Consider the following 144,179-nt stretch of genomic DNA (forward strand, 5'->3'; position numbering starts at 1 on the left):
CCTGATCTTTCATGGTGTCGCCTTGAGCGTTTACTAAAGGAAGCGGTTGTGTTTCCCTGCCCTTTAATCTGTTTACCCTGTTCCATACCTTACCCTCATCCTTGTACGAATTGATACTACATATGTACCTTTCCCAACTTTCGCGCTTAGCAATACGACGTGTTCTCCTGCCCTGTGATTTTGCCTTCTTGAAATTAATGAGGTTCTCCGCAGTTGGAGAGTCACGAAGCAGGCTCCAAGCTTTATTTTGTTTTTTCCGCGCCTCTTTGCACTCGTCATTCCACCAAGGCAAACGACGCTTATTAGCAAGTCCGTTAGTTTGTTTTATGCATTCTTCAGCGGCGTCAACAATAAAAACTGTTAAATATGACACAGCATCATCTATGTTTAGAGAGCTCAGATCATCGTACTGTAGATATGTAGTCTCCTGAAACAGTTTCCAATCCGACGAGTCGATTTTCCATCGGGGAATCTGTGGAGGGCATTCAGCGCGTTTTGTTTAATTTAAGAGAATAGGAAAGTGGTCACTTCCGTAAGGGTTTTTCAGGACCTTCCAATCAAGGTACGGCATTAGAGATGGAGAGGCTATGGTTAGGTCTATTGAAGAATATGATTTGTGTGTAGTACTATAAAAGGTGGGTTCTTTTTTATTCAGAAGAACTGCACCGGTACATAAAAGAAAGTCTTCTATAGTACGCCCTCTTGCATCACAGCGCCAGTCGCCCCATAGCGTATTATGGGCGTTCATATCACCTGTTAAAATGAATGGTTCCGGAAGCTGATTGGCTAGATTTTCAAGGTCCCTTCGTTGCAAGCGATATTCGGGTGGTATGTAGAGGGAACAGACCGTAACCAACCTGTCGAATAGAATCGCCCTAACCGCTACTGCCTCAAGATTAGTTTGAAGGTGGAGGTGTTGGCAAGCAACTGACCTCTGAGCTATAATAGCCACGCTACCAGACGCGGAATGGCCATCGTCGCGATCTTTGCGGAATAATGTGTATTGTGTTAAGAAGTTTGTATTTGATGTTTTCAAGTGTGTTTCCTGAACGCAGAACAGCCTAGGATTAAACTCTTGTATTATTTCTTTTATGTCATCTAAGTTGTTTAGAATGCCACGGGCATTCCAGTCAATAATTTGTACAGCCATTTTATTAGGATGAGGAATGTTCTGTGTTCAGGTGTGTTGTGGTGTACTTTAGGTAACAGGACCGTCGTCTGGCCCTGTTATGGGTTTTTTGTTTGTTTTGGCGAGCTCGAGAGAGCCACGCCGGTTTTTTGGCACCAAACATGCCGGTGTTGTGTCCATTGCCTCCTGGGAAGCACTGGACGCCCGAACGTGCAGGCTCCTAGTTTGTTTGTCAGACCTCGCCTGGCGAGGCGTGGTCTTGAGGCCCGACGTACCTGGGGTAACCGGCCTCTGTGTCTTGGTGGGTGGCGCAGGTTTAACTGCTTCCACCTCGGGGGCGGGGGATGCCACAGCCAACGACTCGCCGTGCGCGGGCCGGGCAGGTGGCGCAGGCCGATGCGGCGCTGCCCCCTGACGCGTCGCATCGGCGTACGTTGTTGTGTGGAATGGGGAGCACCTTTTTCGTGCTTCCTTGAAAGAGATGTTTTCGTTTACTTTTAGGGTGATTATTTCTTTTTCTTTTTTCCAGTTGGGACATGATCGGGAGTATGCTGGATGTTCACCATCACAGTTTACACAGTGAGGTGTCGCTTCACATTTATCTGAGGCATGACCTTGAACTCCACATTTCGCACATGTGAGTTTACCACGGCAGCTCTGCGACCCGTGGCCAAATCTTTGACATTGGAAGCATCTTCTTGGATTAGGGATGTATGGTCTGACAGCTATCTTTGTGTATCCGGTTTCTATTGTTTGTGGCAGATCGCAAGTGGCAAAGGTGAGGATCAGGTGCTTTGTTTGAATTTCTTTATTTTCTCTTCGGATAATGATTCGTTTTACGTCAGTTACATTTTGCTCTTTCCAGCCCTCTAACAGCTCTGTTTCAGACAAGTCGATGAGATCTGCATCAGATACTACACCTCGTGCTGTGTTCATAGAGCGATGAGGGGAAACGGTTACAGGAATATCTCCAAATGCCACAAGTTTGTTCAGTTTGCTGTGCTGTTCTTTATCATGGATTTCAAGGAGGAGATCCCCGCTCGACATTTTGGTGACCTTATAGCCTGGGCCAAGTGCATCAGTCAAGCCTTTCGCAACAAGGAAAGGAGATACGGTTCTAGCTGGTTTTTCTGTTTTTTCGCTGTGAACGACTTGGAATCGGGGGAAAATTTCTTTTGGTTTGAATAGGCTTAGAATTTCATCGGTGCGTCCCCTCTTTTGAGGGTGACGATCAAGTAGACGTGGAAAAGCAGGTGTTCCCATAATATTTCGGTCATTTTCGGCGGCAATGGCGGCCACCCACCACGGAGCCCAACAGGGGGACGCTGTAGCACTTAATGTGTAAGGCTGCAGACGCCAGCCGTGCATTGCTGCTATAACCTAATATAACATACCCAAGGGAGGACACATACACAAGGTTAACCCTAGCCGCCTAGAAAAATTAGGAAGTGACGGAAGAGAAGAGATGATAGGACAGTAAAAGAAAGAAGATAGGAAAGAAAAAGGTTGAAGAGGTGGATAGGAAAAGGCGACTGCCGATTTCCCCCGGGTGGGTCAGTCCGGGGGTGCCGTCTACGTGAAGCAGAGGCCAAAGAGGTGTGTTGCCTCCGCCGGGGGGCCTTAAAGGTCCGAACACCCGGCATCGCCTCAACCTCCAGGATCCCCCTTTCCCCGGACACGGCTAAGCCGCGCACGGCTACACGCGGGAGGGTCTAACCCTCGTGTGCTCGGGTCCGTGGTGTCGCAACACACCAAACGCCTTCTGACGCAGACGCCCCTGCGGGGTCGTAGAGATTCCTGCTGGTTGCCAGTGCAAGTCCCCAAGTTGGTTATTCTAGTGTACTGGTGTACTGCAATCGGCCACAGGACCAGCGTTGGACCAGTCTACTGCGCATAAGCAGTTTGATGCTGAAATTTGATATAATTTCTTAGAACCGTTGCAGCTTGTGGTTTTGTAAGCACGGAAGCTTCTGGCATGCTTCGGAAAATGTTAGGGGACAGTTGTGTTGATAGGGAATCTGAAACCCCTTGTAGCGTAATCGGCGCCTATACATGCGACCCCAATCGAGCGCGCGGAAAACGATTCTTCATAGATTTCCTACGCACGTACGTTTTGAAGCGGGCACGTCTGCCGGTTTACATCTGGCGCCACATTGGTGGTATTATAGTGAACTGTAGAGTTAGGATGCAACTTAAAGAAACAGCACTTGGCAAGAAAAGCACACGGACCACGAGGGGTTGTGTTTCTCCGCCAGCCAATCACAGAAGCAAACAAAATCGTCGGCAAGCGACCTTTTCAAAATGGCGTCGTACTTGATACCTCCGGGGCATCTGCTGTTCTCGAAGTCTTTTCATCGGCGGAAACGGCGAGGTGTGCAACAGACATGGACAAAGTGTATGGAGTCTGAGCGTTTCGCTCTTCAAAAGCCCGCGATGCAGTTAATTTCGCTGCTGAGTCCGTTTTACTCGTGAAACTTCACTGCCAACTCAAATGAAACTTGACAGTAAGTAGTTGCAGCGAAGGAAGAGAGTTTTTTGCGACGTCTTTGCAGTTCCTTACTCCGCACCCTAAAGCCAGGTCTCTTCGTATTGATTGCGCGTGTTGTGTCAGTCATTCGGAAATACTTGTCTTTTTTTGTGAGAAGTGCTATTGACCGAGGACCTAAATGCAGCTGTATCCATGCGTTCATCACATCATAAAATCCATACCGTTAAGGTCAGTCTATCTAGGTTTCATCGTAATTTTTCGTGGTTAGATGGTTGGATAGTGCCACTGAAGAACCATTGTCGGCTTGCTGACGTGCTTTCCGAACTGGCCGCTGGCGTTGCGGGCGTCCTTTAGTGACATGCTGCGTGTAGGCTGCAGCCACGACCTACTGTATAAAGGTAAATGGTAAATGTAAAAGGTAACACCAACAGATCACCAAGCACTCGGCTAATCGATTGTTTCGCGCGCGTGCGTTTGCGTCCTTCTGTGCTTTGCTGCCCGTACGTGCGGCCGGCCAAGCGGTAGGTGGGGTTAGAGTTACTGTATGGTGGTAGGAAAACAAAGAACTAGACAGCGAAATTATGGAATCTGAAGTACGTGCTGTCCTAAACAACATCAAAACAACAGCGGCGGCTGGCGAGGACCGCATCACCAATAAAATGCTACGGAACCTAGACGATCAGTCGGTTACTGAAATCACCAATCTTTTCAACATCCACTGGAAATAGGGAACTATACCCACCAGCTGGAAACATGCAAACGTAATTTTCATACCCAAACCAGGCAAGAAGCTGGAGCTAGAGAATCTCCGCCCTATCTCCTTAACCTCTTGCCTGGGGAAGGTTATGGAACACGCCATTCTTAAAAGGCTAAACGAGTACACTGAAAGCAATGGGCTGCTGCCCCATACGTTGATAGGCTTCAGATCAAATCTGTCCACTCAAGACATTATGTGGCAAATACAGCAAGATATCCTACATCCGGGCCCTATAAGAGCCACCCGTACAATTCTAGGGCTGGACGTGAGTTAAGCGTTCGACAATGTGTCACATGCTTCAATACTCACAAATCTAGCCCAAATGAATGTCGGGAAGCGCACTTATAGCTATATTACAAGCTTTCTCAAGGATCGCACTGCAGAAATACATTTTGGGGACATTAAAAGCGGACAATTTCAATTAGGTACAAGGGGCACCCCTCAGGGTGCGGTCCTCTCCCCCTCCCTTTTCAATGTGACCATGCGAAACCTGCCTCCATTACTGGAAAGGATCCCGCATATCAAACACTCCATCTATACCGATGATATCACCATCTGGACAAATAGCGGTTCCGATGGAGAAATCACGGAAGCATTACAAGCGGCCGCGGATACTGTACACAATTTTGTACGACAGAATGGTCTAGCGTGCTCGCCGACAAAATCGGAGCTTCTCGTCATCCGTGATAAATCGACCAAACACGCCACCGAAAGGGACGCCACCTCCCCTATACGAGTCAGTATGGAAGACGGCCCAGTTCCGCCCGTACTGACTATAAGAGTCCTGGGCATGTTAATTCAACATAACACCCATAATTCTGAGGCGATTGTCCGATTACGGACGATAGCCCGCCAAATATGTGGCCTAATCAGACGAGTAGCCACACGACACCGCGGTATGAAGGAGGCTGATATCTGTCATTTGACGCAGGCTTTCCTGATCAGTCGCGTCGTGTATTCCTTCCCCTACTACCACCTACGCCTTTCTGACAAGGAAAAGGTTAACAGCGTCATTCGTACAGCTCATAAAGCTGCCGTTGGTCTCCCGAGGTATGTGAACACTGAACGATTACTTGAGCTAGGTATATACAATACCCTAGACGAACTCGTGGAGGCCCATAAAACAGCCCAACGTGAAAGACTCTCCCGCACCGCAACTGGCAGGGCTATTCTAAGTAAACTCGGCCTGAATCCCGTTATGAATTCAGCAGGAAGAACAACATTACTCGGTGCGGTCAAAAGCCGTTTGGTTATAAAACCGTTACCCAAGAACATGCTCTCTGGGAGACACGACAAGAGGCGGTCTGCCAGAGCCAAGGCCCTTCAAGAAAGGTACCAAAGCAACCAGCACACCGCTTATGTCGATGCAGCAAAGCAAATTCACCAAACTCACGTAGTGAGCGTCGTGACCGGAGAGGGAAGTATCCTCAACGCCGCTACCATAAAAACAGCGTCCACCATGGAAGCGGAAGAGACTGCCATTGCTTTGGCCATCATGAGTCCCTTCGTGCAAACTATCATAAGCGACTCCAAAAGGGCAATAGTCAGCTTTTCGAGAGGCAGCACAGGCATCTGTGCAGCGCGAGTCCTACGGGACTTTAATAATGAAAACACTGTTGAACTCGTATGGGTCCCTGCCCATTCGGAGAATAAAGGGAATGAGGAGGCGCACTGGGTAGCCCGAGGTCTAATCAACCGGGAGATGTGCCCCTCAGACTCGGATCCCATGGATGAGGCACCGACAACATACCACGAAATAACAAACTATTACAAGCAAAAAAGGCGAATCTACCCGCCTCCAAACGCAAGCCTCACGCGAGCGCAAGCCTCGATCCTGCGTCGAATCCAAACTAAATCGTTCCCCAGCCCACATTGGCTAGCCATAATTACCAACGGGCAATGGAACCCAATATGTCAAAATTGCACAAATCAAACGTTGGCTACCCAAAATCACATTCTTTGGGGGTGCGAGGGCTTACCCCCTCCCAGGTCGCTCCTGCCAGCTACCTCACAACAGACGTGGGAAGAGCTGCTCAGAACGCCGGATGAAAAAGTACAAAAAGCCCTCGTTGCCTGGGCCGAAAGGGTCGCTCCTCGTGAGGGGCCATTCTAGGACTCGGGCCTGCCAGATCATAACTGAGCAGAGCCTCAATAAAGTTGTTACCACCACCAGGCGTCATAGCCAATGTGCTATTATTTTGATATTATAATTTAAGTAACAGTTTGCGCTACCTGCATCAGCTGATCAATGTTTGAATTTCAGAGGCTGCTAGGAACGACTCAGCGTGAGCTAATATGCTATCACACTCTATCCAAACAGTGGCAGACTGGCTGACAAAAATGCTGCTTGGGCGTCATCTGCGACTCGAAACTAAATGTGATGCATTTCATAACTTTAATCACATAGAATTCTTACTGTTTTTTGTGACATAGATGAAACTCAGCTATACTTGCATTTATTGGTGGAGAACCTTTAGGTTTTTAACTTTTAATTTAGTTATATATATGTCTGAACTCTAGTTTGCTAAACTGCGATGTTTAAATGCTGTCAGCTTCATGAAAATGAGTTTTGTCCTGTGCTCTTTGTCAGTAAGGAAAATGGCCTTTCCGTTTTGAAATCTACCATATTCAATATGAATGTGATATCAAAACAATAATGATGAGGGTGTTTGGCATCTTTTGTACTGACGAGAGGGTACTAGGCTTTTATGTACGAGTGCACAACATATTTTTGATCTTGTTCTTATGCCAATAATATACTGCTGTCAACTCTGTATTATGCTACGTAGCCTCAATTCCTTGCTTAATAATCCAGAAATATAATTAATACGTTACCTTGCATTGCGACAGCTCAAAACTAACGCCAAGTGTAGTGTAGCTTCAGACGTGAAACAGAAGTCTATTCATGTCACTAAAATTCGTATATGGCGGTCTCTTGGTACCAATACAACTGATACATACACACATAAACTATGGCCATGCTGTGAAAACAGAGATCATTCAGCGCTTTGCAGGATAACAGGGGTCCTCCTGCATTTAAACAGACGTACGCAATTGGAAAGGTCAGCTTGATGGCTTTTAGTAACACGGTCATTATGTCACCGTCAAATACTGCATTTAGCCAACTGGCTCGTGATTGAGTTCTTTGTGACACCACATGAGTGCAAACTATGGTTTTAGTGACGTGAAAAGCCTCATGCTTCACGCCTAAAATAGTGCTGCACTTGGAGTACATTCTAAAGTTACCACATAAAATTTCATGTAATAATTATTAGCGGTGCTCAGCGAATTGAAGTTCGATGTCATAATTGTGGGGTCGGCAACTACAACAAGCACAAAAGTGGGATACAAAAATTTTGAGTCAATACTCCCTTAATGAATTTCTGCCAGCTGCACTGATTGATTTTAACAGATTAATAATTTTGATGCGCCATTTGTTTTACACTGCTGTGTGTCTTGCTTAATTCGTGTCGAGTACTAGAAACCATTGATCCCACCAATTCCTGTGTAAGCAGATGCATCTTTCCCTGAAGTGATACAAAGAAGGAAGTTCCGTATCCGTGATCTCATCGATGAACTTTCTGCATGGGAGTCACAATTGTCAGTAAAAGATTGCAACAAACTATTCCAGGGTGAAAATCAAGCCTTTCCAATTAGCAGAAAGGGGTGGGCCTCCTAATCAAAAACCGAACCGAACCCACAATCTTCGCATGCGAAGGTTGTGGGTTTGGTTCCCACCTGCGGCAAGTTGTTTTTTCATCCACTTTAATTTCCATTAATCTGTCGTTTCTTTATTTCATTTATTAAGCACAAGTAATTTCCCCTATGTTGTCCTTGGTGTCAGTGTTTGTTGGCTTCTTATGATATGACTAATACAGATCGGGCCCCTCGGTTAACCCCCTTTCTTCTCGTGGACAAAGGGGTTACACATAACGCTAAGGGGTTAAATGGAACCACATTTCGGCGACAAAGGCCAAAACCACGGCTTGCTCTACCGCGCCGGCGTTGTGCGCTGCCGTTGTAAACAGAGGCAGTGGAAGCCGGCTGAGGCAAGCATTGGTGAGCCTCATCATGTGACCAAAATGAAGAAGCGTCGAAAAAGGGGACGGCACTCGGTTATGACATTCTGCTAACTGTGATTTATAAACTGTAGCTATACTCTCTTCCGACGTTTTGGTCGTTCTTATTTTTCCTGCGCCACAACCTCGGAATAAATTGTCGAACTGCCATCGCATAACTGGATCGCAGTCAAATCAAGGTATTGCCGTAGCTGCAAAAAAATAAAAAAAATGAACTGCGATTATTTTCGATAAAAGGCAGCGTTCCCGGAAATTGTTATGGCCAGACAGCACCGCAAGTTTGGAAGACCCGATCGCTCGCGCTTGTAAATGTTACGTTTGTGGTCTCCAGTAACGACAAGCTCCATTTACTGAAACTGAGACAGACACAGCCACATATGGGTCAGTGAACTTGTTGGAGAACATGTTGATTAGTGACAACGAGTGATTTATATATGTTATATAAGAACGTTCAAAGCTAGATGTTTCGCCACTAACCTCAGCGTAAACGAGTGACGAACGGTATTATGACTTTTCCGCAAGCCACAACACCTCAAAAAATGGATGTTTTAAGCTCGAAGCGCGGCATAAACAAATCTTGCACGACTCACACGATCACGAGTGATTATGTAATGTAATTAATGACGTCGCACAATAAAACGTTAATGACCCAAAAACATGACAGCCTGTGGTTTCCAAGCCATTGACAAGAAAAGAAAATATAATGAGGCGTGAATGACATTAATCCTGATTTGATTCAACGGCTGAAAGCTTAGGTATCAGTTTGCCTTGGTAAATGATTTCTAGCCCTGCCTTCTAGCATACACGCACCGCACAACAGTGTTCACAGAATTAAAAAAAAACGCGTAATGAGCTCGGTCGGATGGGTATACGACATCTGCATGCTGAGCCATGCCTCTCGGGGCCACAGTTTGAAAAAAAAAATAAATATAGACGAGCCGAAAGTAGTCTTTTTTCCATTTGTGGAGCTAAAAAAAGCCATGCCTCAAAATCGAAACTAACCAGCCTAACAAGAAGCTCTCCTACGGCATTTGCATGTCTTCTGAAGTTTTCGCTAAAGTTTCGTGCTGTTGACACATCAATTTTATGAAGCGGCTCGCTATGCGGCACCAGCGCCGTGCGCCGCCGTTGTAAAGGAAGGCAGCGGAGGCCGGCTGGGGCAAGCAGCGGACGAGTCACCACGTGATCAAATATGGCGGCGGCCACGGGATATCGCGATGTGAAAGGTCCATGTAGAAATGGGGCCCACCGGGGCCGGGAGTCAAAACCGCGACTTCGTGCTCGGCGGCACAGAACCTGCTGATCCGCCGCAGCGCATTCTTCCTTCCGATTACGCGGGATGATTTAACGGCGAGCTCGCGTCTCCCTGCCTAGAAGCCCATCGTGGAGTCAGCCACGGCCGTAAATAATACAGGAACACAGCTGTGGCCGAAACAATAACGCGCTGTTCTTCGATGAGGGCCCTAGTCGAGCGGATAGACATCGCGAAATCGTACCAAACCCCCCCAAAAAATGTCGCTTCTATAAGCATTCTCTAAGGGACAGGGAAAGCTGTGCTAAAATATTTCCAGGAATCTTGAAGACCTAGCAGGAGTCGCTACTTCGAGTTCCAGAATCACGACGCATTTCGTCAGAAACATCGCAAAAGGTCTCCGACCCACCGGGAAACGTGTTGCGGCCGGCCTGTCTGAGGTGCACGGCCGGGTGGCCGAGGTCTCTTCGAAACTTACCTGTTGCTGGGACCGCCGACGATCCTGAAGGTTGGCTCCCCGGACAGAGGCCTCACAGCACCACAGAGGCTGACGTCCGCCTCTTTCCCCAAAACCGGGATTGATGGAGCATCGAATTTTTGGTAGTGGGGAGGCTGGGCGTGCGCGCCCCTCCCTTCCTCATTTAATGAATCGAAAGAAAGTCGCAAGGGTGCTACGAATAGCTGGCCGGGAGACCTTTTGAGCCTGAGGTCAAAGTTGGCCGCAGTAACTGCGCGCTGCGGAGGTAACTATTGTGTAGGTCTTGCTGTAAAGCGTATATGTCTTTGGCGCCTTCGGCGGTTTTGTAGTCGCAGGCCGGACTTGCTCTGTTTGAGGGCGTGGGTGCACTCGCGCAACGTAGTTAACGAGTCTCAGAACAGCTGTACAGCCATGACACTTAGAAAGACGATGGTCATGGCTTCACTGTGCATGCTTCTGTCTGTCTTCTGATGAGTTGGACGCGAACGTCTTGGCTCCCCCTTGCGTCAGTTTCAATTTATTATCAGTTCAACAAACAAAGATTAGCTACGGACGTCTCCCTGCTTGCGACGAGGTTTGTTAATACGCGCCAACCAACCCGTCATTGCATTCTGCTGAAAGCTGTTCTCGCTATAGTGGACCATAATTGTCAAGTTGAAATGCAGTCGTACTGAGTCCTCAAATAAATAAATAGATATAAAATAATATTTAGGTTATCTTCATCCACTGAAATCAACACTTTCAAGGGACACGAAGGAAAGTTAAACAAAGAAATAAAGTTTCTTTCACGAAAGGAATAGTTAAGGAGAAAATTTCCTCAGTGCGAACTGAAAATTAGTAGCAATTCTTTCATTCTCTCCATCGCCAATTGCGCCGTGTATACGTTTACGGAAGCGCACTGACCGCTTGCGTTCTCTCTTCGAGATCATCAGCATTTGCTAATGGTCGGTCGCCAGGCCGGTGTGCAAACTCGGCTGCCGTTCACTGCTGACGGTTATAAATAGACTTCGCGCCTACGGCGGTAAATTTAGGCGCAACGAGACCGCTTCCGCGTGGACAGCTGCCTTCGCTTATGGGCTCGCGGTCATTCCATTCTTCTAGATCGTTATTTTGTGAAGCGAATGCCCGACCATGGCAATAGAAGCGGCTGTCAAAGCAAGAAAAAAGAAAGGAGATATAATTGAAAAATAAGAAACACAAAACGTAAATTTGGTTGCGAGAACATTTGGGGGAATAAAATCGTTACGCGAGAATTCAAGCACGCTTCCCCCCTTTTTTTTTCTTTTTTTTTTAATTTCTATATTATGGCGACTGGGGTGCTTGAACGTTTCATTTAGCTTGCGTTAACGTCTTCACCAACGAACCGCGGTAACTCAATGTCCAACTCAGTGGCTATGGCATAGCCCTGCCGAGCTCGAGGGTTCGATCCTGTCCACGGTGGCCGCAGTCCGGTAGAATTTGACTACGAAAACGTTTAAGTCCGTACCGTATGGAATGCACGTTCAGGAACCCCCGGGTGGTTCAAATCGTTCCTGAGTCCCCCATGGCGGCGTGCCTCATAATAAGATTGTGCTTCTGGTAAGTAAAATGTAAACATTTTAATTAATTACGATTCCGCTTAAGTGGCTATTACGTTTTTACCGCTAGGTTCGATTACCGGCGGCTGCAGCTGCCGCATTCCGGTGGAGGCAAAAAATGCAAAAAAGTCCTTGAGCTGCGGTTTTATGGCAACCACACGTGGCAAATATTATTATCATGGCCATCACTGCAGCGATTCGCAATCAATCAATCAATCAATCAATCAATCAATCAATCAATCAATCAATCAATCAATCAATCAATCAATCAATCAATCAATCAATCAATCAATCAATCAATCAAGCAATCAATCAATCAATCAATCAATCAATCACGGTTGTTACATCCTGGATATTGTGGAATTCCCTCATACTGTTGAATCCGCCATCTGATCAGCTCTGATTGGCGCAGATGGCTGCTACGGCCTTTCTGATTGGCTCCCAATGCCACCAATCCAAAACTGGACGCCATGGCAGAATTTTAATGACGTACACCCTAACATAATCTCGATCCCATCACTGCAGGGCCTCTCACAGGCGTCCGACTAAATGACCTACCGACCGTCGATAAATAAATAAATAAATAAATCCACAATGCCAATGCCACAAGGAAGCCTGTGTCGCAGTTACTGAAACATGTTTGGCTTTCGTCGCTTATCGGTTCCCACTGCGACAAGCAGTCGCGCGCACAGGCCAGACGGAAAGCTTGCCGTACCGAGAGCGACATTTTGTCAACAGGATAGATTGTTCGATTGTTTCATGTTGGTGAAATAGGCCTCCATCAATTCCCGTGACAAGGAATGTTAGCTTTTATAAAAAATGCGGATATGGAATATATACGACTCACACGTGCAGGAATCGCAGTGCAGAGGTATATGCGCATTAATCTTATTTTTCGCAGACCGCATACTCGTTGAAAGCAAACATTCTTGGCACGGGAATTTAATGGAGGCCTATTTCACCCTCACGAAACGTCATGTCTGTATGATTGGATGACAATGCAAACTTTGAGCGTCGTGCGCAAACGCACTTGCGCACATGGCCACCTTTCCCTATAAATGCGACTCCGTCTGTTTCCAATAAACTAGCTGCAAGTGACGCTCCTTCGTGTCCTAACGCTTTTCTCCGCCCTTGGTTGCGTCTTTGCGGAATATTACTAAGTAAAACCGGCACGCGGGATATGGTCACGTGAGCGCGTTGCGCTGTGCGACGAATTCGTTGGCACGTAAAGAGCACGAGCTCATTTTGCGGTCGAGACACGTTCGCGTCAAGAAGCAGACCTCGCAACCGAATATTTTTCTGTCCGCGAGCTTCCGTGTCTGGCGCACAGATGGGAATACGATTGAGCCGCTTCAATGTCGAAGCGGTTGGTGCTTTCGGTGAAGCCAAGCGCATTTCATAGATGCTGGAATGTGATTCGAACGAATACGTTTGTGCTCTAGTCCCTTCCTTCTCCTTTTAATTACGGGCCTGCAGTTAGGGAACAAGACACGACGGGTACTCGTTATAGCGAAATCGGCTGTTTTGACGCATTCGTTAACTCGAACATTTCCAGCGCGTTTCGTCGGAACCACGCGGCTTTTGGAACAGCGAGGGTGACGCCGTTGTTCGAGAATTCAGAGCCCACAGAAACGGACGCCAGAAAAGTAAGAAAGAACGTGCGCGGTCTAAACTACATTAAACAAGTGAAGGCGTTAGATCAACTCGAGTTTATATAGGCACTGTCATTGCTGTGAATGTAACTACAAAAAAAAAAAAACACTACAGCAACAAAAAAAACCAACAAAGAAATACATAAGTACTGCCACTTCCATATCCAATAACCCCACATTACATACTAGAGAATATGCTGGTTTTTATATGGGATCCCGTATGTTTGATAGGTGATTGTTAGATATGGGAGTTATGAAGTATACGGGATTTTTCGACAAGGAAATATTGCGCTAGCTCGCAAACTGGCACCGTGATTAAGTACGTGGAACGTTAATTGTCCAACATAATCATGGTTTCAGTTACAAGTGTGCGGAATAATGTTATAGATACTAAGTATATGTGCACGTTAAATAATTATTGGTAACAGTGATATATATATATATATATATATATATATATATATATATATATATATATATATATATATATATATATATATATATGTTGTATATATATATATATATATATATATATATATATACAGTTCCACATAATTATTGTCAAGCGAAATCAAAAACTAAGAAGCTCAATCCATACATACTTTTACGTGGAACACTGATACATTACATTTGCAAAAGTTTTCAGCATGCGGCTTGGCACCAAAGTGGAATGAAGTTAAAATTGTACCGAAAGCAGCTGTACAACTCCGACCCACCAAAGTATATTAAGTCTCTTTTATTTTTGAGGCTGTGTTTCAAGCAGCGTGATTCAGAGCAGTGTTATACGCCCGCCTCTAGCCTCAAATAGCAAGCGAAGCTGTGTAATTAGGAAGGCTAATCTGTACTTAAAGCGAAGTACGCTCGGCGGCGCTTAGCGACGTCGATTCGTGTACAGTAGAAATAGATACTGGTGACATCGAGTGAACATTAGTGCGATGTCGTATTTGTAGGTGTTTTCCTTGTGAAAGCCAAAGGAAAGCGTCTGAGTCAGTGGAAAGGTCAACTTTAGCCGCTGAAAAAATGGTGCACAGGACTGCAATGTATATTATATATATATATGAGTTTGGTAGTTGGAAATTACCTATTTCTTCGCAGAATCTTCAGATTGCATACTTTTTTCCGTACCTAATCTGCCACCGGCAGGAAAACAAATATACACACATTTCCTAATTAACTAAATCGCCCATTAACTTCCGTGAGCGTGAAAAGCCGACTGTGTGTAGCCGACTGAGATATTGGCTGGGAGCGTGCGACCCGTCATGACTGTACCCGTTCTCTGTTTTGTTTTGAATTCAGACCCTTATGATTCCGCTGAGGTCGTCCACTCAGACAAAAGCGGCTGACTAGCAGACCGACCGAATGACTGAATGGCTTGCTGGCTGGTTGCATGTAGATGGATGACTTATGACTGACCAGCGGCGGCTGACAGGCTGATTGATTGATTAATTTATTGTGCAAAGGAAAGGCTGGCGACAAGCACATTACGTCACGGGCTCTCCCTCAACGTTAAATCCTTAAATGACTGAAGGATATGTGGGGTAAAACGACTCAGCATGTAGCAGTTCGCGGGCGAACACGGGGTAGTCAGTGGCAATTAAAAGTACATTGAGGCCAACAAGAATGTATATTACATTCCTCACAGTTTGGCTGGTAGACTGACTGGCCAGGGCACACTGGCTGTGACTAGACCCTGAGGTTAACTTTCACTTTCCTACATTTCACCCCAAACGTACGTTTTTCCAAATGTACACCGGACACCTCATACGCCATCCGTATCATCTGCAGTAGCGTGCTAGGCATGTGAGTGGTGAAGGAAACCTGCTCGATCAATGTCAGACAATATGTCGCTCTTTGTACCATAGCCCTACAAAAGCAAAGGCGACTTGCACCGTCTGTACTATTCCCGCGCCACGTCGGCGAATGAGAAGCCAACGAAGAGACATCAGAGATGTCAGACGCCCGCACCACCAGTGCGTTATACGAACATTTCCGCGGAGCCAACTGCGGAAGCTATTCGGAACGAAACCGATGTCAACATTACTATGGCAAACCCGACTCGCGCAGACATCGACTGTCCGCGAACGGCGGATAACAGAGAGGAAAGCGAGACGAAAAAAAAAAGAAAGTGAGAGAGGATAACAGCGAAAACACGAGGTGACCTCGGCCTATAGTGGCCGTGGGTCTGCTTCGCGCGTGCGCCTGTGTAGCGCGCAAGGTCGCCGGCGTGTGGTCTGGATAATGAACGAAAAGAAGGAAGTTCTGTCGTGCAATCAGCTGGCTGAGACGTTGACCGTAACGTAATGCAAGCGGGGCAACGTGTTGCGGAGCAGAAACTGAGGAAATTAGCATGCATATCGCTCAGTATACGCCGATCTTGCCAGGCAATTGAATATATTCAATAATGTTTTTAATGTGTTGCCGCTTTATTACGCAAAGAAAAGGGCTTCTAGAAACGCCACTTCGTGAACATGTGTTGAATTCAAGCGCTGTAGTATTACTGCCTTTGAGGGCCTCGGTATTACATGTAAGCAATAGTGATGTGTTTCACGGTGTGTACGTCTTCGTTCACGAAACAAGCGTACACCACGCTAATTACTACTTTCCTGACTACTTTATACTCTCTTATTCGCTAGTTTAGCTCTTCAAGATTATATTATTGCAGTCATTGCGCGTATAAACCACCTGACTTCTGGACCTCCGGCGTACGAAAGAACGCAAGTCAGGCGTGGAGCTTTGGGTACCCTCGGGTGCGCTATTTTGATGCTAAAGCAGCAGATGGCCCATTGAGCGAAACAGCCGCCGACGTCTGTAACAGCGAAACGGTACCTAAATTCCTATTGTCTGCGACGCCACATTACGAGCGCGCCTCGACGGAGCAGAGTGGGTGAAAGAGAACACCTGCTGCACCGTTAGCGCGTCAGGTGTTGCGTGAGGAGAGAGAGCGTCGCTGCGATGCCACATCCCTCTCGCTCTCGGAAGTCGGCGCACGGTCTGTCTCTCTACTCTCTCTCTCTCTCTCTCACCCCCACAGGGTTGAGCTGCTGTGCGCGCCTGCAGGCCTTTGTGGCCGCTGCTGCTTCCTCGGTCTCTCATCGCGTAGGACGTCGCTCCGGCAGCACGTACCGCTATGGCACACTACTGGCGGTCCAAAACTCGAAAGGCCGTTCAGTGGAGTTCAAGTGGAAGTTTGTGATTTCGCATTCACAACCCTTAAGAAGTGCTTAGTGTCCTCAGATTATTTTTAAAGCTCGCAAGAAAAACGAAAGCGTATCTTGACATGAGGTAGGATACTCTAGCCGAGTATTCTGTGCTGAGGGCAGGGAATGAAAAATAAAAAAAAACAGGCGTGACATGTAACGATGATGAAAAAAAAACATGAGCGACAGTATAAACACCTAAATAAAATAACTTGCTCGTATGCTTCATATTATGTGATTGCTGAAAGTGCACTAGCTCTACTCAGGTATAATATGTTCGTACTTTACTGCAACTACAATTTTCGTTTTCATTTACATGATATCAATCACAAGATTTTGTGTTTTATTGGGAGGTTGGTTGGCTGTCACGGAAACGCCAGCGCAAAACCTTGCCAAACATTAGAGTACATAGAGAATGTATAAATAAAATTATACAATAAATGAATAAATCTATCGTATGCTCAATGGACTCAAGGCTAGAATAGCGCAAAAAAACCACCATGAATGAAGGGAGTGTCGGAGGAATCCTGGCAACTTCTTTTTTAAGGAGAGGGAGTAATTAGCACTTATATCTAACTCCACTATGGAGAGCTATCGTAAACCAGAAACAGAGCAATAACTCTATTTGGAAGAGTGAGCCTATACTCACATGGGGAGTATTTGAGAACGCTCGAAAAGGGAGTTTAAACATGGGAAAATAAATTACTCCGTCAAAAAGGAGTTGCTAGAAATGTCGTCTTTCTGTTACTGGGAAGCGCATTTCCTTCTTTCTTTACGTTATGTTTCAAGGCGGCATTCATTAATCTTCGTTCATTTCTTTTGTTTTCGTCGTTAGCGAAAAAAAAATGGTTGAGAAACAGAAGATCAAACAATTACGAAGGCAGCAAAACAACGACTCCTTTTTGTGTTAATATATACTCTCCAAGTCCCTTTTTTTATATAGCGTACCTATTCTCCACTAGCTGTGGATTTGTTTCGCGCTTCATACATTGCGTTTCATTATTTTGAGCCATCCGATTCTTCGACAATCCCGAATAGACCCAATCCAGGTTTCATTTAAAGACAGCAACTGTTATCAAAGAGTCAGCACCATTAAATCAGCCCTACACCTTCTGTGTCTCACTCGCCCTCGAAGAATCAGTCGAGTATGCCCGTTTCGTAACATTACAATACAATTTTCCTGACTTGCGCAACTGCACTTTTCTTCATTCAGCATACGCTTTCGGTATTAGGCTTCGTAACCTTTTCTTTTTATATTTTCACCTGTATCGTTTTCACACTTCTCATTTTATGACGAGTTTTCCATTATATGCGCCCCCCTTATGTAATCTACGTCGCACTGTGGCATTGAAGGGTATAATAAACGAAAAACAAAAAGAGTTTGCATATGCCATTGACGCTCAAGGCCACATCCACATCCTTTTTGCAACGGCGGATTTAGCGTGTGTTCGCAGCCGCAGCTGGACCACGCCTTGCTTTTGTAACGAACCGCAAGCGAACGTGCCTTGTTGTTAAGCTGAACCCACAGAGAGAAAGAGAGAGAAAGAAAGAAAGGGTCACACGCGGTGGTGCGTGGAGGTCTGCCGAAGTCACCGTGGCTTGTTTGCCCGAACGCACTTGTCGTGACTTTCGAATATATGCCGACGGTTCCGCCTGGTCACCGCATGGCGAGACCGCGTGGTTTACCGTCATTCGCGGTCGGATTCGCTGATCTGCTTCAACTGCCTGACTGACGGAAAGGGAGAGAGAGAAAGAGATTGTTTGACAGAGAAGATGCCTGCTGAATGCACCGTAACTTTCGAACGCGCGGCTGACACCTGAACATCGGTCAGCAGTTTGGGGAAGGAGTAGGAGGGACGGAAAGACGACAGAGATACGACAAACGGCAGACTGCCACCGAAACTTCCTGACTGTCGGTAGATCCACGTGTGTTTGTGCGTGTGAGTGTTAGGGCGACGGCCGTTGTGGTAGATGCGTAGAAGACTTCATCGGAGAGAGACCGACGCGGCGCGCCTCCAATTAGGTAAAGAAGAACTGTCGATACGTGTGGTTTGACTCGAGGAAGGGGGGGGGGAGTGGAGTCAAATCTACCTCACGAACACTTTTCACAAACAGATTTGGCCTCCGATTCGGGCTTTTCACAAATAGATTATTGTTTTCTCACTGAGGACATTCTCGCGACATCAGTGTGTCGTGCTCGAAAGCAGATTACGTTTTACCAATTCTTGCATATCGCCGTCGCATCACCAGCCTACCAATATTCAACACTTATATTACACTGCATCTAGGCTACGCATCTTACATTTCATCACTGGTGCACATATCACTTAGCGCAGATCATTAAGTGTCGCTCGCCTCAGCTGTGTGCACTGTAATATATTTTTTTCCCTTGCATAGTTGTACAGACCGGAACGACCTTCCCTAAGATGCTGCTACTATCAGCCGTTCATCTGCATTCACGGGATAACTACCCGCGCTTTTTGTACCGTAATTAATATTCATACCTTAAAGAACTGTTGTAAAACCATCGCTTATTTACTGCTGCTCCCTACTGGGGTCGTTAACGAAACAGGGGACCGTAAGTGGAGTATTTACTGAGATCCTTAAGTGAAAGTGAAGCGCATTCTGGACTTGTAAAAAAAAAATGCGAAGCAAATTCTGAAGTTGTCCAAGAAGGCGAAAGAGCGCAAATCGTGGGCGTTTGCGCTGGAGTACTGATTACCGCCGTTTCTTCAAGTGTCAAGGAGGCACTGGACATAATTGAAAGTAGAGGGCGCTCATGATAACGAAGCCTTTTTATTACGTATACATTCAGAAATGAAACAGGTCTCGATGTCCAGAGTATCGAAGCAGGTCGCTGGTGTACGAAGGAAAGCGTTCAAAAGCATAAGGACTACTTAAGGGAGCACAAGAGTATATGGACGCGCCCTCATGATTAAGAGGCTTGGCAGATAGGAAATAGAAAATCAGGGAGCCTCGAGCAGATTTATGGAGTGTCCGAGCGAAACGTCCGGAATGAGGAATAAATCTCGGGCACATTGGAAGGCAGGTCCCGAATCCTGAAAGTGCTTTTACACTAGGATTTTATAGAGAACAAACGCCAGCGAATACTGATGTTGAACATACCGTTAGTGGAAGCGAGGACAATGGCAAAGCGCACGTACGGAAGAAAAGCTTTGTGGATGCAGCCCCAGAGGTCTAACCGCATTCACGAACTATAATGTAGAAGACAGTAGAGCCTCGGGTGGCATTTCAGACACAGAAATGCATACGTAAAGGAATATATATAAGAAAGGAAAAAAAAACATAGAAACATTTTCTAAACTTATGGCCGCTACGCAGTGAAGCGTGTTTCTAGTATCTGGGACAAAACAAGTCGTAACCAACATTTCAACTTTTATCTGAATGACTGCACGACGCATATATATAATTGATCAAGATTGGCGATCCTTCAAAGAGCTTCGGAACGCAGGAAAGTGCCATCAGATGTTCAGAGACTTGGGGGAAGTTTCTAACGAGGAAAAAGAGGGCGTTTATTCGTTCCGGCAACATCTCGGCAAAGTCGCGCGCTTTAATATACATAGAGTCGAGGTCATGAGGTCTGCAGCCCTCAGTTTTACATCTTCGCGTGCCGAAGACGTCCTAACAACGTTTACATTCTCCCCATGATTCTCCACAACTTCGATGACGTCATGGTTGGCTGCACCATTTTTCTTCTCTCTAGAAAAAAACCTTCTCCCTGGCCGGACGCTAATTGACCTTGGCTGTTTTACCGAAGCCGCTCGCGTGGTGGTTCGTGCGTCTCCGAGACACGATTACACACCTGTAGCTGCAGCCGTGAGGCGTGTCCTCCTCACTCGCTCACGCTGGCAGCTGTCGAGCCGAGAGGAAAGTGACGCTTTTTTTCTCCTCGATATCTGACCTGTTTGCGTTAGCTCTCCTTGTGTTTTTATCCTTTCCGGCCTGCCCGTAGCGTCGAGTCGATTCATGTCGTCGTAGTCAACAGTGCACGCGCAGAGCATCGACCACAATGGTGTCACCGACCACAGCTATATCTCGTCTCATCCCGAGTCTTCTGTTGGGAACCGTGAGAACGGCACTGGATCTCCCGTCCGAGCTTGCAAATTTCTACACCGGGGCGGATCCGGACCGATGCACCGGAATCGTGAGTACAGATGCGTTTCAGCGGGCACTGCGCTAGATAAGTGCTTATGATAATTTGTTTTGTATAGTAATGTACGCATTGGTTAAATATTTTCATTGCCCTGTACTGATTTGAAACCGAACTCGGTAAAATCCTACTGTCGTTATACTGTCCCGAGTGCGACAGCGCCTGCACGACCAAGCCCGCCGATCCCGCTTGGCCGAGCGCACACGCGACCCGCGCGCCGCGTGTTGGATGACACGTGATCTGCTGCGAGGGCCGGGGCTAGCACGCGACTGCGAGGCGACAAGGCTTGACGCGCTATAGCTATCTCGCTGTGCGTCGAACACGGCGCCCAGTTTTGGAGGTCACGCGATCTGCCGAGTTTTGGAGGCGGGGCACAGTTGAATTGGTGAAGTGAGCGGCGGCGCGGAACTTTCGACTTTGGACAAGCAGGCGCGCTCCACGCTACCGCCATTCCTCGTCCCCACAGCGTAATGACCGCGAGCGCTCACGGTCATCGAGTGAAATCTGGTAACGCGCACCTTTGAGCGCATGACATCAAGCGTGCTTAGTTAGAAAACGATTGCTTTCTGCAAACTACCAGCCTTAGTTCGTGCGTACTGTACCGGCCCGGCGCCGCCTGCGCCGTTACAGTGTAGTAGCCTGACATGCATTTCTATCGATGTCAGTGCTTCGCCCTTTTGATAGACCAGTGACCTTTCCTGCCACTCTTATAGGCCATCGACTATCCCTTCGGTCGTGTACAGGTACACTTATTTCTCTTGAACTGACATAAAGATCAGCGTGAAATCGTCTTTTCCCCCTTACACGTGCAACTGAAACCATCTTCAAGTATACGGGACATACCTAAACATGCTTACTGCTAGACATACCTAAACATGCCAAGTATGCGGGACTTCGAATATTTAATCATGGTTCCAGTTACATTTGTTTGGAACAGTCTTTCAGGTAATAGGTACAGTCATGTGGAACTTTGTTCCGGTAACAGCGCATGACTATTTCACTGAAACATAGCTCCAAACATTTGCTGCTTTGTGAATTTAAAAAGTACGAAGTTCAGGTGAATGGAACGCCGTTCCATTAAAGTAAATGGAAATTTGCTGATATTTTCCCCTTGTAGCTAGAACTTAAGTGCATCGAGACAAGAGAGCAGGTCCCCGGCCCTTAACGCGGCAGCTTCGCAGCGTTTTGTGAGCGCACACGAACCGACCTGCATGTTTCGCGCTTCCGCTCCTCGGCCACGTGATTGGAAACGTCGATGCTTTTCTCGTCGTGAGGAAACGGCATGTTTCGACATCTACACCGGTAGCTACACGTGCCGATACGGGTGGCCACTTACGTAAATTTGTCCTCGAACGTTTCGCTGAAATGTCTTCGTGTCGCAGCACCGACTCCGCCACCCAAATCACGCCGTGTTGCGATCTGTTTGCCCCGGATGGGGCCTTCGTCGGCAAGCGACTCCGAGAGAGGAAAGTGTGTCAGCCGCTGACCCTGAAGCCCTCGCGCGCGCATCGAACTGGGTGGGTGCGTTTACGGAAACGCTATTTTAAATGTTTCATACGCGTGAATGCGCTGGATGAGGAGCGCACGCGAAAGTGCTCACTTTTCTTTTATATGTGCGAGTGTGCGGTTCGCACGTGTGCAAAAGGATAGAAAGTTGGGCGAGTTGGTGCGGTAACATGATCTTGGATTGAAGCGCGAAGTGACACGGACAAAGACTAGAAGCAGCGCGTCAGCACGTCATAGCGCTCGTCCTGTCTGCTTCTAGTCTGTGTCCGTGTCACTTCGCGCTACAATCCAAGATTATGTACAGTTGCGAAAATGTAAGATACAATAGTAAAACATGATTTTATTACACGCTTTCTTAGCAAGCGACCCTCTTATCGATCGATTTAAAAATACGTTCCGTGTCAAGAGAGAGAGAGAGAGAGAATGAAGAGGAAAGGCAGGGAGGTTAACCAGATATGAGTCTCCGGTTTGCTACCCTACACTGGGGATGGGGGATAGGGGTTAGAAAGATGACAGAGAGGAAAACGCAAAAGAAAAGGAACGCGCACACATGGAGACACACGCACAAAAGGCGTTCCAGTTAAAGTCGTTCACACAGGCCGGTAGATCGCAAGAAGCGCAAAAGCGCTTGCACGGCCTTCTTCTTTGATGGTAGGTCCTTTCGATGTTGCAGAATTCTTTTTTCGGATAGCGGTTGGTCGTCCAGTTGGTCAAGTTCGTGGCTAAGGCATGCCCTCTGTGGACTGTACTGCGGGCAGGCGCACAAAATATGGCCAATTGATTCTTCATGGCCGCAGTGGTCACAGGCTGGGGTGTCGGTCATCCCTATGCGGAAGGCATAGGCTTTAGTAAAGGCAACGCCCAACCAAAGTCGATATAGAAGTCTGGCGTCTCTACGGCGAAGCTGTGATGGCGCTCGAAGACTTAATGTTGGATCAAGTGAGTACAGTCGCGGATTTCTTAAATGTGGCTCATTCCATTGCGACGCGGTGCACTGCCGAGCAAGTAGGCGGAGCTTCTGTGCCGCGTCAGTTCTAGAAAGAGGAATTGGGACGTGGCGCTCCTCAGTATGGGCTGAGCGGGCAGCGTGATCCGCCCGTTCATTGCCGATAATGCCGCAGTGACTTGGAAGCCACTGAAAGGTTATTTCGTGGCCTGCATCACTTATATGGTGTAATGTCTCTGTAATATGGAATATTAGTTGTTCGTGCGGTCCGCGTCGTAAAGGTGACAGTAGAGACTGCAGTGCCGCCTTCGAATCGCAGAATATTGTCCATTTGTGTGGCGGTTCATCACCAATGTGATGAAGAGCAGTAAAGAGCGCTGCGAGCTCTGCTACCGTCGATGTTGTCGCGTGGGTCGTCTTAAATTTGATTGTTGTAGCTTTCGCTGGTATGACGATTGCCGCCGCGGAGCTGCTTGGAAGGACAGATCCATCAGTGTAAATATGCGTAGAGTCACGGTAGTTCTCGTACAAATATAGTAGCGTGAGCTGTCTAAGGGCTGGTGATGACAGATCAGCTTTTTTTCGGTATGCCAGGTATTGCGAGGTTGATTTTTGGCTGAGCGAGGCACCATGGAGGGATCGAAGGTCTCGCAGCCGGAGTGAAACAAGCTGGCAATGATTCATCATATGCAGTTATCGTTTGGCTGAAAGATGTGTGTGGCCTGTTCGCTGGTAGAGAGGCTAAATGGTGACGAGGAGTCCTGGCTAGATGCCTGATATGGGTCCTGAGTACTTCAATTTCAATGTGGGTCTTGACAAGGTGGTCTCTAGCGATTGCTATGGTAGCCACTGTTGAAGCACTCTGAGGCAGGCCTAGACAGATCCGGAGCACTTGACCCTGAAGACTTTGTATTGTGCGTAGATTCGTTTTGCCTGTGTTGTTTATTGCTGGCAAGCTGTATCGCAGAAATCCCAGAAAAAGCACCCTGTACAGTTGTAACATGGCACTAGGCGACATTCCCCAGGTCTTGCCAGCGAAAAACTTGAACAGGTGGCAGATGCCTGTCAACCGTTTTTTCACGTAAGATATGTGTGGGTTCCATGACAAGTCCCTGTCGATTATGACACCTAGAAACTTGTACGATCGGACCCGTCGTATTATTTGGCCATTTATCGTTACACTGTAGTTTGCCATGGGTTTGCGCGTAAATGGCACTAGTGCGCATTTCTCGGAGGAAATTTCCAGGCCTCGATTACGGAGGTAGATAGCAGTTTGTGTCGCGGCTTTCTGAATTCTCGCTCGCAGCTGTAGGCGTGTTACTGCAGATGTCCATATGCAGATGTCATCTGCGTACATTGATAGCCTGACTGTGGTTGGCACGTGCTCAAGTAGAGCAATTAGTGTTAGATTAAATAACACGGGGCTAAGAACACCACCCTGGGGGACGCCGCGGTAGCTATAATGTAGGGAAGTATGGCCTTCCTCGGTGCTTACAAAGAAGGATCGCATGGATAGATAGCTCCGTATCCATTGAAACATCAAAAATACTGTGGTACTCTATATGCGGACGCTATTAAGAACACGTTATCAGCCACTCTACGAAGTAGATCACACGTTTTTTTGGATCCTCTTATTTTCATAAATATCCAACTTTAATTATGCATCTGCAAGTCTCAGTAAGAGAAATAATTCTATTGTGGAAATTGCGTTCTAGGAAACGTCCGATTCAGCAGTATTCGAATTCCGGTCTCTTTAATCCGTGGTGACGGAGCGGCTATGACGTTGCGCTGCTAAGCCCAACGGCGCGAGATCAAATCCCGGCACCGGCGGCCACACTTCGATGAAAAGAAAATGCAAAAAAAATAAAAAAAGTAATAATAAATAAAACGCTTGTGTACCGTGCATTGCGTGCGCATTAAAAAAAAAACCAGGTGGTCAAAATAAATCCGGAGTCCTGCATATATATATATATATATATATATATATATATATATATATATATATATATATATATATATATATATATATGTATACGCTCTTGGGTCATCCGACTGCGAGTGAGTTTAACAGTTTGCATAAAAGCGTGTTTAACGTCGTTTAAATAGTACGTCAGCTAGGCGTACCTGCTATTTTTCAGGCGGGAGAAGTATTATAAGTACAGGCATGGAAGTCAGTGCATATAAAAAGGTCACATGTTATAGTATAGACATGTTATATCACGTGCTGTGATGAATGACAAACGATCTGATTTTGAGATAGACAAAAAATTTAAAATTTTAGTTACGTAGGAAAGGTTCGTCAAAGGCATAAAAAAACGTAGACGAGCGGGTCGGTCGCACGCAACAATACATGCGCAAGGGAAACGCGCGCAGTACGCATAGAAAGTTTAGAAATGTTTGCTTTATCACAGAAATTTTGCTCCTGATAGTTAGTTATGTAGGATTTTCTGGCGCAACAGCAAGTGAGGCTATGATGCGGCAAATTGTGTTCTTGATGGCGTGCACTTGTTGCGATGAGGATATTTAGGGTATCATGAGTTTTATCACTAAGTGATTCCGCAGAAAATATGTCTTCGAATATCTTTCCTTTTCTTACTTTGTTCGAGTAAACAAAAGAACTCTTGACATCTTTAACTCACTAGGGTTTCTTTTTTATGTTCGGTATAGCCGGTCCTTTGGTGGCCTCCCTTCCCAGGATTCATACATTTCATAATCGCGAACAACGGAAGGACAGCTGCGGCAGGGTGGACAACAGAGACGGAAGGACAGCTGCGGCAGGGCGGATGGCTCCAACAGCGGTTTTCTGTGCAAAGAGGAGGACGAGGTGGCATGCCGTGACGAACACAGTTGGCCGAGAACGTCCAAGGTCGTTGCGGCTTGGAAGCGCAGTGTTTTCCGGGGCAGAGCGCGGAAGAAACGCGCGCGAGAGCCAAATATAAAGACAGATCGCGTGGCCGGTTCGATCTTGGAGCCGAGGGGGAAAATACGTCGCTGTAAATGCGTCAAGTGGGCCGCGCTGCTTTTCGCGTGATAAGGCGTGCTTTGCGTGTTCTGAAGCCGTGCCGCCTCCTTACATTCGAGTACCGAGAAAACGTGCCTTTGGGAAGTGTGGGAGAGGAGTGGTTTTGAGGGGGCCATCTTATTGAGTCACTTTTCTCTAGGTACTGTAACATTCCGCCTGGGCGAATTTCCTGTTGAGTTACTTCACCAGTTACTTAACCGACAGACGTATGGAGAAAAGAGAGAAAGGAAGACTAATAAACCTGGAGAAGCTTGCCGGTCGGCAAGCCTGAAGCGGGGAAAACGGCGAGGAATGAATGGCAGGCACAGGGAATACCGCAGACACGCGATTAACATATGCAAAAGACACCACGACACACAGCATAAAAGGTCAAATCAGCGCGAGACCAGCGATTCGCAGAAAGGGTAAACGCAAACGCGTCAACTACGGACGCGCTAAACTAATATGTTACCTGCTTTAACGCCCCGCGTATCGCGACGACAGATTGTTTCTTCATGGGCATTCATGGGCATGAATTGTCCCACTACGCTAACGTTACGTGCCATCTTGGGTCCTACGCCCTGCCCTTCCAAACAGCCGTGGCCGTTCGAATTCTTGTTCAGCTATGGGGATGAGCTGCATCGCTGCAATGAGCTGAATCCCGGCAACGGCGGCCGCATTTCGATGGGGGTGAAATGCGAAAACACCCCTGTACCTAGATTGAGGTGCACGTTAAAGAACCCCAGGTGGTCGAAACTTCCGGAGTCCTCCACTACGGCGTGCCTCATAATGAGAAAGTGGTTTTGGCACGTAAAAACACAATTTAATTTTTAGTTCTTGTTCAGGTGCCTCTTAGAAATTGACCTTCTCGGAAAGCTTTGAAGAAGGTTCTCTTCATGATGTAGAAAAGCCTGAAGTCGTCCATCGTCTCGACTGTAATTATTATTATCATATTTATTCCCCCATTTTCTATTTATAGTAGTTTTTTCACGCTCCACTATGAAATGGTTTAACCCCCTTCCACCATACTACATATTACATTACATATTACATTGATATAACTTTTTCTACGATAAAGTAAACCTTCACGGGGTCTCTAAAGCTGACGCGGTTATATAGTACGCAACATCGAATAGTTTTGATGAGTGCATTAAAGACATATAAACGAAAAAATACGCTGCCGGTGTTTACGTGATGACATTTGGCATCATGTGTATACGTTCCTAACATTTCGACGTAATATAATTGGGCCTATCACGTGTTATATTTTATGTTCTGCGCTTGCGCGAAATACACATTAGATGGGCTTACTGCGGACTTTATTGCTGGCTCTACTGCTGGAGATGACTTGCAGCAAGTTATTGAGAACCTTAATCGACAACGTATATAATTATGGTTGAAGATTAATATGCACAAGACCAGGGTAACATGCAATAGCAAGGCAAGAGGACGAATAATCATGACTGGTCGTCAGCCTACAGAATCTATGCAAGAGTACGCTTATCAAGGCAAGTATTTACAGGGAACCCTGATCATAAGCAGGAAATTTACGGGAGAGTAAAATTGGTTTGGAGGCTGGAGCACACATGGCAGGCATTACGAAATCATGAGCGGCAGCCTACCGAAATCCTTGAAAAGAAGAGTGCAAAAGCGATGCGCTCTGCCGATGCTAACACTTATGTGACAGAAATTTTGAGATCAACAAAGAAACTTACGAAGTTAGCGACCGTGCAACGAACGATGCAATGGAGTATGTTAACCGTAACGTTAAGAGATAGGGCGACTGCGGTGTTGATTAGAGAGTAAACACGGGTAGCAGATACTCTGTAGTTAAGATAACTAGGATGAAGTTGAGCTGGGCAGGCCATGTCATGCCTAGGGCAGATAACCGGCTGTCTATTACAGCTACAGACTGGGTACCTAGGGAAGCGAAGCATTGTCGGAGATGGCACAAGGTGGCATGATGAAATTAGGTCTTGTGTATAGTGTCGCTCCCACACGCACTCAGTGCTTACTCTTTTCCTTTTTTCCTCTTTCTATTCCCCTTTCCCCCAGTGTAGGGTAGCAAACCGGATGCTCTTCTGGTTGACCTCCCTGCTTTTTTTATCCTTGTTTTCTCTCTCTCTTGGCCGGCACGAGATCATGTGAGCTGCGAAGGGGTAATCGGAGATCGCTGGCAGAGGTCTTCGTACGGCTGTGGACATTGATCGGCTGATGATGACGACGGTGACAATAATGATGATGATGATCTTTATGATGTCTGTGTATCGTAAAAGCGAAGTGGCAAACAGGACGGACAGCGGAGGGTGACTTGAATGTCTTATCTACATATTCATTTCCATCGCAGGAGCAACTGATTCGAAGCAAGGGCTATCCTTTCGAACGCCACAATGCGATCACGAGCGACGGGTACATTATCGAGATGCACCGGATACCGCACGGCAAAGAACCATGCAAAGACCCGTGTCACAGGCAACCTATCCTCCTCATGAGTGGCCTACTCGGCGACTCGTCGAACTTCGTGCTGGACTTTCCGAAACAGTCCCTTGGTAAGATTCATGGTGGCAGTGTAGCCAGTTTGAATCGGCGGGTTCTTGTGCTACCTAGGTGAGTGCCAACAACGAAACCAGCTGCACAGGATCCTTCGTAGACCTCAGAACACTTCGGATAGACACCCTTTCTCTGCGGAGAAAACGCTTGGACCCTGCTTGTGCGCCAACAAGCTGAAGTTGTCTTTGGAAACACTACGGGTTTTTTTCGTGCACAGTGTGTTCATCAATTTTTCTTTGGCGAACAGTAATTTTTGTGTCCTCTTGTTATTTCTCAATGTGTTTATGACTTGCTCATACATTCGTTGCTATAAGGATTTTGTAACGTTTCTGTTTCTCTGTTTATTTCTTCATACGTAGGCTTGTTTCGGTGGTGCTTCGATATTTTGTGAACTTGTTTCTTTTTTACTGCGTTTTCCTCGGGTTTTTCGTTGTGTGAAATTTTCGTACTGTGAGCATACGACTCAGCCGTACGGCTAAGTATGACAGTGCGTCCTAGCTTCGCCCTCAGTGGTGGCCTCTGCAAGACAAACAGAAGTTCGAGAAGGTATTGGGTAGCCTCTCTTCACAGCTTACCAGCTCAGAAAATCACACAAACTCTTCTGCATGTACATAAAGACTGACCTGAGGGCCTGACCGCAGAAACGTTGGGCCTCGTCCAGTACATGCTCATAAATCGTACTCCTGTTAGCTCTCTTTTTCACTCCACTCTCCCCACGTGTACGTTAGCACATCGAACAAAAACTAGCTGACTTCCCTGCCTTTTCTTCCTATCTATCTCTCGGGATTGTTAGCGAAATGTGCAAAAAGTAAAGTCAAAGCTGCTTTCTAGCAACACACAAAATCTGGGGGCTGGAGGTACATATCCCAAGAATCGTGAGGTGATTTTGACAAGATTATTTTTACAGGTATATTTGGGCGTAGGGAGGTGAGGCTGTGTGTCAGCTGACCTGCGGGGCTGGTTTTAATGTTAGGCACGGGGTCATCGCCTCTACTCCTACCTTCGCCGACAGCGTTTCAATGGGGGTGGAAAAAAGCGCCTGCATGCTGATAATTCTTCGTTAAATGAACTAAGGTAAATAAATAGTGATTTGAAGGCGCATCTATGATATGTCACATGGTCTTCTCGTCGAAACTTGGAGCACAAAATGCAATCAATCAATCAAGTTATGCTGATCAATGACTCATTCAATCTATAAATAAGAATAAATCAACTGCATGATAGAAGTTGTATCATAAGGGATAAATTGCCTCGGACAGGCTAGTCTGACAAAATAGGTCCACCTGTCAAAATGTCGGCCAGCCTGTCTCTCACGCTTTGTCCCTGTTTATAAACTTCTATCCCAGAGTGTGCTTCCATTTGGCAGCCTCTTTGTTGACTTTTGGCATTCAACCAACTAAATATTGATATCAATCAGCAGGTCAATTAATTAATGAGTGACCTTTACATCAACCCGCCACGCTAGCTTAGCAGCTGTGGTTTTGCCCTGCTAAGCACGAGGTCGCGGGATCAAATCCTGGCCGCGGTGGTCGCATTTAGCTGAGAGCGAAATGAAAAAAAGAAAAAAGCCGTGCCTCCTGCATTGGGGGCACGTTAAAGATCTTCTGACTGATGTTCAAAATTATTCAGAAGTCCCCCACTGCGGCGGGCGTCATAATCAAATGGTAGTTTTGCCGCGTAAAACCCCAGAAATCAGTTCAATTCTTTTAGATAACTTACGCGACTGTGTTACTTCAATAAATGAATAATAATTCTACGGCATCTGTGAAGAGTTGCTTTCGGATACAGTCGCTATAGAATACAGGCTTTAGTTAAAGGTTTGCGTACGTGTCACGAAGCAGTGGTCTGTAGCTTGCCGAGCAAGTGCGTTCTCGAAACCTTGATAATTGTAGCCCAGAGAATTCTATGTGTTGCCTATACAATTCGATTAACAAGAAAGCCATACAATTACAGACGCTTTGAAGGAGCCTCAAATAATATCAGACAGTATTTTGATACTTTTCCCAACAAAGGTTTATTAATTCAGCCATCCTATAGAAAATTTGCTCTGGCTGTGCTAAATGAAGTTCAGCTTAGGTAGAAACACAGTTTTCGCCATATTTCTAAGAAAAAAAATAGAATTCATGTCTTGCTTACATCTGTACTTAATGCATCTTATATTGGCAGGATACGTCTTGGCAGACAGCAAATACGACGTGTGGATGGGAAACGTACGTGGTAATACGTACGGAAAACGACACAAGAAGTACAACAAACGTTCACGAAGATTCTGGAATTTTTCGTGAGTCATTTTGATTTTATGTTCATCTTTAAGTAATATTTCGTTTATTTAAGCTTCTTGTCCTTAGTAGTGCTCAATATTCCAGACAATAAAGGTTTCACAAATTAGGTGCCATGAATTTCAATAAACGCCATTCACTGACGTCATTCAAAACGAATGTTGTGAAGTTCAGGACACTAATTACTTTGAGCCTGCAAATGCAATGTTATTTATGTGCGCCGCTTGGTTCAGGATGACTTATTATATCCTTATAATTTTAATGTAATGTTTTGTTGTGCATTTAGTTTTTCTTAGGTTTTTTTCGTTCACTGCTAACTACAACAAAACGAGAAGTTTGCCTGATAAACAGTCTGCTAGATCAATATTGCAGTTAAAAATAGAGCAATGAACGACATAATAATACACAAGACATAAACAGGAATAAAAAGGAAACATTTCACAATTGCTTAAAGATGAAACCCTCACTATAGCGCGCGAGAAATAAGGCAAAGTTACAAATATATACAAAATATACACAATGGAGAGCTACAACATGATCATGTGACATTCTATATAGCCCTCTAATTATGTCGAACTTGGTGAGTTCACAGCAAAGTAACATAAAAAGTCGCCGATGCGAAAAACTGGCCACAATTTTAAATTGTGATAAAAAGAAGCTTGATCAGATTACGCATCCACAAGAGAAACTAAGCATTAGGTTAAAGAAGCGTCAAAATACATCAACGCCTAAATGTCGCGTTTTCCCTTAAATACTGCTGAAAAAAAGAATTCATTCCAATGAACTTTTCTTTGAAATTGCCATCCTAAAATTTCTTTAGTACACATGCGTATACTTTTTAGTATGCTTGAAGTATTTAAAAGAAGAGGAAGGTATCAAATGCAAAAAGATGCTGCTTCATTATTCAAAAGAAAATATTTTCAATGGAATCGTCCCAAAATCTTGGTTTGAATTTGACTTTTCCGGTAATTTTCTTCCTTTGGGCTACTTTATTGGGTTAAAACCACATGAATATTTTTCAAGACCTCTGCAACTTTCTGCGCGAGACAAAAAGGATTGCTTGCTAAAGTTGTTCTTTTTACTTCTTACGCTCACATAATTTTACGGGAATACTTAGATGTATAAGCCTTCATATCTGTAGTATAGACATTTGAGTTTACGGTTACAAGATAATTATTTCATTTAATATTACTTTCCCAAAAAATTGATACAAACAGTTTTTTCACTTCCCAATTCAGGGCTGATTCCTTAGAGCGGGTTGCGTCATTTCACTAAGGAACAAGAACAAGACGTTGCGCCATTGACTGAAGTGTACAGTGGCAATTGTAATCCAAAGAAAGTGTCGCTTTAGATTCTGTAAAATGAATTGCCGGAAAAGTGTTTGCTGATAAACATTATACATATCACTACCGCAGGTTCCACGAGCATGCAAAGTACGATCTGCCGGCCCAGATCGACTACGTCCTGAAGAATACCGGCAGGAAAGATCTCCTGTACTTGGGAATCTCACAGGGCACGCTCTTGTTTTTCACCATGATGTCCGAGAGGCCTAAGTACAACGACAAAGTGAGAATATAAAATTTCACCGAGCCTGTTGAAGCTTTTGCGCCCTGTGGACTAATGATGAGAAGTTATAAAAACTCATAAAGCGTTTCAGATGTAGCGGCAGTAAACACTGCCGAGGCTGAAGCGACTTTCAACACTTGCTGCGTTGGCGTCAAAGGAATATCTTGGGTGACGTGGCAGGCAGACATAATAAGCATGTGCTACTTAACCATTTTTAGCGCTTTGCGATTTTATTCCATAGCAAATGTAAGCTCCTAAAGGCGAACAAGCTCGTCTCCAAGTCTAGAAGTCTACTCTCTAACGGGACGCACGTGAGCCACGTGCCTGATTCTTTCCTCGTAACCTGTCCCGGCACGAGAAAGCTTGTTTTCAGAGGCTTTGAGATGGGGTAACCTTCGCACCTGCTCTCACCTGGGTCTGGAGATCTGCGACTGACAGCAACCGGTAACGTGTCCTAAGCACCTGGCTCCTGCGTCTACAGTGGACACTCATAATTTTTTGTGGCTTTACCCTGCTACTAAGGACATAATGCATAAATTGATCAGGGATACAATACTCAAGCTTAATGTTTTAGAGGACTATCCACAAGATAACAGACAAAAAAGGCACAAACTCATTCGCACGGTACCTGCGTCGCACAGGGCTGCATGCGTTCGCACGATGTAAATTTTCGTTCATGATTTAGAGCGAAGCTCGTAAAGGGTATTTTGGAATGATTTTCGTGTGCCGGCGTGTTTGATGCCGGCACACGAAGATGCCGCACATATCACAAGCCAGTCGATTGTGAGATTCAAGAATTGAGGAATAAATATATATCACTGTACAACTCCCGTACATTCCATAGCATTGTCAGCTTAGTACGCGATCGTACGCATCAGAAAATAATAAAAGCTGCAGTCTAGCTACTTCTTTCAGCCAATTGAGTCACTCAAGAGAGATCTATTACAAGAAAACGTTCGCAAGAAAGCCATGGCCTGTCGCAAACGATCATGGGAATATTCTCGCGTAGAATTTGGTCCTTTATGCCACTGTGCAGGGCTCGATCAAGTAAGTACTCTTTATCAGCAGGAATTGCTTTTCCAGACTGCTCTTTGACTTCCACTAAAACAGAACTAACGCGCAATACTTTACAATGCAATGACATTATGGGCGAATTTTACCCACTTTGGAGGTGCCTGGCAGAAAGTATGGGCCGATCCCGAAGATAGAACAGTCTAACAAATATAATATTGGTTGATTCCTAAGACAGAGCAGTCTAACGCAATGTATCAAAGCGCTAGCTGTCACGAGAGAAGAATGCTAGAAACTAGTTCGTGACGCGTTCGCCAGAGGTCTCTTAGAGCGACCTTTGCACGAAAGAAGCGTGCGTGCGATAGTAGTTCAATGGTTAGAGCATGGGAGTGATCTGCTGGAAGACAGAGGTTGTGTTCCACTACCAGTCACGCGTTTAAGCGTGTTACCATATGCGGACTTGACCCACTTTGGAGATATCTAGCAGAACTCGAGGTGTGTTGAGCGTATACGGATTTACGTCATAGTGTGCACGATTTAGAGGTAGGAATCAGAATCAGAATCGGTTTTTATTGAGATCATTAGAATGATTACAAGTTGTTAATATTCAGGAGGAGGTCCCGGAGTCAAAGACTGCAATGGGACCTCCTTTACAAAGTAAACGTAATAAAACAAAAGTACAGCAGTTTTCAACAAATTGTTAAAAAAATACAGGTTTTAGTATGAATACCATGATTGAAGAATTACATATGCATAAATGTCATGAAAAAAAGCTCTGTAACACAATCTCGTTGACAACTGATGAAGTAACTGCGTAGATGACGTGACGAACACAGTAGAATTTGTTAACTCGAATGTATATGTGATTCAAAAACAGAAACATAACGGTATGGCAATGAAAATGAAATGAAGGGACCCTGAAAGAATGGTTATGAGTATGGACTAGGCATCACTATTCGACATAATGTAATCTTTTAGTTGTTTCTTGAATTCGTGAATTTTAAGTGTTTTTATGTAAAGTGGTAGTGTGTTCCAAAATGCGATAGATGAAAAATGGACGCTCTGTTTGCCATAATTAGTATGGATTTTAGGTAAAATGAAGTTCCTATTTATTGCAAACCTGGTAATATTAGTATTTAATAGACAAGACTGTGGTAACAAGCTATCACATCGTGTGTAATTGATTTGGCGGAACAAAAAGGTACCTAGATTATATTTAACGAGTTGTGTGACATACAAGTTGAGATATAGGACCATCACTTTAATGAACTAGAGTATGTGCGAGACTGCCCATGACTCGCGCTCAGCTGTCGAGACGTCACAATAGTTAGAGTCAGCTAGGCTATGTCCTGGCCTAGATTTTTTTGTGTGTGAACGAACTAAAAACGTGAACCATTTGCTGTAGTGTGATTGACAATCTTCCAATTTCAATGAAGCATTCAAATGCCCATGTGAATGAAGGGCAGCGTTTTCAGACTACACTACGCTCGGTTCAGTTGACCCCATATTTCCCACTGTTTTTTCCGAAAGGGCCACTTCACTTGCAGCAAGGGCGCGTAGCGCGTGCATAAGAAAAGTACGGAGCACACCCATTTTGCTGCACTGTATGATTAATTCTCATAAGTAAATGAAAGCTCGTTAACACTCCCAGTGGGCATGTTCCCAAAAGATGGACGCTGTATGCCTATACCTATTGTCAGGTTGCTGGAGAAGTGAGCCTGGGACATAATATTTATGAAACATCGAGACATGCAAACGCGTTATTTGGAAATTTTGACGGGTGTAAAATACAGTACATGGAATATGTATTCTAGTCACGCTAGAACACGCGAATTAGATCATGGTAATAAATATTTAGCACGAGAGAAATATGAGGACACTGACAACATCAAGAACATGGCTAACTTACAAAAATCGTTTTTACGGGCCGAAGTGATGTCTAGTGTCGTTACAACAAAAACGCAAGAGATACAAGGACATGCAAGAAAAAAAGGCAGGCTGTAGGTTCACAAGTAATAAATGAAGCAGAACAATAAGTGAGAAACATATGGCTGACAGCCAAATTGAGGGTACAAATTGCCTGCCATAGATAGCGTCTATCGGCGCACAGTCATAATTGAAGCATTGCACGGGTTGTAAAGTGAGCGCTGTGGAACTTAAGATGTCCCAGGTAACTTTGGTTACCAAGGCCGCAATTTGATGGGGGCGAAATGCGAAAGCACCTACGTACTTAGATTTAGGTGCACGTTAACGAACTCTGGGTGGTCCAAATTTCTGGAGTCCCACACTACGGCGTGCCTCATAATCAAATCATGCTTTTGGCACGTAAAACCCCATAATTTCAACTATGACTGCCGTAAAGTTTGTCGCCAGCCTGAGGAATTTCTCTCTGATTGTCGCCGTCTCTCAGTACATTTGGCTTCTCGCGATTTTTACGAAACTGTAGCAATTACAGCAATACCCCACAATGCCACGGTATAATGAATCTGAGCTTCTCAAACGCTGGTGAGTTTTGGCAATTAAGAGCCGGCGGCGTCATAACACCGTAGTCGAAGCAAACTGCGTTAAGTCTGTCATCTTATTCCAGTGGAAACGCAGGCTGATAGATAGGTGACCCATTCACCAGTGGAAAAAAATACGTGTTGGTGTTTAGAAGTAGGTGCGTCAGACTTAGCAGTAATTAATGCCGTAAAAGCATGAAATATTTACGCCACAGTCCGCCACAGTTTAGCCTTGGCGAAGTGATATTTCGTCTAGTTAAGGAAAATTTGACAGCGGGCTAGCCATAGGTAACATAAATGTCTGCCTAAAAATGAAGAAAGCCTTCACTCAAGCATACGCAGACATAGGAGACCAAGCGGAATAAGTTGGTTGACTAGTCTAGCTGATAAACTAGACATATATTTAAGGAAAATTCGAGAGCGGGCTAGTTGGTTAAGTCCAGGTAACTTTGTGTGCTTGGTTCCCGTGTCTGCGTATGGGGGCTTTAGTGCATTTTTTTGTCATTTCTCGCGCCCAAACTCAGTATATCTCTCATCTAACAGCTTTCGACTCAATACTGACATGGTCAGAGGAATAGGCCACTTCCCTTACCATATGGTAAATCCTCTACGTAACTGTGTGTTTTATTAATTGTATTATTTAATAATTATTTCATCTGTTTACTTCTTTGTGGACCCGCCGCAGGTGAAGGTGTTCGCGGGCCTGGCTCCATTCAACAAGCTGTCCCACATGGACTCCGACGCCCTTGCCATAGTGATGCCTTTCGCCGATCATGCATTGGTGAGCTTCAGCTGCCACGGACTGCCTCACACGTCTGTCAAACAAATTCAAGCAAATACATCTACTTTAATTCCTTGCAAGCGAGACATAGGCTCTTCTCTGCTCTCATTGCATCTCTTTAATGTATCGGTAACTTGCACGTCATGTCCCGGACGCAGCTTGTCACCATGCCGGTCCTCCAATATTGCGACTAGGATGACGTCTGTCATCGGACGGTCGGACAGGATGCTGTCAAGCAGTTTACTCGCGGTAGTATTTACTACCACTATTATCCTGCTTCAGGCGTGGCCGAAATGCTAAACTGGCACATGTGCCAGAACCATGAGAACCAACGCGTGAGACATCAACAGATGCAGCTTCAATCAATCAATCAATCAATCAATCAATCAATCAATCAATCAATCAATCAATCAATCAATCAATCAATCAATCAATCAATCAATCAATCAATCAATCAATCAATCAATCAATCAATCAATCAATCAATCAATCAATCAATCAATCAATCCTTATTTCGCATTCGTTCATATACAAAAAATGAACGCTGGGATAAGAACTAAAAGCTGCTTTTTTGCAGCTTGACAAGGTTCTTGCCCATATTCATGACAACGGGGATGCAATAAAATAAAGTTTGCACACTTAAGTGTGTGCAATGTACAATAAGTGTTTCAAAACAGTGTGTTTATTCAGTAAAAATGACATATATGAATATACAGTATATAACTGATATAGATAATTATTTTCAGCTACTGAAAAAGTTATCACATTACATTCTATTAACATACGAAAACATAGACAGCAAATAAGGGTGTGTATAAATGTCTTGCAGGTTAAATGTTATCAAAACGTATAGGCACTTAATTAAAGGAGTTAAGTTGGTAAGCTTCTGTAGCTTTTCACAGTTCTGGTCCTCCGACATGGTGGCTAGGATAACGTCAATGTTCTTTGGTGCAATGTGGGCTTAAATATATGTTTAGCTGGTGCTCTTGCAGGCTATCCGCCGTAACATTGAGTCCTATTTCAACTTGCCCACCCTTCCCCCATACGAAGCAGATTGTTGAAACTTATTTTTTCGTGGACCTAGAAGACGATAAATCATCGGCTCCGCTCCTCACGAGCTGCCACAGGTTAGAGCGCATGTGACCTTTCGCTCTTCCATTAAAAGCAATTTGCCGTTCGGACGTGCCGATCAGACAGCCTAGGCTGTTTTTTTCTTGAACAGGACAGCGTGGTAGCTGGTAGACCCTAAGCTCAACAACAAAGAATAACTTTTAAATCAACCTAGGCTGATGGGTTTATAGGGATAGCGAGTTATGAGCTGGCCCAAAGGGTCAGCTCATAACTCGCTATCCCTATAAACTATAAACTATAAAGGGAACCTTAAAGGGTACGGACTATTCAACAGAAGTATATTATTGTCTCATTATTTGTAGACGTCACACAACTGGATACTTTTCACGTTACACTTTCCGACAGCTTCGGTGGGCTGCTGGATCAAACGCCTTACATTGTGAATGGCGATAATGATGATATTGGTGTTATGTAGCGGAATGCCACCATACGGGAATGAAACCAGAGAAAGACAGGAGGAAGAAACAGACAAAAATACAGGAAGGGTGCTTATTCTTTTCTTGTCTGTCTCTTCTTTACGAATATTTTTTTTTTGGTTTTCTCCCTGTTCGCTACCATTCCACTACGCAATACAATGTGCAAACTCGTCCGGCAAGCCACTTTCAGACGTTGGTAATGGCGATTAGTGGACAGATATAGGCGGAAAATCAGTGACAGGCTAGAACGACGCTGACAACTAGGTATCTTCGAGAATGCTCATATTCCCTGTGATGGTATGTTAGTGATTCCATTATTTCGTTTATCTCTGATAACAAATTTAGACACACTCAGCAAGGAAAAGGACATCACGCACACATAGAAGACAGAAAAGTAATGCTGCAGTGAAGTGAAAAACAGATACAGAAACCTGCGTTCTTGCTTTCTAATATCAAAAACATTTTATCTGTACCAGTGCTGTGTTTTTGCTCAAATTTCACAGCAAGATCACATTTTATAGTCTAGATTGTTCAATATAATAGTTGGAACTGTTACTCGCCTTGTTTTTCAATAAAAGAGTTTTAGTTTGCCTTCGCCTAAGCCTCTTGAGTGTCCATATCGCAGCTCCCAGCCATTAATAGAAACCACATTTGTTTTCCCGTACTACAGACGCCGGAATTGACACAACTGCCATGGTTGAAACATCGCTTACTGTGTAAGATGCAGACGAAGGAAAATGCAATTTGTTTATTGACAGACCAAACAAGTAACGTTTCAAAATGTTATATTAAACAGCCCGAGCCATAAAACGCGATCTTTTTGAGAAACTTGGGCAAGAACGAAGCGGCGCTGTGTTCAAAATTTTTTCTTTCGCGCCAATAATCTTAAAGGAGAAAACAAAAATTCGAAGTTCTCTTTTGTGAGGACCTACAACATACTGTCGTCTTAATTTTTGTTTGCAACTATTTTCTAAAAGCATTTCTAAAAAAGCTGTTTTCGTGCTCGTTTCCGTGGTGTAGTGGTTATCACGTGCGCCTCACACGCGCAAGGTCCCCGGTTCGATCCCGGGCGGAAACATTTCTTTTTTTTTCATCCTCCCAGAGTTTTTTTTTTTTAGACTAATTCGATACCCAGTGGTCTTTGTCTGGAAAACTGCAAAAAAGAAAAAAATAGACAACTGCAAGCGCGCGCATGAAGGAAACGAGCGATTTAAGAAGTTTACAATTGGATATCAAAATAAAATTGCGCAACCGCAGGAATGGTTAACATGTTCGAGATACGCGGAGTGGAATGGGATGTACGAAGCTAAATAATCAAGGCAATTGAAACGTGTGCCCATGGTTACGTGAGTTACTCTGCAGAGTTATGGCAGATCCGGCTTGGAGGTTGGTACACATACTGACTGCAGTCGCCTCTGGTAGATAAAACGACATCAGAAAATTTTTCTGATGCAACACTTAGATTTTACATCGCGCGAATTACAGCACTCGTCGCTCCTTGCTGCTGGGCAAGTCGTAAATAGCTTAGTCGTTCATGACGTTTGCTCACTAACCTCCTGACAAAACTTCACGCTGAAGTTCGGTAGGAGCCTAGCAAAGGCTGGCAGTTCGAGAAATATTTCAAGCTGCGGAATTACACTTTCATCGGTAGACCTCCTCTTCTTTATCTTCGTGTGCGACGAGATGAGTTAATCTGGCCACATTCTTTTTTTATCTTTATATTCGTTCTCTCCTCTTTCTGTCTCTTCCTCTTAAAATCACAAAAAAAAAAATATTTCGCGCTTATGCTGCTCTATTCTTGCTAAAATCTTGCTTAAAGCAAGCACAAAATTTATCATATTATGCCTTGACCCGAGCCATAAAAAGCTGTATAAAAGCTAGTTATACTGAACGACCTGTTCAATACAACATTCGACACTTACCATGTTTGTCAGTAAAAAAGCGCGAATATGGCTTCGAGTAGACCTTTTATTGCATGCCCACGTCGCACCACAGCCCCTTTCTCTCTGGAAAATAATTTCGAAGGCAATACTTTGCCGTACTCTTGACGCCGGAAGTGACGTTGCCGCCCTGTTTTAAACACCACTCATTGCGAGGAGCGCACACGAAGGATCATTTTCTATCTTTTTCTTGACAAAATAGACAAACAATAGTGCCGGATGCCATAATGAACAATCCGGGCCGTAAAATTTGAGAAGGAACGCAGCAAGGGTACACGCGAAATCTTTCTGTAAATTATTTTCAAGGATGAAAGGAGACTTCTGTGGTTCGTAATGATCCACCGTAAGCTTCGCAACCTTAAGTGAAAGCGCAGCGAAATGAGTACATTGCATTAGTTAAGCAATGTTGCGAAAGTTACATGGCTGGTATTTTTCTAATCTCCTAATTAACAACCTTGAAATAGCTCCTACGCAGAGGACGCGTGCACCTGGAGGCTGGCGGATATAAAGCTAATTCCAGCTAGTAACCTCTGTGATATTCAAGCGCGCAGAGGGCGCCGCCTTATCTCGAAGGCCATGCCAAGGAGTGACTCTAATCTTCAACGACCTCGGTTCTGCGTCATTTCCGGTGAATGGTAATGGTGGTGCTTTGTTTTTAGTTGCGGTATAAAAAAATGTGAATTTTTGCGAGGCTTTTTTGCCCCGCATCCATTTGAAACGCAATATTTTGCGCGAAGGCTGGTCTAAGCCTGCACACTCTGTAGATAAAAGTTTTCACGTACCTGGTCGGAAATTTCGGGGCAAATGGCTTTTAAAAGGCAACTCCGCCGTTTCTTTTTAACCATATTATAGGATAGTGTCATTTTGAAATGGCATTGACAATCCCGTCAAGAAGGGTGCTCCAGTTTGCTTAGAAACACACATATTTAAATAATTAATAAACGATGTACCAAAATCGAAACTGGTAGCTGCTTCGTTTGATGTCTATGATGAGTCAACCACGCCAGATCCTACACTATCGTAATGTAAACAGGCAGAACGCGTTTAGTGAGGTCAGTGGACACCGAAAAATAATCGAAGTTACTATTTATTACCCGTATAACACTGCTGCTTTACAACGGCGCTCGTGTCAATGTGCTTTCAAGTTATCAAGCTCTACCGAGTCGAAAGAGTTGCAACAGTGCTACACAGCAAACTTCATGGCTGTTGAAATGTTTAATACTGACACCCAGCCTTGTGGCACGCCGCCGCGAAACATACTTCTACCTCCGGAAAAATTATCGGTCCTGAAAATTATTCTAAATATCTAAAAGCACGTTTTCGCTGCACTAGACTTCCTGAATGTGACACTTAAGTATTGAAGTACGAATTATAGTCGGTTTTTGTGTGCGCGGTCTGGCAACATTGACGCTGCTGGGTGCAGTGTTTTCGACATGGCGTGAGACTGGCGGTGGGTCGTGCTTGAAGGAAAACTAATTATGCTTCCAAGTGCTTCCAACGCGTTCTTTACGATGTTCTGGTCTTCCTAATCTCGGCAATACCGCACCAATCGAACGTTCTTGAAATTTTGATAGAATTCCGCGCCGTTTCGTCGACCAGGTAGACTAATCGGCTCGACGCCTATTGAAGCTGCCCGTGTACCAGTACCTACTTCTCCGTTAAGTAGATGTACTATCGGCTCTAAGGAGTTCGATATGCAAAGGAAAGAAAAGGTGTTTAGTCAGCGGTTCAGCATGTCACCGGTGGTTCTTTCCGTCCACCAAAGACTCCGAGTAGTGGTGCTGCTCGTAATGGGCCAGCTTATCACTGTACGCCGGATGAAACTGACATATGGATTGCAAATCTACAGTGATGCCTATCTTCGATCTGTTCCTTCTACACGCAGCGCATGGCGTACACCCTGGGAAGATACGAGATCATGCCCCAGGGATTCCCCTTGATGCCGCTGGCACGAAGTTTCTGCGCCTTGCCAACAAGAGCCATTTGTTCCTTACTCGGGGACGAGTTCGGCAACCTCGGCAGCAAGTATATGAACATGGTACCGCCCAGAATCAAGATGAGACTTTATTTGTTCCTACTATTAGCAAGCAAACAGCTCTAATAGAACTAAGTGGTTCCATAGTAAAGTCGTAGCACCACTGCTTTACAACTACGTTGTAAATCTGTTAAGCAAACCCGAACGTATTGAAGTTATTGTGGTGCGACTGCGTCATGTGCAACTGATCCTATTACTTAAAACGGAAGCTTTACCTCGTCCCATCTTATCTGATAAGTAGAAACTATCGCAGTTATCGCAAAAATTAAAGCGGAATATTTTCCTAGCGTGGACAGTCAGCCCGGATGTAAAATTTTGAAATCATTTTTCTATTTTATTCGATTTCAAATGTTGGTAGCGTGCTAGTGTACGTTACGAACAGTGTTGTACCATTTTCAATGGCTGCAATCTAGTGCTAGGCTGGCATTTATTTCTTCTCAGAACTTTCATACCGTAAACTTTTGACTCTGCTGGTAGCTCAGTGGCACCGCGTAAAAGAGAGACGAATTTGGTATCGTAATTGTTTTCACTTGTAAGTTCTTCAAAAAAAGTTCTGCTGATAGTTGTGAGGAAATTTTTGAGTTACGCAATTGTTTTTTGAACAAAGTACTAAATCTTGCAAGAATTTTGCACCTGCACTATCGACACTACCGTTGGTGTACGCGCGGTAATTAAAGGTGTGCTGAACAATAGTGAGTGTTAGAGTGTCAGATATTTGATAAATGTGTGCGCAAGTTTCCTAACCTAAGCTTAGCGTATCCTATGCCATTGCAGTCTCGCGTCCCCGTGTACCTCTGCCACGTTCCTGCTGGGAGTTCCGTGAAGAATATTGTTCACTATTCGCAGGTAGGTTGTTACGCGTGAGAAACGTGGACTAAGATCTCCACAATTTGGAAAATATTGGCGAGTAATATTTCAGGGGACAGAACAGCAAACAAGGGACCAGGCTGCGCTCAAAAAAATAATATGAATTATTGTATGTGACTGTTAGACACAAATGCAGAGACAATTCCATAACAGAATTTCTAAGTTGGGGCACAACATATACAAGCAATTACCACAAATTATTGGTCACACGGAAAGGCGTGTTTTGTGCTATTGCTGGATATTCTTGTACACCGATGGACATGCCCACATAGCCTTTCTTTCATAAACACGAAGTACCTGCACGAAGTAACGTATATCTTTCGAACTTATTACAATACATCCACCGAAACCAATCTCATAACACCATTACAGACCACAACCTCATTCCCTACGCTCCTTTTGAACTAAGTAAGAAAATTCCAAGACCTCGTACTAATGATGGAAAACAAATTGAAGCTTAACTATAGGACGCCAACGCTGCTTAATAATTCTTATCTTGAGTATAACTTTGGTACATCTCACAAAGGCCTCTCAACATATGTTACAAGACTTAATTTCAGGGAACCTTCACTGGCCATGACAAAAGCTAGCAGAAGTATTTGGCTGTTATGGGAGAATTGTCAGCTGCTTTTTTGTTCTTATGTTTACCAACTATACATTTTTAGATGAATTCTTGCATTGTGCTATATTTTTCCATTTCATATTTTTTGCATTATTTGTGTTTCTTTGTGTTTATCACAAACTCTGTAGTGATTTCATTTCACGCTACAATGTACTTCTATATTTTCAATTTTTTGTATGACCCTACATGAGTTGTGCGCTGTAGGCTCTGTTATTTGTTTTATTACGGCAACCATGTAAACTCTTTTTAGAGGAGCCGAGATCTGCTCAGGCCTGTCCACATTTAGCCGGGACATTCTCTTTACTTTCTGAAGGAAAATATGTATTAATATAAACTCAGACCAATTCACTACATTTTAACAGTCGTCAATACGTAAATCTACATTGAGGTAAATGAAGGTACATGTAGTTTAAATAGCCGAGGCCGAATTTACAAATCTTTTCGTTCGGAAGTGCTGTTTGACTATAGATGTCCACTTTCGCTAATATGTCCGATAAACGAATGGCTTGACGGGAGCTCTTTCGAACATTTTTGTGAATACAGGCGCAGGAAATTTCTAGAAATGTGAGTAAAGGATAAATATACCGAAGGGAGAAAATGATGGAGCGAACAAAAAGGGCCAAGAGAGTCACACACCATCAGCATCCCACGTACGTCCGAGTGACACCAAAAAGTTGGCCAGGAGCAAAGGTGGCCTTCGTGATCCCTCAAGCGGCACACATCTCGAAGGCCTTGCTCATGCTCTTATGGATACCAAACCTGCCACCGCGTGCCGTATGAAGTTCGCATTCTTATTTTGTGGGTTTCTTTCTCGGTCTGATTTTGACATCTGGCAGCACAAGTATGAGCAATAAGTTGAAACAAACTCGTACTAAACTATATTTCCTCCACCATGACATTGAGTGAACTGAGCAGTTTATGAAGCAGTTTTTATCTTGTGCCGATTCTATAAAAGGTCATATATTTAAATGCAACTCAGCTTCAAACGTAGAGTTGATGTCTAAAACATATTTCCTTGTGGCAACTCAAAACAGCTTGTCCAGTCGAAGAAGGCAACGAAGTTTGACTACGGTCCAGTTGACAACAAGATTTATTACGGCCAGGTAAGTACCAAAAAAAAGGTAACTATTTTTTTGTGTTGCGATAGCAATTATGTGGGCACCATATGCAGTCACACTCGCGGCGTCGACGTAATGTTTCGGATGTGCGTGTGTGCAGTATATAAAAGGTGCTGCAGCATTTAATAGGGGTCAGATTATTAAAGCAAAAATTTAAAGAGTACGATACATGAAGTATGGGCAAACATTGTTCAGCCGGCAGAAGTCGTTTGGAACCTCGTGCATCTTTTATGTTATATTTAGCCGACTGGTTAGCCCCGAATAACTACCCAGTTTGATATTTGCTGTTCTAATGACGTAAGATTGAACGCCGAATTGTTCTCACTGGAAAAATCACACCGCAGTAGTTCGCAAACAACGTTATGTTGCCTAAACTTCTTCTTTTCCGCGTTTCAAAGTTTTAGTAATACGGCCACGTAGATGAGCGTGAACGATGAATTAGCACTCATTACCGACGCGTCCGCAGGAGGACCCTCCAGAATACAAGATAAGCAACGTGAAGACCGACGTGGGCATTTTCTGGAGTCGTGGCGATCGGATTGTGTCGCCGGCTAACGTGCGTGAGCTCATCAAGGATTTGGGACCACGCGTCAAAAAGAACCACTTCATCGACGACCCCTACTACACGCACGTGCACTTCGTCATGGCATTGAACAACCCAACGTTGTTGTATGGCGACCTGCTGGAGTTTCTGGATAAATACGCGACGTCTTCCTAGGACTGCGAGTCGTTTTTCGCTTGCAGTGGCGCACACGCTCTAAACCACACTGCAGCGCGCACGTGAAATCAACAGAAGTGTGCCGTCGATGTGTCGTTGAGTGTCCCAGCTCATGGTCTTGTCAAACATTGCTCCTAAAATCTTGACAGTGTCTACAAACTGTACCTGTGAACTGCCTATGTGTATCTACATATATCGGGTTGAGTGGGAAAATGTCTTGCAGTGAGTACAACAGCTTTTGTTTTTTTGTGTGTTTATGAGTAATGAGTTTGCTTCAGTCCAATCCTTGAGTTTATCAGGAGCATTGTTAATAACAGAAACCAGAGATTGTATGGAACTACCTGTGAAAAATGAACTTGCATCGTTAGCATAAATCACATATTTCGGCTTGCTATCAGTCAGAACAAGGTCATATATATATATATATATATATATATATATATATATATATATATATATATATATATATATTGAAATACCACGCTTGAGACGACGCTTTATTCCAAGAAGGAAAAATGGCGCCGACGCAAAAACGAACACGAGCCGATGATTGATGATGACTTTGTACAGATGAAGATGAAGTCCGCATAAATGCTTACACTAATTTCCCCCGTGAACGGAAGCGGCCAGCCTGGCCGCACATTAGACAGTGGAACGGAGATGAAAGGGTTTCAGGCGAGAAACGTGCACGATCTCTGTTCCGCGGCAGCGTCGGTCGGTTGGGGTCTCAACAGGTGTAACTCGATAGTTCACCGGCGAGGTCTGCTCGATGACTTTGTAGGGGCCAAGATATCGAGACTCAAGCTTCTCACATAAACCGGGTGTTCGCGCAGGGGTCCATAGGAGCACATCGTCACCAGGGCGGTAGGAAACGACGCGATGAGAGGCATCGTACCGATGTTTGCGATCGTCTTGGCTGGCTTCAGTGTTCATACGGGCGCGACGACGACATTGGGCAAGACGAGACACAAACTGGTCGCAAATGAATGGTGAAGCGTTGACGGGGCCAGAGAAGAAAGAAACGTCGAGTGATGAGGTTGGGTGGCGGCCGTATACTAAGAAAAACGGAGAGTATCCGGTGGTCCGTTGAACAGACGTGTTATACGCAAATGTTACAAATGGGAGAATCGCATCCCAGTTACGATGATCAGGTTGAATATACATGGATAGCATGTCACACAGCGTGCGATGAAATCGCTCTGTTAGGCCGTTGGTTTGAGGGTGGTAGCTAGACGTTGTCTTGTGCACGGTGTTGGAAGCTTGCAGAACTTGATTAAGAGTGCTTGAAAGAAATGTCTTGCCTCGGCCGCTCAAAAGAACGTGAGGCGCCCCATGACGTAAGTAGACAGCCTGCAAGAAGAAGGCCGCTACTTCTGCGGCAGCTCCTGAGCGTATTGAGGCTGTTTCAGCGTACCGGGTTAAATGGTCAACAGCAGTGACGATCCATCGGTTGCCCTCTGGAGTAGGTGGGAGTGGCCCGAAAAGGTCAATGCCGACGACAGAGAAGGGTTGTGCTGGACAGGGAAGTGGTTGTAGGGTCCCGACCGGAGCAGTAGTAGGTCGCTTACGGTGTTGGCAAAGCGTGCACGAGGCAACATATCTAGCTATGCTCGTGGAAAGGCCTGGCCAATAGAATCGGCTGCGTATGCGCTCGTGTGTTTTGTTGTAACCCAAGTGGCCTGACGTAGGGTCATCGTGTGAGGCCTGCAGAACTGCAGTTCGAAGAGAGCGCGGTAGAACGGGAACCCATCGATGGCCTTCCGGGTGAAAAGTGTACCGGTAGAGGAGGTCGTCTTCAAACTTGAACAGTTTGAGTTGCTTCCGTAGCCTGGCATTGGCTGGAGATGAAACACCGCTAAGGCGATTGATGATACTATGGCAATAGGGATCGGCGCGCTGGTGAGTGGAAAGCACTGAAAGGCGGTTTGATGAAGTCAAGGAAGAAATTGGTGTAATAGACGAAGCGTCCTCCGTGCGGCCAATTTGACAAGGTGATGTGATGTGCTCCGATGATGGTGGTAATGGGCATCGTGAAAGAGCATCGGCATCTTGGTGCTTCCGTCCGGACTTATATATGACATTGAAATCATATGCTTGTAATCGGAGTATCCAGCGGCCAAGGCGCCCGGACAAGTTTTTGATCGTCGACAACCAACATAGGGCATGGTGGTCGGTCACAACCGTGAAATGTCGACCGTGGAGGTATGGACGAAATTTCTGAATGGACCAGACAACAGCCAAACACTCTTGTTCGGTTATCGAGTACTTCTTTTCCGCGGAAGTGAGAGTGCGGCTAGCATATGCAACAACCTTTTCGCAAAATTCGTGGTCGCGCTGCAGCAGTACGGCACCAATTCCGTGACCGCTGGCATCAGTATGCACTAATGTGGGCGCCTTGTCATCAAAATGACAAAGAACAGGTGGGGATGTTAGTGCGCGCTTGAGTTCTTGGAACGCGGCTTCACACTGATCGTTCCAATCGAAGGAACTGGAACTAACAAGGAGCTTGTGGAGGGGCGAGGCAATGCTGGCAAAGTTCCGGATAAAACGTCGAAAGTATGAGGCGAGCCCAATGAAGCTGCGCAGTTCTTTTGCACGAAGTGGACGTGGAAAGTTGAGCACCGCGGAAATTTTATCCGGATCGGGCTGGATGCCGTCTTTGCTAACGAGATGACCCAGGACTTTAATCGTTGGGCTAGCGAAACGGCACTTCCTCGTGTTTAGTTGAAGTCCGGCATTAGAAAGGCATGTGAGCACTTCATCTAAGCGTTGGAGATGGTCCATGAAAGTCGAGGAAAACACGACGATGTCGTCGAGGTAACATAGACAAGTTTTCCACTTGAGGCCGCGAAGAACCGTGTCGATCATTCTTTCAAATGTGGCGGGAGCATTGCATAGACCGAAAGGCATTACATTAAATTCATAAAGACCATCCGGAGTAGAAAAGGCGGTCTTTGTCCGCTTCGTGCATTGGGATTTGCCAATATCCGGAGCGAAGATCAAGGCTGGAGAAATATTGCGCGCCTTGCAACGAATCAAGGGCGTCATCGATACGGGGCATCGGATATACATCCTTACGGGTGATCTTGTTTAGCGCACGGTAGTCAACACAAAATCGTACCGATCCATCCTTCTTCTGCACCAAAACGACGGGTGATGACCAAGCACTGGCGGAGGGACGTATGACGTTTCTTTTCAGCATATCGGCGACGTTCTCCTCGATGATTTTGCGTTCGGCCAAAGAGACTCGGTAGGGACGACGGCGTACAATAGTCTGGCCATCGGTGTCGATACGATGGAAGGCAACGGAAGTCTGTCCGAGTGACGAAGTATCCATATCGAAGGAGGCCTGGTGCTTCGTGAGCAATTTTAGCAACGCTTCATGTTGAGCAGCAGTAAGGTCAGGGCTTATCAGGGAAGTAAGGGCAGATGAAGCAGATTTGTCTTGTTGAGGAAGAGCTTGCGAGGCGGCAAGAGGAAGCAGGGAGACTGGTTGGGTATCCACATAACAGGTCACTGCGGAGCCTTGAGGTAGGAGGATTGTCTCAGTGGTCGCATTTAAAGCGATGATTAACGCAGAGCTTGCTTTGAACCGCACCAGGCAGGAAGCGAAGACAATCCCACGGGCAAGACAGCGACCGTAAGGAGTGATGAACACGTCGCCATTGGTGATGTCCGTAGAAGAGAGACTTATGACTTGCTCGTGGCCGGGAGGCAGTACAGAATCGGCAGCAGTGAGAAAACGCAGTCGTGGCTCATCGGTACTCCCGCTGCAATGAACTGTCTCGCTCATATGGACTACACGTTGACGGCAAGAGATTAAAGCGGACGCTGATGAGAGAAAGTCCCAACCTAAAATTAGTTCATGAGCGCACGGGAATAAAATCGCGAACTTAATGTGATGACAGATACCATCAATGAAGACGCGTGCTGTACATTGGGCTGATGGTCGAATGATTGCTCCATTAGCCCCAATCAAGGATGATCCAATATAAGGCGTCTTCACTTTCCGCAGACGAGAGCACAGGTCCGCGCGCATAACTGATATAGTAGCTCCCGTGTCAATCAGAGCTAACAAAGGCACACCCTCCACAGACACCAATAACATGTTCGAAGGACGTTCAGGAGGACTTGGAGCACTTCGCGGCGATGCAGTTTTCCCTCCAAAAACTGCACTGGTTAGTTTTCCGGTCGCTGGACATGAAGTTGGGAGACAGGTCGAAGTGGCGAAACAGAACGTCGGAGCGGCGATGGGGAGCGGCGTCTCGAACGTAGCTCCAGGAGAGATCTTGAAGTGGATTGAGGTCGAAGGGATCTTAAAGCGCCTCCACCACTTGAAATACCACGCTTGAGACGACGCTTTATTCCAAGAAGGAAAAATGGCGCCGACGCAAAAACGAACACGAGCCGATGATTGATGATGACTTTGTACAGATGAAGATGAAGTCCGCATAAATGCTTACAATATATATATATATAAACGAGAAGTAGAGGTCCTAAACTAGTACCCTGTGGGACACCAGCAGTATATGTGGCAGCAGATATATGGGGCCCTATTTTAACGCATGGTACACGATGACGTAGGTACGATTTCAATAGCTCAAGTGGAGTGCCACGTATGCCATAAAGGTCTAATCTTTAAGTAAGGTATTATGATTAAGATGATCGAAAGCCTTTGAGAAATATATGAAGATGCCGATGCACAAGTCTTTAATTTCAAAAGCGTTAAGAATGACTTCTTTATGAGACAATAAAGCTGATTCGGTAGACTTACCTCGCAAAAAGCCATCTTGTACTGTTGATAACAATTTAAACCTATTGTAAAGTTTAATTAACCGTTTTTCAGTAATTTTCTCCAAACCTTGCGAAAAAAAGCGGTAAAATGGAAATTGGTCGGTAACTTGACATGGTGTTTTTATTGCCGCTTTTATATCATCACATTACCTTAGATTTCTGCTTCTGCTTTGGAAAGCAGATGCAGATATCTGAGCACGTTCTGAGCATGCGCAGCTAGCCCTACAGGGTTTCGCCACTCGTGGCCTTTTCCATGTGTTTGCGCAGCTTCCCCTGCCTGATAATTCCACCCGACCATAAAGGGTGTGGGGATAGGCACCAGATGGTAAGAACGGTTCGGTACCATCACCCGTCATGATAGGACCACGCAATCGCTCATCACGCGGCAAAAAAAAAGAAAAAAAACCTGGGTGGTGCCTGTCATCGTGGAGAATCAGCGAAAATGAGAAGCTGCGCTAAGATAGGGTTAGTATAACCGCGCAAGGGGCATGGATCTGACCGTGGGTGGGGAAGTCATGTACGCCCGATAGCACATTCTGAGAAGCGCTGTGGCCTCCGAGATCACAGTGCCGATGCGATCTCGGAGGCCTCGGAAGTGATTATGTTGTTCCAGCCTGTTCCACTAGGTGGCAGAAAAGTTCTTGGTAGGCCGATCTAGTAGGGCGAGAAGATTTATAAGAATGAGAAGACAGAAATCAGAAAAGCAAATCTGTACGATAACACCAATGGCAGTGCCTTGCTATTTGAGGATCGAGCTGGGTGCCTAGGGGCAAAAATATAGCGGAGCAAATATTCGCAACAAGATGAAAGATGCGTATGCTGCAGAAAAAATCTGGAGACCACTCCGCACATTCTAACGGAAAGCGAAGAGGTGCACCTAGTAAGACCTGTAGGTAACGTGCACCTTCCAGAAGCGCTTGGATTCAAATTGGACGGAAGCATCAACCAGTCAGCGGGAGAGATAAGCAAGAGTCGTTTAGAGCATTAGTGGGCAAAAAGCAGGGAAGTTAGTTATACAACCGGATTCGTCACAGGCACAGATAGGGTTATAAGGTAGATAGAGAACTTTTGAGGAAGAAAAAAATCATTAAGGTGATGTATTTCTATACATCTCCTTAATGATGTAAAGGGAGGCATGCATAGCATGCATGATTAACTCAAGCAAACTAGGAAACTATTTTTCACCGCCCTGTTTCAAAGGAGATGCCGATAAACCACCACACTGGTGGCAAACTGCATGTGTGGGGCTTATTTGGAATCTTATTAAGGGGACAATGACATTGGCGACTGACAGAAGTCACGCCACCGACCGCTAATGGCGTCGAAAGATTGACTCACGACAACCTATGTTCTCATAGGCTAGCTCGACCGGCCCTTCGCTACACTGAAATGCCTCTCGATTGGTACCGTTCGCCAACGCAACGTAAAACAGGTGTCAACGCAAACCGACGTCCTGCTCCTGCGGCGCTGATTAGTTTAGCAGTTTTGTGACTGCAGTCGCGCGACTGAAAATTAGAGTAGTGAGCGACTGATCCAGAACGGTCGATTTCGGACCATGGTGATCATTTCCGACCACTTGAGGCCGTTCTCTTTGGGACCAACCTGGTCGCGTGACCTGCGCGAGTCGATCGTGTGAATGAGCCTTAAGAATGCATACCAGCCAAAGAAAGCCCTGCTTTTACAAAAAGAAACTTCGGGTTGTTGTTTTTCTCGTGAGTGTATACAATGCGCTTCTGGCAAACAATATGTGCCCATTATGATATTTTTGTTGTTGTTTTAACGGGGCGGTGCCTTCTAGAAAATGCGTTGAACCTTAAACAGTACAATTCAGTGCATTGCTCAAGCACTCGAAGAAATGTTTCGTTAGTTATTTGTCTTCTTTCGTTTTGAGTGCTGCAGTATTCATTGCGAACTATAAGCACATCGTTTACTGGTCAATTGTAATGTGCCGAGAAATATCTGAACCTCTTATTGAGGTGACACACATTTCAAGAGCGTTAACTCATGGCCTTCGATGCCAAACTAGTCTGCGAGATATCACAGTATTTGAAGATTGAAAGTGGCAGCCTAAATTGGGCACTGAAGCCAATGTCATTTATTTTGTAGTAAAAATGCCGGTAGCACAACGTCTACGAGTGACATTTTTACGTCAGTGACACTCACGCTGACAAAGTGACGTAGTACGCTGTTTTGACATGTTCACAGCGACAATGGACGTTTGACTGTCGTACAATACTCTAACCCATTACTTTACTCTGCCGGAATGGAGGAAGTGAAAAAGAAACCCGCTGTTCACTTTCACTATTTTACCGCTAAATACCCAATGTTCAGAACTTGTTAACGATTGTCGTATTAAAACTGATAGTCATAAAATTTTTTAGTTGGGTATGGTTTAGAGGGAAGCTGCTTTTGATGAAGTACAAATACAGCCGCTGAACAATTTTTCGGAGCTTGGTTTTTCGGACTCGTCATCGACCTACCAGTAGGGACACCGTGTTATAATACCATTGTATAAAGGCAACCGATATTTCGGCCACCGTCGCGCGAATATTTCATGAAGAACCCCTAAAAATTTCAGATTGTTTGTGGCGCAGATTATTATTTCTGCCAATGTAGAGCACAGTACCTTTTTACAGTTTTCCTACAGAGCAAAAGGAAGGAATATTTAATAAAGAATCAGCATGTTGAGTAATCCTACTATGTTTAGAATATTTCGCCGTATACGAGTATTTTTCTGCCCTAATTGTAATATTTTCTGTAATGTATAATAACTGCAATGTAAGTTTGGCAGGTGGGTCTAAGATATGCAATGACGAGGACATATAGCATAAACTACAAAATAAACAAGAACGCAAATGAGGACCTTGTATTATTCTGAACGTTCGAGAAAGAACCGGGAAAAATAAGGGGTCCAATCTAACATTATAACTACGATCGAAATGATACGACTGCCTTGCAAGTGCCTTAATATATAATTTGTTGAGAGTTTCAATGTGATTAGCATCCCTTGGGAACCTCAGCACCTTTTAGGGCAATCAGTTTCCGCCTATATTTCTTTCGGTTGGGGTCTCTGACCGCTTTCTGCCAACTTGGGTCACAGGGTATTCCGTGTTCTAGTAGGTAAAGCATTGGACTACCCGTGCCGAGGAAACCCAGTTCAGACCCAAGCGTCGGACCAACTTGTGCACCTGGATATGCACAACCCATGCCGGCACATCCATGGTTTGTAACCGCGGGTGGAAATTCTGGTATCATGACCCAGGTTGGCCTGTGGAATCAGGTCAGGGCCGGAACCCGGTTCCGCACCTTAGGGAGCCTTCCTGTATATGCAGAATGGGTATGTGCCGCTTTTCAATGGACATCTCAGCCGCCAACTTGAGTCACTGAATATGTGCCAGTAGATTTGAATATTGTTACAGCGCTAACACATGCATCCACAAAGTAACAAGGATGCATGTGTTGGCGCCGTTACAATATTCAAATCAAGTATGCACCAACTCGCCCAGAAAGAAGTTTTAGTGATGTGCCAGTCGGTTTGTAGCGCTCTGCAATGAACATCGTCGAAGCCAACTTGGGTCCCTGGGTATGTGCCACTGGCTTTGTGTCGCTATTCAATGAACCTCTAGACGCTAACTTCTCCGGTGCTGGGCGGAATCAAATCAACGTTATATATATATATTCAGACAAAATTGTCGCAATCTGTATTCCCGCACAAAGCCCCGCAAGGACTTCGCAGCGGCGCCACCAGATGGCGCAGCGGGTCCAGAGGGAATCGCGGCAGAAGAGACCGGCTCTGTACACGCGCCTCACACAAGACGCGTGGCTGCTGTGGTAATACGGCGTGTCGCTACATTACTCGAATGTTAATCGCATTAACGTCGACTTTCATCGTGAGATGGTTTCTTCCGAGATTTTTTAAACTGTGCATATATATATGACAGGGATGTATCGCCCTAGCAGTCGTATTTTTCATGCAACACATATTATTCGTGTTACGTTTCCTTTCTTTGCCAAGCGACTTACTTCCGGAAAGGCGAGCACAAAACGTCACTACACTTCTGTCTTGATTGAAATCAATCAATCAATCAATCAATCAATCAATCAATCAATCAATCAATCAATCAATCAATGGCCACAAGGCGAACATAACGAGTGGAACATGTCACGAATGCCGTGAGGGCTGGCGACACTTTTTTGAGGGAGTAAATCATTGTCATGTAATCACTTCTAGGAGAGTTATTGTAATCCCCGACGTTGACCTTGTTTAGAAGAGTGAGCGTTTACTTAATCGGGGAGTATGTGACAACTCTTAGAAACGAAGTAAGACATGGGATAATGAATTGAAGAAGGAGTTGAAAGGAATGTTTTTGGAGCGTTAAATTCTCTTTATCACTAACCCTCTCTTTCTTCGAAACATCTTCTTTCGTTGTTCGCACACGTGAAAGAGAAAAATAAATATGAATTGGGAGGCAACAGGAAACAGCTACACACCCACGAAAACATCTAAAAAATGACTGCTTTCTTGTAACCCCGGCTTCAGCGAATGTTTGTAGCCGCAGCTGTACCGCGCTAGCTTGCTTGAAAGGAAGAAAAGCCGCGAGCGAACACGCTTGGTTGTCCAGCTGAACACACAGAGACAGAGAGAGAATGGGTGAAAAAGAGAAGGGAGGGATAGACGCGCGGTGGTGTACGGCGAACGGAAGAAGTCGTCGCGGTTTATTTCGCCCAAATGCACCGCTCGTCACGGTTTTCTTTTATCCCAGTGGTTCCGCCTGGTGTCCACGCAGGGAGACCGCGCGGTTTGCTGTCATGCGGTCGCTTTCGTCGCTTTCGCCGGTCTGCATCGGCTGTCCTCCGGAACTTCCCCATCGTTGACAGAAGCCGGTATGTTTTGGCACGTGTGCGTCCGTTGTGCTTGCGGGTGTTGCATGCCGTGTTTGAGAAGGTAGGTGTGTAGAGATCTTTATTGGGAGAGAGATAGAAGCACGTGCTTCGAATTGGGTAAGTAGGGATAAGTGATGTGCGTCGTTCGACTCGGGCGTGTGAAGTCAAGCGAAGCACGTTTTATATGTACACAGGAAGCGAAGGATGTTATGAAGATGTCCACGGAAGGGTGACTCGAAAGGTGTGTTTTTAGCGATTGTATGCGCCAGAGTGCCAAGTTATAGGTTTCAAGCGTGTCCATGGGCATCAACAGGTATTGCATGTGCTATAGGCAAGGAGTGTCCAAGAGATTGGAGCCTGCACATTGAGAAATGACACAGGCCTCCACAGCGTCATGTGAGGGAAGCAGATCACTGGCGTATGAATGAAATCGTTCAAAGGTGTAACAAAGGCTTAATGAAGCGCTAGATGTTAAGAGCACGTCTGGGTTACTCAAGCAAGATTGGGAACAGCAAAGGACGGGATCAAACAGTCTCGGGAATTTGTGGTGTGTCAAAGAGAGTGAAGTTCCGTGAAGGTGAAGCAAGTGTCTCGAACGCGGGGAGCAGGTCCAAGGTTATTCATAACTGTGAGGTAAAAGACAGCAGTGCCTGAGACAGCGTTTTCAAACCACAGTAAAGTAGTATAAAAAATAAATGAAAATAAAGTAAGAACGAAAGAAAGAAGGAAAGGAAGAAGCAAAAAGAAACAACAGCACTTTCCAAATTTGTGACCGATACGCAGTGGAGCGCGCTTTGAGCGCCTCGGTCAAAACAACCCGTAACTTACATTCTGACGTTACCTTGCATCGTTACAGTGTCGTTTAAATTTTCTTTTCTTTAGATCAGGATTGACGCCCTCTGGAAGCTTTCAAACGCAGGAAAATGCCGCGAGTGTTCTGAAACTCGCGGGAAACTTCTAACGCGCTCAAAAGGCGTTTATTCGTTTCCAAACGTCTCGGCAAACTCGTTCGTTATAACACCGAACCGACCTCCCACTCTATACGTCACGGGGCCTGCCGATCCCATCCAGTGTTCCGCCTTCGCGCGCCGGAGGAGTGCCCTAGGGTCGTTTTCCTTCTCCCCCATGGTTCCTTGTGACTACGATGACGTCACGGTTGGCTGCCCACCCTTTCCCCTATCTCGAGGACCCCCCCGCCATCTCGCCGAGTGGACGCTAATTGACCTTGGCTATATTCCTTCATCGTTTTTACCGAAGCCGCTTTTCGCCATGCATCGTGCGTCACCGAGACCCGATTCCACGCCTCTATGGCCATAGCCGTTGAACTGGGCTCTCCACACTCTCGCCACCAGCGGTGAGCCAAGAAAGAAAGTGACGCCATTTTGTTGCTTTTTTTCTTTCTCTGGCTGTCTCGCTGAATACTTTCTTTTTATTCCTCACCGACCGGCCAGTCGCGTCTAACGAATAATCGGATCGAGTCGCATCGTCCCTGTCGTACTCGTCAGCGTCCTCGCACAGTGTCCGCGAGGATGGTGTCACCGAGCACGGCGATATCGCGCCTCATCCCGAGCCTCCTGCTGGGAACCGTGAGGACGGCCCTGGATTTTCCTTCAGAGCTGTCAAACTTCTACACAGGAGGGGACCCCGACCGATGCGTCGGAATCGTGAGTATAGATTGTGTTTCTCGCATATTTGCTGCATCTTTTTTTTTTTTGCGCTGTATACCCGGGAAATGCTAGCCTGTTGCACAGCATTTGACGAGTTGCATTTTGGACAAACCTAAGAGAGTTGTACGCGTTTTCACTGATGGTTCACAGGTTTCACTCTTTGGACCACTTTTTGCACCTGCGTCGAGGGGCCAGTCGCAAGACAATTTTTCGTGTATTCGTGGGCTTCTGTCATGCTTGAAGAAAGAAAAAAAAAAGCACATTTGTGTAGCTTGTATGGAGCAACAGAAAGCTGTGTAGGGAGTTTTTTCATGTTGCTCGACGATTTTCTCATTGACACTTTCAATCTAACTACAATATTTCAGAAGTTGATCAATCAATTAAGGATAATTATTTGATTAGGAGGAATGCAAGAACTAATCTGAGTATCTGCAAGCGGCAGCAAACTACATTACCTCGGTTCTGTCCAGCTAGGTGGCATTTGTATATATTTAATGTTTGGCTCCAATTAGGTGGGGCACCCGGTATAGCTCTATCTCCTCCTCTCTATTTTACACAATAATGAAATAATATTTTTGTCTATTCATTTTCTTTTCTTGAGGAAATGAAGGTTTTTGATAGACCTCTAAACCATAGAAAATTTAGTGACAGGCATCATAGGACCCCAAATAATTAATACGATAGCTTTTCTACAGCAAGTTACGTTTTGCTTTCCTAGGAGGACGTTTACCAACTAAAGAAAAAATATGTTTTTGACCACATGACTCCCATACTTAATTATCCCATTTCGCATACGGGAAAAACGGGTTATTATATGCTATCGCGTGTGTTTTGTGTCGGGTTATTGGATATGTGAGTCAAGGGGCGTATCGGTTTTCTCAAAATGTTGTTTTGGTGCGTCATATGACATGTCACGTGGGAGCAGGACATTGCGACACTTTATCACTCGCTGTGGCTCGCTTGCCCGGAGGAAGTGCGTTGCTGGCGTTTGATATCGGCAATAAATGCAATTTGATTTCTATGGCTGCTATCGTTTGCTGCTGGACTTCTTTTTTTTTTCGAATTATCTAACCTTCCGAATTTGGAGGGGTCGGCTTCTAGTCGAGACCGGCCTAGATTCGAGTAAATACGGTACGACTTGTTGTACCTGGTGCTATGTCCCTTCACGAGAGCAGATGTTGAGGCGGGTTTTTGGTAAACAGCGCAACATTTACGCACTGCAGGAAAAGCGCCGAACGCACAAGCGTTGAACTCTTAATACAATTTAATTGAAAGCGTAATGACATATGTTCAGGGAAAATGATCGCAGCGAAAGAATAAAAATTTATGCGTACAGCAGAAAATCACGCTTTCGAATATGCCAAGGCTTTCCGTGTGCACATACAATGAACGCGTTTGCCACTTATCAAGAAACTGCACTTTGTTTTTCTGTTAATGCGATTGATAGATGGCTGATGCGTCTGTCTCGCGCTTTCTGAACGTGGTAAGCTTCAATGATCGAGGGAGTTACACCATCTTTATGTCTCGCGATGATTTTAATCTTACTAAAGTCCCGCATACACCCGCATGCACGGACGTGTAGGTTAAGTTGAGTCGGTTCTTCGACTCATCTCGCGTGTGTGTGTCTTTCTTGCCTACAGCCTGCGTAAAAAGTTGCGCCGTTTATTTCCATCGCGTCTGTGTCCCTCGGCTCGGCTGCTTCCCGGCGTTTCGTTCGCACTCAAAGTGACCTCAATGTTCGGCATTTCCTTGCCTCGATCACGTGACATGCAGCGTCGACGCTTCCCTAATCGTGACGCAACGACATGCATCGACGTCTCTATACCGGTAGCTAAACGCCGATACGGGCGACCACTTACATAAATTTCGCCAAACGCATTCGTTGAAGCCTCCGTGCCGCGGCATAGCGTTCATGCCCCCCGCGCCTCGTATGAATCACGGCGTGTTCCGTTCTGTTTAGCCCGGAAAAGGATCCCGTCGGTAAGCGACCCCGAGTGTGGAAACTGTGCCAACCACTGTCCCTGAAGGCCGCCCGGGAACATAGAATTGGGTGTGTGTGTGCACCGGAAACGGAAACGCAGTTATTATTATTTTTTATTTCAGACGCGTGAATGGACTTGAGCAAGAGTGAATGCGAAAGCGTGTGTTCTTTTTTTTTGTATGTCACCCTTCACTGCGTGTGTGGCGCGTGACACTAGGTGAAGCTTAAGTTGCTAACTTTTTATAACTTGCCTTTGGACCCGTCACAAGCAAGCGGGCAATAATAATATTTGGAGTTTTACGTGCCAAAACCACTTTCTGATTATGAGGCACGCCGTAGTGGAGGACTCCGGAAATTTTGACCACCTGGGCTTCTTTAACGTGCACCTAAATCTAAGCACACGGGTGTTTCCGCATTTTCGCCCCCATCGAAATGCGGCCGCCGTGGGCGGGATTCGATCCCGCGACCTCCTACTCAGCAGCCCAACACCATAGCCACTGAGCAACCACGGCGGGTAAGCAAGCGGGCAAACAAGAACGGAAGGAAAGACAACGAAAAAAAAGAACAGACAAGGCTGACCGCGTGCCACTATGTCAAATTATAGGCTGTATGAAGACAATGGCAGCTGGAAGATATGCGTAGGTGATTTAATTCAGATTCGCACGATGAATTTATTCTAATGGGGGACATATCGCTTAATCAATGAACTGATCAATTAGAGTCAATATTTCGGCTTTCACAGTTGGCGTCGGTCAGTTAAGCTTTTATCTGGATTATAAATGGTTATTCGTATAGTTGCTGAAACAGATGCATATAATCGTTGGCCACTTTTCAATGATATCGCTTAAGGCACATGAAACCTTTAAATTTCTGCTTGCATGGCGAAGTTAAATTTATTGCTGAATGAATAAATCAATAAATGTATGAACACACTCTAGTAAACATCTGCAGAACAAATGAATGAATCAGTGAACTTCAGTCAGTGATTTATTTTACACAGTGTCTCCTGAATTTTCCTATAGGAAGAGTTAGGTTCTCGCACGTGACTGATGGAATGCTTTGCTGATTGTATTCTTTCTTTTTTCTTTTTGAATGTGAACGTGGTGGTGCTTTGCATGATATATCGTTGGCTGCGCAACTATTTCAGGAAACTCTATGGTTGGCTGACTCCGTGCGTGTTGAGCATTGAACATCCGGCGACTTGGCGAATTGAGCCTTCCAGTCAGGAAATAAATAGAGGAATGACGCGCGCACTCAGGGCAAGAAGCGTACGAGGATACAGCGTGCGGTAAAAGAGAGGTCACGCGATAGGCATTAAAATAATGCGAGAGTATAGCAGAGTGCGCCAACGATTAGGTCGAACGAAAACAAGAAACCATTCTTGCGCTGCTTCAGGCGATGCACATCTAGAGGTTTCCTTCGATATTAAACCGCGAGGGCCTGATGTAATTGATGAGCGTATGAGATACATTAAGCGACCTACGCAGAGTTCACGGTGTTCCCGATTTCCTCATGACACCTGGTGCAAAAAGGTTGGAAAGCATTTGGAAAACTATGTACGCGGGCTCGGCGAGAGTTGAAGTCGAGGGAACAAGTGGCGAGAATTGCAGTCGATAGAACAAACAAACAAACAAACAAACAAACAAACAAACAAACAAACAAACAAAGAAGCAGGCAATAAAGCGAACAGTAAGCAAGCAAAGTTAGATTTGTCAATCATCATCATCATCATCATTATCTCCTCTTTATGTCCAGTGCAGGGCGACTAACTTCCCAGGGATCTCAAATTACCCCTTTCTTGCGCTAGCTGTTCCCACGTTCTGCCTGCAAATTCACCAACAGTAGTTTATTCCTAAGAAGACAAAAACTGTACGCCAAGGAACTGACTTCCTTTCATGTTGCATGAACATCTAGTGTCCGGTAACATTCATCATCGGTGAGGAGTAAGGTTCGTACACATATTTTTCGGGTTCGGTTGTTTAATTAGGCAGGCGAGTCATTCGGGCTGCGAGAAAACCTTGGCAAACTTTCAGCAGCTACACGTTACAGCTGCTTGTATCGATTAACGCCCTTCACCGCGTTACTCGTTTACAACTGCCTCGTGCGGTGACTGGCGAGGAAAGTGTGGTTCTGGTGCACGGGCCTAAAGCGTACAGGATTGGCACTGATGCGCGGCTGAGACAATTGTTCACAGTAACACGTAGCAAATAATTATATCAGTTGAAATAGGAACTAGTTAGAAAAAAATGGGAGTATCTGTAAGAAGTGTCCTCTCTAAGCCTGTCATTGACTCTTGACCTCTTATAGCATTGTTGAAGTCTCCAAAAAGCCCACCAAAACATCTATTCAATAAAGAAGTGGGCCAATTGAGTGGGACTCCTTTTAAATATAAATAACAGCTTGGAGAACAACCGATGAAAAAGAACGCAGAGCGACAAGAGCGCTGGCTACCATGTCAGGGTTTAGATGAAGTTTAACATATAGGCATCAGGTAAATGTGCACACACTTAAGTAACAGCACTTGGCTCAAATACGAAATAAAGCAGACTATATAAACATTGCGACAACGAAGATAGTATGCGTCAAAAAAAAAAGTAAGTTATCGCACAAGATCAGTATTTTCGAAAGTCTACAACCAAATTCGGTACTGTACGATGGAAAGCTGGCTGAGGCAACCAACCGCTGTAGCTAAGCGGCTGCGGCGTTGCGCTGTTAAGCTCGAGGTTGCGGGTTTGGTTCCTTCTGCAGTGGCCGCATTTCGATGAGGGCGAAATGCACAAATTCTCCTGTACTTAGGTCGATGCGCGCGTTAAAGAATTCCAGCTGGTCAAAACTACTGCGGAGTGCCGTAGTACGGCGTACATCCTAATTAGATTGTTTTAAAAAATAAATTATGGGGTTGTACGTGCCAAAACCACTTTCTCATTATGAGAAACGCCGTAGTGGGGGACTCCGGAAGTTTTGACCAACTGGGGTTGTTTAACGTGCACATAAGTACACGGGTGTTTTCGCATTTCGCCCCTATCGAAATGCAGCCGCCGTGGCCGGCATTTAGTCTCGCGACCTCGTGCTCAGCAGCCCAACACCATAGCCACTGAGCAACCATGGCGGGTTAGATTGTTCTTTTTTTACATGTAGTTGCCCAAAATTTTGTTTAATTGGCTGACGCATACTCTAAGGTATTTCCTATCAAGAAAAGTTTTCCGAAAACGCTCTTGCTGTTTGCTTTCAGTGTGTTTTGTTTTTACCCTGTTGTTAGTACTGTTAATTGTAAGAATGAAGTCACCTTTAAATTAATTTAACTATTCATCCCTGGACCATCATCACATTCGAATATCTTTCCGGGACGTTATTGCTGTCCTATAGCAATATGGGGTGTTTCGTCTGGCTAATTAGATTGTCATTCTGTTAGTGGAAAGGGCTGTAGAGAGTGGCTACAGTTGTGGAGAGAGGTGCTATAGGTCCACGGCTAAGCACATTTCTTTATTCGCGCAACAGCTTGGACAGCGATAGGTAGATGCACAAACCAGTTTATGGCTAAGGATGACCTCTGCAACGCTTAGCACTTGGAAACACGGAATGCGCACGCATAAATTATTTCCAACTAAAGGGCTGACGCTGCCAGACAAGGAGGGTGGTTGCCATGGAGCAGGGTTATGCATATGAATGCACGGCGGTAGCCAAGTCTTCTAGGAGGGCGAGTTCCGAATGACGTCAGCGTCTGGACGTATTCGTCGAAGCACATTTTAAGTCTTGCACTGCAAGGCGTATCTACACAGTGACAGCGGGAAATTCAGGGCCTCGGGCATCCTGTGTCTCTCTTCATGTGCTCCCCTCAGCGGAAGATTACCTTTGTAATACAATTCTTATTGAATTTTGTGGCCTTTGTTTTACATGGGCTTCGGGTGATGTCGTAAACAATGGAGATGTCTGGAATAACTTATTTTTTGTATAAGAGGCTCTTTACGAGGCAGGGATATTATTTTGGTGCTTGCATTTTCAATGTGCCCCTGGCTTTATTCGCTCTCGCTCATGCGGGTGTAGCTTTGATGCGAACTCACTTTTTTTTTGCTGTCGTAACCATCGTAACCTTACGTATCGAGGGCTACATCGCAAGGCGCTCCAGGTAATAGAAACCAGCTGATCGTAGCTATTCACAGCGTGTGTGTCTTTTGCACTTGTTACCAATCGTAGTCTAATGGCGTCTTCATCTGCATGGTCCCTTCAGAGCGTTCCGATAGCTTTACAAACGAAGCGTAAGTAAGCAGACATTTAGCGTCGTTACGAGACTCAGCGGGCGCCAATACGTATGACGAACGAAAACAACTTCCAAATAAGTTTTTTTTCAACAACAGTCTTTAGAAAGCGGATAGGAGTTTTTCTTCTAAAGCTACATAGTGTCTGCAGATTGCCTGTGAACTCCAACCTCACGTTTTTCGTGGAGATACTTTCAACCCGTTCGCGAGTCGATGCGATACAATAAAACATAAAGGAAATATACTTGTCAAATTCTCTTGTCCATAAATAGCGCATAGAAAATAAATAGCAACATGTATAGGTCTATAAAAAAACAGAGCCGTATACAAATAGCATATACACAACCTATGGGTTATTTAGTTGATTGTATGAGGTTGTATCTATTCAGCGATAAAAGTTTATTGGGTAGATTTCATTTATATGCCTAACGGATGTGATCTGAAATTTTCACGGCACTATAACGTACCAGCTGATATAATTGCCAAAGGCGCGAGTAGGTTGCCATAATGAAATCGTACGAGGTAGGACGTGTTGTTGCGTCAAGTAATATCCATCTATTTTACATTTTTATCCGGGATTTATACTCAGTCATAAATATAACTGTTGTCCGTGCAGGAGTTTTCTCTTCGCACCTTGTTTCAGAGTAGGCTAATAAATAGTCATAAGAACCTGCCAATGCCACTATTTTGCAAGAACATTCCATTACACTAATGCTTAAGGAAAGGGCGGTTCCGGCACACTTAATGTTACTGACCAAAACAAAGCTATTTGCATAGCGGGAGAATGGTCTCGCCGCCGAAGTGCGCGGAAAAAAAAGAAAGAAAAAAAAAGAGAAAGAAGAACAACCGGCTGGGACTTTCGTTATCGTTCCTTACGCAGCATACGTTTGAGTCACGCAGTCGTCCTTCATACTGAAAGATGCAGCAGCCCCGGTGGCCATACTGCATCAGACACTATTCATTTTTTTTCTTGCAAACAGTAGTTTCTCAGTAAACGAAAAGGAATAGCTAAGCGAAGAGTACTTCCTCGAGGAATACGCATAAAGCAGAATTATTTTGAAAGCAGCGCTCATCTGGCCGGCAGGCGTAATAGTATACCTCTTCGGCTGCCAGTCGTGGATTCCTCATAGGCTCAGTAAGGTGATCTCTGGCATTTTTTTTGCTTTTTTTGTTTCTCCCTACAACAGTTCCTTGCTGCACTATTCGCTTTAAAGCGTTAATTGCGGCTGTCCATCACAGTTCCTGCAGAAAGGCACCCCTGGTTCGTGTGACGCCCGTAACTTTTCTCAGGCAAATGTCAGGTGTTGACTTCGTAGACGTATATTACTGCAGTCACGACTCACAGTACGAAAAACTATGTGAGGCATATTTTCCTCAAGAAGGGCGGGTAGTTTTATCTTTGATCTAGAGACGGCCGTGAGCACGGTCTACGCATTTGCTTTTGGTTTTATAGCATTGGTTGGCGGGAGACCGGAGAAAAAAAAATTTACCTTCAACACTTGACGCACACACGCGCACGAAAACTAACACGCAAACGCACAGAAGCAAACGCACATATGCATACATGCGTACATACATGCGTACGAACGTTCAAAAGTACATTATAGGCACGCACGTACATATGTTATACATATATATGCACTACGTATCTACGCACTACGTACGTGTGTGCGTAGACATATATTTAGTGACTACGTCTTTCTGTGACTGAGCCCTTTGTCATGGGTTCGATCCCTTTGACACGGGCGGAATGCGAAGACAGTCGTGTATCGAAAGCCTTGATACACGTTACAGAAGCGCGAGTGATCAGAAGTTCAGACTTCAATTACAGCCCGCGTGCGTTGTCTAGAAATATAAATTCCCATGAGTCAATCAAACATTAGATAGAAATATACACACACGTGCGCACACAACCGCACACAAGCATATTGCGCGCACTTTCATACGGATGAGCACAGACGCACTCTTCCCGTCGTGATATGCGTGCGCATAATTAGAAGCACGTGCCTTGCAGGAAAGTCCAGAGATCTCTCGGAGTCGTTAAAAAGTGAGACGATGCACTTCGGCTACGGATGGCCGGAGAAGGAAGAAAATCGAGGTGATCCAAGAAAGGATCCCGCAAGACTACGTAGATTGTTACCTAACGTAACAGACACTGCGCTGAGCGTGTCAGGCACGGCGAGAAGGAAAGTTGCCGCTTGTTTACGCGCCAAGCAAGGCGAACAACTAGGCGGGTAGTTTGCCACACTATTACGCGTCTTCGTGACGCGATGCGCTTTATTGAATCGACTGCACGGTCCGGTGCTTTCGATGCATTTTCGGCTTGACGTGTTTACGTCAGTTCGTTCACGCGGCGCAAAGGGCTGAGAGACGCAGTTGTGTTTAAGAGGAAGCCTTTCTTTACTTTGAGGCTTCCATATTCAAGCTGATTTACAGCGCAGGAATACTCCGAAACACTGGATGATGCATTCAACGAAGTGCGCAGCTAGCTCGAGATTATGTGATCAAAACATGTTCCGCGATTTAAAAATTAACGTCACCGTGTTAGCTCCTGCCACGAAGCTTTGCACAAAAGCTTGACCACCGACTTCGAGTCATAGCAGAATTGATGTGCGACTCTAGACGTTGCTCAATTCCGTCATTTTGTAGAATTCGCCATCTCGTCTGCTCTGACTCGCTCTTGCGGTTGCTAAGGCATCTCTGATTAGTTGTGGGCGCCTGCGTGGCCGAAGTTGACAGTGTCCATAATTAACTCTTGGAATCCAATTTTCAGGTGATATTTCAACTCCTGCGCCGCTCATTCAAGCACCTGTGCACGACATACCGCAGGAGACGAGAACTGATAGTGTAGGGTCCCTAATGTGGCCGTAGCACTAGAGCGTAAACTATTATGATTTATTGATCATGACTAAGTGAGCTTGATGTACCAAAGAAATGTACAGGGCTTAGTGAGAAAGGCGGTACACGTAGTAGAAGGTCCACACTAATTTTGACATCTTTATCGACGGGAGCCTAAATCAGGGCACATGGGAGTTTTCGCTTCCAACCCACATCGGAATAGGGCAACTGCTAATGTCGTGAACTGAAATCGCTAATTGCGACGCAAGCAACGTCAGCTCAAAAAGAGTAAGTGTGTTAGCGCAATTCGGTTTTTTGTAATACAACGGAGTTACGCAGGACAGTGACCGACTTTCGTTCATCATGACACACAACTTGTGGTGGGCTCATCTCGGACGCAGCGATATCAAGAACGGAGGTGGGCCGATCCTGACCCCTGTGGCTGATGTGGATCCACGCTAGCGCAATAATGTGACATAGTGCGCTTTCGGGGTCGAAGCGCATGCCGCTGGGGTGTTCAGTTTTCGGTGGGCTGGTGACAGTGGTACGCAATATAGGCTGTGGTAGAGGCACAGACAAATGAGGCATCATCCGTATAAGTGGTTGATTATAAGGTCCTGATAAGTTAGTAGACAGCGTATATACGGCGTTAGGGGCTGCTGGGAAGCATCAGTATAGTGGATAAGACAGTATCAGATGAGTACCTAAAGGGCCACTAAAGCGAAACAATAAATCAGTTTAGACTAATGAAGCATTGTTTGAGAACCCTGAAGGCACTCATTTAAAAAAATAGTTTGATTATTAGATGAGAAAATGAAGGTCCAAGTATCAGTATTTGAATTTCGCGTCAAAACCCCAGAGCCGGTACGTCAGCGTGACGTTAGGTATTCCAAAGTAGGTTTTCGCATTTGGGCCGCGTTGGCTGAATAAAGGTTCCCGAAACTTGCAATGTTTAATATGGTGTTCCTAACACAATGTAGTCAATCTGTACCGCTATATATAATTAGTAGGCCCTAGAAGATGCCATCAAAATTCAAGACGTCAGAGCCCCCAGGTGCTGGAACTTAAGTAGGCGTCGCCATCCGTATTTCGTTCTTGCGCTTATTCTGGCTTACCAAACGTCTTATCGTTGTAAGAGTGGGGTTTTTAGTGTTGTAGAACGGTAATTTACTTATGCAGAATAAACCATTTTTCACTTTAGTGTCCCTTTAAGGCAGCATCGGTAGATCATAAGTTTATAACAGTTGAAAGTTGACCACTGGAACCAGAGGGAAGTCATGTAGATGTCTTTGGATACTCATAGCAAGAAAGGACGATTGGACGTCATATGGTTATCGCACTCCAGTCGCTCAGGCGTAGCATAGGAACATCGGATGTGTCTATATAGAGCCTAGGCACGAAAAATAGGGGTGGCTGTGCGGTAGGTTATCAAAAGGACTCTTCTGGGAGGCGTGTAAAACGCTGCGAATGCGTGCTGTGTCGTTGACGTCGCACAGTGTCACGGAATAGGAGTGCCTCAGTTTTTCTCGTTCAGAGGCACAATCGGGCACCCGCATTTGTATCGCGAATGGAAGCTCAGGGGATTGCGCACTGTTTAGAGACAAGGACAAAGTCGAAATGCGCTGTTTTCTTTTATCACCACTCTCGCGTAACCTCGAACATTGAAATGCGCATAACGATGTCGCGCCCTCGGCCATAACCATGCGCTACGCTGCCGAGCACTTGCAGCTTATTTCACGTGACTGCAGTCGTTACTTTTCGCACAATCTGTGAAGGCTGCACTGAACTTAAACAGCCATTCCAGCTTGGAGCTGTGGCACATTCTAGGCTCGTGGAGAATGAGAGCCTGAACATTTGCAGACAGTGAAGACGCTTGCGACATTCTTGAAAACTGGCGGTTTTAAAGAGACATCGTGGAGGGCTCTAGCATGTGCATACATGTCATGCGTACGATTATATAACATAGTTACCGTGCTAAAAAAAGCGCAACGGGAACACCAAATGCACCAGACGGATGTAAACGCGTGTTTATGTTTCATGTTCCTTAGCGCTTTACGTAACTGTATTTCACAATGACAATGACCTATATGCTCAGATTCAAGGACTAGTAACGCATATATCAGTCTTCCGTCTTCTCTTCCAAGTTTTTGTGGGTCAATGTTTTCTCATGCTAAGGTGCCCTTTTCCATCGTGCTTATTTATATATATTTTTTCAAAACACACTTGAAATTTTCAAATATGCCGAATGCTGTGATCAGAAGAAGGCTGTTTACGCATTTAACATCTCTATCTGAACGCCAATTAACCATTTCCGGTCTACAGCATTAGAATCCTTATTTGCATCCATATAAAGATTAGCTTCAAGAGCGGAGCTTAGTGCGCAGTAGGATAATCGGGCGACGTTGCGCTCACACCACGCTTGAAGTGAGACGCAACTTTCAGCGATGAATAGAACAACTGGCGCACAAGGTCACCGGCACGCGTGTACTACTCAGGAAACTTCGCTTGCGTAATTGTTATCGTTCTGGTCGTCCCAGCGTAGGTGGTGGTGTTATCACGGCGATCGCTGTTAGTGGTGGCGAATACCAAAACGCAGGTTAACGAGGAAACGCTCGCACAAAGCGGGATCTATGATTGCGGGTCTTGTTTTTCAAGCGCTCGCGTCGCTTTTGTTCGCCTGAGCCAACGGAAGCCCTGCTTTATGAGGCGTCAGTAGGCGCGGCGATTCTCATCATGCTTAGTCCATATGTTCCTAATTACGAACAGCTATAGTGATGGCCATAGGCTTGCGTTTGGTGTGAGGCATTTTTCACATGCAACGAAGGTCACGCAAGTGGATAGCCCGCGCCTAATCATTAGCCTTGAGAGCTTCGTTTGTGAGCATTATATCTTTCGTTCTTTGTTCTTCGCCCGACAAACGGCGTCAACGCAAGGAAGGTCTGTGTGGGCCCACCGGTTAAGAATGGCTCGAAGCTGCTGCCATAAAATACCTAAAAATATTTAAGATAGCTGGCTGCCGAACAGCGCGTGTCCATAATATCACTTGGTGCATAAATATAGTCAGCATATTAGGCGGCCATATAGCCTCTTAAGCACTTTTGACCAATTAATGAGAAGTATCGCGCGGAGAACTGCGCATCTTCTAGTGCATGTTCTAGGTAATAATAAATTGGGTCACATATTCTACAGGAATGTAATTAGATAAATAATTGAAAGGGAAATAAAGAAGACAGTTTGCAGCTCAAATTTTATTAACTGACAAAGTTCTACTGTATTGCTCGAATGCCAGTCATTCTACTGCTCTCTAAATTTGGTGGTGATGTGACCAAGAGAAGACGAACAAGGGAAGCCTCAGCCTGGTGCCAACGTTTTCACGAGCAGGCTTGCCTTTGTCAGGTAAAAACTGCTTGATAAAGAAATTTTATGATCTTTTTGGTAACACAAGAACGATTTTATGAAAACTTGTGGCCCTGATCTCCAATAACCAAACAACAGGCGAACAAGACGTGCTTGAGCTGGAAGTCAACGTTTCGGGAATAGGACTTGTGTCCGCCAAGGCATGAACGGTTTGAACAAACTGTTGATCAAAATGTTGTTGCCCTAACCGCAAGTGGCCAACAGTGTGCGAACAAGTAAAGGCAAATTTTTCAGCCAGTGTTTCAATAATGGGACATGTGTTTGTCCGGGAAACTACTGTTGTTTTTTTGCTTGACCAAAAGTTGCTGTCCTGCCCAAAAGGGTTCACCCTTTTCTTGTTCACCCACTCAATAGTGGGTGAACAAGGGAAGTTGAAGCATGTAGCGAACGTTTCAACATGGGCAACATGGGAACGTTACGGCAACAACTTTTTGATGAAAGAGTTGTTTGGTTTAATTGAAGAACAACTATTTGATCAAAATTTGTTGCCCTAACCACAAGTACTCAATAGCGGGCTCACAAGGGAAGCCTCAGCTATGAGTCAACATTTCCACAAGGGAACTTGTGGGTATGTCTTTCATGGCAATGACAGTCCGGCAAGAACTGTTTGATGAAGCAGTTCATGGAACTCCAGTTTGATATGTTTGTCCTAACAACTGCTTGATCCAACATCTATTGCCCTGATGAAGCATGCGTCTTTGTTGAACCTTGGTGTCCAAGCTGACGCTGTCGTTGTTTTATCTCATTTAATAACTCATTTTCCCTTTTCTTGCGCCCCCTTTGTGTTGCTTGGATTCCGGTGGAGAGGTGCATGGTGTAGGCGCAACTGTTACATCATATGCGATATATTAACGCGCTTACAAGCCTAGTCAGAGTGAGTTCGCCATGGACACAAGTCCATGTTTAAAACATGAGAAGCACGGTCGCTACCTAAATATGCACCTTTATTGTGTCTTTAACGAGCGGAAGCGGTAGACAGAGAAATAAGGGAACGATCGCGAAACCAAATTACACGATAAAAACCTCCGTGACAAAGTCGGAGTCCCCGACTTTGTCAGGGACTCCGACTTTGCAGCGGTGCAAAGGAGAAAATGGGCTGCGTTCGTTTTGCCAACTGGCCTCAATTAAAAGAAGCAAGAGCAACTAAAAATACTCCGCTGGTATTTGACATGCAAATGCGTCAGAGTGGCTTTCCTCGACCTTGATTTGAAGAACGCCGGGGACGTGTGCACTGCCTAGAAGTTCTGGTTTGGTTTTGTGATTTTCCCATGCTACGAGATGACTCATTCGCATCTCGACCGCTCAGTCAAGTCATCGGCCACACTTTTAAACGCGGACAGTGTAGCGCGAATGGCATCGCGGCGTTTCCACACCTTCGTCAGTCATTTCGTAAAGATTTGATGCTGCTGTTTTAGGAACGAACGAATGCGTGGGTCTAATATAAATGGGATGATGTGTAATTAGACGACGCCGTGGCATCAGCCGGTGTATTTGACACGGGTGAGTCACTGCGTGTGACACAAGAAGCAAGCGAAGATGAGCATGACGCACGCTTGCTCGCGCCTATAGGTTTAAGACCGAAGACTCTGCGCAAACTCATTTTACGACGCACACCACAAGAAGCTTTGCTGTCTCCTTTTTTCAGCAAATGTGCACAGTTTAGGTATAAGGGGTAAAATAATAGATAAAAGCAACATGCGAGTGAGGATTCTTTGCAAGTGGAGCGGACATGTCTTGCTTTCCTTGACTACTGTTGTGTCTGTAAGCCTCACTCACACCTCGACGCGGAGTGTGCGGTATGTTCAGGCAGCTTCACATTATCATTATCGTCGTCACCGAAGTCGTCGTAAACATTGCAATCATCTTCAGATGCAGCGCACGGGACGAAGACCTCCTCTATCGATCTCCAGTTATCTTTGTCCTGCGTCCACGTAATCCACGTTAATTTGAAATTTTCTGCTTATTTGTTACTGACCTGTATCTTCGTACCACTCCGCCCGCCATCCTATTGCGTGATGCGCTGACAGGGGCGCGCATTGGAGGAAAAAAAATGATGATGATCGATTTATTCAACTCAATCAAAAATAAACCCAAACTCAACGTTGCTGCTTTGCATTCAATCCTTTTCTGTGCCACTGTTATCGCTTCGATAAACAATGCCATACTCTCCAGTGTGCCTGGAATAGACTGGGAAATAGGTCATTTACAGAAGTAAAGGTGTTGGGAGACTGGCCTCACAGCTCATCAGCGGAGAAAGCAATTTGAGCTCTCCTACAGTACGTGGAGGTGACCGACTTGAGCGCCCAATTTTACATATGCTGCACCTGGCTTCGCTAGTGTGAAAGTGTAATCAATACTCGTGTCTTCTCTCTCTCTTTCTTTCGCTTCCTTCTCCCCAAGTGTGGAGTACCAAACATGACAAACTCTAGCTAACCTCTCTGTCTTTCTTTCATCCCTTCTCTCTCTCTTGCATTCCTTTCAAGGGAAAAAGTACGCAACGCGTTAAAAAGAAAACGAAATTTGTGACGGCCGGGGCAAACATTTGGCGCAACACTTACGTGTATGCTGTAACGGATGTCAGATTCATTTTCCGGTTCGATTTCTTTTTAGTTTTGATGTGCGCAGCGTTCTCAAAGATGCTGCACTGCTCGCCAACATTGGTCGTTTTTCTATGAGTCACGCTGTGCACCGTTGTGTATCTGCATTATACTGAAAGTTTCGGCGCCAGTGCAATAAAACTGCGTAGAATCCTACCAACCAGATGCCTGCCACATAAAGGGACACTAAAGAGAAATACTATTTGAGTTAATTACCTTTGTAGAATAGCAAGAAAGGCTAATCTTACTTCATTGAAATCTTCATTGAAAAGAGGCTTGCCAATCCAGAATAAGAAAAAAAAGATGCAGTAACGACAAGACGGGTGTTGACACCGCCTTAGAATTCCCGTAGCAGCTCAGCCTGACCTGACATGGCGTTTGGCACCGTTTGTATTGGCAAAGTTAATTTTTTGTCAGTGAAGATCAAACTATGTGTATTTTAACAGAACCAAAGGTGAACCTGAGGGGAAGCTTTAGCTCGGAGAGTACTCCGATGCCACCCCTTCACACACATGTGAAATGCAGAAATAATTTTCGGAAATAACCTCTGGGCCCAATTTAAACAAAATTTGTTGCATTTGAGAGATAAAGTTGAATTGCAGTGATCCTTGTAAAAGTAATTTCGTATCAAGACCTAAATTTGTGACCAATATTGTCGAAAATTGGTAATCTAAAAAAAAAATAGAAGCACAAATATTACAAACCCGTAACTCGGCATCCCGAAAAGCTATCACAGTTCTGGAAACCGCATTCGTTAGAAAATCCAAAGCGAGAGAAGTTGATGTAGTCATAGAAATCTTACGTGAACTTGGTTTTGGAAAAAAGTCTTACTCACATATTAATGGTTGTAGCTGAGGACCATGCATAACGCATCTATTTTGTCTGCTTTAGATGCGTTATTTATATGTTATTTACGGAATTTTGATGCCATATTTCATTCCTGATATACAGAGTTGTAAACTATATAGTCTCGCTTCCTGGATATTTTCGATTTTCGCCAATTTTCTTATAATCAAGCGGGACCTAAGGTGAAAGTTCGCTCCTAATATTTATTACATTGCATTTTAACTTTTTAGTTGAAATGGAACAAGCCTTATCTAGTTTGGTGCCCTGTTTGCCGAGAAAAACGGTTTCTCTTTTTCCATGCATTTAGATAGGAGCTCCCTAACGATAGTTTCTTCTTAAGTTCAAAACTATTTACTGAGCCCGCATCTGGTCAAATACGTAAAAAGAGTTGCTAATACAAGACGTACCAGAGTTGGGCTTTGATGCGCCATTCAAGAAATGAAACTTTCACCTTCGTTTTCTTTTCTAGTAACGAATAATATTATCGCGAATTTAACAGATACAGCGCTTTATAAGAAAACTTTACCCCTGTAAACTGATCTAGAGTATCTGTTTAGCGTTTCTTCAGCGCTGAATCATGCAGCTTTACAAGCAGAACACTCCCGCCTCCTTCTGCAAGCACGTCTATGCTACAGCGCCGCGTCTTAAGCTGTGATAGCCCGGTACACGACAACACGTACAACATACTGCTTGAATTCATGCTCGACAGAGGCCTTAATGAGCCTTATGGGACATATTCCTCATAAAAAAAAACAAAGATGTGTGGAGGTGTTGTGAGGCAGCACTACCTTCAGCATCGGCCCGGGTTCCAAACCCTACTTGAACGTTTGCCGGGACGCATATCGCATAGTGTTACCTGGGCCGGCACATCAAATTCATTGCTTTTGACTACACTTTCAACAGTACCACCCTATCTTTTGCGCGGCCAGAAAACCGTACATGCAAAGTTGTGAAGAGGGCCAGAGAAAGCAGCAGCTTAAGTACAACGGAAGGGCAGGTTCATAGGCGTAGGAGGTTTCAACAACGGTTTGATGTAGAGAAACTAAAAACAAACAAACAAACAAACAAACAAATACATAGGGGAGGCATGCTGTGTCGAGCGCACGTTGCCAAGGGCTTCCAAGGACGTCGCGGCTTGAAGCACAGTGTTTTCCGGGGCAGCGCGCCGCCTGCGGAAGAAACGTGTGCGAGCGCCAAACATAAAAAGCCATCGCGTGGCTGGGTTCGATCTTTTGAGTGGAGGAGGAAAGGACGTCATTGTGAATGCGTCAGGCGAGCCGCGCTGCTTTTCCTATGAGGCGCCTCGCTTTGCGCACATGCGGTAGTCTGGGTCGCGCCCTTAACGTTCGATTACCAAGAAAACTTGCCTTTGGGAAGGCGTGCAAAAAGAAAAAGAAAAAAGTACATTATGGTGCAATAGTGAGTCAATTTTCCTCATGGGGTGCAACATTGAACTTTGGAGGCTTAGGAATGCAGTAACTAGCAGTGTTAATATATACAGAGTATATATCGCAGAGCCGCTGACAGTGTACGCTTCAACTGTGGGCACGCTAGCAGAAAAATAAAGACTGATTTAGCTTTACGTGTTATGGTACAGTTTTCGGCTGCAACTTTCATCAACAGGGCCAGCTGCAGAGCGTGTCGGTATTGAGCTCATATTAGTGCGCCCTTACTTCGTCCATGAAACAAGTTGGCAGAAAGTTAACAGCGCCTCATACTACTGCGTACAGCGGTACATTTTTCCGTTGTACGCTTATCAAAATGGTTGGCTACTGGACTTGTTAGACAAAAGCTATATGTGCGCAAACACTTAACTATGGACGCGCTGCAGAAAGCTAAGAGGGGCTCAGTTGCGTAAGTTGATACATTTTTCGGCTGTCAGCGCGGGAGCAGTGAACGTGTAACTAACGTGTAATAAGTAACGGTGAATAGTGGTAATTGCTGTACTTGTTGATTGGGAGATAATGCTAGCACGACCACACCTCAACTATGGGAAAGGCAGCAGAAAGTTATGAAAGAGTTGCTCAGTTTTGAGTGTAATGTTATGTAGGTTTCAGCTATAAAGGTCATCAACAGGACTCGCAGCTGAGCTTGTTGGTGAGCTGAGCTGGGAACTGAGCTGAGCTACATATCTGTGCCCACAATAAACTGCGGGCTCGCTCTAACAATGTTAAGAGCGGCTCAGCTTTGTCTGCGATGGTACGGTTTCGAGCTGTAACGTTTACGAACAAAGCTATAGCTGCTGAGGATAGTGTAGGTTATGAGATAATGCTAAGGCATAAGGGTGCAAATGCGAGGCCAAACGCATAAAAAATACGTAAAGGCGACCCGTATTCAACCAATTTATGTGTCAGCGGAGTACTCGTTCGTCGTGAAACACTCCTGCCAGATTCCACAATTCATGGTTGTTCGCCTCTCGACCTTGCAGGCAGAGTCCTTGATTATGGGTCCAGTCGGCATGAATGATTATGCTGGCAAATAAGCCCTCTCCAATGACGACCGGTCTTGCTAGTGATTGCCCGCGGATGCTTACACGTCATTTGGCTGAATATCGCATACACTAATTACATGTTCAAGTGTGCGGCGGACGTGATCGCTGCTGTGTAAAGCGTGCAATGCGTGCAATGACCCGAACTATAAAGAAAATATGGGGTTTTACCTGCCAAAACCCCCTTCTGATTATGAGGCGCGCCGTCGCGGAGGACTCCGGGAATTTCGACCACCTGGGGTTCTTTAACGTGCACCTAAATCTAAGTACACGGGTGTTTTGCGCATTTCGCCCCCATCGAGATACGGCCGCCGTGGCCGGGATTCGATCCCGCGACCTCGTGCTCAGCAGCGCCGAACACCATAGCCACTGAGCAACCACGGTGGGTCCGAACTACACACACACACACACACACACACACACACACACACACACACACACACACACACACACATATATATATATATACATATATATATATATATATATATATATATATATATATATATATACATATATATATATATATATATATATATATATATATATATATATATATATATATATATATATATATAGAGAGAGAGAGAGAGAGAGAGAGAGAGAGAGAGAGAGAGAGATGGTCAGAAGCCACCTTTCCTCTTATGTGGCGGGAGATTATTACACCGCACTATAAACGTATACCCTGGCGCAGAGTAGCAGGTTGGAACGCACAGACTGAGGACGACCTCGTTGTCTTTCTAAAAATAAGATCCGCTCACTCTTGGACCTTGGAGCTACGTAGGCAAAACTTCTCGTGCAACGAAGATGCAATTAGGTGTTAATTGCTCCCAGGGATATCGGCATCAACTTGATGCGTTATATTTAACTGTTATAGGGGAGATGATAGAAAGAAAACAGGGTTGTGTGTGTGTGTGTGTGTGTGTGTGTGTGTGTGTACGCATTTTTACATTACCTATATCATCTGGAGGAGCTGTACGCTGGACATATGGCCAGGCATTGCAGGCCTTTCCTGGCAGAAGCAATCCTGACACTGGCTGATCGCATTTATTGCTCGCCTCCCGCTTTCTTTCTCGCTTCAGTCGCTTTAGTATTCACAATTAGGGCAGTTAAACTAGCAGCGCAGGCTGCGCTTGTGGCACACTGGCGTACATGACAGAGAGCAGCTCAATGTCGAAGCACAACGTGACTGGAATCAGCAAATGCCAAGACGAATGCCAAGTAGGCTTGCATATCGCGCAAGTTTAGTCCACGTGACGCCGACATATTAAAGAGAAGCTTTCTTCCTTCGCCCCCACCCCATTCCTCGTTATTCTGCGGGTCTCGGCTTCCGCAGTCTCACCGATTATACAACCCGCGCCACTGGGTATGGGGTGTAGTTAGGCATGTCGACTCGGGTAAGAGAATATTGTTGGTGGGGAAAGATAGAATGGATATGTGATACTGCTGCGCCCCCTACTCCGAAAAAAAGAAGAAAAAGAAAACCTCTCCCTGTGTTTATGCGTGCGGACCACTGGGTAGGCGTCCGATTATACCAGCAGTACAACAAAAGGTACAAGGAGCAAGGTGTACTGGCGTTGAGTCCTTTTGAGCATCTCAACATAACACAAGGAGGGAATTGGTTGCAAACAAACAAACAAAAATTGAAGCACAAAATGTCTTTTCCCATAGTCATTGTATGATGTACAAACTATCTTGTTTATTTGTAGTTTCTACATCGTACTTGCTCGTTCTTGTGTTATATTTGCTTTTTTCGTACATTGAATTATCATGCAAGCCGAACGCGCTGAGCAGCAAGAGCCCCTGTCAGGCCATATGGCCTTTACCTGTTGTTTCCTCTTTTTCTAACAAATAAATAATCTTCGAACTCCAAACAATCGGATATACAGAAGTGATGGAGTTTCTGAAATAAACCAATTTATTCTTGTACAATCGTTTCATACTGGTTTAGTAAGCACAATGAGCCAGCAATGAAATTTTCCAGTTATAGGTTCGGTACATCGCACCACAGAGGGTTAAGTCAACAAAACGGGACGACAGCGTGCATTCAGAAAGGCGTCTTAAGCTACATAGAAGAGAAGAAAGAGAAGCAAGAAAGATTGAGTGCACATCAACAAAACCTTCGTTTATAACCGGATTCCCACATATGCTTCTAGTCCGCTGATTTTGTGACGTCAGCTGTATGAAAGCCGCATTCATGAATCTGCGCGTGGCGTTCATGATTGGATGGCATCAGCAACTTTAAAGATGAATTGAGCCACTGAAAGTTGAAACCTAGCACATACGAAAGAAATAACGAACGGTAGAGACAGGTGTGGATGGATACATTGTCCTCCTTATTTCTTTTCATCACAGGAACAACTGATTCGAAGCAAGGGCTATCCTTTTGAACGCCACAATGCGATCACGAGCGATGGGTACATCATCGAGATGCACCGGATACCGCACGGCAAAGAACCATGCAAGGACCCCTGCCATAGACAACCTATCCTCCTCATGAGTGGTCTACTCGGCGACTCGTCGAACTTCGTGCTGGACTTCCCGAAGCAGTCACTCGGTAAGATTCACGGCGGCGGTGTAACCAGCTGGAATCGACGTATCGCTTGCCGACGCAAAAGACTTGCGCACTGTATACGCTGCATACGTACTGCTCACGCACACAGGATTTCTGCTGAAATGTGTTCACGTCATGCTCAGCGCTAGCGTCAGCGGGGCATAGAACATTGAAGCGCCGGTAAAATATGCTGAAACAAACGTCAAAACTGGTTTCTGGCAATCACAATGTCAGTCAAGTGGCAGCACGGTAAGGTGGATATGCTTGCCCTAGTGACAGCCTGGCAATAGCAAGAGAGTATTTACGAATAAACAGGAGGGAAATGAAAAGAGGGAGAAATATGGTAAATGTCCGCTGACCTTTGATGCCGGTTTTAATGCTGAGAATGGCATTTCAGGGGCGCGTCCTGGGTTTGCCGGTCGCATCTTTATATGGGCGGAAGAGAGGCGTCCACGTGCTGAGACTTATATGCTTGTTAAATTAACTAAGGGGAAAATGTTGCAGCGTCTAGCGTAAACGACTATCTATCTATCTATCTATCTATCTATCTATCTATCTATCTATCTATCTATCTATCTATCTATCTATCTATCTATCTATCTATCTATCTATCTATCTGTCTATCTATCTATCTATCTATCTGTCTATCTGTCTGTCTATCTATCTATCTATCTATCTATCTATCTATCTATCTATCTATCTATCTATCTATCTATCTATCTATCTATCTGTCTGTCTGTCTGTCTGTCTATCTATCTATCTATCTATCTATCTATCTATCTATCTATCTATCTATCTATCTATCTATCTATCTATCTATCTGTCTGTCTGTCTGTCTGTCTGTCTGTCTGTCTGTCTGTCTGTCTGTCTGTCTGTCTGTCTGTCTGTCTGTCTGTCTGTCTGTCTGTCTGTCTGTCTGTCTGTCTGTCTGTCTGTCTGTCTGTCTGTCTGTCTGTCTGTCTGTCTGTCTGTCTGTCTGTCTGTCTGTCTGTCTGTCTGTCTGTCTGTCTGTCTGTCTGTCTGTCTGTCTGTCTGTCTGTCTGTCTGTCTGTCTGTCTGTCTGTCTGTCTGTCTGTCTGTCTGTCTGTCTGTCTGTCTGTCTGTCTGTCTGTCTGTCTGTCTGTCTGTCTGTCTGTCTGTCTGTCTGTCTGTCTGTCTGTCTGTCTGTCTGTCTGTCTGTCTGTCTGTCTGTCTGTCTGTCTGTCTGTCTGTCTGTCTGTCTGTCTGTCTGTCTGTCTGTCTGTCTGTCTGTCTGTCTGTCTGTCTGTCTGTCTGTCTGTCTGTCTGTCTGTCTGTCTGTCTGTCTGTCTGTCTGTCTGTCTGTCTGTCTGTCTGTCTGTCTGTCTGTCTGTCTGTCTGTCTGTCTGTCTGTCTGTCTGTCTGTCTGTCTGTCTGTCTGTCTGTCTGTCTGTCTGTCTGTCTGTCTGTCTGTCTGTCTGTCTGTCTGTCTGTCTGTCTGTCTGTCTGTCTGTCTGTCTGTCTGTCTGTCTGTCTGTCTGTCTGTCTGTCTGTCTGTCTGTCTGTCTGTCTGTCTGTCTGTCTGTCTGTCTGTCTGTCTGTCTGTCTGTCTGTCTGTCTGTCTGTCTGTCTGTCTGTCTGTCTGTCTGTCTGTCTGTCTGTCTGTCTGTCTGTCTGTCTGTCTGTCTGTCTGTCTGTCTGTCTGTCTGTCTGTCTGTCTGTCTGTCTGTCTGTCTGTCTGTCTGTCTGTCTGTCTGTCTGTCTGTCTGTCTGTCTGTCTGTCTGTCTGTCTGTCTGTCTGTCTGTCTGTCTGTCTGTCTGTCTGTCTGTCTGTCTGTCTGTCTGTCTGTCTGTCTGTCTGTCTGTCTGTCTGTCTGTCTGTCTGTCTGTCTGTCTGTCTGTCTGTCTGTCTGTCTGTCTGTCTGTCTGTCTGTCTGTCTGTCTGTCTGTCTGTCTGTCTGTCTGTCTGTCTGTCTGTCTGTCTGTCTGTCTGTCTGTCTGTCTGTCTGTCTGTCTGTCTGTCTGTCTGTCTGTCTTATCGCCTTATGGTAGATGCCTTATGTAGACGTAGACGCCTTATGGAAGATAGCCAATGCGTGATCTGAGTCTAGGCCTTACATTGAGGCCTTACATTTCACAGGCGCAGTGACGAAGCGCCAAATGATCGCTTTTATTTTTATCTGTTTCCTGATAAAGGTTCATCCCTTTACTTATTCACCGACTGAAGTAATTGAAGGGCTTGAGTGGTTGTGTGTCTCACGCGCACTAAATGCATAATTAAATTTCTCGTTATCTACATCTGGATCAGCAGGCTGCGCCGCATCACCAGGCAAACCACTTCTACGGATTTCAACAGAGACCGTTTCTGTGTGATAACCATTGAGTGTTCAGCTGTTTTCACTATGCTACCTGATGTCCAGCTGAAGTAAACGCGCCTTTTGGTGTCGTGCCTGCAAGAAAAATAAGGAAATACAAGTTTCGCTTATATCTCCTTTTAACATCTTCCATTTGCAGGTTACGTTCTGGCGGACAGCAAATATGATGTATGGATGGGGAACGTGCGGGGTAATACGTACGGAAAGCGCCACAAGAAATACAACACACGTTCGAGAAGATTTTGGAACTTTTCGTAAGTGTCATTTCTTAATTGTGCACTGTTTCGTAATGGTTCTTTCATCTTAGCTACTCAATTTTCATAGCGGTTGTTAACAGAGAAAGAAGCTTCACCCAGTTAGGTGCAATTGCTGGCGATAAGGCATCATTAATGACGTTATTATTGAATTCAACCAAGATTGAAGTTCAAAGGACCATGGAATCTTGAAATAATGAGCCGTATTCGATCAAGTCGAACCTCAGTCGAAGAGCTGAAGCGATTAAAGCTTTGGACAGTTGAAGAGAAATGTTGCTTTCAAGTGCTCATACTAATAACCCTAGGTATGGGAATATTCTATTAATAATACAACGGTGCTGAATATTGCTGTTAGCTTGGATGATGCAGAAAAATAAGTGGAGTCCCGATGTACCTTCCATAAGACATATTAGCCTAACGTTTCGTTACTATACAAAAGCGTACATTCCAGTGCGGTTGAAACAATTGAAACGAAAGTGTAAGATGTAAAAATGTAGCTCTTCGGCCTGAATCACCTTTCAAATGGAGGCGCTTCAAGTGCACCGCTTTAATATGACACAGAGACCCCACCTTCCCAAATAATGTTACAAAACCACTGCCGCAGGTTCCACGAACATTCAAAGTACGACCTGCCGGCCCAGATCGACTACGTGCTTAAGAAGACCGGCAGGAAAGATCTACTGTACCTGGGTCTCTCTCAGGGCACGCTCATGTTCTTCACCATGATGTCCGAGAAGCCGAAGTACAACGACAAAGTGAGAACATAAAACATCCCTGCCTCTGGAGCGTAGTACGTGCTACTAACATCGCGAAAAATTAAATGGGACGGTGGGAGACAAAGGAACGACAACCGCAGGGCACTGACTATCATACATCAATTAGTGTTTGCAGCCCTCATCTTATCGCGAAAGTAATATGCGGAAATTTAAGGCACGCTCGGGCCGTTGCCGTGCTGGCCCGGGTGTGACGGCGCATGCGCAGCCCTGACGACGTGGCTATAGCTCACGTGATCCACTGCGGTGGTTGGGGGGGGGGGTGCGAATGCGAGCGTGTAAGCGCGACAGCGAGATCAAGGCTGGTGCCTTGATGTGCACGGTCTTCCCGGGCGCTTACTGTCGGAAGTCACGTGATTTTTTTAGTTTCGTAGGCGCGGCATGGTGAAATAACAAATGGAGCGGCAGCATGGAGCGTTCGCTTTGGGACAAGCACGCGGGCTCCCCGCTGCCGGTGCTCATCACCACGCCAGCATTGTAGCCGCGAGTGATAGTAGTCATGGAGTGAGCTATTTTCGTGTGGGCCTTCGGGCGGAAGTGATAGCACTTGTGTTTAGTTTCTAAGCGAAGAATTGCTGTCATTTGCACTGGCCATAACACTACGATCCTTGCTTTGTGTAATGTTTGAATACGCTGCCATCACTGGTACCAACCTTGCTACCCATGTCGTAATAACGTAATACCTTGTACCAGTGTTGCAGCATGGCCTTCCGGGCGGAGCTCTAGCTTTCTGAAGATGACATGCCACAAACTCGAATAGATTATGCAAGGTGCCCCATCTCCGCGAGGAGATAGGGCAACGTCTCGAGCACGAAGAAAACTGAAAGACTATGATGGTTCGTGTACACTGTGTACCAATAGGAAAGTACACAAATTTAGGCTAAGTGTACGTGTGCGAAAAAAAAAGCGCGTTAGAATTTTCCTTGTTCCTCGTGCCATCTTAGCGGGGAGCCCGCAAGGAAACCGTAGGAAATGAACGAATGACCATCAAATATCCGAGAAAACATCGACTTCAGTGGGGTCGATTCTTTGTACACATCTTACACAGGGCAACCATCTTTGCCGGTATTCTATATGACTAAATGGCACTCTTAACGTGGTGTTTTCGTGCTAGTTTTCGTGTTGCAGTGGTTATCACGTGAGACTCACAAGCGCAAGGTCCCCGGTTTGATTGCGAGCGGGAATAATTTATTTTTAAGTCATCGCAGATTTTCATTCAGAATTTAGTAGTCGGAACAGGCACGACTTCCCTGGCTGCACGGGAAAGAAGGAAACGATAGAGAGATAGATAAAGAAAGCTACACCTGGGAATGCAAAACCGGAGTTCTTCTACGATTGATGGATTCTGAGAACGAGCACCTTTTGGCACCGTAACGTAAGAGCTTAAGCCCACTGGTTTAAGCGTAATTGTATTCAAGCGGTAATGAGGGCTGTTAAGCATACGTGACTCGTTTACGCATGGTGTAGACGTGTTAACTTATCACAGCCGGCAGGAATCACTACACTTGAAACGTGTATCTTCACCCTTCAATAAATGATCCACTCGCCCGATAACTTTGAACACAATGCCTTAATTTTCAGAGTACATGGTCTCTTCTTTTCGTCTGAGGGATGTCATTTTTTAATAGTTGATTGTATTAACTTGTACATTCGTAACCGGTATAGCCTTTGGTGTTGGTCATGCAGGTGAAGGCATTTGCAGGCCTGGCACCATTCAACAAGCTGTCACACATGGATGTCGATGCTCTGGCTATGCTGGTGCCCTTTTCCGATCATATTATGGTAAGTGTAACGCAACGGGAACGGAATGTACATAGACGTCTTGGAAGGCGACAAGCAAAAATCAACAATTAATATCAACTGCAAGGAGTTTATGTGGTAATAGAGGAGAGAAAATGTGGAAAGGGGGCAGAGGGAAGCCGAACTAAAACCTAAAGGTTGTGCAATGTGTGTTGTGCCCTATGACGCAGCCGCTGATACAACGGCAAACGAGCGCTGCAACCCGCCTGATGTTGTTACGAGTTTTACAGTATCCAAAGCGGTTCTATGCAGGTGCATGTAGCGAAAAAAAAAAGAAAAGATACAGAAGTGATGGCTCATCAGAGACGCGATACTGTATAGAAATAATGATATAGTGAGAGTGCTATGATCTTCCCATGTTCTCAGTGCCGGGGATTAAGTCGGAAGTAATCTACAACAACCTGTGAGCGATCATAAATGTTTTTCACGTTCTTTCAGTGCCGCGTTCGTATGCTGACCCGCTGTGTTTCTTCACGCGCCGCAACGGCCTACCGAACTACCCTGTACTAACCGAACAACCCTCGAGTGTGCGCAGTGGGAAGGGATCGGCAATCTTGCTCTCCGCACGTCGTCAACTGAATAGAAATCTTTCAAAATGGCTGCCATTGTCTCCGCCACACCCCTTCCGAAAATATTTCCAGTGTACGCCCCTGGTTAGAGGGCTGTTGAAGATGTTCTGGAAATATATTAGGCAACGGGACTTCATGGACTTTCGTCTTCAGTGACCGTCCTCCGTCTAAATGTGATATGATACGTCCCGTGGTGGCTTCTTCTTCTCTCTTCGCCACTTTAGTTTCCTCCTCTTTATGACGGGGCGGGTAGGTGCCTTCTTTAGGATGCATTTCCTTGTGGAGTAGACGGCTCTTTACACGAGGGCGATTCAGAAACCCTTTGCCCAATTTTTTTAACCAAATTACGGCTGTAAATGCGAAGTCAACATATCCCTTCCCAATGGTGGACCATTCTTGGATCGGCCCGGCTTCATCTGCCGGTAGGTCCGAGACATGGCGCTGCCGTCAGTTGTTGAAGATGACCGTTGTGCTTCACACATCCACGGCGTACGAGCAACGAAGTGTGATTCGTTTTCTATGGAGCAAGGGACAAACTCTCATTGAAATTCACAGAGAAATGGAGCCTACATGTGGGTAAAGGTTTCTCGCTTTGAGAAGTGTGAGGTGGTGGTGTTGTGAATTCGCAAAAGGCTGCGAAGACTTGCATGACAACGAGCGCTCAGACGAAGTCAGCCGGACGAGTTCTACCAAGCGGAATCTCAACTGTAGTGCTGCGATGGGACAAGCGTCTGAACTGATGTGGGGACTATGTGGAAAAATAGTGTAAGACACGTAGAAAGTGCGCCCGTACTTGTAAATACCTTTATGTACCTTATTTTTGGCTAATTAAAAATAGGGACTCGTATATTAACTAGTATGTATATGTTTCTATGAAAAACAACTAGGATAAGTACAACGATGACGATCATGACGTAGACAACAACAGTTAAGAATAAAGAATTGTTGGGGGCCAGTGATGAAGAAAACTACATATTGCTGACGTTGACCGGAAATACGCCCGTAGCTTAAACCACAAAATCCTTCCGCAATTAATTATCTCAGACATTTTTAGCCGTGATCCATTACTGTAACGGCAAATATTTCGAACCGGCAATGTGGAGCAAGTGAAAGGCAGATTTTGCTACGCCTCTAATTTCACATCATTCTTTCGTTGACTCAAACAATACAACCTTGTGAAGAATCCGGCAGCATATTTCTTGGCAACAGCTTTGATACCAAAATTATTCAGCAAACAAATGCAGCAAGAGAGAGAGAGAGAGAGAGAGACAGAGAAACGAAAGAGAGAATTCAGGGATGTTAACCTGAAAAGCGTCGGATTGGCTACTCTGCTTTGGGGAGAGTGTCAAGGGAATAGAAATGAGAGAGAAAGAGAGAGGGGAAGGTGGTGAATAAGTGCACCTGCGTGGACAGCACCCCACAGTCAAAGTCACTCCCACTAGCCAGTCGCTTTCAAAAAGCCCAAAAGTGCTTTCACTGCATGCCTTCTGGAGCGAGGATTGGTGCGGACAGTGTCCCGGTAACGCCTGTACGGTCAGTAGACGATCGTCTAGTCGCCGCCAAGCATTAGTCATTGTTTGCTTTTCTATGTCGTTTCGATGAGAGGGGCAAAATAGACGGATTATGTGCGTTCTCCTGCAGATGAATTACAGCTTCTTCTGTCAACGCGGAGGAGACAGATACGTAGATGTGACACATTTAAAGCTCGATGACAATGCTGCCTTGTCTCTCCGTGTTCTTCATGCAGCGTATGGCGTTCACCCTCGGCCAATACGAGATCATGCCCCAGGGGTTCCCATTGCTGCCGGTTTCGAGAACCTTCTGCGCATTGCCCACGAGGGCAGTGTGTTCCTTCCTGGGCGACAGCTTCACCAACCTTGGCAGCAAGTACATGAACGAGGTACCAACCGGAACCCAGATTATAAGTATCATTTGTAGGCTCGATTAGTGAGTGAACAACACTCACGGAACGAGGTGCTTCTTACCGCCTGACATACGACTGACATACATGCACCACATGTTCGTTAAACGACCCCGAACGTATTGAGACTGTCATGACTAGCTTCTGGTATGAAAGCCTTAGTGCATCGCCGCTTATGTTACATTAGACGAAGCTTTGCGGATGTACTTGCCATGTGAATACGTAGGAATGGCAAAACAATTTCTTTGCAGTTTCAAGGTTTAGGCTGAGTAGAACTGGAAGCAGCGCGAAGAGACGAGGACAGGAATCGAAAACAAACACAACAGGAGCAGCGCTGAATCAATGCTTTGGATTCCTGTCCTCGACTTCTTCACGCTGCTTCAAGTTGTACTCAAGACGAACCAGCGAGCCCAAATCAAGTTGTTGCTAAAATTTTATATATTTGCTTGAGCTCGCGAAGCAATTTAGTATGAAGAATTTTGTGTGTCGAACGTGTCTCTCTGATGCGTAATCACGCAACATTTCTCTTGCGATAACTAATGAGGATGAGATAACTGGTTCAATTCAAATCAAGCCACATCATTTTATTTCAACACGAAGAAAGAACGACAAGTACAAGGTTGGTGCTGGGCGATACGAGCAAACAGCCACCTCAAGCGTTCACCAACGCATGCACCCCGTTTACAATGCAACAGCAGCACAAGGAGCATACCACACACATTATATACATTACACAGTACTAGCAATAAAGAGATCCGCTGCGGCCGATATTGATGGTGGCGAAATGGAAAAAAAATGACACGCAGAATCTCCTGTGCGAGTTATGTAAATGATGCGTAAGCATTTGGTACTAATCACCTGCTGTTTCGTCGTCGTATGATGCTGCGTTTGCTATAATTGCGAGAAACACCGTGAAAGAATCGCGAACCGCAGAAGCGGGGTTGCAACGCGGAAATATTAACTCAAATCAACACGAGCCGACGAAGAAGAGGCGAGTAGTAGCAATGTTCACTCTTGTTATATGATGGTGCGCTTGGATGATACCACTGCTTCGTGGAAGATGCGCAATGGCCGATGCGTGCTGTAGTACTTTACGTAATTGAACAGTGTCACGTTTGGTAGACCTCGTACATTGACGGGGTCGATGTCGATGCGTCCTCTCAATGCGGACCATTATCAACCGCGATCAACCGTACTACAGCAGCGGCTGCGCATGGCGTGGCTGCGCGGATCTTATCTTGAAAGTGATCTGCGATAGGGACGCAGTGCGCCGAATGCTGATAGCTTCGTGTGCTCTGTGTTCGCGTTGAAGCTGCACGTAAGTCAAATAGCTCGCTGCTACATGCCCTATCTTGACAGAAACGCCGGTCGGCTATAGGAGCATCATTAGCGTTTGCAAACTAAAGAGTGCCGGTCAATCAGGCGCACCAGCTGTGTTTTACATACGGGCCGGTGCTGGTTGCTCGCAGGGCAATAACCTCCGCAGTGAGCTCTACCTTTCCCGTTTTCCGTACCCTGCAGATAAACACCTTTACAATGTCCTTTAATTTAGGTACACATTAAAAAAAAGTCATGGTGGATAAAAAGGTAATCTAGATCCCTCTACTACTGTGCCCATCATATAAACACTGTACTGCTTTGGGACGTTAACTTCCACAATCTATTTCTCCTGTGCCATTGCAGTCTCGCATTCCGGTGTACCTGTGCCACCTACCTGCCGGGACGTCACTGAAGAACATCGTTCACTTTTCGCAGGTAGGTTTGGAAATGAGGCAAGCTTTACGTGTAGTTGCTTTTGCTAGCTAGTACGCGATGTTTCAAACTAAAACAAACCATGACATGATCCTTCAAGTATTATCAAGTTAGCATTGTAGCTGAAAGTAGAGGAGTGACTATAGTATTAACAATAAATAAATGAATAAATAAATACGAAGAACTGGGCTCTCAGCGTACATTTTAACCCAAAATTTAAATTTGAGATGGCTGCTTCAAGCCCTACCGACCGCCGTCGTCCTTTTGGCATGACTTCTTTGATGTCAAAATGAGCGGGGTCACTGGTGTGTGGTCAGCTCCCAAGGATTCCGAAACCATGCTCGCGCCGTGCTTATTCTGTCAGCCCGCCGTCTACTCGTAGAACGCTGACGTAATGGACCTAGAGGAGCATACTGGCATTACCTATCATTCTGTCTTGCTGTTTATTTTTCGGTAAATATTTGTCCAGATCCTCTTAACCCTTGACGGAGTATTGAAAAACGTCAAAACACTATAAATAACTTGTCGTATTACGACTTTATACCAATCAGTTTAAGCTTCGGTTCACAGAAGGTGCATGCTTCGTGACGTCATGACACATTGGCTCGCTGTTTCTGCAATCGGGGCGTCTGCCATGAGCGCGCAGCCAGAAGCAACGCACGCAGCGCGCTGGTTTATGTTTTCGTATGAGCGACGTCATCATACCTAGCCATATTGCTACACAATGTCAGCAAATATTGCTCCAAGTCACGACGCCACGATAATGTCCGCGACGCCAGGTCCGGCACTTTGAAACCAGCTTTAGCATCGACAATGAAATGTCCGGTTATTACGATACTCCCTAATGCGAAATTTGAGCCCAGCTCGGCACTTGTTTTCATTTCGCGATATATTGAGGCAAAGAATTTGACACCGAAATCGCCGCACCGAATGGCAGTGGAGTGATTTTTAGAAGAAAGGAAGAGAGAAGTGCAGTGCCGTAACTGTCTCTCAAAGGAGGACACCTCAACAGCACTGCACAGGGTAAGGGGAGTGGGGAGAAAAAGATCAGGAAGAGAAGGAAAGAAAGCGGCAAAAAAAAGAAAAAAGGGACAAGGTGGAAGAAGGAGCGATGCGGGGCTTATAGCCGCGCTCTCCGAATGGCAGTGGGCCAGCCCCATCAGCGCCTTCGCAGAGGGAGGGGCAGTGTGGGAACGCTGGCATGATGAGCGGCATCGGAGCAAGCAGTGGAATAATGCGACGATGAACGCGCGATCAGTGGCACGAGCGCGTTCGCGCGGTTACGCCGAGGGACGCCGACGCTCAACCCAGGAACGGGCGCCTAAGAACCGAGCTCTAAAAATAGTTTAAAAGTATCTTTTGATCATAATAATTACAAAGTGTAATTATCTGCCGCGCAACGTGGTATAATTCCTACGGATCTGGAGCGTGGTAGAATTTCTACATAACCTACAACTCCCTAGACCGTTGTAATTCTTTGAGGTAGTAGAAATTTACATTTTGAGTATACGTTTGAGTGCGCCTGCCAGGAAACAGGAGAAAGCGAGGAAGCCGGTAATGTTGTAAAAATAACGTTAGGAACTCTATATCGCTGCGCTACCGAAGTATCAATACAATACCGAAAATTATTTGAACAATCGTCCACATACCATTCTACGCTGATTAGAAAGCTATAACAAAAACAAATTAGTCATAACAGAATGGCGAGGTAAATGTGCAATAAGCCGGGCCATGTAAGAAAATAATACACTGATTGAACAAGAAAGGCAAGGGCGGTGTAAGGTTAAACGTGTTTTAACACGTTTAACTTTGTACTACCCAGTCGCGCAAAATGTTTGCCCAAGGCCGGCAATTAGTGCCATGTTAGGGCTTCTGACCTCACTTGAAGGATAGGCGATCTCGAAGACGTTAGTCATGTCTTGACTTCCAAGCACACACTCCCTAATCTCAGAGGCTATGTTCATACCCCTGAACTTTCTAAGGCAGCCACAACGTGTCGCGTGAAGCAGGCCATTTCCTTTCTCTCTTCGTTTTCTTTTGTGTGTTTGTTTCGTCTTGATAACTGGCAGCAGCTGGGTGACCATTGTATGTGAACAAGTGACAAGAACTTTCCTTCGCTCTTTTGCGACATTTAATGAACTGGGTAATCTATAAGTTACAGGGGATTTCCCCACTCATTTGCATTTCCTCGCGTCGTGGAGATTGCATAAAAGGTCGTAACGTTCAAAATGTCACATCCCGGAAGCTTTAAACTCTTTCCTTCTGTTTTTTTTGCTCTTTCTCTTTTTACAGCTTCTCAAGTCGAAGAAGGCAACCAAATTCGACTACGGCCCCGATGATAACAAGATTTATTATGGTCAGGTGAGTATCAGAAAGCACATTTCTATTCTATGTTTTAGCGAAGCCGACGTTTTGTTTTTCTGCCACATGATTCCGTTTACACGTTCTTCCGCTCTTTCTTGAGTGTAACAAAAGAAATAAAATCCACAGAAAATTACCAAGTAGGCGATTTCGAACTTCAGCACTCCGTAAGCCGTCGCCAATCTATTTCATTGTCGCCAGCTCACTGACCCTGTGTGACGCAGACACTGAGCAGGTCAGAGGCCTCCCGGCTGTATCACCTCCGCACAGAGTCAGCCGTGTACTCTGCCATGGCTATGGAAGATAAGACTCGCCGCGTGGGCCATCATATGTGACCTGTAAGGCTCAAGGAGACGTTAAACATAATTTGTTGGAGCGCCTTAGCGTTTTAAACTCGCTACAAAGCGCCAATCTTTGGTTCAAGCCCGTTGTCACTGAGACGTTCCACATGCTAGTGTAAACAACTTGTTACTTCCGCGAGAACACTGGAAGTTCGGAGGGGAGGTGTACCTACTCCTCGTGAGGTTTTTAAGAGATGCGGACTCAGTCTGTGATCCGTAACGTTTGGCAGAGTCATTTCAGGACGTTGTGTCGTGGAGGTGGGTGGGAAGGTGCGGAATCGTGCGCTAAGGGCTGCTCACAATCTTCTACGGCTCACAACCGTATTGTTCACCTGTCCCGCGTTGCGCTTCGGAAAGAGGACGAAAGGAAGGACATGCCTGTAGCTTACCGTCTCTTAATTTTTTTTCTGCAAAAAGGTGCTCGGGCGGGGCCATTGCCGGCATGCCTGCTGATACGCCTGCGAGAAAGAGAGAGAGACAGAAAGCTCTTTAATAAAACGCACAGAGTTCTGCTGGCGTGTGTAAAATCGCCTACCCGCTACTCTGCATGGGCGAAAGGAAGGAGGATTGAAAGTCCCTAAGGGAGAGAAGGTGGATAAAAGAAACAAAAGGCATGGGAATGAGGGACTTCATATATAGACATAAAAGGAAGTGAGTTGTGTTAGAGTCAGAATGAAGGCGACCTGGTAATTAGGTTCTGTCATTTTAATGTGTATATGAAGCATTTACTAAAGCGTGTCAAGCAAGTGAATGCCCTCATATTAATGAAACAAAAAGCTTAAAGCCAGCCGCAGCCAAGTGGTGCCGGACTCTAACAACATCTTTCTTTTCCTGCTACACAAACGAGTCATATTAAAACAATTGCGGAAATTGTCTGCTATAATTTCACAATTATAATTTCATGACGTGTTGATGGCCAGATAAAAGTTACAAACTGATCACTCATAAGTAGAATAAATGCTGTTACTATAATGAATCAGTAATATAGCGAGACTCCTTCTGTCTTACAAAAGGGCCTGCCGGACATGGAACTAAGTAACTAACTAACTAACTAACTAACTAACTAACTAACTAACTAACTAACTAACTAACTAACTAACTAACTAACTAACTAACTAACTAACTAACTAACTAACTAACTAACTAACTAACTAACTAACTAACTAACTAATTAACTAACTAACTAACTAACTAACTAACTAACTAACTTACTAACTAACTGACTGACTGACTGACTAGCTAAAAATAGACTAATAAATGAGCCCGTGATATGATTAAAACGTCCAGTAGTCGAGCGAACGATGTATTAGCAACCATTACAGCGCGGTATGTCTTTACCCACAGGAGGATCCCCCGGAATACAAGATAAGCAACGTGAAGACCGACGTGGGCATATTCTGGAGCCGCGGCGATAAGTTCGTGCCGCCTGACAACGTGCGGGAGCTCATCAAAGACCTCGGACCGCGGGTGAAGAAGAACCATTACATCGACGACCCTTACTACACTCACATACACTTCGCCATGGCACTGAACAACCCAACGTTGTTGTACAAGGACCTGCTAGAGTTTCTAGATCAATACGCGACGTCTTCTTAGGAGTGCTAGTCGTAGGAGTGCATGGGCGTCTGGCAGTGCTGTACTAACAATGCGCGTGGCCCCCGAAACTTTGCATAGCCCTACTCCTCACAACACCTGTGCTCAGCGGTCGATCGCATACAAACTACACCCTGTTGCTCAGTAGTTCTTCATCTTAAGAATTTATACTCCGTTTAGCACGTAGCAGACAACGCTGTGAAGGCTAGGGAGTCTTCATTCAGTGTTCGCATTCGGAAAAAAACAAACTTGGAGGACGCTTAAGCTTTGCCTTTAAAAGTGGAACGCGATAGTATTCAAATATCCCTAACTGCTTCTTACGCTTCGCGGCACCTGCAGCATATGTAAGCATAATGTTTAGAGGGAAACGCTGGCGGCGAACGCTATGCACGAATGCGAGCTTTTTAGTAGAAACGTCCGCTCTCTCGTAGGCCGATCCCGGAGGTAGTGCACAGCCGCGGCAAAAAAGCAACAACACCATATTCGGGATTCTGTCAATGCTTCGCATTCCTAATGTTTAAGTCTGAGAAGCTTTACCATGAAAGGCACGCGCTGGTGGGGGTGTTTTGTTTCATGATATTGGTTCGTGGGCTGTCATTCTCAAAATAACGAGCAATAACTTTGCCAAGAATGTAAGACAAAGTATGGGGAACTTTAGTGGTAGAATGGTGTGGCAATACAGCCCGCATATGCCGCATGTCCTTTAGCGAGGCGTGCGATACACACATAACTAAATATACACGGAAAGTTTCACTCACGGGCAACTACGCCCACATCGACACCGGATTTTCTGCGACACGGGGAACTTAACGCTATCGCTTTATTAATGCGTCACTTATGAAAGAAAGGCACAGGCCATGCAATTCTATGCAACACTGAGCCGCATGTCTTTATTTCGAAAAAATATGGAATTGCATGCAGGGTGTGGCAGATCTGAACCCATTAACTGCAGAACGCGCGGAGTGACACATTTCTTCTACGCGCGGGCCGCAGCACACCACATTTGCTCGCGACCAGAACATAGTGCGTTCCACACTACAAGCACGGAAGTGCCAAAATAACGCGTGATTACACGCATCCTTACACCCACAAGTTCCAGCTGTAATATATGTAGTAGTTATTCTGTAGAAAACCTCACAGAAAAAGAACCGCACTGCGAAACGCAGGTAGTATACGTGAGACATATAAGGCGACTCCTTGCGTAGCTTCCTGAGCGTAGTGAGCTAAATATGAAACTGAGTGTAATTCTCACGATTGTCCAAAAAAGGACAGTGAGATTATTGTTGGGGAATTATGCTGTACCTAGGTGTTATTGTTACCTGTGCTTTCTGTAGATTGTAATATGCTGGTATTAGTAATGAATGTTTTTTTCTGTATATAGCATTTGTAGATACAGATATGTGTGTAATAGATGCTTGTGCATTGTTACCGTCGTGCAAAAGGGCAGCCACAGCTTCAAGCTGTGCGCCTGCGTCTGGTTCTACTTCTTCCATGTACACTTTTTTTCGAGAAGGATAAATTCAATTCAATAAAGTCGTATGTGCTTCAAGTCTTCTAATACCATGCATTAAGCATCCATGGAGCAGGTAGTTGAAGACCCACGGGATCTGGAGCATCTAGGAATTGCTACAGATACTCAGAGACGGTGTGCATGGAGCGCTGCTCGAGAAAGCTCCAAACTCACTGCCTTTGAGTGCACACTGCGGGAAGCCATGCGTAATATGATCCATGCAGTCCAAGCCCTGTATTTTGGACCGTGCTGTATTTGCTGGTTCAGTAAAGAAAATCGGAAAGGCTGGCTTTTACAAGGCCGGCTATGCCAAAAGGTTAGCAGTACTCAGGAAAAAAAAAGAAAGAGAAGAAAATGCAAGCAACAAATACCAAAATAATGCAACAAGCATTGTACAATGCTTTGACACCAGTCTTAAGCACACAAGCAGTGTAAACACAGACATCACACCAGCACCGAAACACTGCCTTATGTCACAGTGGCAAATAGCCATGCTGAAGGATTCCGAGAATTGGCACATACTGTCACTGGGTATGTATAGCGGGAAGTAAGCAAAGAAAGCGGCTAAAAGAAAGGCGGTGGTTAAAGCCTTCGCGCTCAGCACCTATGATGACGATGACGAAGGTTGATTCGTACACCCGCTGAGCCTGGGTGGTGACAAGAAAAAAAGTGACAGGCCTGCGCGGCACACGTAGAACATTGACATCGTACGTTGGAGAAGCGATTTCACAGGATACTGTCGTAAACTGCTTGAGGACGGTGACAACAAGTACTGAGTATACGGAAAGTATTCTTTTCATATATTCAATATTTTGATAGATTGAATACGACGGTAACACGTTAGCACTGAATCTATATAGCGCCAGGACATATTGCCACCTTCCAAACGACGTATGCATGAGCCATGCACTGCAGCGGGACCCCTTTTTCGCGCTTCCCTCAGAGCACTTGGCGCCATCTAGCGCCGCCGCCGTGAAGCCTCCGCGTGACGTTCGAACTGCGTGGTGAGCCTGTGCCTGCCGTATGCCGAGAACTGTTGCCTCGCTTGCCGCACGCTCAGTGGTGCATACTCAAAGACCCAAAAAGGCGAACGGTTCACTGTAGAGCGCGACATGCCCAATGCATTTTGGGCACAGCCTGCTTAGACGTCGGATTGCTATGCTTAAGGAGCCTGTGTGAAGTTGGTTGGAATCCGCTCAGTAATGGAGAAATTTAAGGCATCTCTTTCGTCAGTGTAGAGTGGCACATTTACAGTGGCACATAGCTAGTTACCCAAGTTGGCGTCAAAGACGTTCAATGAGAAGCGGCACAGACCCACTGACACATAGCGAGTGACCCAAGTCAGCATCAAAGAGGTTCACTAAGGACCAGAACAGACCGAGTGGCCCACACCCGGTACTCCGAGTCATGGCATCAATAAGGTTCTGCGAACACCGGTGGCTACCCAGTTCTTCATAGACAGTGACCACGTCGGCGTGAAAAAGCTTCGGTGAAGGGAGGAACGTTATGTACAGATCGGTACATACAGAGTGACGCAAGTCGCTTCGATGTTTGGTTTCATACCCTGGTACCTCAGCACAGCAACTCGATGCGCAACCCATCGGGCAAGGGAATACCCAGTGACTCCAGCAGGAGTCAACAGGGCTAAAGAGAGAGAGATAGAGAGTAATATAGAAAGGCAAGGACGTTAACCAGTCAATAGCCTGGCTGGCTACCCTAAGCTGGGGGAAGGGAGAAGGCGGAGCGAGAGAAGGGAGAGAGAAGGTGTAGATACGTGCACGGGGAGCACTTAGTTAAAGACGCTCGAGCAAACCAGAAGTTCTGAGAGAGCATAAAAGCGCCTTCACTGCCTTCTGATCCGATGATCGGTTGGGACGGTGCTCTAGTAACGTCTGTTCACTCATAGAACGATAATATAATTTCAGCAATGTGTTGGACAAACATTGTCTTTGTGCTTGAAATTGAGGACAATGGCACAATAAGTGTTCAATGTTCTCCTCGCATCCGCAAACATCACATGCAGGACTATTAGCCATTCCACTTAGTGCTGAGTAGGCATTCGTGAAGGCAACTCTAAGCCATAACTGACACATAAAAGACGCTTCACGTCTATATCACAAACACACGAACGTACATAGATATAAAGGTCGTTCCAACTATAATGCCCCAAGATTTAAAACTGCGAATGCCACGTAGCTGGACAGAATCAAGGTAACGTTGTTTGCCATCGTGTAGAGGTACTGAGATTATTTTTTGGATTCCGACTAATTATATAATTAGTCCTAATTAATTAGTCAACTTCTCAAATGTCATGCTAGAATCAGGTGAGAGGGGTCAATGAGAAAATTGTAGAGCAACATGAGAAATTCCCGATACAGCTTTCTGTTGTTCAATATGTTCTACATAAGTGGTTTTCTGAGGGTGAAGGAAGGCCGCGAATACACGCAACGTGTCTCGAGCCACCAGTCGCGCGACAGCTTCGCGTGTTTTAGCGCGCTCCTACAATATATACCCTCTAGAAATACCGCGAAAATGATTCCTAACAGCTCATCTCATATTCCTGGGCCAATGTTCTGCCTGCTTCCACTAAACATATGGTGACCTTCTGCATGCCATATGTCACAGCGACTAACACAAACCGGTGTGGCTCCGACCGAATGGGCCTTGTGAGGAAGCTTCTGCTCGGGAGCTCGTATGGATACATGGAAACGGAGAACTCGTTTTTCTCGTCAACCACTGCACAAATCTATATGAAGTTTGTTGCGATAAAAAATTTATATTGTAGGGACACAGGAAGCGTCTTTTTATTTAGGGCGCTTTCTTAAACTGCTGAAAATAAAAAAAGCGTTTGCGCCATGTTTTCAACGCGGTAACTTAGTAACAACTAATCATACCGCCATTCTCCAAAGTGCATTATACTAGGAGATCTAGAGTTGTCAAAATTGATGTATTATGAAGCACTCCCTAATATACAACTAAATATCATTATGGATTTTTTATATTCTGGGACTTTACGCACAAGAACCACAATCTGATTAACGATGTTTTCGCAACGATGTTGTCGCAAAGCGAAAGTGGCCACAGGCTGTTCGAGATATGCGAGAGGTCTATAGCGTCCGTATCACGATTGCCCTTTGCGACGGTGGCAAGAGTTCGAATCCCAGTAGCAGCGGTGGGCAGCGAAGTTCTGCTTCTCTTGTTTCTGTACTCAATACGAAGTCAGGATAACAAGATGGCCTCACGACGAGGAAGACGACAAGGCTTACATGACAGCGACGACCACTCGACAACGATAGCCCATCATCAGCGTAACGTGAATGATAGAGGGATGGACAGAGCAAAGCAAGTTTTATGCTTCCAGCAGCTGTCCCAGTAAGCGGGCAGCATCTTTAGGTGCTGCCATGGTTTCACCTTGACTTGGTCAGTAACCGCAATTTCTTGATCATCATTTCACCTGACCAGACGAACTTTCGTCGAACCCTTTGCTACATCTTTAGGTGCTGCAGTTTTTAAAACCCCTGCAGCCTGCACACACTGCAGGAAATATATTACATTACTGTATATTTTGTGGGGCCCATTAGGAAGAAACAATATCAGCTATCCGCTTACATGCATATCGACTAAGTTATGACGCTTAGTCATAAAGTTGTGCAATGTGCTGCAAACATGATGCATTTGCTGACGTGGTTAATGTGTCGTTAGCATCTCGCTTGAACGATTATTCCGCGGGAATCGCTTCCGAACATTGACCTCCGTTTTTTTTTGTTTTTCCGACGAAGCAAATTGCAAAATTCTCGGAGATAATAAGGCGCCTGTAGCTGCTTCGAGCTGGAAATTGGCGTGATATTTAGTGAGATAGACGACTTTTGCGACCTTCTAAACGCACGGGAAGACAAGAAGCATACCACTTAGAAAACGCACTCTACAGGAGTAGCTGTTCATGACGCACGTAATGGTATTTGACTGCGTACAAAGTTTTTTTGTTGTTGAACCCTGTGCTGAAGTTTTAACAATGCCCGTATATGGAAAGAACGCTTTACAGAGAGGTTACTGCCTGAAATGGGATTTTCAGAATGTGAGTGGATTAGGGAGTTGATTTTTCTTCTTCTTCAAATGAAAGCGATTAAGTGACTGTCCTGACTACATATGCAACCTACAGCATGCTTTCTGATTATTTCCCTTCGTTCTTCATCATGCGAAATTGATGATTCAATATTTGATTAATATTACTGTATCAGCACGTCGACATCTAACTTACTGTTTAGGAATTCATTTCTATGCTGCCTAGAAGTAGTGCTATTCTTTGTATATAATGAGACAAATCTCACATCACTAGTTCATTCTCGCATCTCTTTCCGCACAATGCATGCGCTCACTTGGACACTCAGAGCAGACAACTATTCAAATTGAGCTTCAAATTTAGCTTCGTTTGCAAAATATTGAGACATTGTGTCCAATGTGACGGTTTTCATTAAGCAACCTCAAAATCGGCTGCCGAAGAGTGGGCATAAACTTTACATGGAACAAACTTTTCACACAAGCTGCATGATCACACAGTTGTGATCGCCACGCCGCAAAGCACGACAATCATGTTAGGCAGTTTCCCGCATTCATAAAACTTTTGACTGCCCAATATGCTAATTCCTCGTTCGTTCGGTTGAGGCTTGCCTGTGCTGAGGTGAGCACCACCGAGAGCAAGCAATGACGAGTGTGCGCAATCTCAATCTTTTGCGCTCGTTTTCGGTGTCTTCGTTTTGACCGGCGTGCTTGAGAGTTTCTTGTAACGTTAATATGAAATTCAATCACGAGGGACGAGGCGGAAAACTTCGATTGAACTGACCAGTGAGGAATTTGCGCTTGACCATCCTCTGCTCGAGGCTGAATGAGTGGCACTTGCAGCGCCCTGACAAATAATAAAAGAATATTATTTGAACTACAACATACACTAGTATGGTCATGGGTAGAAACAACACCTTTAAAAAGTGCAAAATCATCGGCAAATAGTCGAATTTGTACACCATCTTCAACCGTGTTAACAATATCATTAATATGTAGAAGATAAAGAAGAGGACCGAGTACACTGTCCTGGGAAACACCCGATGTGGCCGGAAGACTGCCCGATTTTTCGCCATTTATCTCAACGAATTGTTTCCGGCTAGATAAATAAGCAGAAACCCAAGAGATAACCACCAGAGAGATTTCTGCATTTTCAAGTTTTAGAAATAATTTAACATGCGGGATCGTATCGAAAGCTTTGCGGAAGTCAAGCAAAATTATCTATCTGTCCGGCCTTGTCAAGGGTTGATGCAAAGGAATGAACTACAGTGACCAGCTATGTAACAGTCGAATATCGTCTTCTGAATCCGTGCTGAAAGTTAGTTAAAATAAAATGCTTTTCTAGATATTTCCTTATGCTTTTTGTTATGATATCTTCGATGAGTTTGCGACATGATGGCGTTAAAGAAATTGAACTGTGATTTTCAACAAGCAGACAGTGTTCGTTTTTATGAATTGGTGGGCTGTCCTCCAATCACGCGGTAATTCAGACGACAATAATTAAGCTTGGAATATTATAACAAGGAACTTCGATAACGTTACATCATATCTAGGAAGAAGCAAGTTAGCGATATTGTCAGGCCCACTTGAACACTTGGGTTTTAGTTTCAACACCAGACAGAGCACCGCCAGCCTACTATACAAAATTTTCATCGAACGGTTTGTACACTGCGCAGTTACGCGAAGAATAAATGGGAATCGAGAAGACAGTGTGAAGAAGCATTGAGGCGATGAGCAAGTTCTACTTTCTCCGTATCCATCTGAGAATTTATTGTCATTAGGGATATTGGTTTCTTCTTCTCGTCAATGTTATTCCAAAATTGAGTTGGATCGTTAGTAATAAAATTAGGCAGTGATGAGTTAAAATGAAACCCCTTGAACTGCGTATGACAAGTGCTAGCATTCCCTGCACTTCAGATACCAAGTTTGGCTGCACACGGCCTTTTTTATTCTCTTAATTTTGCGTATAATATGAATGACATTGCGATTGATGCATGGTGTTTGCTTGTGAACTTGTTTTTTCTTATTTGGTATGAATTTCTCAAGAACAAAACGACACATCGGCTTAAAGCGGGTCCAAAGTAAATTAGCATTATTTTCGTCAAAATTAGTTAGATAATTTTCCAAGTAATCAATCACGTATGCATCGCCAGTGCTAAAATAATCTTTGACAAAATGGACAGATGATTTTTTTTTCTTTTTGCACATGAATCAAATAGTAAGGAAACACAAAAAAATAGTGATCAGATAGCCCCAGCTCGATCAGTACCGTGAATTCAGCGAATTTGCGAGCAAGGAAAACAAGGTCCGAAACCGAATATGAAGAGCCTTGTACACCTGTAGTCTTAAGAACAACTTGTTTGGGATCACGTGGTAACATGATATAAAATAGTACATTAGTATTGCTACGGCGCAACCAAGAGGGGCGCCAGTCATAAGACAATTTGCCGTCTATATATAGAGCCGGACTCAGTCTCGACAGACGTCTCGTTTATGCATCGCTGTCTTTCTCGTAAATATTGTAAATACATCTTTACATGTGACTTCCGCAACGTAACAATATCCTGACCATAATCTGGACCAGGCTTAAGGCACAACCAGTCTCTTCCGGGCAAATCAAACTTGCCCATAAGAATAATCTTGTTGTTTAAATATTTATTGCTACAAGCCATTCCTCAAACAAAAATTCAGAAGGGCATCAGGAGGTCCGTAAGTCGAGAAGAACTAGGGTATAACCCCAGTGAGGTACCTTGATACACAAAAATTCCAACGTAGATATTGTTTCTAAAACGAGAACTTCTATCTCACTTTTAATTAGGACCTCCTCACCTCCTCCCCCCTCTAGAAGACCTATCCACGCGATAAACACTATAGGAGGGAGGAAAGATGCCATTTACATTCCATGTAAACATTGAAAATAAGCGAATATGTTTGGCGAAGCTGTGATAACGCTTCATGCACGCAACTGGTGGGAACTGCAGTTTGCTCTGTCCACACTGCCTTTGTGTCTGTAAGTTGAAGACTTCAATATTGACACACACGCCGGCTGCTAGCACCAGGCAATAAGATGGCCAAGCCCTGCAAGCGAGCGGCAAGGCCTACTAGCGCGGCGGCTTGATACCAAAGCCAAAAACAGTGAATAATGAGCAGGGTAAATGTCATAGTACGAGGAACAAGTGCACGTGCCATTCGACAGCAGGAGGCGTGATGAAGAAGCGATCGCTAGAGGTCAGAGCACGCGGGCTTTGCCTCTCTCTACCGTTGGTGTGCAGCTGTGAATATGGGCAGTGCCAATTAGTGTGCAGCGATATCGCAACTGGTCTTCCATTTTTTTCCTCTATTTGGCAGAACCTGATTCGATGAACTTTGCTGAACTTCTTCTTCTGTCCTAACTTCTGCGGCAATGAACTTTTCCTAGTACATATATTTTTTATATTCTTGTTCGTGCTATCCAAAACGCTGCAGCCATCACCAATTACAGGGTGACTACATCTGTTTCTATTATTTTCATTTCAATAAAAAAATGGCCATAATGAAGGATCCCCCTCGCGCTTATATAGATGTGTCAGAGCGCTTATTTTTTCAGTGCAAGTTGAACTACAATTTTCGTGAACGTCACACTGCACGTATTTCGAACAAATTGACAGCGAATTGTGTGCCACAACAACACACGAGGTTTAGCTATTGGTACTGAAGCAGACATTTTAGCCGTTAGATTATTCAAAAATGTCAAAATGCGAACTTGTAAGCTAGCAGTGCTCTAACATAAAAATAATCGCGGTTAGATGTTCACCAGACATATTAAAATCAAATTTTCCTAGTGAAACCAAGATTAGTATTTAGCGCAAATTTGAAGAAATTGAATGTGTTAAAATACATTTAAGGAAGCATTATTTTTCTGTGGGGGATGAGTGGACGGCGAAGGCCATTGCACAAGTAGCAGTAAGGACACGAGAGAACGAGATGTAAGAAAAAAAACAAAATCCTACACTCACACGTCTTAGCCGCAGCACCTGGTCTTCAAGGTTGTCAGCGCCAGGTGCTGTTCAACATGTGGATAACATTCTATTACCTCGTTTTTGTTGATTCCACTGCCAAATAGAAAAAAAAACAAAGAAAAAGAACGCGATAGGTTATTGCCGGCGTTGGCACGGATCTATTGCTCTACTTATGGCAGTGAAGAGCAGAAGCAGGACACCTCAGAAAAAGAGTGAAATCAGCAGGTGTGCGCGTAGCTGTGCTGTAGAGCGAGCAGTTTTGCTTTGTCGCGCCGTCAACAAAATGACGGATGGCGCTTTGTGACCAGACGATACATGGTGGTTCACATTGTGAACATGCTTTATTTAAACAGCAACTAGTCCTTTAAACTTTCGTATGCTGCTGCGTGACCCATCGTGCCGAGGAACGTGGTCTTTGCGAGCACCCCACACAAATACAATAAGCACAATAATGTCGCATTGCAGTGGTAGCTTCCTCGTGGTAGGCGCAGCTTAGGGGATGGATTGAGTATTTGCCGGTAATATTTCGAAAGATGGAGGTCAAACGAATAAAGGGTTGTGCAATGCTTCATGTATCTTCTTGGGGGAGGGTGCGCGTGTTAGTTTAAAAATATAAGCAGCCCACGAATTAAAACAATCTATTCTATGATTTTACATCCGCTTTTCACACTACAACAATGCCAAACCTGAAGCAGCATCCTGATGCGTTGAAATATTATCAGCTATATATAAAAGAACGCACCCAATGTATCAATGGATACATCAGCTGGAAATGTGCAGGAGTTAATATCAATTCATAGGTCCCGAATAGCTATTCATGCTGCGTCGATAAATCTGCTAATGTGTATAACAAGTGTGCACTACATTTTTATAAGTTGGCACAAGCTTTTGCTTTGTCAACGGAAATGACGTACGTGTAAAGATTTCTGGGTATTTTTCACAGCCTCGACCATATAACAGCGACACGTCAGTCTGGAAGTAAACGTTTGCTGAGCAGTATAGAAAATGCTTACTCCAGGCCCAGCACTTGCACTTGTCACCCTTGTCAGTGCGCTGATTGATACAGCGACCGTTGCGGCTCCAGGTGCAGGTCTTCAAACTCTTGTTCAAGTAAGGACATTTTCTTTTCTCTGGCATTATTCTTACTAATACAAACTCAAACCTTTCTAAGCAAGCTGAGCGATGTGCTTAAGTCCATAAGCTGTCAGGGCTAGACTTAATCACTTCAATTGCTATTTACAGCCTTTTTTTCCTAAGTTGAAAAAGCTGCTTGAAATCATTGTGCAACTTGCCACACAACGAGCTCGGTATATACGGCTGGGGAACAGCAAATCTTTGCGAATTGGTGAATAGCATGGGCCGATCGCTGAAAGCTTACCACTGCGATCTGATACGCCATGTCAAATAACATTTAAAAAGTAATGCCTACTGGCGCTTCATATTTTAGATTATAAAAGGAGAGGAAAAGCGCTCAACCGTATAACATTCTGCATTACGAGGGACATTAAGAAACTGCTGGAAATGTTACTTGCCTTTGAAGTGTGTATGCTACGTGACTGAGGTTTCTGCAGGACAACTACACGTTTATAGACTCGCATTTTTGTTAATGACAGCGATAATCACTCATTCTCCAGCGCCCACTTCATTTGCAGTGAAAAAGATAAACTGCACCGAAGTGGCTTTGTCAAAGCTACAACCAAATATGTTCTGATTCCATGCTGATTTCACGAACAAGGGCCGTGTTGGAGGAAGCTATAGTGATTAACTATACTGACCTGTGCATGAATAAGAACGCCGGGCGTACAGCACTCTTTAAGCTAAGGTGACGCTTGATGTTAGCGAAAATTGTGCCCATGGCGCAACCTTCCGGTGGGTGAGGTGCAATACCAAGTCGGCGATGATTACTTGTCACTTTCGCTTACACATAAGCCGAAGCATGGGTCTTGGGCGATGACGTAACAAAAAGAAAAATTAAGAAAAGAAGAAAGTTTGGTATAACCTATTTGGTTATAGGCGTCGGATTTATTGCGAATAATATTGAAGCAATGTAACGACACACCGCATACTCATTGCCAAAACGCGTCATGCCTGAGGCATGCAGTGCAGCTGGGCTCCTCTCTCGAGCGTATGGATGGATGTTATGAGCGTCCCCTTTGGAACGGGGCGGTGGGTTGCGCCTCTAAGCTATTGTTATTATATTGCGTAATGTCCTACCTAGGTTAAACAAAAGAAAGGAAAGGAAAAAAATCCAAGAAGAAGTCCAAACACCAAACTTTCCGATCCCTTATTGCGAACTTTCTTTCTGTGCCTCCGTTGCTTGTCGTTTCCCTACTTTCAAGCAATCTTCCAGTCGCCTCTTGCTAACATCTAGTGCCGACATGTTTACTTTCCCCCTGCTCTTATGAACCCAAGGATTTCAAGGAGGCCGGAGGGGCCTAAACCGACCGCTGGGCAGGTATCTTCACATTCTAATAAAGCAAACTCCACTGTGTGGGCCATCTTCTATAGAAAACCTAACTAATGAAAACATTTAAAGTGCCGCCGACGCGTCCTATTCGTAGGTGCTAAGTATCCGTCTGTAAGATGCTTCCGTCCGTCACGTCCTTCCTAACCCGGTTCGACGCTCTTGACATCGAATTTCACGGTAGGCAAACAACGTCTTTCTCCTATACAGAATACCGAAAATGATGCTGAGTAATCGGACAGGGACAGTACACTTCCATGATCATCGCTAGCACAAAAATTTGGCATTGGTCTTAACAGCAGCACAATGCTGTGCTTTTTCCTGTCTTCTTAAATTTGTTTTTCTCCTCGTTAGCTATCGTGATGTAGAAACAGCTGTGGAGGAGGCTAGGTCGTGTACTTCGCCTCTCTCCCTTGGCGAGTTAGCAAGAACGTGGCGGTCATCGCTGGCTGCGAGGGGTAGCAGGAAGATGCCTCTACCTGGGGAAGAAAGGAAGCGCATACTACAGGAACGTTAGGCAGAACCACAGATTAGAAAGTTTTAGTTTAGGGGACGCAAGAGGCTTGCGTACGCAAGAACTAGGGGCGACGGTACTGCGCATGCACAGACCGCTACGTCGACTTGCGTCCTTGAGTCGTTTGGCCGGCCGAAACCATCGCTGCCCCTAAGTGGTCACGTTACCCACGCGACTCTCGCGGTGTAGGAGAACTTACGAGTAGCTAGCGGGTACATAATCTAACAAATATTTCGCCAAGTGTTGACAGACGTCGTTTTTATATATATTAGAGAGGTTTAGCGTGTCCGGTATTCGGATAAACGCTGTTGGGGCGTTGGGGCGGAGCCATAAACGGGAGCGTCCTGCATGGTGCATCCACCTTGCGGCGCAAAGCTCAAACGGACAAAAGCAGCTAATATTGCTGTAACCAAGTCTATTCGACTTCGCTGCTGGTGTAAATAATTGTGTTGATGCCAAAAATTTATACCCGCAGAAAACTAAAATACACTTGGTTACTGCAATATTAGCTGTTTGATCTGTCTGAGCTTTGCGCCACCAGGTGGCTGCACCATGCAGGACGCTCCCGTTCATGGCTCCGCCCCAACGCCCCAGCCTGTGTTTATCCGAATACCGGACACTCTAAACCTGTCTATTAACTGCTTTCAATAGAATAGTTTTACGTGCTTTACTTGATATGCTTGATTTCATGTTTAAAAAAAATGATAACACAGAAAAGATCAGACGTTGATGGTGCTGCGAGCGCATGCGACCTCACTGCGGTTTGCGTTTGGGGCCGCTAGCCTATAACGTGTTTCTGCTTGCGTACGCAAACGCAAACACACCCAAACGCTAGGGGCCCCAACGCCTTGCGTCCCCTAAACTAAAGCTCTCTATTGAGCGCGTAGGAGCGCGTGGGGCATGGAAAGTTGCACGGGGCAGATATGGGTGCTTGCACTAGTTTGCGTCACCACATGCGAGGAGGGGTAAATCTGAGCTGCGTCTGCGATGTGAGTATAAGATTGTCGTGCCTGGGCAGCCTGGTTTAAGGACAATCGCATACCTACCATTTTAAAACGAACGTTTCTCTGCGAAAACTTGCGGACCTTGCTGTCCGTGACTGCTGCTACCTTTCGTGTCGAATAGATCAAACATTGGACGGCACTCATGTAACGCATCGGCTATGTGTACCGCATCGGCAGCGTGTTCCTGCTAAAATTAGCCGAAATGTAAAAATATTTCAAAGCTCTCTAGGAGGACGCGACCATATGCGGGTTATTCGTTATGATAGAGTAAGTCGAACTATATATTTTTTTTGTATTCTGCCTAGTTGCATAATTAGGCAAGATCGTTTAACCAACTTCATATTGTTGGCTATCGTATGGAGCACGTATTAACTTTAGAGCAAGTCTTCCAATGAGAAATTTGTAGAAAGTTCCAGGCAACATATAAATATGCAGATTCTAATTTCCTACTTGTTAGTTGTTGTTTCATCTGAGTAGCTTCATACACAGCTTCCTAAAGTAAGCCCGCAAGATATGAAAGACAAGCACGTAACGTGCGAACTTGCGCACCTTAAATGCAATCATATCGCATGCGCCGTGTATCAAAGGACAAAGCGTTTCACCTGACGTGGTGCAGCTCAGGAATGACTTGGGAGCTGCACAGCCGTTGGTGGCGCGATTGACGCAGCCATCGCTAACCCCTTGTGCTGCGTAAAGCTTCCGTGTCACTTTTAAGTGGCATCACACTAGACTAAAAGCGCCGACTGGTCGACGCATCTTTGCATCTTTGACCCATTTCCGTTGGTGGATCGGAGGTTGGAACAAAAGCGCAAATGGGAACGTCAACTCTCATTACTGCGGAACGCCAACTGTCACAACTTCTTTGCGAGAACAAAGCGAAATCAGGCGCTAACGTTTCCACAAGCGTACTTGTCTTCTCCCAGGCGTCTTGAAGAAGACAAGTGCGCTTGTCGAAACGTTGGCTCCTGCTTTCCCCTTATTTGCTCATCGTCTTGAATTTCCATCTCCCGACTTTCCCACGTTTTCCCATAACTCCTTTGCGACACACATGCTGTCCACGTTAACTACGGTTAGAAATGTGTGGCTTAATGGCCTTGTTCTTTACGGAACGCGCAATTTAACAACAAGCGATACCAAAATGTCCCCCACAACAGCAAATATAGGTTGTCAAGCGCATTGTTTTCTTATTAAAGCAAATAGCCTTCTTGAAGCGATCGGCCGTTCACTTACACATTGGAAATCGTGGACGGTTTCTGCACAAATTTGCTTTTCAAGTTTTGCACGTGTACTTGAACATTTATTGAACGCTTCGGCACGACATCAAAAACAATTGCGACAGGCAACACCAATATGCGCTTTTCTGTTTGCAGGCGTTGAACACTACTGAAAGAACTTGGATATACGCTCGTACTTATGTAGGACAATCAGATTTATACTGCAGCTATTATGACAAAGACTTGCTGATGGCAACAGCTGACTATTATGTTTACTTTTTCTTCTATGGAAATCGTTGGTAAGCACGCTAGTGCGGTATATTTCTTGTGTGTCGTCCCGCACTGCAGAGTTGAAAGATATGTTTTTTGCACAATCTTTTATTAGAAGTCGCATTTTTATATTCATGGTGCCAGTCTATATAAACATATTTTAAGCATAATTGTCAAAAGTTCTTTAACTTCATGACAGAAAAGAAGCAAGCTTCGTAAAACGTTCAAAGTGCTAAATTGGTTTGTATTGCTTTCCGGAAACAACCAGCAGTTACTATATCATTAACGCCCCTAGATACAGGACAAAACGAAAAAGGAGCAGAAGGCTGACAAGTATGTTTGAAGTTATTTAAAATCCCTTTTCTATCCTACACAAAATGTATAAACATTCACTCTGAAGCGTTAAAAGCCTGAAATAATGTTTGTGAGCGTGTCAAGCATGACAAGGCATTGTACTATAATAAATTATTTGAGCAATCATGGTTTAACCAATTCAAGATACATGTAATTTTCTACGGGACAGTATACCAACTACAGTGAAGGTATTTCCAGAGGCTCTTGTGCGCGTTTACATGAATAATGTGTGCTTGCTTAGCAAAGTATGTTTTCGGGCTAGCTTGTGCATAGCTGTTGACAATTTTTGCATAAATGGCAAGCGTAAAAAAGAAGAGACGGCGCTTTTTCTGTCGGCCTCTTCTTTTGTCCGCCCACCTTTTATGCCACAAACGTCAACAGTGTAATCGAGAGTTTGACGCAAGCCCGTCGGGTCGGGATGAGCCATGACAGCAAAAAACGTACATCGACCACATAAAACTTATAAAAGACAAGACGTTTCGGCTTGTTCACAATCTCAGTTCACAATTCATACTCAACAATCGCAATTCACAGTCAACAGTGTGCTTCCTTGTGTGTTTTGGTGCGCGTGACGCCATTTCACCTTTTTTTGGAAGTGCAGCGTCCATGTCCTCTAAAGCCTAGTATGACCTAGTCTGACGAACATTATTCTGTGCATTGTAGCGTTGCTCATGCAGCTGCTATTGCTCATTCTCCTTTTCCTACAAGCTATATGCTGGTGTCACGGTTTACACGCTTTGTTGGCTTGCCTTTCAAGAAAAGACAGAAAATTTTGATGCTCTAGAAGTCAGCGGAGGAGACTGCAGGTGCAGAAAGACAAGTATTCATCATGAACCCTTCCTACACTATACATATTTCTACTATGATTACAGGTGCAAGATATTGGAATATGCTGAGCTTTATGGTGGGTGCACCGAGGGACTTGCTTGTATGGATATACGTGAGAATGTAGGTAAGAATATGCGCACTGATGCCACTCTCTTGAAGCTTACAAGTGTCTGTGGTGGTTTATCAAAAAACAAAATAACTCAATGTGCTATAAATATCGAGGCACCACCTTTGGTTTCGGAAAAGAAAACACGAATAGATATTTAGGTCAGGCCATAAATCTAATTTCTTCAAGAAACCAAAAGTGGGCTGGTCCGAAAGATGGGGCGGGGGGGGGGGGTAGAGGATATAATGAAAACTGAGCCGATCCCAGTTTAGAAGCTTTAAGAGTTGCGGTGAAGTGGTTGCGAAGGAGTGGGATGGGAAATGTGATGAGGGGCAAAAGAGCGGGAGGGGGCCGAGTGAAACAAGTACTGATGCCACAGTTCCACGGACTTCCCCCACTGTTCAATGGTACGAAGTATGCATTTGACAGTCCTGTATCGATATAAATGTGTGGCCGCGTATATGAAGTCACGCCTGATTACGCGTCAATCCCTCGTCCCACGACCACATAGCTTCAGGTTATTTTATACACTTCGTTATAGCCCTTACCACGTTCTATGGGTGCTCTTACATGACCCCCAACCATTGCTCCGTGTAGTACTTCGGTAAAACGAAAAAATAAAGTGTGTTGCGGGTGACCGGCATCCTTCAATGGGGACTGCGGGAACTGCTGGGAAGAACAGGCGTGATAGAGGTCATCCTCTTTATCCAGAAGCTCACCGCCGATGTTCGCTTGTCATGGCTTTGTCGTCACTTGACTCTTCATTCACCTGGACTATTTGCGCTGACAGAACACGCTTGCAAAAACTACGTGAAGGCAATTTACGCCTTACCATTTTTTATTTATTTATTTATTTATTTGAGTACCCTAAGGGCCCATTAGGGCATTACATAGGGGGGGACGAAAAAGTTCAAGCATTAGGTAAGCATGGCGATCAACTCAAGCTCACTCGGTGTTGAGGCGTAAACACATACGTCAATAATTGTAGCCTTCCAACGATGTGACAGTTGCGCTCTTCGGCAGCACAAAGCCCTTTATCCAAACCTGGTGAGCGGTCTTTCAAGAAACGTTCTGAAGCACTACCCTGGTTTTCGTTGTGTCCTCCGTTCGCCTTCGTTTTGTGCCCGTTAGTCGTTGTATACTTGTATCATCGTGATATAATGAAAACTTCGCGGCATTCACGAATTAAATTCCGTCTTCGGAAATTGAAATGCGGGGCTTCATAACCGGGGAACACACTTCTCTAATAGGCCTCTTTTTATTTTTGTCTGAACTTTTGTTATTCGCCGGGGTTGCCCCGTGGAGTAATGTGGGAATGAACTGCTCCCCTCCCTAACTATATTTTCGCGTACAGTCTTTGTCACAGACTATGACCAAAAAAGATAACAGGTGTTTGCTGCCAACACAAGACTGGGTACTTAAGACATTGAACAATTTCTCCTATGTTCACCTCAGGCACCATTGGTGCCGGTTGTAAGAGCCTCCTTAGCCCAATATGTCCGAATAGAGGCTTCCTCCACCCGAATAAGATTTGGGTTAAGGAAGTAGATGGGCGAGGGGAGGAAGGCCCCCTGTTCCGCTGGAGGCTGGATTATCGGGCAATGAGGACAGAGAGGGGGTCACAAGGGAATGTGCAAAGAAGGGATTGCAGATGGCGAATAAGAGCGAGCATTGGGTTCCACAAGGTCACTGTTCCCCTTGGGAACATGTGCCCTTACCCCGTGGAGAGTAATGCCAAAACGTGAAGACTTTCTGGATACTATACGTAGATGCTACAATTAAGAATCTCGGTTAAACTATGGTTACATTTTGCGCCGTACTATCGTTATTGAAACTTGTACATACAGTCATAAAAATATTTATGCCATTTTACCCGCCGTGGTTGCTCGGTGGCTATGGTGTTAGGCTGCTGAGCACAAGGTCACGGGATCAAATCCCGGCCACGGCGGCCGCATTTCGATGGGGGCGAAATGTGAAAACACCCGTGTACTTATATTTAGGTGCACGTTAAAAAGCCCAGGTGGTCAAAATTTCCGGAGTCCTCCACTACGGCGTGCCTCATAGTCAGAAAGCGGTTTTGGCATGTAAAACCCCATGAAAAATTATGCTACTTTTCGCTTTCGCATGAGCGCAGTATACCGGAACAAAAGTTCTGTAAACTTTACGCCAAGCATTGCTTTTCAGGAGACACGGCTGTTAGAAAATATCTTATGTATTGGAATTCCACTGAAAACTGTGGCATTTACACGTTATATTTAGGTAAGTGCAAAGATATCCCCCTCAGTAACTAGAGTCTGAATAGTGATATGCGGACTGAATGCTTGGTGCGTTACGCTCACCTGGCGGCTATTTCCACTGATAAGCATATTAGGTCGAACGCTAGTGGCCGTGTTTTCTGTCGTTACAGTGATTTTTTACATCGCATCAGTATCTTCATTGGCTTTTGATAAGCAGATTACTCATACTGTCATGAGAATTTATGAATCATTTTCCTGCTAGTGTACCGATTGGTTCTCACCTCCTAAATAAGGCCGAAAGCATATCTCTAAAGCTATGTTCTAAAGAAGAAAAGACAGCGGACTCGTGCGAATGTACAGAATTACATGCTATTCCAGCGAAGCTGTTTCCTTTGAGTAGTTGGATATTGAACTACAGTTAACTGGAACTAAACCACGCGCTATAAAACGCAGCCCGCTTTTCAATCATCTGTTTGAAACCTTGCCCCCACATATTTCTAGCACTCTCTAAAGCAACTGTTCACAAAGACTGTAGTTGTCCGACACACGTTTAACTTCAGGTGTTGATTTGCAATGAGTCCTTCCCTGTATCTCGCTATTTCATCAGGGTGTCATTTAGAGTACGCCCAGGGAGCTAATTCCTTTTCAGGTTGGAAAACAGGCTTGTAACGCTCCACAGTGCCTGCATAAGTAATTTATTGCAAAGGCCACAATTAACCCCCGCACACTTATCAGTGTGTAAATAACACCATAATGTTGTTCCTCTTATTATACGAAAATATAAACGCACTGCCTGGCTTAGTGCACCACGGAATCCGGGAACACGTACGCGAACGTCGTACATGGTGCGACAAGAAAAAAAAAAACAAGAGTTTCAGTTACCATTTCCCCAAGTCTCCCATTTGGCACAAAACGCTAAAATCTCCTCAAGTAATACAACTCTCGCTTTCGCCAAGTGTGAGCTCGGCATGACGTAGAGTTCTGAGTGACTGAAAACGACCGCATATTCCTTTTGAGCCTTTGCTGAAGGAACTTATTGCAAATGCCATATAACCTATACACTTTAAGCTTCGCGTACACATTAAAACCACAACCTGGTACTCATTTTAACCAAATGTTTATAAACAATATGCCTTGTTTGGTTTACTGAGCACGCCGAAAAGAAAAAAGAAATACATAACGCTAACCTGGTATAACACATGGAAATAAAGAAAAAAAAAACCAGGGTTCACTAAACATTTTCATTATCCCCCGTTTCCGCCGAATGTGAGCTCAGTGTCCTGGGAAGTTGTTTTATTGCGCAGCTCAGGGTAACATTACGGATGTCGACCATATGGCACTCTGGAATGCTTCATCAGGAAGTAATTTTATACAGAGGCAGTATTAGCCTACACAGTCTAAAACATTATTTTGCGTGAAAGAAAACGTGCTTGTGCCTTCGACGAACTATAAACAACGTGCCTATCGTCATTCACCGAAGAGATCGAGGAAACCACCTACAAGCCTCGTGTACAACACATAGAAATTGGGGTAAAAACGATTACTATGTAATCATTTTTCTGCTGCGGCGGTGTTAGCACATTGCTTCGACTATTTGCATACCATGTGTGTGTTTGTGTGTGTGTGACAGAGAGAGAGAGAGAGAGAGAGAGGGAAGGATGCATAGAAAGGCAGAGAGGTTAACCAGAGGCAGTTCCGGTTGGCTACCCTGCACGGGGTGAAGGGGGATAAAAAGAAGAAGAGAGCGGAAGGGTTAGATAGAGAGAAACAAAGATGAGCACGACAAAACCGCGTACGCTACAGAGCGGTAGGGGGCGGCGTTCTTAGTCTATCGTGAAGCTCCGCAGACCGCAGGGACCTTAATAACGCGAGTAAGGCCTTTAGCGTGGATGTTCTGTGGGAGCATTGGCCTAAAGCCTTCAGTTCTGATAGTGCACGATTGTCCAACTGGTCCAGTACTCTGCACAGCACTTGTCTCTGAGCACTATATCGCGGGCAGACACAGATAATATGTTCGAGCGTCTCATCGATGTTGCATGTGGCGCATCCACACGCAACCATTTTGAGAAACTTCGCGCTGAACGATAACATTTGTTAGACGGTGAAAAGCAGTCATCCGGAAAAGATAAACAAGTACACATGTCAATACTGCTGATGTTTCGCTTTAGCGAGCTGCTGAACTTATCTTTTATTACACTGAAATTGATTCTTCGTGAAATTTCGAGATAGTTGTGAGAAACATGGTCGGTAATTAAAAACATCATTGCTTTAAAAAAATTGATTGAATAAATGAATACCTTGGATAATATTAGGTTCTCGATCTCTCGATGAGCCAGCACCTGTTCGTTCATAGCGCTATGCCGCTGTAAGGGCTCCTTACTGTGCTGCTTTTCACTCATGGCGACGTTGTAATGCGGCTGTTCGGAAGCATTGTCACTCTGCTCCACACATTGACAGTACAGCGAGTTGTGATATTGGTGATGAGTAAATATATTGCAAAAGCTTGGTCCGGGCAAAATATACCATATTTTTATGATCTTAGAACAGCAAATGACGTACTGAATTCGAACTGCACGAGATAATTGCGGGGCTGAAAAACATGCGTATCAGTAGTGCTAACCTAGGACAAGGTGAGCGACGTATGTCGCAGGACTGTGTAAGGAGACATGTGTAAGTGAAATATGAATTGCGCTCAGTGAAAAAAACTTCAATATGCAACGAACGCATATGAAGTAGCCTGAGTGCAATCTAATTGTTGGACAGTTGCGATCATGATGCCTGCATACTTTTCACACACACCTCTGTCTATTTTGTATAAGCGATAATTTTTCCCAATCAAAGATTTGTTGCAAGTGAGAGCATTCCGCATCTCTACTTCCTTCTGTCTTCGTCGCAGTAGCGATACCGCCATATAATAAACGTTCACAGTCTGGCGCCGTTTTCTCTCCTGATGACATGTGTCTCACTCAACCATTCAACTGTGACTTGTAGCCTTCATAAACTTATGGCTGGATGCGTACCATAGAATGCTACTAATGGTCTCCAAAGTCTTTTCAGGGAATAATCGTAGCAAGTAGTATATTACCTTCTTGTCAATTTTCTTCAGTCAAATCAACCTGCCTACATAATAGCAGCCATCAAATTTTTCCTCTAAGATCACGCTTTCCTGGCAAAGTTCGAAAGCATGCTCACTCGGTTACAATTTTGTTTTGTTTTACAGAAAACAGACGAGAGTGCGAGCTGCACATAAGAGATGGCGCGCTACCACAGGCACACAGTCAAAAAGCGTCCGCCGTGCCTTGTGCAACACGGTTCTTCCAGTATTGCCCAACAGGCAACTACACAGAAATAGTTTATTACCTAAGCACTTGCAAAGCAACTATAGGCGAGTGGCCCCAGCAATGCACAAGCTGAGCAGACAGGTGCAATTGCGTCATCACGCTCATGTACATAATGCTTTGTAAATAAATGACCATATTTATCGCTCTAGAGAAATTGACGTCAGAATTGTCAACCGAAATAAATGCTTCAAGGAGTAGTTTTTCCTGCTTATGTAACATAAAATATTTGTGTGTGTCTTGTGTGCATGTTTTTGCATTTAGGACCATTATTATTCATGTTCAGCCGGTACTTATTCTGCGTATCCACCGAGTAAACCTTCAGTTAGTGCGCCCTGTGTACGTGTCGTTCTTCTTCGTCTAAGTCCTTTGTGTTGTCTGGCGCTGTTTAACTACGGATATGAACGAACTAGCCCAAATATACGTCTTGATAAGACACAGAATTCGGGAGGCCATGAACCAATGTACATTGCCTTGAATGAGCGCAGCTCTCAAGGGAATGTGCAATTGTTGACATACCCTCTACCTGTAGAATAATCTAAATACAGGCGGTGAAACAACAATATAAAAGAAAATTAGAATTCTTCAACCATAGGTGCACAATAAAAATGAAGAGTGCTGTCGCTTACAGTTTAAAAAGCAACAGTAGGGCGAAGCAATGATAGCGATAGCAAAGTGCTTGACAACTACACGAAGCAAGGTCCATAGATGTATTGGCCGCAAAAATGGCAATAAAGATTCGCTTGGTTATTAAAATAACTAGCATGGTATCACGCGCGCCCTTGAAAACATGGACAGATCTCACTCGATGACTGAGAACACTCGCTGTTACAATGCTGGCATGATGAGGGGCGCAGGCAAAGGGGAGCGGACGCTCCGTGCTGGCTTTGATTCCACACGTCTCCCTAAATTACATCTACGCAACCGTCAGGCCAATGTCATCCTGGAGTTCGATGACGATTCCATCGTCAGTTCATTTTTACAAATAAAATTCATTCCTCCTCCTAGCGTTTATTTTTCCACTTGTAGGAATTTGTCATTTTGACTTCCGTTTTCATTATTTCTATGTTAACTACGGTTGTTCATTGTTGTATCGCGTTTTGTATATTTCCACTGGTGTTTGGGGGCTCGTGTGGCATTCAGTTTCCTTTATAAATGAAGAAAGAAATAAAATATCTCTGGCTTGAGTATACTACTCGCCCGTTGCAAAAGTTGCGGCCACACGTTAATTTCAGTTCAGCACAAGTCACGGTCAGTTTTGCTGCGTACCTGCTGCCACTCCGTCGCGTCGCAGCCGGTGAATTAAGATGAGCTCTTCCCTTGGTGAAAAACACACGCAAGAAGCGGGTATGCGTGGCGTGGATTCTCTGACCGATGCCGCTTTCTAGCAGTGTCTTCGCTTTGTCCTGCTCGGCTTGCAGACTTCGAGGCGCAAGTTACTGCATGACCATCTAGCATACCGTACGGAAAGTTTTTCCTTAGCTATAGTGTGCCATGCGCAGGCCTAAGCTGGCACGGTGTTACCGCACTTACCGTACTGTAAGATGGCACTGGTAAAACTCTCTAGTGAGGGATGCTTGGTTGAGTAATTGCGGTCGGAAATAAATGATAGGTAATGATGACTAAGGCGGTACACCACCATAGTAAGACTGTGAACCGCTTCTTGCTTCCCTTCGGTTTGCATGCGACGAACTGAAATAAACTCACAATATTATCTCTTCGGTCACCCGACCGAGATCGATGCTTTGGATCGCCAGTTGGATCGCTTCAAGGTGCTTAGCTTGCTTAGGTTGGCGGAGCAGAGATCGGAAGAGGGGCAATACTCGGCTTGTGGGCAAACAGCGGCCCGCAAACTGTCAAAGGACAAACCAGTTTTCTGCGGTCAGCTTGTCCTCATGATCTTCGGCTTAGATGATATCTTCTATTTGGTGGCGAAGTTGTTTAATGAGCCTGTTGCAGTTACATTTTCTTACTAACATATGGAAAATTTCCCAGAGCGAGAGGAAGTGTCAATTTGGGATGCAGCAGCAGTGTGGTGGATTGCTTTAGATGCGGGATGAATGCACATTTCAGCCCGTCCGTCAAATTTTCCAGAGAAGCCTCACAAGTGCCCAGTAAGCGGCCGCTAAATGCGTCACAGTCTGTTTTGTGAGTCGGTACAGCACGTGTGACGTGGAGGGATCCCTGCGCTTTGTATTCAAGGAGCTTCGTCAGGGGCGATATGAGGGCGGCGAAATTGCGAATGAAGCGCCTGAAGCAGGAACACAAGCCTACCAAACCACGCAGTTCTTTGACGGACGTTGGTTTTGGGAATTCGGCGACGGCACGAAGTTTGGCTGGATCTGGGAGGATTCCATCCTTCGAGACGACATGACCTAATATCGTGAGCTGCCACGCTACAAATCGGCACTTCTTTAGGTTCAGTTGTAAGCCAGCCTTTGTTAGGCACCTCAAAACACGCCGGAGGCTTTGAAGGTGCGCGGTGAAGTCAGGGACAAAACGAACAACGTCGTCTAGGTGACACGAGCACGCGTGCCACTTCAAACGGCACAGAACTGTGTTTATCATACGTTCAAAGGTTGCTACCGCAATACAAAGTCCAAATGGCCTGACAATAAGTTCGTACAAGCTGTAGGGTGTTGCAAAGGTTGTCGGCCTATCGACGTCAGCCATTGGCACTTGCCAATAGCCGGAGCCTAAATCTAGATATGAAAAGAATTCAGCTTCTTGTAGGCTGTCGGTATCGACATCGATTCGGGGTAGCGGGTGTACATCTTTGCGAGTGATCTTGGTCAGGCGGTTATAGTCTATACAGAGCCACTCAGAGCAGTCTTTTTTTTCATAAAAAGGACGGCAGGAGATGCCCGTGAGGGTCGAATCACTTGGCGGCGAAGTATTTCCTCCACTTGCTCATTAATCCCATGCCGTTCTGCGGCAGAGGAGCGATATGGGCGTTGTCGCAATGGCGATTGGGAGCCAGTGCCAATATGGTACGTGAAAGCAAATGTCCGGCCCAGGGAAGGCTGCCCAACATCAAACGAAAACGAAATTAGACTGAGATGCGCAGAAGGTGAGAACGCTGAGCTGGGGTGACATCATCGGCAATAGATGAATCGAACACACCTGTGGGCAAAGAGCCGGACGTAGAGAGAGAACGGACCGCGCTGCAACTTGCGCACCACGTGTCTTCGGGAACATCCGTAATTTGTACGTCGTTGATCGCTTCCACATAGCCGAGACATTCGCCTTGAAGCAGCATCACAGGGTATGAGAAGGGGTTACAGACCAAAATATCTGTGGAGCTCTGTTTCACGTTCACTGTCGCAAAAGGTAGCAGCAGACCTTTTCGAGTATAAAAGCGGCCAGATGAAAAAAGTAGTGCGACGGCGTCAGAGAGGCTGCTGCAATGCATACAGACAATCACTGACGAGTTGCGAGGCAGGGTGGTGTCGTGCCGGACGAGTAGTTTGCTCGCAAAAGAAGCATTATCGGCAAGGGTCCCATCTGATATCGGCGACAGTTCTAATTCGGCCCGTGCGGAATGAATGACATCTTTGTGGAGGGCGAGAAAGTCCCACCCCAGGATAACTTCGTGGGAGCACGATGAAATCACAATAAATTCGACGGCGTATACTACGTCCTCGACGCGAACATGAGCGGTGCACGCCGCTGTTGGGTGAATACGCGGTGCGGAGGGAGAATCAAGCAAGGGGCGTCATGACCTTTCGAAAGAAGTGACAAAGCTTTCTGTCCATAACTGATACAGCGGCTCTTGTGTCCACGAGGGCATATGTGCGCACACCGTCAACCAACACGTCTAGCACATTGGTCGGCCTACGTTGAGGACTTTTGCTTTTCGACGGCGTCGCAGTCTTTGCCTGATACTGCGACGATTAGTTCTGCTCTTTCCGAGCTACGGGACGAGGCCGCATCAGTGATGGGGAGCGTCGGCGTGGAGAAGGTGAGCGGTGGATGTTGGCAGACCGGCGGAATGATGGTGACGCTGCCCTATCGAGGTTCATCATCATACCTTGCTGGTGAAGCAGCGCACTGACACGGACACAGTGAAGACACACAAGAAATGACGACACGCGCTGCAGCGAGTACTTGCTTCACCAGCAATGTATGATGATTAATCAACAACTAGCCCAACTTTCCACATTACTGAGCCCGAGGTTCGTCGTCATATTATGGGTACGGTGAACCCTCGTGCGACTTGGCCCATATGATGTAGCGCTAGGCGACTGCACGTGGCTAGAGTGGCGTGCGGCGTGGCCTGCGTAGCCGCACGCAAAACATATTGGCCGATTTTCCGCTGCACGCCACCGAGTCGCGGCGGCAGGTCCCATTCATGTGGGAGGACACGTTGGACGAGGCGGCTGGTGAAGGGATTGCATGGCAGGCTCTTGTAGCGGCAGAGCTAGGACTCCGGCGTACGTGAGAGGTGCCGGTTGAGGAAGTTGTTGGGGCTGCGTGACGACTTTCGCATAGCTGAGTGGCGCAGCCGTCGGGATCTGTTGGGGCCTGGCTATGACTTCGGCGTAGCTGTAAGGCGCAGACTCAGGAACGTGCCAGTGGTGCTCGTGCAAAACCTCGTTGATTTCTTGCGCTATGGCGCAGCGAAGCGGAGGCGCAAAACTCGGCATTGGTGCGTGTACCGGCTGCGGCTGTGCAAAATCCATCATTGAGAGTTGCCGGCAACCCTTAGCGCCTTCAATGAGACTTGCCGGGCAACTTCATCGCGGATGAACGCCTTCATTTCTGCGAGCAAAGCTTCCCAGTCGGACTTGACAGCCAAACCAGTGAGGTGTTCGTCACGCGGTAGAGATCGACGGACCGCTGCCTGCGGAGTTCTTCATAGCTCTGGTACAGTGTGATAACTGCGGCTAGAGAGCGATGCTTTTTGGCCAGCGACATGTTCAAGGCGTCGTTCTCTATGCCCTTCAGAATGTTTTGGATTCGATCAGACTCCGCCATGGTCGAATTGACTTTCCGCATAGGTGCAGGACATCTTCAATGTAACTGCTGGTCGTTTCACCTGGCTGTCGTGCTCGTTCTAGCAAACGCTTCTTGGCACGCGTCTTGCGGACAGCAGGGCGACCAAACATATCGGCGAGTGAACTCTTAAATTTGAACCATGTCTGGAACTCTGCTTCATTGTCATTATACTTCAGGCTAGCCAACCAGTGAGGTAGAACAGAACATGGCTCTGCGTTGCCGCTTCGGCCCACTTGTTATGGGCGCTTACCCTGCCATACACCGGGGGCCATTCGTTCACGTCAGTGTCGTCCGCTCCAGTGTAGATAGGAGGGTCGCGGTGACGAGGCACCCCGGGACGCGCAGTGGGTGCGGGAGGAGGCGCTTGCTGGGAGGCGTCGTGGGACATGGTAGATGGCAGGGTACGGGACCGGAGTTCCAGGATGATTGTCTGAGGTTCCCCAGCACGCTACACCACTTCTAAAGGTGTTTGTTTGGCAGAGCTCGGAGCAGCGCCACGTCAACGGTCAGAACATATATATATATATATATATATATATATATATATATATATATATATATATATATATGACTCCGCTGGCTAGAGCCCGGTAAGTTTTCCGAGCCCCAACCATAACTAAATAAATAAATAAATACATTTTAATTTATTTATATGTTTATTGACGAGGTTCAGAAAGCTGATCGGGTCCCAGCCACTCTTGGAAAAATGAAAAATTTCAGCCTACAGCAGGCTTAGTAATCTAGAACTGTACCGAGTATTTCAGCTGTTTCAAGTTTAATGAGGCCAGCGCAGCTGTCAGCTCCTAAGGTTGGTCTGAAGATCACCGATGTGCGCAGGACAGCTTCATGCCACATCAATCTGCGTGCGCTCACAAAACTAAAAAAAAAAACAACTTTTTTGTGACTCGTCTATGAAATTGACAAATCAGAAGTGTCTTCGGCAAGGGGTGCACATGGCACCTAACTATACCCGAGTGCAGCAATTGTCACCATGACCGGCGAATATAGTCGTATATTGTGTAGCTTCTTTGGGGGCCGTCAACTCCTTAGTAATCCTGGATGTAAGTTGAGGGCGTCTCGCAATACAAGCCGCAAATATGGAACGTAGATTAAGATAGACTATGCTAGTCAAATTGTCTAAACTATACTTGTGCCATATTGTACATCGGCCGTTTCATGTGCCATGGTGCTAGGTCGATAGCCATCACGTGTAGTGCATCACAAAACTGTGAGGGTGCTTCTACACTTCACTGAAGACACTCACATATCTATAGGGCTATAGAGCACTGTGTGCAGTAATATCTCATCCGCGTGTGTGCCCTGAACATTCTTGTGCACTTCTGACATCCGCGGTCGTTGAACAGAAACATTTTGCGGGAGGCTTGTACTCTTAATCTCGCCAGAATTTCGTTTGTTTTATTTAGGTATGAGGTAATGAGAGAACCGCTCCTTTTCTAATTTTAATAGCGTTTGCGTATTTATTGACTGAGGGAAAAGGAGCAGCTGTCAGGAGAAACAAGAAACTACTGTATTTCTCGTCATCTCAAAAAAAAAAAAAAGAATCCTTTGTTGAAACAAATCGAATTTCCTGTGCAGTGGATGTGCCGTGAGACTTCACCAGGTCTGGGCATGTCGAGCTGACAAGCGTGGACCATAGAATGCACGACAACGATCGTGTGTGCAAAGTATTACATCACTACGTGCCGCGGAAATATCTGAAATTTTAAACCGAACGCTGCTTTCCCTTCTCCTCGCAGCCGCGCTCCAAGCCGGAGGATGACGTACACGTGCTAGTGCGCCTACGTGCACGTGTTTCTGCTGTGACGTCGCTCGTGGTGACACATGACTTCGATCATTATTCAAGGCAACACGTGTTATTCATGTAACATGTTGCTTAAATAGACGAATTAAAGCTTAGAGAAATAACAAAACACACAAACCGAATGTCCGCATGTTTTTGTTTTGCTTCCCAGCGCAGCAAGAGAGGTGTAGTTCTATTTGGTATGCACGTCGCGCAGTCGCGCGCCCAGGCGCCGAAAATGCGTCACTTTCTACCCTGTTCCAGCGCGGGATCATCTCTCTGATTTGCTTGTGTCTGCCTCAGTATTCGTGTAGCACTGATTTCCACGGCTAGTCAGGTGTCCTCGTGAACAGCGCTCAAAATCGCGTGCTGCGCGAAACGAGACAGTGACAGCAGCTCGCGCGCGAATCCATAGAGAGATAGAGACTTTCGCGAGGCCGACGGCCTCGGCGAAAGTCAGGAGGGCGCGTAGCAACGACCTGTGTAGCGAGGGGTAGCCCGAGGAAGTTCGCCGCGCCGCAAAAAAAACGAGGAGAGAAAAGAAATGAAGGCGGGACCCGTTACGTATGCGTCAGCGCGATCCTCGAGGTCTCGTATGGGAGAAGGCCGGGAAGAAATTTCGTTCGCGGAGGCTAGACGGGGCGAGTGGAGAGAGTGTCTCGCTTGGCAGTGGAGCTCTCCTGGTGAAATCTTGGATTTGAGGCACTGAACTATTTATATCTGGGCTATTATTGAGCCGATGTGAAATATTTTTGCGGAAGAACGCTCCCTAGAGGACACGTAACAATGTCCAACGAATAGCCAAAATTTGCTGTGGGGAATGGTGAGAGCCGGGCCCTTTAAGAGAAATTGCTGTTAACATTTTCTGCGAGAAAGCATGCAGCATACGTATAAATGTCATAGCGAAATTGCTGACGCACATAGAAAAAGGATCACGTACAGTTCGTTTTTTGTTTATTTGTTTACATCTGCCACGGCTCATGACGCATGAAGAATTCGTGTTCGTAAGACAAGGACGAAGGTGCTTGCCCCTGCAGAATTCCGAAATCATGAAATATATTCCGTAGCAAGGCGAATGGGATTTATCCTTCAAAATGTCTCAACGTATATTTCATGCAAAACAGGTCAATGAAACTTCACGGTGCGTGTTTTATCAATAATTTCAGCTTCTGAATTTTCCCCTGATCTGGCTCGCTAGCATGTGAAAAATAAATGAGTGCTATTATTTCAACAGCGAATGAATCATACATAAAAAACAACGTAGCACGCATTGCGGTTGGCATATAATCAGTACAAAATCGCACCTCAGCTCGACAATTTGATCAAACAACTTTTTCCCGTGGCCTTTTGTCGACAGTTTACGAAGATAGCAAGCACTTTGAGATGACAGCTGCACTCCGGCATACACTCAACCGAGACTTGTACTGAACCAGAGCAACCCGCCGTTGTGCCTTTGTGGCTATGGTGTTGGGCTGCTAAGCACGACCACGGTCACAGCGGCTGTCACCGACCCCGGCGGTCACATTTGGATGGTGCTGAAATATGAAAGCACCCATGTACTTAGATTAAAATGCGCGTTAAAGAACCCCAGGTGGTCCAAACTTCAGGAATCCGCTACTGCGGCCTGCGTCATAATCAGATCGTGGTTTTGGCCCGTAAAACCCCATAAAATGCTTAACGAGAGCAGTGATCTTGATCCCCTACGGGATACGGCATTGCCTCAAACTGTCACCGCTCCCTCTTTTCTCCTACTTCAACCCCAGTGTAGGCGGTTTTATGACATAAGGCCTTCAACAGCGACTCAGAAATGGCCTGGAGTAGTTCCTACAGAAAACCTAGATTACGTAGATGTTTCACCTGGAAGGAAAAATTAGCTTGGACCTTATGATGACATGACTTGGCAAGAGACGACCTCAAGCATGACACCACAGTGCCCCCCTTGACCAACTTGGAGTGACATGAATCAAACGGCAAGAGCGCCTTATTTGAACGTGTTGAGTACGGCCAACATAGGTCCTTATCTTCGATGAACGGCCTTATGTCTAAAAACTGCAATGAAACATTTTCGGGCAATTCAAAGGTAATTCAACTTGGTGGCTGGGGATTTGAGGTACTGAAGAGTGTATCTCGCTATATCTTCAAAGTCACCGGTACAGTTAGTATTTGACAGTATTAAAAAGTTGTCCACGTATGTAAAGACGCAAGCTATGCGGAGCATATGTTAGTGGGGGGTATTTAGCAACGGTAGTAGCTGAAATCGCTGACACGCAGCGTTGTAGTCTTAAACATAAGCGAAGGGCTCCGCCTTGGAGGTTCTGCATCATAGGGAGGTTGAATTTGTCAGCGTTGGCCACCAATGGTATGCAAAATGGCAATTATCCTAGAACTATCTCAGTAACGAAGTTGAGCCCCGTCTTCTAGTAAGAACATCTCGACTACGTGGATGTCTTTGTCGACATTAACGGCATGACTTCGGTGGAATGGCTTGCCTGAAATATATTGGCAGTAATATAAAACAGGCTACCATGCTACTGCCGTGTACGTAAAAGCCACTAAGGCGACCTTCTCGGCCGAAATGCTAAAGCCTTGAGCATGGAGGCACGTTTTCGTCAGTGTTGCTACCCTTTCACTCAGTGCGCACGCCTGGAGACGTGTCTCAGTTGAAGTATAAACGCTTATGTCGTCAGTGGGCACGATAACATTGATTATTTCGACTACATTGCCAAGTCGAATGATTGCCAGTCAGAACAAAATCTCACTGAGGACCTTTGCTGTGTCATGGCTGGTGTAATGGTAAGCTGTTGGACTATCTATGCTTACTACGAACAAGAATCTCTTAGCTACGTAGCTCCTAATAAACAGACCCAGTCTCGCATGTGGTATGCGTCACAGTTGTTCTCGTTGTATCGACGTCCTGAGGTGGTTAAAATTATGAATGGAAAAGTGATCTCCGCAAACTCCAGCCATGCCATTCAGGTATACATGGAGTGCTCTATATACTACGTGATGCATGTGATACATGTTCTTTCCGTTACCCTTTCCAAGCAGCTGGACAACTCAGTGAAGTCATGTGATGCTATGTTGAACAGCGACATTTTAAGCGTTAAGTCTGCACCAAGCAACTCAACTTTGACTCCTCAGGAACGAGACTCCTGTGTCACGGTTTATTGTACAAATTAAGAAGTTTGCGTAGATAATCTTCTTATAAAGCGAGCATAAAATTAGCATAAAGCGGCGTACGCCGCCTGGACTTGGCGAAGACGACTCCCTACAGGCGGACAGAGCAGTTCCTAGTGGCTCACAGAAGAAAGGCCAGTCTATATGATGGATGCGCGTTGGAGCGGCCTGCTGCAGTATTTTGATGCGTTCTCTTTCTTAAGATACTTCACAAACCTTCCGGGGTTGTAAGATTTGTCGTACGATCCCACCGCTGGCATACAGTTGTAAGAGTCGTCGGACAATTTCGCCGCTGCCGCTATTTGTAAGGGCTTTAGGTTAGAGAGGAACTTGGGAGGAACTACGGGAACAGGGTTTATTTACAGTATTTACATATTAAACAAGAGATACATTGACAGTCCAGCGTGACTCCTAAATGAAGCCCGCAAAACGAACATACAGCACACAGCTTACGAGCACACAGCTCACGAGTACGATTACGAGTACATTACGAGCACGAGCACGACGACGAGCACACACTAGCAGCCGACAACAGCCGCCTATAACCACTTCGTGTTCCCTAGATCCCTAGGTGACGCAAAACGTTCGACAGCATCGCAAACAAGCCGCCTCTCTGCGGGACGGTTTACACATACACGTATGCACTTTCACTGCACTCGGAGCTGACCTTCGCAACGCGGTCGTCGTGTTGCCCATTGTCCTGCGTCTCCGTAGTCAGGTGGTCACGCCCGATCCCAGCCGGCGCCTCTAAATTCCAGAGCGGACCTCGCGCAGTGGCTTCCACCGCTGCCCATTGTCTGGCGTCTTCAAAGGCTCGTGAAAAGGCAGAGCAAGGCATCTCCTTCCGAGAAATCCAGCCTGCTTCAGTCGAACCGTGAAGGCGTTGGCGATTTCACTAACAATAGCTGCTCGCGTTTAGTCATGCGGCGCCGAGGGGTTGTTGACACGGCATCTCGTGGTCCCTACGAAACGAGTCACCGCAGCAGCTGTTGAAGGCTTCCGTGGTATCTTCGGGGAAGCTCGCCACGCTCGCAGCTGCAGCTGGCTGCGAAAATTTGCATGTTGCCACCTTAGCAGGCCATTCCTAACAGGGTACGTTCTCATTATGCTCTCAAGGACAGGCTCAGCGACACAGCTTCCGCAACATAATATGCACACCGTCGGTGGAAGAATAGAATATTCCAATTCGTTTGAATGCGAGTGTGTCCAGTGACTGTGACTCATGCGCTGCATGACCCGTTTCATATATCAGGGTAGGAAGATTTCTTCGAAATAATAATAATAATAATAATAATAATAATAATAATAATAATAATAATAATAATAATAATAATAATAATAATAATAATAATAATAATAATAATAATAATAATAATAATCAGCCTGGCCACGCCCAATGCAGTCAAAGGCCTCTCCCCCATACTTCTCCAACTACCCCGCTCATGCGCTCTCATCCGTCCACCCTTCTACCCTTAGCTTCTCTTGGAATCAAGTCCGTAACCCTTAATGACCATCGGCTATCTTCCCTTCGCCTTACATGCCCTGTCATGTCCATATTTTTTTCGTGATTTCAACTAAGATGTCACTAACTCGAGTTTGTTCCCTCATCCAATCTGCTTTTTTCTTATCCCTTAAAGTTACACCCATCTCCATCTTTCTATAGCTCATTGCGTCGTCCTCAGTTTTAGTAGAACACTTTTGGTAAGCCTCTAAGTTTCTGCCCCGTGCATGAGTGCTGGTAAGACAAAGCTGTTATACATTTTCTCTTGAGGGATAATGACAATCTGCTGTTCATGATCTGAGAATGCCTGCCAAACGCACCCCAGCCGATTCTTACTTTTCTGATTATTTCAGCCTCATGATGCGGATTCGCGGTCACTACCTGCCCTATGCAGATGTATTCCCTTACTACTTCCAGTACCTCGCTACATATCGTAAACTGCTGTTCTCTTCCGAGACTGTTAAACGTTACTTTAGTTTTCTGCAGATTAGGTTTTAGGCCCACCCTTCTGCTTTGCCTGTCCAGGTCAGTGAGCATTCATTACAATTGGTCCCATGAGTTACTAAGCAAGGTACTTTAATCAGCGAATCGCAAGTTACTAAGGTATTCTCCATTAACTCTTATCCCCAATTCTTCCCAATCCAGGTCTCCGAATACCTCATGTAAACACGCTGTGAATAGCATTGGAGAGATCGTATCTCCCTGCCTGACGCCCTTCTTTATTGGGATTTTGTTGCTTTCGTTATGGAGGACTACGGTGGCTGTGGAGCCGCTATAGATATCTTTCAGTATTTTTACATACGGCTCGTCTACACCCTGATTCCGCAATGCCTCCATGACTGCTGAGGTTTCGACTGAATCAAACGCTTTCTCGTAATCAATGAAAGCTATATACAAGGGTTGGTTATATTCCGCACATTTCTCTATCACCTGATTGATAGTATGAATATGGTCTATTGTTGAGCATCCTTTATGGTATCCTGCCTGGTCCTTTGCTTAACACAGAAGTCTAAGGTGTTCCCGATTCTATTTGCGATTACCTTAGTAAATAGTTTGTAGGCAACGGACAGTAAGCTGATCGGTCTATAATATTTCAAGTGCTTTCGCGGCCCCTTTCTTATTGGTTAGCATTATGTTGGCGTTCTTCCAAGATTCCGGTACGCTGGAGGTCATGAGGCATTGCGTATACAGAGTGGCCAGTTTTTCAAGAAGAATCTGCCCACCATCCTCCAACAAATCTGCTGATAACTGATCCTCCCCAGCTGCCTTCCCTGTTTGCATAGCTCCCAAGACTTTCTTTACTTCTTTTGACGTTACTTGTGGGATGTCAAATTCCTCTAGACTGTTTCCTCTTCCATTATCGTCGTCGTTGCCACTGGTACTGTATAAATCGCTACAGAGCTCCTCAGCCACTTGAACTATCTTATCCATATTAGTAATAGTATTGCCGGCTTTGTCTCTTAACGCATGCATCTCATTCCGTTGTCTACGTGATCTCGGCGTCATTATTGCATTAACTGAAGGATATATATTTTTATTGCTGGAAAAATTACATAAGTTTTTCTTTTACTGCAGTTTCAATTTTCTCAAAGCTTGCGGAATTTCCTGAAACAAGAACTCAAGGAAAACCGGTTGACTTTTTCCCGGTCAAAATTACCGCAAATTTTGCCTTCGTAGTTTTAACGCTGAGGAAGAAAAAAGCGCCCAAGCAATAAAACTTTATTGCAAAAACGCGTCAGCATGAATGTTTGCACGGAGCAAGTGACGTCGAAGCGTCTCGTTTTAGCCACCCTCAGTCTTTAGCGCAGTATTCTTAAACATGTTCTTCGAAAATTCCTGACATTTGGATGGGATTAAGCAGCACCTTCGACCTTTTTTCTTTTGCAGGAGAATATATTAGTACCAGAGAGGAGGATAGTTATTCTTCTCTCTTGTCACTGAATGCGAAGAGGCTGTGCACAACTGGTTGCAGCCCTACACGAGCGTATAAAACGTCATCAACATACGTATGGGGAGCATAAAAATGGCACATCGCGTTTAGAGGAAATGCTGATATCAGAGGTAACGCTTGTTCTTCTTGGCTTCATCAGTGCGCAAATTTACTCTGGGATAGTTCATGTCCCACGCCTGGAAAATCTTGTTCAAGTAAGAACGTTATAGTTTCTGTAAAACTGAGCTTATAACATGAAGGGAAAAATTTTCCGACCACCTGCTATGTTAGGAAATCCATGAACTTCTCAGCGTTTATGGATATCAAGGTTTAATCATTAACGTGGTGCTAGTCGCAGGCGTTATTTCTATGCCAATCAGCTATGAGCAAATGTACGGCAACTTTCCCAGAATCAACTCCGGGTCTATGGCTATAGAACCTAATGCATTAAGAAATAATAAATCGCATGCATCCGCCACGAGAAACATCATGGGAGGAGTAGGTACATGCTAATTCATTTCTACCAAAGGGTCGCAAACAAAGCTCACCGGTTATCATGACATTCGAACGGCAAGTACTTTGCCTAAGGGAAAAGGACCGTGTTCAAACATTTGTTAGGTGATTGCTAGGTTATTTATTATGTTATTATTCTGGCAGGCAGTAAACTTAGCTTAATGCCAGGGCTGACTGTCGCCGAATTTTTTTTTAGAAGTTATATTACCCATTGTCCCAGAAATGGTAAGGCTTTCACCGGTATTGTTTTGTTGATTCTGCTGTTTTGAGGGGCCATTATTTTTCGCTTTACGTATAGTGTACTCCAAACTGGATTGTTTCCGCGTGCGTCCGACGTAACTTTAGACACTCCGTTTAAAAAGAAAGTGTCCGAAGTAAAAAAAAAAGAAACACTGTGTGTGAATGCCGCAAGAAATTCTTTAGTTGGTAGTATATCGCGGGTAGTGTAATTTTACGTCTTTTATGAACAGCCGTGAAGCCACGCCTAATTTATAGTAATACGAATATCGTGTTGAACATTTTAATCCGAAATTTTTCGTTGAATTCCCTTTTGTTTGGGATGGGTGCCCATTGGGACGTGCTATGCCAGTTACAAGGATTATTCCTGAAGGAATACGTTAAATTAGTGATAACGCAAACCCTCTTTCCTTTTTTGTTTAAACGAATACGTCACGTGAGCTGTTGCTCTTTTGCGTGTTTCACAGCAACCTGCAATACATAAACACTGATCTTCGAAACCAGGACCGAAAGTGTACCGCAGCAGGAAGGAATGCGGCAAACACAGCTGGTCACATTAGCTGTCGGCGTTTTCATCTTCGCGATTTCGTATGAAGGAATTGACGCGACTAGAGATATAATGCTTGAAAAACTTCTTGAGGTGAGTACACGTTCCTTAATATGTAAACCTTTATTGTCATTCGGCTGGTGCGTAAGTACTTGAAGAATATCATTAGTTCCCTCCGCGTCTCTCTTTCCTTTCTTGTCATATAATTGCAGGTCTTCATGTGTTGGAATTCTATCGCACCTACATATAGCTATTCTCTTTGGAAGCTGTCGGTATAGTGGTCACTGAACATGTCATAGAGGAATGTAGCCTAACCATGAGCGCTGCTGTAAGTTACGCATGCGTACCACATGTTCGAATTTTAAATATTTTAGCAAAGCCTATTCATACAGCCGAACAAGTGTTTACATAAACAATGCTGAAGGTTTGTCTACATTTGAATGGCGCTGTGCATTTTCCAATAATTGCTATCACTTTATGCCACCGCAAGCGCGCATATTCAGCTTAAGTGACGGTCATGTCCTCGGTGACATTGTCAATTTGTAGTTTTCTAGCACATCGGCTGAAATAGTCATGAGCCAGTCTTTGGAAGTTATACACCCTGACAGTGGAGCATACAGGATTGATTGTAACGTGCTTTTGTATTGCTGTGGCTTTGCTCTTCCCAGAGTGTCCCGCTTTTCTTTTTGTTGCACGTCGCAGCAGAGAAGTGGCATTTAATAAATATAGATTTATAAATATGAAAGAATCAGCGCAGATTCTGCGCAAGCTGTTCGGTTTGATCAGAGCCATATGGTGTGTGTACGCTTCACGTACACGGAAGCTCTGCCGTGAGCATGGGGGTAACCTAATGCAAGGTGCCATTAATTTCGGAAGCCGTAGAACTCGTTAATACTATTAAGCATTTTCTGTTTACTGGCGCAGCGCATTTGTTCATTTCACGGAAATATTCAGGAATATTTGTATCATAGAATCCATTTTCTATTTTTGATGGCCTTTTAACTGTGGGTGCTTGAAACCTTTTTTCCATTTAACAGAGTAAAACGAAAAAAAAAGCTTATTTCGGGCGAGGCACTGCGGTGGTGTGATAGCAAAGCCGTGTATATCTAAGCAGGAACCCACTAATTTCAAGCCAGAAGCGGAGACCGATCTTGAGCATTGCTAAGGCATGCATTCTTTAGGTTGCATGGCTGCATGACGCAGTCACTGATTGCGCCATTAGACCATGCGCCACGTGGCTGGAAAACCTGCTTGATTCACATTCTACGAGGGAGAGATGGAGAGAAAGCAAGTACAGGCAAGGCAGGGGGGTCATCCAGAAGAGCTTCCGGTTTGCTACCCTACACTGAGGGTCGGGGTAAGGGGAATAGAAAGAAGAAGAAAGCGAGAGAGTAGGCACTGAGTGCGTGTGGGAGGGCCACTGTACACATTCAGGCTATAAACCATCTCTTAAGCCGGTGCACTTCAAGTATTGTACTAGTGCACGAATTGCTTTTCGTGCCAGTGGCGGGTGTGGCAATGGTATGAAAATCTTCGACTCTCTGAACGCTCATGAGTTTAATCGGTGTAAAGTTGTCCGTAGAGATTGGCGTTGTACACCCTAGTGAGGGCACGTACACAATAGATGCTCGATCGTTTCCTCGCACCCACAGGAGTGGTACATCGGGCTCTCAGCCATTCTCAAACGATATGAGTAAGCGTTGGTGAACGCCACCTTTAGGCACAAGCGGCACAGGAAGGTTGTTTTGCCGCGGGATAATTCAGATGGCAGTAGTAGCCGTAGCGTGGGGTCCAGTTTGTGTAATCGGCAATTGAAGGCACTGGAACTCCAGAGATCTTGTGACTTTTTACGTGCAAGTAGGCGAAGTTCCCTGGCAGCGTCCGACCTCGCCTAAGGTGTTAGATGCGTCTGGGTATCTTCGTGGGCAGACCGGGCAGCGTTGTCAGCTAGGCTGTTGCGGATGATGCCAGAGTTACCTACAGGAAAAGGATTTGGCCTCCACTTGGTGAACTGAGGAGTGACCATTTGTAATTGTGAAGTCTGTGTCTGATTATGTGATTTATTTATTTAAAGTGTCGCTACGGTGGAGAAATTGCCGGCAGCAACTGCAAGGCTAATCCCACCAGTAGCCTACAACAACTGAACTCAACTCAATTCAGCAGGAATCCATTGAAATATAATGTTGTGCCTTCTTTCTAAAGCATGGTGGTGCACTTCCGTTATGTCACATATCATCGGCTCGTTAGTTCTGTGATGTAATGCGGACTTCATACTATGAAGAGCTGCCTTAGAATCATAAAATACGACCAATTTCTCTCTGGGCTCTTCGGTGACGTATGTCATAGCGGCATGAGGAGCTGCAAGTTCTGCCGATGTAGATGCAGTCATGCGTTACAATTTGAACTGTAACCTGCATAGCTGGAACGACGAATGAGGCAGTTGAGCTTGTAGGTGAGGTCGAATCATCGGTATGTATGTATGTATGTATGTATGTATGTATGTATGTATGTATGTATGTATGTATGTATGTATGTATGTATGTATGTATGTATGTATGTATGTATGTATGTATGTATGTATGTATGTATGTATGTATGTATGTATGTATGTATGTATGTATGTATGTATGTATGTATGTATGTATGTATGTATGTATGTATGTATGTATGTATGTATGTATGTATGTATGTATGTATGTATGTATGTATGTATGTATGTATGTATGTATGTATGTATGTATGTATGTATGTATGTATGTATGTATGTATGTATGTATGTATGTATGTATGTATGTATGTATGTATGTATGTATGTATGTATGTATGTATGTATGTATGTATGTATGTATGTATGTATGTATGTATGTATGTATGTATGTATGTATGTATGTATGTATGTATGTATGTATGTATGTATGTATGTATGTATGTATGTATGAGTTACCAATTTCATTACAGATTGCCAGGGGTGGCCGTGTTGCTGTAGTGAACACAAAATAACTGATGATGACGATTATTATTATTATTTCCAAAAACGGTGACACTTTTGCGGCACGCCGCACCTTGCGGCCGCGAGAAGCACTGATCGCTCGGCCCTCAAATTTTTCCCTTTGAAAGATACGAGAAGGCGACCCCCCTTGGGTGAAGAAAGAACTCTTTCTGATTGATTCAGATTATTAAACGTTTGTTCTCTTTCTCATAAGAGGCACGAGCAGAAAGTAGGCCCCTATGGTTATCTGTGGATGAGAGGGGTAACATAAAGGGGCAGGAAGTTATCTGCTTCGAGCAACTTTGTTCCACGTATACACGCAGGCAAACTGAAATTGTATCTGCGGAAGTGCTGGTAACCGAAGAGGGGGAATTTCGACCGTTGGAATTAGTCATCTTGTTAGAAGAGCAGTTAGGTATCGCTTGCTCAAGTTAGTTGTCTTCCACTTTCATTTCAGATATATTACTTTTACATTTTTTTGTGAAAACAGAATTTATCGTGTTTTCCGTGGCTTCATTGTTTGTTGGTTTCGTATGGCTGTCAATGCGTGCTATGCTTCACATGCATGTTGCTCTAGCCATCGACAGAATCCTCCGGGACAAGAAAATAATCTTGTAATGAAGCTGTGAGCCCTTTTCAGATCTGGTACAATCACATACAAAGGCCTAATTTTCGATGTATTGCGACTGAAATGACATGAACACTCCAGGAGCATTTGTTCCGTCATCATGGTAGTCGCCGTGATGTTCCATAAAAAGTTCCAGGTTAACATCATGCGCGTATGCTCTACGTGCGAGTGAAAGTAAGTGGGGTTGAGTCGACGATGGCGGCTCAATATCGCGCCCGCAAGGGAGGAAAAAAGCGGGGAGGACGCGCGGTGTGTTTCATCGCGCGCAAGGCACCAAAGAGATGGGAGGGAGGGGAAGAGGCTCTACTGCGGAGGCTGCTGCGTATGGCGCAGCCGCACGTGCCCTGTCTTGATAGCCGTCTGCGAAGGGGACACCTTGCGCCGAGTGCTGATAGCCTCGTGTGCGCTGCGTTTTCGCCGCTTACTTCACGTTGAAGGGAGAGGCAGCAAGAAGGTCCATTCTCTCGCTGCTGTAGCCGCGCTTCATTGCTCCAGTGTTCTGACAGTGAGTTTGCAGCGTCATCAGGTGAGATCTGTTGATATTTGCTTGTACGCCCGTGACATCATGCTTGTTAATTTACTTAGTGAATGTAGACATGTTTACGTTGTGGATAATATTACTATCCTTGCTTTGCATAGGTGACTAGTAAGTTGCTATTGCAACCGATGCTTCGCCTATAGGGCAGAACTGGAACTTTTCTCGGGCATTTGAAAGATTCAGGTGGTTTTATATTCCAGATAAACATTAAGTTCTTTAGCGTGCACCTATAGGTATCACTCGTGGGACTTCTAGCCTTTTGATCTAGGGAGTTACCAATTGATCTTCAAGAAGGATGCATTATAACGTCTTATAGGGTCACTTGCATACTCTGGGGCCATCGCTAGTTTTCAATTGGCGCGTGCACGGTGCTTGGACGAGATCTCTTCTCTGTACCCTAGTGCTAGTGAAGCGTTCACTGTGATTTTCAGCACTCTTTATAGAGTATGGAAACGAAAACAACGGACGCACTATCACAGCTTTATTGCACTTTTAAAGGGAAGGGGAGTGAGGGTGATGCTGCACAAGGTTTTGGCGAGTACCCCTTGAGAATGTCGTTATCATTCGGAAGCGCTTCGACGGGGGGCTGGCTGGTACGGAATTAGTGTGAGGTGCATGGTTGTGGTGGACGTTCCACGTTAGCAGTTCGTGGCACCTTAATTATATATCATACAGCTTTGTTATCACATGTTTCTCAGTGGCACATTGTGCATGCAGTATGACATTAGTACGTCACTTTAGCCGAATAAAATCTACTGCACTATGAAGTGACAAAACTCAAGAATGGTATAAAGGTTATAATCAGGGATGAGGTGCCTCAGAATGGCTGGCCACCGTTTCCATAGGAGCACCTATCTTGGAATCAAGAATGGTTTTTCGCGATTGTATTGCTCTATGGTGCAATAATAACTTGAAGTGCTACTACGTCTCTAATGACGTTTCAATGTCTCCACAAATATTTTCTGAATGGCAAGATAAGTGGCAGCAAATTTTGACCTAAGAATTTAAGTATTCCTAAAACTGCAGCAGAAAATTACAAAGGCTTTTTTTGCAGGCATTGAACACTACTGACAGAACCTGGATATACTCTCGCAGTTATGGAGACCCAAAGGATTGCGATTGCTATTATTATGAAAAAGATTTACTGGCACATCTGCTCTCATATTATCTTTATATATTCTTTGCTGGAAATTATTGGTAAGAACTTACGTGTGTAGATTTTGTGACGAGAGAGGCATACAAGGTTTATATTAAAGAAAGAGACGGCACAAACGGCGGCTCGCCATACCATAACAGAAAAGCATGCCAAAGCTGCCATAAATTTAAGCTATTGATATTTACAAAGTGCAGAAAAATACAGCGGAAGTCATTAGCCGCTTTTTAGTGATCTCCTAAAAGTAAAGTAAGGAAGCTCTCTCCTCAAAAATTGCGCTACAAGTTTCAAAAATGAGCGGCAAGAAGAAAAATTGCATAACAACAAATACTTTTGAAACCTTTCCAAAGTTTAACCCTGTCAAAGTTTTCAGTTGTTTTTAAATTTATTCCATCTACGTTTACAACATGTGTTAGCTCTCATTGTTGCTTTCTGCAAACGCGATTTGGCGTCATAGAAAGATGGATAAAATAATGTAAGACAAGCTGTGTGCAAAGCTGCATCTCTTACGGTGCTCATTGAGCGGCCAAAACAATTATAATATAGAACGTAACACTTGCCAGTGCAATGGAGGTAACCGGCGAGCTCACAGGAGAAGATTTAAGAAGTGAAAGTACTGCAGGATGTTCACTTTCATTTAAAGGGAGGGCATGCAGTAGAGCTGTGTGCAGCGCCAAAATAGAAATTCAGTAGTAACTAAGAAATGATAGGGGATAAATAGGGAAATGATCGAAGATTCTTGCGGATACTCGAGGAAGAGTACATACTTTATCACTGCCAAGCCCATGGATTTTCCTTAAATTACATAACCATGTCAATTCACTGCCCGTAGCGGCAGCTTTGTGAATGCATTGGAGGTTCTGTGGATGGGATTTTACACCTGTGATTCTGGACATTAAAATAGCTTTTACGTGCTTATAGTGAAGGCCTTGGACCAGGCAACCAAAAAAGGCATAGTACCCTCCCGACAACTTTCTGCGGCCTTAAAGGGAAACTTACGAAGATAAAGGAAGCCGAAGAAAAAGCGCTTCTAAAAGAGGTGCCACATACTCACCCGCGTTATATTATTCTGGAGAATGAAAAGCGTGCACTTTTTATTTACAGCAGCAAAAGAAGACAGGAAATACCATCCATTGGTAAATTCGACTTGTCGGCGTTTCTCTTCAGTTTCCTGGCAAATGCGAAATCATCAACCCTAGAAGCTACGATAATTCAGTATCTGTTTTCAAGAAATGAAATGCGCTTCCAAACGCCGCTGAACTACTTGGCATAGTACCTCATGTGTACAAGGTACTCTTCCGTAGCTTTCTTTTCATTGCCACAAAAAGCTATCCGCGAGTATAACAAACCTCCGAGTACCATTAAAAATTAATATGGCAGCTTTTATATGAACCAGTTTTGGTTTCGTTTCCCAGGTGTTGTATGTGTCATGACTACCGACACTTAGATTGGTAACGTGGGAGCAAGGCGTCACCTGATTCTGACACTCGCTCAGGCAGCTCTCCTGGCTGTCGGCAATGCTCCTACTCATTGCATGGCTCTGCAAAAACATCATAGTAGGCCACCAATCGTGCCAAACGGAGTGTGAACACATCGCGAAGGCTTGCTTTCAAAGCATCCCTATCTGCGTCACGACATTGGGGCACACATCCCCTGGGAAACAAAACTATAATTTCTTCACAAGAAAGCTATTGGAGTAAATTATTGTAGGTTTCTCCGAAGTATTTATTCGCATCTATTTTAAACCAATAGGTTTCTGTCATTCTGCTCCCCACTTTACGCTGTGTCAGTTTCTCATCATTTATACCCAATTTCGGTCACTACATGCCACTAGTTGCCACTACAAATAACCCTCTGGAATAGCAAAATGTTGCCTGGTCGGTTTCGTAGGTTGGTTTCCAAGGACATAAGCCAGCTACCCTAACCATTAAACCACGGAGGCATACCTGAACAGGTAAAATAATCTTGTGTGACAAACGGCCGCCAGAGAGTCACTGGAGTGGTCGCAACGCACGTGGTTCCCACCTCTACATCGTTAAACCAAGGATAACTGCCATATACGTTGCCGCAACCGGCGCCAATCGACTCCTTAGTCGAGTGGAGCACATGGACTCCCAAATGACTTATGTGTGTCGGTTGTTCCCTGAATTACCGGACGGTAAACTTTGGAAAAGGGGTCCACCCCGCTGAACTTAACGATGGGAACGACCGGTCACAATCTTTAGGCTAAGGTCGTCAGAGGTCTAGCGGAAGACCGTGGCCCAATCCAGTTCTCAAATGGCCAACAAAGACACTACCTAGATGCGTCTCGAGCCCGAACAAATGCCACTTCCTTACGAACCAGGCGGTGGCTACTGGCTGCCTGTTATATAAGCACGAAATAAAACAGCAGCTGGTACTAACATGGCCTTCCAACCCACGTAATCATCGGTCCTACGACTAGCCCAACTATTACCGCTGAACTTAACTGTCCTCAAGATCATTATGTACGTGCGAGTAGGACTCAGCCTTGCCACTTTGCACCATGCCAAATGTAGCTGAAGACATCAAGACAGCATGCCAGCACCTCCACAACTGTGCATGCACGGACTGTACTGTACGCATGCACGGACTGGACTAGACTGTACTGTACTGCACTCCCTGTACGAATTGTTTGACACAACACATCATGATTGCTACCACACCAAACGAAGAACTAGCTCACCAAATGGCCCTAGATTCCTCAGGGGGCCAAGAATTTGAGGTCATAGCATATATGTGGTGGCCCCCGATAGCTACGCCAAGGAGGTATTTCATGACAGCCTTTCAGGGACTCACACAGGTACTACGTAGCTGGAATGGTAACTTTACAAGCCCAGATGCTCGGACAGACCTCCACGACAGGTATAACATTCACTCGCAAGACTGTGTCGTTATGCGTGAGAAACTGCAATTTTGAAGTACGCCGCTAACCATACCGGCCTACGAAAAATATCTGGAGCATGTGCCAATAAGACGATCGCCCGACTCGTCTTCGACCAATCCAAGAAATCAACGTGTACCCGCAGTGACGAGCACAAAACGCCAGTAAAGACCGCCCCTGCAACTCCCGCTGTGCCCATGCCGAGAGTGCTGTCCTGTCTTCAAAGTAGTGCTCAGATCGACAGTAGGGCAGCATGAGCTGAGGGCACGGAGTAAGACATATAGGAGGTGAAACTCCCGTCAGCGCGAGCGAGCGCGGGCGACCAGATAAAGTCACAATTGTTGCATGCGCCGACGCTACCGTATACAGTGGCGGCACCATGCGGCGCGTTGTAGAAGCCGCAGCGGAAAAAAGAAACGGTCAATGGTGGCTGCCTGGCCGCGCCCAAGGGCTGAACTGAGTGATTGAAAAAAAAAAAAAAGCAGCGCCCGGCAGGCGGCTCGGCGGCTCCGGCAGCTCCGGCCACTCCGTGGTAGAAGTCAGGCGCGCGCGTCCGAACGGGAGCAACACGCTCAACCGGTTGCCCTGGCAACCGAAACGGCGGTAATTTCTTCCCATGCCGCCAGGTGCCGCCAGCATGAAAATATATCCGCGGGCTTGTGACCTTTACTGGTCGCCGCAAACAGCGGAGTTTCCACTCCTAAATATTTCTTGCTCCGTGGCTGAGGGCGAGCGCTGCGTGTGGCTCTGCTTTCCCGGAAACCCTAGCAGATGGCGGTGGCCTCAACGCATCCGCGGCAGCGGCAGCGCCGGCCGTGTGGGACCAAGACAGGAAGCACGAGAAAGCACGCATTCGCGCATAGGATGCGCTGCAAGCGTTTCCCGGTTAAAATTACAGTTGCAGTAGCTGCAGTTGCTGGAAAGCGACAATTGTAGCATACCAAAGAGGGACTGATGTAATTACACTTTCGTATCTAAAACGGCAACCTGCCCAGCAACTGATTTGTGCTATGGGAAGGCCACGTACATTGAGGACTGCTGAAGAACAGCACTCATACTAGGTGCGGCGACATTGTGGTTAAGTGCATTTCTCTTCTCTCTGGTCCACTCTCCCTAAGTGCACGAAGTAGTGGCGGAAAACCAAGTCACAGGCCGTTGAAACGTCTTAGGCTAATAATTAGGCAAAGTGCATGTGAATGTCGCTATGTGAATAATTTTAAGCTACGTCGCAATGGCTAATAGCTGTAGTAGTTTACAGCTTCGCCGTGCAACCATCTTCACTGTGTGGACTGAAGAGCATTTTTTCTTGCTATGCCAGATGTCTGGGAAAGGGACTCGAGATGCTGCTCAAAGTGTTTACGGCAATAACAGCTAACATTTCTCACCTTTTCTTAATGAATTACAGGCATGAGAAGGAAATAGAATATGCCGAAATTAAAGGTAGATGTCTCGGCGAATATCCGTGCATGGACATACGGAAAAAAGTAGGTAAGAAAATGCGCCTTGATGCCTCTCTGTGCGAACACTTACAGGAAAATGGGCACGTGTGATCCCTTTTTCAAAATTAATTTCACTAAAATTGTTAAGGTGCTGTTTTAGACTTTGACAAAATTACCAAGTGAGAGAGATGTTCAGCATGGAGCCGGGTTGTCGGTTTCCAGTCACTTATTGTAAAACAAATTTTTCTTGACAGAAGCTCGCCTCTGATATAGAAGAAAATTTAATTGCTGATATAAGCAGGAGTATTTTTGTGACATCGCATAAGCAGGCGTATTTTTGTGACATCGCATATTTTACATACGGTTGTGAGGAACTTCAATGCACAAAAGATTTTAGTCAGGGGCTACACAACATCAACGGTGGGAGACATCTGCGTGTTGAATTTGCAGAAGCTGCACTTCGTGTACCTAAAGTGAGCCTTATCTACAAATATATCCCATCTGAAACATGCTTTCGTCTTATAAAATAATCAGTGATGAGAAGTAGAGGTAGAGTATCCACCTCGTGTGCAAAAGGACCATGGTTCACATCACGGTGCCGCGCAATTTTCCACTGGATTAAAGAAAAGAAAAAAATCTACGTGCTGATAAAATTGCATAAACAGGCCAGGAGTGCGGCCGATCCCAGTGACCAGAACCCGTAACGCACTCTCTCTCACCAGAGCAGGATTGGCAACCCGGGTGAAGTACTTTGCCACAACCTCCTATATCAATACAACATTCAAACCTCGGCTCTCACTCCCCAGCAGCTGCGATGCGACTGACCAGAGCGACAGTCAGACCGGTGATGCAGCAGAGGGTAGTAAGAATCTCTGGATCCGGACAAGCCACCCTTGGAATCTGAACCTGGAAACGTTTAACGCTAGAACGTTATCTAGTGAGGCGAGTCTAGCAGTGCTATTGGAGTAATTAGCGTGCAATAAATCGGATTTAATAGGGCTTTTGTCAACCAAAGGACCACGCAAGATTTCGTAAAGGCTACTCCACAACAGACCATATTCACACTGTCAATCACGTGATAGAGAAATGTGCGGAATATAACCAACCTTTATATATAGCTTTCATTGATTACGACAAAGCGTTTGATTCAGACGAAGCCTCAGCAGTCAGTCAGGCATTACGGCATCAGGGTGTAGAGAAGCCGCACGTAAAAATACTGAAAGATATCAATAGCGGCTCCACAGCCATCGCAGTCCTCCATAAAGAAAGCAACAAAATCCCAATCAAGAAGGGCATCAGGCAGGGAGATATGATCACTCCAATGCTATTCACAGCTTGTTTACAGGAGGTATTCAGAGACCAGAATTGGGAAGAATTGGGGATAAGAGTTAATGGAGAATACCTTAGTAACTTCCGATTCGCTGATGATATTGCCTTGCTTAGTGAAAGAGGGACCAATTGCAATGCATGCTCACTGACCTGGACAGGCAAAGCATAAGGTTTGTTCTAAAAATTTATCTGCAGAAAACTAATGTTTAACAGTCTCGGAAGAGAACAGCTGTTTACGATGTGTAGCGAGGCACTCCAAGTGGTAAGGGAATACATCTGCTTAGGGCAGATAGTGACCGCAGATACGGATCATGAGACTGACATAATCAGAAGAATAATAATGGGCTGGGGTGCGTTTGGCAGGCATTCTCAGATCATGAACAGCAGGTTGCCATTATCCCTCAAGAGAACACTTATAAAAGCTGTGTCTTGCCAGTACTCACCTACGGGGCAGAAACCTGGAGGCGTACGAAAAGGGTTCTACTTAAATTGAGAACGACGCAATGAGCTGTAGAAAGAAGCATGATGGATGTAACGTTAAGGGGATAAGAAGAGAGCAGATTGGGTGAGGGAACAAACGTGAATTAATGACATCTTAGTTGAAATCAAGAGAAATAGATGGGGTACGGGCAAGCCATGTAATGAGGGGAGAGGATAACCGGTGGTTATTAAGGGTTACGGACCAGATTCCAAGAGAAGGGAAGTGAAGCAGGGGGCGGCAGGAAGTTATGTGGGTGGATGAGATTAAGAAGTTTGCAGGGAGTACATGGCCACAATTAGCACATGACCGGGGTAGTTGGATAAGTGTGGTAGAGGCGTTTGCCATGCAGTGGGCGTAGCCAGGCTGCTGCTGCTGATGATGACTTCGGAAACTATAGCGAATTAGTGATGTGAATTGTGAAGTCCTTCCTGACCGAAACCTGCCGCTCAGACGTCGACAACCGTAATCTGAGATTGTTCACGTTGTGCGCTGAAGACGGTGCTACAGCCCTACTATCCGATGTTTTCAGTAGCCTAGGTAAGTTCCTATTCGTCGCTCTGTGACTTATGACTATAACCCGCATCACAATGATTACGACTGTACTTTGTTTTTGTCCAACGCCCTCTCGGCTTCTGTGTTTATCTTCTTGTTTTACCATGTTCTTGGGAGGAGGCAGCAATGAGGTTTTACTTGGGAGGTAGTAATGCCACATGGTGTGACGAACAAGGGGACTGGAGAAGAGGAGAACGAGGTTCTTTTTCTTGGCACCGCGCGGAGAATCTTACGCTCTGTAATCTTCTAACCTCTAGGGACTCAGCAAACACTTCTACAAAGTACTCTAGAGTGTGACGTTATATAGATATAGTGATATAAAAGTTATGAAAGCTTACAAACTGCGCTATAAAGGATTGCTGGTAAATGATAATACGTAGAGCTCAATTGAACATAGATCCCTTTTACACTTAATTATTATAGCCAGAGAGATCATATAGTTGGCCGAATTACAGAAATACGGAGCCATAAAAATCAGTTATTTTTTAATAATTAGTTCTACGTTCACGAAATTAGTTGTTATTATGTGACCCAAATCGAGTTTTGTTGAGCTACAGAGCCCATGAGACTATGCTTATCAAGTGCTAGACACATATCGCAAAAATTCTGATGTGCAGCTATGAAGCTCGATGAGAAAAATTATACCACAGTTTATTGATTCCCAGATACCTAATAATTTGAGATATCTGTTGACGGGACACGTGGCAGGGCAGGCACATTCTCGTTGTAAGGTGCCAGCATTGAATATACTCGCGGATGGCTTTCTGTGGAAATGAAGGGAAAGCTGCAGAGGCTAAGGACACACAAGAAGGCTACTAAAATAGTCCCTCATTCCCATCTTTGTTAGCTTAATGCACGGAAGATAAAACATAAATATATAAATATGAGAAAATGTCAGGAAACACAACTGATGATAAAATTTGACCTATTTTACTTCTTTTCGCTCCTGCGTTTGGCAAATTCGTAGCCGTCGCTCGTGGAAGTTACGTTGAGCCTCCCCTCCTTCCCTAGTAATTATTGCAAGAAACCAACAGTGATGCCAAGCTATGTCGAAGAACTTGGCGCAGTAATACATGCGCAGACGGTCCCCCCATGAAACTTTCCTTTCACTGCCACAGAAAGTGGTCCGTGAGTATATTTGAAGCCAGGCACTCCATGTACTACCATGTCTGACACCGTCATTTTGATGTTTCCATAGTTTATGCCGGATGTACTGTTGTCTCACATGATGTATTTGAATGAGATTGAGACAAACCTCGAGCACATATGATAGCAGTTGGAGAGTTTTGCGCAACGAATAGCTGCTTAGCCCTCCAACCATTTTCACATTAGACAACCAGTTTATTTGAATGTTCTGCAATAATATGGTGGAAGATACGCAAAACCATGAGGAGACACGACAGGGTTGGAGGATTGTCTCAACGTTGTTTTTAATAACACGAGTAAGTAAGGCGATGTTGACACCAACACACGTGCTCGCTACTTTTTGCCAGATGGGTGACACGAACAGCCATACTATTACATAATATCTCAAATATACGTAATATTAGACAATATCACAAAAGCAAAAGAAAGACTCATTATAACATGGTGCAATTGAGGGCGACTCATTATAAATGTCCGAAGCAGTCCAGATACAACAAATTAAGAATTATTGGGTTTCACGTGCCAAAACCACTTTCTGACTATGAGGCACGCCATAGTGGAGGACTCCGGAAATTTCGACCACCTGGGGTTCTTTAACGTGCACCTAAATCTAAGTACACGGGTGCTTTCGCATTTCGCCCCCCTCTAAATGCGGCCGCCATGGCCGGGATTCGATCCCGCGACGTTGTACTCAGAAGCCTAACACAATAGCCACTGAGCAACCATGGCGGGTATATACAACAAATGGCCCATTAGGTAAATGTACGTGATAAAATCACACATTATACATGTTACACATATTACAAGTCGTTCTTTCCAGTTGGCGTTATTTTATTCAACGCAAATTCTGCACCCTGTAAAAATGAAAAACAAAGCACAGCAACAAGGAGAGATACGTTATATTTCGTGAGCAATGCTCTTGAAAGTGCAACGAATCCTGTGATAGCACGCGCATAGATGACGGCTCATTGCTACCGTAAGATTACTATAAAACGGTCATTTATCATTATTCTCCTATTATCTTTAAATAGCTAGAAGCAAGTTTTACCGAATATTATGCATGCGAAAAGTCACGCTGGCATTACGCGTGCGTGGGCTAATACTTTCATTACCTGTTGAATCATTGACTTTTAATTGTATTTTCTGATAAGTCCTATGTAGGAAATTCTGCTTCGTTGCAGCATGCTGAAGTTGGTGTTACATGCAACTGTTTATCCAGTTCGGTTGGCCAAAAACGACCTTACACCATTTGTGTATTAACATCAACTTTTCTTTGTTCTTTGATCTTTAACGTGGTGTCCGAAAGCACTGTGCGCCCAGCATGCTTATATGGTTAGAGCTACCAATAGGGATGCGGACTGTTGCATTTGGAAAAGCTTTTGATGTATATACTGACAAACTTATGTGTTGTTAGATCAATCAAGTGCAGTTAAATGGGAGGGCCAAGCTTTCTTTCATGAGCTCACAATACTTTCCAGGAACAGAGCCCGTGACAAAGTATTTCATGTATTCGAAGCCAGGGGGGAGTTGCAGCGTCTATACATTATTTCGTGAAGGTAAGTGCAATGTCCTCAATTTTTCGACTAACAGGTAGCAGATATACTTCAGGAACAGTATCCGTTTGTTAGCCATAGCCATATGGTATATACTAGCATGACGTCATAGCTTAGTGGACATTCGGTTGCCTTTGCAGCAGTCCATGTTAGCGGTCCGGCTCATAGGGTGCTCATGTGACAAACACTGTGTCCATTGTCACTTTCTTTCTCTTGGCTGATAGAAACGACTGATACCAGCAAACTTTACGTACTATCTTGGACTGTGGTGTTTCGCGGCTTAGTGCTAGGTAACGAGTACGAATGTTCGCCGTATATTGTTGTGGGCAGAACAGTCGTAACCACATAGGTGCTCAAAATCAATCCACAGCCTCTATTACGGTGCCGTCCATGGCCGATGCTTTGCGGTAAATGTACCAATGAATGAATGAGTCAATAAATCAACGAAGCAAGCAATTATATACTTGCCATAAACGCATTACTAGTGAAGAAGTGATTTGCTACCGTTTTCTAAACCACGACTAAGATGAATTCCATAAAGCGCTCTTCAGCAGAGTTAGACCTTGATTTACTGCAGCAGTACATTACGAGTCCAGAAAATTAAACATCCATGCCTGCGCATAAAATGACGATCCTAATAAACGATAAGTTATACTTTAACAAATAAGAAGAACCGCGCGACTTGTAAACGTTTATATTTTACACATAGTACTAGGGAAAAGCTCACGGTATGTTGAAGAAGATATCTCATGCAATTCGTTACATTTCACTGAAAAGGGTGACAAGAACATGGCTCAATAATTCAGAAACTGGACTTAACTATCACTAAACAATATATCAAATGCGCACCTCTATCCCGGACAAAAGAGACTGCTTGAAATAGCCGTAAAACTACAAGCCTTCGTCGAAATTCTGCTTTTTGTTACTTGTAGGTCTAAACATGTGTGCCAGCTTATTAGATTTTTTTTCTTCTTTCAGGTAATAGGAAAGAATGCGAACTCCACATAAGAGATGGCGCAATACAACGCATGCTCCGCCAACCAACATACGTTGTTCCCTGTGAAGACCAGTTCTACCAATATTGC

General features: G+C 45.1%; 3 protein-coding genes and 2 non-coding genes across 6 annotated transcripts; all 5 read left to right on the top strand.

Annotated features, from left to right (window-relative positions):
- Window positions 1-10,175: 10,175 nt before the first annotated feature.
- Window positions 10,176-10,340, top strand: LOC142565205 (U1 spliceosomal RNA). Its single transcript, XR_012824867.1, has one exon. It is a non-coding gene; the product is annotated as a U1 spliceosomal RNA (small nuclear RNA).
- Window positions 10,341-20,301: 9,961 nt separating this feature from the next.
- Window positions 20,302-46,171, top strand: LOC142564129 (gastric triacylglycerol lipase-like). 2 transcript variants are annotated; one of them, XM_075674986.1, is made up of 9 exons: window positions 20,327-20,774; window positions 28,581-28,782; window positions 30,950-31,064; window positions 32,478-32,628; window positions 36,826-36,921; window positions 42,294-42,446; window positions 43,218-43,289; window positions 44,967-45,035; window positions 45,517-46,171. In XM_075674986.1, exons 1-9 carry the CDS (start codon window positions 20,640-20,642, stop codon window positions 45,766-45,768), a joined length of 1,245 nt encoding a protein of 414 aa, XP_075531101.1. In that variant the 5' UTR covers window positions 20,327-20,639; the 3' UTR covers window positions 45,769-46,171. The 2 variants fall into 2 exon arrangements, with proteins under 2 accessions (XP_075531102.1, XP_075531101.1); XM_075674987.1 differs by lacking the exon at window positions 36,826-36,921 and having other exon boundaries at window positions 20,302-20,774.
- TRNAV-CAC (transfer RNA valine (anticodon CAC)) lies at window positions 39,474-39,546 on the top strand. Its single transcript has one exon. It is a non-coding gene; the product is annotated as a tRNA-Val (tRNA).
- A 10,699-nt stretch (window positions 46,172-56,870) lies between the features above and the next one.
- Window positions 56,871-93,336, top strand: LOC142564130 (gastric triacylglycerol lipase-like). Its single transcript, XM_075674988.1, has 9 exons — window positions 56,871-57,110; window positions 77,892-78,093; window positions 80,563-80,677; window positions 81,282-81,432; window positions 83,137-83,232; window positions 85,567-85,719; window positions 87,424-87,495; window positions 89,785-89,853; window positions 91,539-93,336. The coding sequence occupies exons 1-9, from the start codon at window positions 56,976-56,978 to the stop codon at window positions 91,788-91,790; spliced, it is 1,245 nt and encodes a 414-aa protein (XP_075531103.1). The 5' UTR covers window positions 56,871-56,975; the 3' UTR covers window positions 91,791-93,336.
- An 8,344-nt stretch (window positions 93,337-101,680) lies between these two features.
- Window positions 101,681-114,058, top strand: LOC142563988 (uncharacterized). The gene is made up of 5 exons (XM_075674765.1): window positions 101,681-102,461; window positions 106,704-106,846; window positions 108,044-108,123; window positions 110,290-110,364; window positions 113,563-114,058. Exons 1-5 carry the CDS (start codon window positions 102,357-102,359, stop codon window positions 113,754-113,756), a joined length of 597 nt encoding a protein of 198 aa, XP_075530880.1. The 5' UTR covers window positions 101,681-102,356; the 3' UTR covers window positions 113,757-114,058.
- The last annotated feature ends 30,121 nt before the right edge of the window (window positions 114,059-144,179 follow it).

Source organism: Dermacentor variabilis, chromosome 11, assembly GCF_050947875.1.
Source record: "Dermacentor variabilis isolate Ectoservices chromosome 11, ASM5094787v1, whole genome shotgun sequence".
Taxonomy (NCBI): Eukaryota; Metazoa; Arthropoda; class Arachnida; order Ixodida; family Ixodidae; genus Dermacentor; species Dermacentor variabilis.

What these genes read in the sequence shown, in the direction of transcription:
- LOC142564129 (XM_075674986.1), top strand. Translation starts at nt 20,640, where the DNA reads ATGGTGTCACCGACCACAGCTATATCTCGTCTCATCCCGAGTCTTCTG. An exon ending in CGAAGATTCTGGAATTTTTC is followed by an intron (nt 31,065 to 32,477) that starts GTGAGTCATTTT and finishes TCACTACCGCAG; the next exon opens with GTTCCACGAGCATGCAAAGT. An exon ending in ACAAGATTTATTACGGCCAG is followed by an intron (nt 45,036 to 45,516) that starts GTAAGTACCAAA and finishes ACGCGTCCGCAG; the next exon opens with GAGGACCCTCCAGAATACAA.
- LOC142564130 (XM_075674988.1), top strand. Translation starts at nt 56,976, where the DNA reads ATGGTGTCACCGAGCACGGCGATATCGCGCCTCATCCCGAGCCTCCTG. An exon ending in AGAAGATTTTGGAACTTTTC is followed by an intron (nt 80,678 to 81,281) that starts GTAAGTGTCATT and finishes CCACTGCCGCAG; the next exon opens with GTTCCACGAACATTCAAAGT. An exon ending in ACAAGATTTATTATGGTCAG is followed by an intron (nt 89,854 to 91,538) that starts GTGAGTATCAGA and finishes CTTTACCCACAG; the next exon opens with GAGGATCCCCCGGAATACAA.
- LOC142563988 (XM_075674765.1), top strand. Translation starts at nt 102,357, where the DNA reads ATGCTTACTCCAGGCCCAGCACTTGCACTTGTCACCCTTGTCAGTGCG. An exon ending in GTCTTCAAACTCTTGTTCAA is followed by an intron (nt 102,462 to 106,703) that starts GTAAGGACATTT and finishes TTCTGTTTGCAG; the next exon opens with GCGTTGAACACTACTGAAAG. An exon ending in TTCTTCTATGGAAATCGTTG is followed by an intron (nt 106,847 to 108,043) that starts GTAAGCACGCTA and finishes CTATGATTACAG; the next exon opens with GTGCAAGATATTGGAATATG.